Below are 142,617 nucleotides of genomic sequence, written 5' to 3' on the forward strand. Positions count from 1 at the left end.
CCATCAACCTATCCAATGGAGCTCCTCACAACCAGAAGAAATTGGTCATGCCTATGCTTTGTTCTTATACTAGATATATGCATGTAGAGTTTTTAATTAGCTCTGAGTATGGTTGATTTGCACTTGTGCACCAGCACTAAAGGAGGCCTGGGGGTGTGGCGCGATCCGTAGGGAAGTAGCTTTCTTACTGACAGAATTAATAAAGCTAGTCATGAAAAAATATTGTAATAACCTCTTTTCTGGACGCCATTTTCATAACAGCGATGGTGAGGCTGTGACTGTGAATAATCCACAAAGTAAGCACGATGATTGCTGCAGTTATCAATTCACAATAGTACGTACAGAAGGCGGAGGAAGGGCAGGCAGGGGTGGATTTATAGTATAAGGACCGGTGTGAGGCGACACCGACGATTTTTGGTAAAATCTATAACGAAACTACTTATCCATATATTATAACATTATAATCTAAATATAATTAGCATCCTATAACACCGATAGACATATTATGACACCGATGAATAGATTTTCTAGATCCACCGAGGGCAGGGCATGTAGCGGTACATGCAGGCGCACGAAGCTGTGGCCCTCAGTGAGGTAGGGACTTCATCTAGTGGCCGTCGCGTCGACGCCCAGCTTGAGCTCGGCCGGCCAGGGCGTTGAACAGACTGCTTGCAGGCGATGCGCGCCATGTGGTCGATCGCCGTACTCCGCCATGTGTGCCCTGATCGATCCGAACCCAGTACGTCGTCATCATCGCCATCGCTGACCTGTGACGATGACGAGGAACCGAACCGGGGACGAGATCGACATGGAGTCCCTCCAGGGGTGTAAGTGGGTCAGCCGCGAACCCACTTATAGGTCAAAATAAGCAGGTTTGCGGCTTATTTTAGCCTATAAGTGGGTTTCGCGGGTTAGCCACTTACACCCCTTCCCTCCAGCCCAGTTAACTTCATAAGGGTCGTCCCGTGAAATTTGGGAGCCCGTGCGATAAAATAAACCAGTAAACAACTTACACTTCATGATATATTTTAGCAATATAAACTTGAATAGAAATTTTTCTTTGTGCATAATCTTCAATTGGAAAGTATATTTCTTTTTGGAAAAAGTACGAATTACCCCCCTGAACTATCACGGTCGTCCAAATTTCCCCCCTAAACCCGAAAACCAGACATTATTCACCCTAAACTTTCAATACCGAACGAAATACCCCCCTCGACTCAATCCATAGCAGTTTTGTCCTATGTGGCGTACGCGTGGCAACCCAGTCAACATTTTCTTTTTTTAAATATGGTGGGGCCCACCTGTCATTCTCTCCCATCTCCACCTGACACGGCACACGAGGGCCGCGATGGGCGGTAGCGGTTTGTCGGGCGTGGCCACGCGGGCGGTCGGCACGCGAGGGCAGCGGTGGGCGGCAGCGCGTCGTCAGGCGTGGCCGTGCGGGCGATCAGCGCGCACGGCGGCGCGCGAGGGCGGGCGGTGGGCCGAGAAGATCGATCCCGATCCCCTCCAGCGGCCCTGTCTTTTTCGTTCTTGGTCATCAGGAGAGATCGATCTCCTTGGTTTTGTCGCTGTCAAGCAGCAGCAACGGCACCTTGCTTGCTAGGTCATCGTCGACGGAATCTGCTCCGCCCCCTGCGCATCGGCCGTCTTCGCCGCGACCGCGGTCGACCTTGGGGCCTCCAGCCCTGACCTCCTCCTTCTCCTGTTGTCGCATTCTCCTGGACCACGCCGTCAGCCGGCTCTCCCTCGCTGGCGTTCGTTGGTCCACCACCGCCGTCGACCTGCCCGAGCCATAGTGTCCTCTGCGATGAGCCGGCGCCGGCGCCGGCGCCTGGCTAGGGTGCTCGTCGCTGCCGTCAGGACTTGGCCGCTTCCTCCATCGGCTCCGCCTCCTGGATTTTCAACCAGAGCCGCCCGCTGCGCTTGCGTCGTGTACCTAGTCGCGCTCGCTGTCTGGAGCCCATCGCCGCGCATGCCTGATGATTTTGCAAATTGGCCGAGGGAGACAATGAGATTCCGAATGTCTCGCCATCTCGATCACGCCCATGTTACATCCATCGATCGCATCGTCATATGCTACATCATTAATGCTAATCACCTTTTCAATTCTATCTATGTTCGTCGTCATCATCGTCGTCAATTGTCTATCATGTAACCATGTCATAGCTATAGCTAAAGACAAAAGACACAATCGTCCCCTGACAATGCGCTGCCGCCCATCGCCACCCCCACAGGTGCTGGGGAGCGAGCAACGGCTGGGGAGCTTCTGGTCGACCCCCGCCTCACCGCCATGGCCGCCGCCGTGTGCGGAGCTCGCTCCACTCGACCTCCCCTTCCACCTCCATTTCCTCCCCTTCCCCATCCACCTCCGCTCCCCCTCCCCCATCCTCTCAACCTCCCCGCGCGCCGCCGGGTGCGTCGACGGCCGGCCTGCCCGCGTGCGCCGCTGCCCACCGCCCGTCCCGCGCGCCACCGTGCGCGCGACGGCCGGCTCGCTCCCGCGCGCCGCTGGCCACCGGCGCTGCCCACCGCCCCTCTCTGCATTGCGTCGTGCGCGCTGTCGCCCGTTGACCATGTATGAACAGACGAAGAGAGGAAGAGGGGGGTATGACATGTGGGTCCCATCATTTTTTTAGAAAAAAAAAGCTGACTGGGTTGCCACGCGTACACCACGTAGGACAAAACTGCTCTGGATTGGGTCGAGGGGGGTAATTCGTCCGGTATTGAAAGTTTACGGTGAGTAATGTCTGGTTTTCAGGTTCAGGGGGAAATTCGGCCGACCACGACAGTTAGGGGGGTAATTCGTATTTTTTCCTTTCTTTTTCCTTTAGTACTTCTTGAAATAAAATTTTCAATGATTTGCAGAAGACATTTCTTAGAAGTTGAAATGCTATATAAATCTATGCACATATAGATGCAAGATGAATAAAAATTAATTTAGTATACGTACTAGATAAACCATAAACCTAGTGATCATAGTAAAAATTTAGGTCATATACCCTGCTGCCTTGCTGGTGTGTGCAGGGCAGCTAGCTTGCCGCTTGTGGTCGCTGCCATATCGCCGAGGAGGGCGCCCAAAGGCGTTGCTCGCTGGTTGCCGCCTTGCCGCTTTACTGCGGCACGTCAGCAGACGTGCAGACGGCGAGCGACGAGGGCCAAGAGCCAAGCGACGACCGTGCGATGAGCGGCCGAGCATCGAGCAGGACAGCGAGACGGCGAGTGCGAGAGCGGCGCGGCGTATGGGTTGGGGCAGACGGACGGGTGGACGCTCGAATTGACACACGTGCCGAAAACAAATCGACGTGCTCGCTCAGCCTCCGTTTCCAACTGCACATTTCAACTAATTTATTCTATTGGGCTAATGGTCCTGTGACACGTATAGGAGATTGGGGCCCTGTGCGGTCACGCTTGTGGCACTCCCACAGGAACGGCCCTAACTTCGTTGACGCGGAGCGACTTCAGCGCCGCGGTGCCGCACCTTCTTTAGCTCGGAAGGGTCACGACCCAGCAGCTGCTTCCCCCAACGCCAGCAGCCGCCCGCGGAGCTCGCCGGGGATGCCGTGGTTCACCGCCGCTCTTTTGCAGGCCGGTGCCGCTGGTCTTGCCCGTCACGGGGGCAAGGATAGGATAGGAAACGAAGAGGAGGATAGAGGAAAAGAAGTGGTCACTGATAGCTGGGTCACATATATATTTTTTAATTCTTTTAGTTAATTGTAATGCTGCATAAACGTCATGTTCAGCAAAAATCACCTTCAGTGCCACTTGAGGCTCCCAACCTCACTCCCTAATTTATCGCGTGCACGCTTTCCAAATACTAAATGGTGTAGTTTTTTTTAAAAAAAATTCTATAGAAAAGTTGCTGTAGAAAATTATATTAATCTATTTTTCAAGTTTTCTTTTGGCTAATTCTTAATTAATCATGTTTTAAATCATAGCACTGTGTTTCCATGTGGAGAGGAAGGGTTCCTAACCCCTCCAAAAGATCACAGCCTAAAGGAGTAATTTTGCATCGGTTTTCATAGTTGAGGGGTTAAAATATCTAGTATTGCTAAGAGCGAGTATAATAAGATGATGTAAGTAGGCTATACAGGCTGCCACATCATATTTATGCTTATGTGGATAAGAGAGAAGATTAGAGAGAAAAAAAGCGGACTACGTAATAGATTATTAGTAGCCGACTGCAGTATGGGTTTCAACATACTATATGAGATAGGTAGATTTAATAGTTCCTCCGTTTCACAATGTAACTCATTCTAGCATTTCCCATATTCATATTGATATTAATGAATCTAGATAGATATATATGTCTAGATTCATTAACATTAGTATGAATGTGGAAAATACTAGAATAATTTACATTGTGAAACGAAGGGAGTATTAATTATGCATTATATATCTATAACTAACTATTATATGAGCAGGCTATTAGGTTGGTTATAGATGATGTTTTAATTTTTAACAACTAGTGGTTGGTTATATTATTAAACTTATATTTAAGGGGTTGGAATCAGATTGAACGGAAAGTCAAATGCACTTATTCCGTAGAAAAAAAGAGGGCGCAATGGGGAATTTCTTATTTTTACATCTTTTTATTAAAATATTTTTTTAAAAAATTTGTTTTGAAAATTTACAAATCTAGTGGCCTCTCGCTCTTTGGGAGGGCGTTTTTTAAAAATCGCCCTTCCTGATAAGGGACCTAAATGCAAATTTTTTATTTGTGTTCAAACCCTTTCCACCGGTGTTAATCGTTTAAAAACTAATAATGCTTATTCGACACTCCAAATAATTTTAAATGGAAAAGTGATAAACAACAAAGTTGTAGATCTCATCAAGATGTACAATTTTTATATAAAGTTTATCTCCATCCGATGTCGTTTGAAATGTATATCTAAGATTTTTAAAATAGTTTTATATTGTGTAACGAATATTTGGATATCTAAAAGATCTTAAATGAAAACATTGTTAACTACGAAGTTGTAGATCTCCTCGAGCTCTACAATTTTGATATAAAGTTTTATTTCATCTGACTTTATATAATATAATTTTAAATTATAAAATTATAGAGCTAATAAGCTGTGTTGAAAAATTTGCATTTAGGTCCCTTATCGCTGTCTGGAAGGGCGATTTTTCCCAGAAGGCCAGAGACGACTAGAATTGTAAATTTTCGAAAAAATATTTTTTAAATATTTTAATAAGAAAATGTAAAAATAATAAAATTCAATGGGGAGGTCGATTGCGACAGTCTCTAAACTCTGGCGGGCCTCTCCGAATTGGATGATAGAAAGCCCAATACCTTTAACAGCCCATCACTCCGTACACCCTAGTCGATCCGATCCTCCACCGCCCCCCTTCTCCTCCTCGTGAATCCGCCGTCTTCGCCGAGCGGCGCCGCCGTCCTGCTGCTTCCGCCGCATCCTCGCCGGTGAGTACCCAGCACGAACACCTTCTCTTGTAGATCCAAAAGCTCCCCTCTTTTCCCTTCAATCGTAGTACTAACAGCAGCGTGCGTTTGTTTGTTTCAACGAATTTTGGGGGGTGGGTTTCAGCTGCCCTACGCTGTGTCCTGCGAGGATGGATATGGTTCTCTTTAGGCATGGGACAACGGATTCCGGTGATGCTTATCTTGTTCTTGGATTGGGGTTTCCAAATCCTGCACATCTAATCGAACTCGGAGTTTTATGGCGCGTCCTCGTTTGGTTCTCTGTATAAGTCGTTCCAGGAGGAGCCTGCCCGATCCCGACCTCCAAGATTGTGCAGCTTTCGCGGTGTTCCTGCACGAGCAGTTCATCTTCCAAGAGGTTGCACCTCTGCCAGTGTTCCTGCACAAGCGATTGATCTGCTAAGAGACGCTCTGCTCCAGATGGAGATGTGCAGCAGAGAGGAGATTATGGATTTGTGCCCCCAAAACATGTGCTGTGTAATTCCCCAAGTTTTGCCTAAGCAGCTATGCCTTCCTCCCTGTTCAACAAAGGAGGAACTTCGGACGATACTGACCGAAACTACGGCTCGCGAATTTTCAGACCTGCCACATGATATCCTGATGGATATCATTGCCATGTTGGAGATCCCTGATGCCCTGCGTGCGGCTTCCGTCTGCTCCTCGTGGCGCTCCGTGCATATCAAACTGCACAACCTTGGAAAGTACAAACGACCTCATACGCCGTGTTTCCTCTACACTTCTCAATCTATTGGTGAAAACATCGCTTGCCTCTACAGCCTTGCAGAGAAGAGGACCTACAAGTTAACTCTGCCCGAGCCACCCATCAGTAGGAGGTATCTGCTTGGGTCTTCAGATGGCTGGCTGGTTACCGCTGATGAGAGGTCTGAGATGCACATTCTTAATCCGATCACCGGTGAACAGATCGCTCTTCCGTCTGTGATAACCATCAACCAGGTGACGCCCATTTTCAACCGCAAAGGCGAGCTCTGCAAATATCGTTACTCACGGCACACAGCGGAGGGTGTTACTGAGTCACCCATGACGCTTCCTCTTGACAAACTACGGTACTTCTTCCATTGCAAGGCCTTTGTATTCTACGATAAATTCGTACGAAGCTATATTGTGGTGCTCATTCATGATCCACATAAACAGATCTCATTTGCTAGATTAGAACATGACAAGTGGACATGGCTGCCACCACACTTGGGAATTCATGACTGCACCTACAAGGATGGCCTACTGTATGCAGTGACGTCATTTGGGGAAATCTTCTCGTTTGATCTCGACGCCACTGTGATCACAGCAAAGGTAATTATGGGCAGGACAAAGGAGTATGCGTGTGAGAGAATTTATATTGTTCATGCTCCATGTGGTGATCTGCTGCAAGTTTGGAAACCACAGGAGGGGAATGGTAATTGGGTTGATGAAATCACTGGCTTTCCAGCTCTTGTGAGCAACACTCAGAACACAAGAATATTTAGAGTTGACACTGTGGCTAAAAAGCTGGTGCAAATATTTAGCTTGGATGACCATGTGTTGTTTATTGGGAATAACCAGACATCTTGTCTTGGTGTTAGTGAGTACCCACAGCTGAAGGCAAATCATGTGTATTTTACAGATGATTTCGAGTGCTTGTCCTCCAAGAGCATGTGGGGTCTCCGCCTTGATATTGGAGTCCTTAACCTGGAAGATAAGAGCATCGATGAAATTGTAGCACCTCGGCTTTTCCTCAAGTGTCGAGCTCCTGTGTTTCTCGTACCGAATCCTAGCATGATGAATTCAACTCTCCACGGTTAGACAAAAGGTCCCAATATGTTTGTGTGTGTTTAGTAGAGTGCCCGTGCGTTGCAACGGGAAGTGTAAAGACAAGAAAATTAAGGAAAAGTTAAAAAAAATTACATTATGTAATTAATTAATTAAAATACAAATTTTCTTAAAAATTTGGATATTTTTTTAAGTTGGTAGGTGTATAATTAAATTATAATTACACTCTTTGGAATTTTATTGAAATTTTCAGAGCTTAATTGCTAATTTTGATAATACAAAGATAGTTTCAGCATTTATTCTTCAGCCCGCGAATTAAAATTTCTCGTTCATTCTCTTCTGGGTAACCGAAGGTGATGTGCTATTTGATGCGGACTCTGTATGATTTGTTGTGTGTTGGACCCGGGATGTTGCGGACAAAAATAGGTGAGGACGGATGAAAATTTCACCGGAAGATTAGGTATAGGTATATAGAATGTTAGATTAGATTAGATTAGAGGTAGATAACATATAAACGATGAAATCGGATAGAAATCGGACTTTTTTCTTTTTACATACAATCGGACTTTTTTCGCTCTTTTTTTTATTTTAGACGGACGATGGAAACATTTTCAAATTTTTGAAGTTTAAGTAGAGATAGAGATTAGCCATTTTTGTTTTCTTAGAGAGTATTATCACGGAAAACGTGGTAGTTTATTAATCTATAATTAATTAAGTATTAGTAAAAAATAGATTAATATGTTTTCTAAAACAACTTTCGTATAGATAATTCTTGCGAAAAATGCACCGTTTAGTAGTCTTAGAGCAAGTATAATAGTAGGCTATAAGCCGGCTAAATGCTGATGTGGAGGAGAGAAGAGAGGAGAGAGAGGAGAAGCGGGCTGTAAACTTACAGCCGGCTCGGACACAAGAACCAAGAAACTATATGAGAGACAAGTGGACCCTATATTAATTGTAAAGAGCTAACTATTATATGGGTAGGCTGAGAGAAGGCTATAAAGAATCTTATAGCCAACAAGTCGGCTGTATTATTAACCTTGCTCTTAAAAGGAAATAACAGCCTTAAGGGACCTAAACTTAACTTATTCCGTTCGGAGCATACATGCGGCCCATGAGACGACCCAATTGTATGGCGGCCTGGGAATCGCGGCCCGACGCGGGAGCAGCCACAGCCGTCCGATCTGATCAATGCTCTAGATTGTTCCAAACCTATATAAAAGTTCAGTAGCTAAACCCTAACCCTAAAATCATTTTTTCTCCCCTCTCTCTCAAAATGACGCTGTCGCCTCTCCCCCTCCGCCGTGGCGGCGCCGCTCCCCCTCCCCCTCCCACGGTGACGCCGTCGCCTCTCCCCTCCGCCACGGTGGCGCCGCTCCCCCTCCCCCACCCACGGTGGCTGGCTGCGGCCAGCGGCAGGAGGGGAGGCGGTGGGCAGGGGCGGCGCCCTCCCCTCCGCAGGATCTAGCGGGAGGGGAGGCAGCGGCGGCGCGGCGTCTCTGCCGTGGCGGCGCCGCTCCCCTTCCCCCACCGGCGGCGGCGCCGTTCCCACTCCTCCTCCCACGATGGCAGGCGGGTGCAGCGTCCTCCCCTTCGCCGGATCCAGCGGGAAGGGAGGCTCCCCCTCCCCCACCGGCGGCGGTGTCGTTACCCCTCCCCCTCCCCCTCCTCCTCCTCCTCCCACGGTGGCAGGCAGGGATGGTGCCCTCCCCTCCGCCGGATCCAGCAGGAGGAGAGGTAGCGGCGGCCCGGCATCCCTGCGGCGACGGTGGCACCCTCCCCTTCCGACGTCGGTGTTTTTGTGCTTGTGATGTTCTTGTGTTGTCGTTGTTGTTGATGAAATATGTTCTTGTGATCTTGTAGTAGTATTTTCTCTAGGATTTTATGATGATTCCGATTTGTATTTGGATTGAGATTGATATTTTGTTTTTGGTTGGATTGGATGTGGGATTTGGAGAGGAGGTGCGCGTGAGGTTACGGAGGGACGAAAAATCGGTGTGATGATTGGAAAAATACGAATGTTTATATTAGTTATAGATATATACGTATGTATAAACTTTGTATATGTGTATATAAAGTTTATACGTATGTATATGTAGTATATATGTACGCTTGTAGATATATATAATTTTTTATGTATACACTTTTAATTTATAAAAAATATATATACGTCTATAAAGTATGTGTGCGTACGTAGAAAAAACCCAAAAAAATACACGTAATATAAACTTTGTATACGTTTATACAAAGTTTGTATACATATGTATAAAAACCCCTAAAAGTATATGTATACAACTTTTGTATATACGTGTATACAAAGTTTATTTACGTGTATAAAAAGTTTGTATGTGTACGTATACACGCATACATACTTATTAAAAAACCGAAAAAAACTAAAAAGATACAAAAGAAAAAAAAAGAAACCAAAAGATATGGACGAAAAAAACAAAAAAAAGAAACTGTACGAAGAAACAGTAGAAAAAAAAACGCGTTCTGCGCCACCCTCCTCTCTGCGCGCGACACGTGTCCAGTCGCGCGGGGCACCCATGCTACTGGTCGCGAAATGGTGATCTCGGCACGCGATAGCATCGCACCCATATTGGCTTCAATGCACCCATATCGGCTTCAATGGCACGCTCTTTTTTTTTCCGGAACGATGACTAGTTCCATCCCGTGCGAACTTTTTTTTTTTCTGCGTCAACCCAATTCTTGTCTCGTGGGCTACATATATTATTGGCTGCCCTTTAGGTCCATGTATTGCTAGCCATTTTTCTTACGAGATGTATTGCGAAAACTCTTAGTATTGTACATCCAATACAAGACGAAACTACATAAGGTCCTATAAGATAGGACCACAGTTGAAACTTATCCTCATTCCTCCTCGTCCCCAACCTTATCCTCATTCCGGCGTCCCCATGCTGCACACGTGGCTGTGGCGTCATCAGGTGGCGGTGGCGGCAGCGCCGCCGTCTGCGGTGGCGCTGTCGTCGCGGGTAGCTGGATTCCGGCCGTTCATCCACGCCCCACGAGTCACTGGAGGTGTTATTTTGGGCGTCGCCGGGGTAGGAGGAGGGCCTCGGGGCACGGTGGCCCGTGTTCCGAGCGGCACTGGCAATGGAGGCACCGGGCCGCGTCAACGGCAACGGCCGCACGCCGTTGTTCTTCACCTTCTCCCCTGGCATGGTGGTGGTGTATGGACGAAAGAGAGGGAGGAAGCATGGGGTGGTGCTCGTCGCCGACGAGGACTACCATGCGTTTGCGCGGCAGCTGGTGCAGCAGTTTAGGCGGCGGGATGCGGTGAGCACTGGCAACCACATTGGCGGCAATAGGGCAGTAAGACGAAAAAGCTTGAGACGCCATCACCTGAGAGGGCTCTGAGCTCGGCAGCGAAGGTGAGGAGGCTTGTGGCAACGTCAAACTAATTAGAGAGGATTGTTGCACACCACATGTTTTTTTTTGCACATATTGTGTTTGTGATATTGCAATCCGTCTTTTCTGAATGTTTCTTAAATCAGTACCGGATGTTGCATTTGGTCTCTTCGGATGTTGCATATATTGGGTTTTTGTTGTTGCAGACAATGTTCTTGAGTGTTGCATTTGATTGAAACATCTTCGATAAAGTGGTGAAACATTCTTCAATGAAAACTGAAACATCAAGAAACAATTCATATTGAAATATTTTTTTCGAGCAATGAAACATTGCAATATTCATTTAACATACAGTGAAACATCGTTCGGAGATTTCACGTTAAAATTTTTTTTTTCGAGCGATGAAACATTGCAACATTCATTCAACATACAGTGAAACATCGTCCGGAGATTGCAAATCTCCAGACATCCGATGCATAGCTCTTTCCGAAGTATTGCTAGTCTTTCGGTCCATATGCTAGAAATATTTGGTATATGAATTTTTTATTTTTTTATACATAGTATATAAACTTTATACGTGCAAATATTTCGTAGGTAAACTTCTTACATGTAAACTTTGTACATATAAACTTTGTGTAGAAAAACTTTGTATATTTAAATTAGATGTATAGCTTTGAAATGAACTAATAATCCTGTTAGCATGAACAAAAAATATATCTATGCGTAAGAGCTTTTCTACATAGATATTTTGTAGATATGTATATAAAAACTTTTTATTATAATTTTTTTACATGTAACAAATTTTGGAAATAATTGAGAAAAAGTATACATATGGTCTTATGGTCTTATGGGCTATGAGCCTAAAAAACCAACAGAAATTGTGAAATGAGCTAAGCCATGAAGCCATGTTGACAGGACATACCTACATATAAAAATAAAAACAAGACAATTTGACAAAAATTCTCCTGAATGAAAGAAAGCACTGAACAGATCGCGCCACACGCGATTGATCGCACAATAGCTTGCCAGGAGCACAGTTGGGCTGAGTTAGCCACATTCCAACCGAAGCCCAAGCAAGCACAACTAATATGGAGTAGTATTTATATGAGCAACAACAGCAACTATGGGCATCCATCGAGCAGATGACCAGAACAGCAGTGGTGGCGGCGGCGTCCTGGTTCCGAGCTGGAACCTTGGCGATCCCTGTTCTCTACCTCTCCTCCTACCTCCAACCACCGGCGGATTGAGAGGGTGGTCCGGGTGTTCCCCGGACCACCCAAAAATTCTCGAGCCCAAGGCCCAATTAAATAGATATGGTAAAGAAAAAAAGAAAAAGGAAATTGAAGACTGTCCGGTGGCCGACCATTGTAGCGCTGGCTTCTTGCTCCTATCTGTTAGGGTCTAATGCAACTAAAATCACTCACCGAGCAAAGAGAGACAGAATCAAGAGATATGGCAACCAATTACTGAAATAATATGCACCAATCCAACAGGATTGTGCCTGCCGCCGCCTTCGCCACCAGGTTGCCAAAAGCCGAGTTCATCCTAGTTCATCACGAGTTCTTATATGTGGCTCATCGCCTCGCCTCTACACGCCACACACGCCAGCTGTCAACCAGCTGTTACAACGGACAGACTTACACGGCCCACTGTGGCCCATGATACATAGGGTTGGGTTTGACAGGCCTTGATGAGCAATGCTTCTTGAGCTTGAAGTCCTCCTCTCCTCTTTGCTCTGCTTCTTGCTCAGCTTCAGCACTCAGCTCTGTTGGCGCCTCCTCCTCAGCAGCTTCAGTCTTCTCACCAACATCTTCCTGGTTGACGTCAGATAAGGGTCTAACACTATCTCCTCTGCTCGTTCCCTTCCTAGCATCTGACCTCCGGCAATCGAGTGGCGACGTGAAGGCAAACAACAAGGGCCGCTCGGAGGGGTGTTACATCCGGCGCCGGAGTGCAAGTGCGGCGAACGGCGGCAGGCGTTGTGGCTGCATGTGGGCAGCCAGACAAGCTGCAAGGAAGAGCAGGTGTTTAGTGATTAGCCAATTAGCTATAGGTCTTGTAGATGATTTATTCTTTTTAATTTTCAGTATTGACTCCTCTCATCTCAGAGTTCTGTCACGGTATAAGCTTGTTTATATTTTTATTTATTTATTTATTTAATTGCTAATTATAAGTTGTTTCTAAGATGGCTTATCAATATATCATATTAAACTTTTAGATAATTATATTATTTATACTTGTACTATGTATATTGATATTGTTACAGTGATGTTTAAAAGATTTTTTTAAAATCGGACCACCCATACTTCAAATCCTACATACGCCACTACCTCCAACTTTCTCTCCTAGTTCTAGAAGCTTCCAGAACTTTATTTCATGGTTTCTTCCTCTCTTTTCTCTTAAATTGTTGCTTGTATGGTGCATCATTGCTATTGAATTGGAAGAAATGGGTTCCTAACAATCTGGTATCAGAGCCATCAATCCCCACTTGAGTCCATCATGAACAATCAAAAGAAATCCATGGATTGGTACCTAGATAGGTTACTAGGGAAATTTGAGATGGGGAAAAGAGAAAGGGAGTTCATGCAGTGGAGATTGGACATCATAAAGGAGATCACCACCAGCCTCAAGGCGAGCAGCTCTGTCTTTAGGGCGGCATCATCTCCTCCTTCCCAGGCGCCACCTTCTCCAACACCCACCACCTATTTGACGAAATGCCCCAATAACGCCAACCCTCGGGTGATGGTGAGCTCAAGCCACATCGACGAGGAGACTGCTCCGATGGTCTTCCTAGAGCTTGGGGATGGCGAGGACAAGGTTCATGACTCCTACATCGTCACCAAGAATTTTCCCGAGGTCACGTCTACCATGTGTTCGATGAAATGCTCCAGCTCCGACACCGAGCCCGATCTTACCATGACTGCGGTGGTAGCGTGCGCCACCACTGCCACTGCATCTATGGAGGTAGTATCTGTTGAGGACACAACGGGAGTCACCTACATCGACACCTATGACTATTCCAAGGTGACGCATGTCAAACGTTCGAAAATCGGCCTTGACGTCCATGGTGGCACAGACCAAAGATGTGGTCGCTTTCCAGACCATGATGGGTGTGTCGAGGATCGTTCTAGCATCCATCCAGCCCATGGCCGACTTCTCACCAAGATATTTATTCAACATCAGGCCAAACACATTGGTGTCCACTAAGGCCCTGTTTGGTTCCATAAGCTAATGTTTAGCCCTCACCTTTTAGCCTCAAATTAGTCCTCAAGGATCCAAACAGGTGGGCTAATTTTGAGCTAATATGAATTAGCCCCCTACAAAACAATAGCCCCTCCAAGAGGTGCTAATGAGGCTAATTTTGTGTGGGACCATCAAAAAGCAGCTCTCTCTCTCCCCTTCTCTCCCCTCTCTTTCTACTCTCTCTCACCTACATCGACATCAACAAAATTGAGTTGGCTGAAAACCTTGCCATGTTCATGCTGGGGAATTAAAACGGCTCTACTAACTAGAATCAGTTACAATTAATTAAGATTAAGGAAAGAATAACCTTACAAATGTCACAGAATAAAACAGGCTACAACATATTTAACAATGCAACAGGGCATATAAGAACATTCCTATTTCTTATTGCAATGTATCAATACTATCTTGCCTGGCAACATTAAAATTCCCAAGAAAAGGAGGTTCCCGGATGTTGTGTCTAATTGTGACAAGTTGAATTCATCTTCCGAGGATTCGGTACAAGCAACACAGGAGCGCGACACTTCAACCAAAGCCGAGGGGATACAATTTCCTCCACACTCTTATCTCTCATGTTAAGGAGTCCAATATCAAGACGGAAACCCCACAGGGTTCTGAGTACCAAGCACTCAGAATCATCTGTAAAATATATATGGTTTGCCTTCAACAGTGGGTATTCCTTTGCACAAAGACAATAAGTTTGGTTATTCCCCATAAACAATACATGGTCACCCAGGTCACTTATTTCCACTAGCTCTTTAGCCAGAGTATCAACTCTATATAATTTTGTCCTCCCAGTGTTGCTCACAAGAGCTGAACGGCCAGTAATTTCATCATACCCACGCCCATCTCCTTGTGGTGGTCTCCAAACTTGCAGCAGATCACCCCATGGAGCCTGAACAATATAAATTCTCTCACGCGAATACTCCTTTGTCCTGTCCATGATTATCTTTGCTGTGATCACAGTGGTGTTGAGATCAAACGCGAAAATTTCCCCCAATGACGTCACTGCATACAATAGGCCATCCTTGTAGGTGCAATCCTGAAATCTCAAGTGTGGTGGCAGCCATGTCCACTTGTCATGTCCTAATCTAGCAAATGAGAGCTGCTCACATGGGTTATGGATGAGCACCACAATATAGCCTTTTACAGATTTATCATAAAATACAAAGGCCTTGCAATGGAAGAAGTACCGCAGTTTGTCAAGAGGAAGCGTCATGGGTGAGTCGGTAACACCCTCCGCTGTGTGCCGTGAGTAACGATATTTGCAGAGCACGCCTTTGCGGTTGAAAATGGCGTCACCTGGTTGATGGTTATCACAGACGGAAGAGCGATCTGTTCACCGGTGATCGGATTAAGAATGTGCATCTCAGACCTCTCATCAGCGGTAACCAGCCAGCCATCTGAAGACCCAAGCAGATACCTCCTACTGATGGGTGGCTCAGGCAGAGTTAACTTGTAGGTCCTCTTCTCTGCAAGGCTGTAGAGGCAAGCGATGTTTTCACCAATAGATTGAGAGGTGTAGAGGAAACACGGCGTCTGAGGTCGTTTGTACTTTCCAAGGTTGTGCAGTTTGGTATGCACGGAGCGCCACGAGGAGCAGACGGAAGCCGCATGCAGGGCATCAGGGATCTCCAACATGGCAATGATATCCATCAGGATATCATGTGGCAGGTCTGAAAATTTGCGAGTCGAAGTTTTTGTCAGCGTCGAATGAAGTTCATCCTTTGGTGAAGGTGGAGGAAGGCATAGCTGCTGAGGCAAAACTCTGGGAACTACATAGCACATGTTTTGGTGTATAGCCTGACGGCACAGATCCATAATCTCCTCTCTGCTGCACATCTCCATCTGGAGCAGAGCGTCTCGTAGCAGATCAATCGCTTGTGCAGGTATACTGGCAGAGGTGCAATCTCTTGGAAGATGAACTGCTTGTGCAGGACCACCGCGAAAGCTGCAATCTTGGAGGTTTGATAGAGAGGACAGGCTCCCCCTGGAACGAGTTATATAGAAAACCAAACGAGGACGCGCCATCAAACTCTGAGTCCGATTAGATGCAGGAAACTCCAATCCAACAACAACATAGGTATCACGGGAATCCGTTGTCCCCTGCCTAAACAGAACCAGCGGCATCCTCGCAATATCAGGGGCGGACATAGCGTAGGGCATGGGATGGGAGGGGTTCAGCTGCTGAAACCCCCAAATTTGTTTGAAACAAACAAGCTGCTGTTAGTACTAAGATTGAAGGGAAAGAGGGGAGCTTTCGGATCTACAAGAGAAGCTACGGTTGAGGATGTGCGTGCGGGTACTCACCGGCGAGGATGCGGCGGAAGCTGCAGGAACGACGGCGGAGCCGCTCGGCGCAGACGGCGGCCAGGCGGACTCACCAGACGAGAAGGGAACCGATGGAGGATCGCATCGACTAGGTCACTAGTAGGGTCTAGAGAGCGGTGTGCTGTCAATGGTATTGAGGTTGAGGCCCGATATAGTAGGCCCAAAGGCCGGCGGCCCGACGGTGCGGTCCATGGCACAGTCGACTGGTGTCGACCCGTGCTGGCCCGGCACGATCTTTGGATTGTGGCTGAGCCTCTTGCTCGGCACGATGGGCTGGCCCCGTCTAATGATTAGGGAGGCAAATAGACGAGGGAACCAAAATAGACTTATACCAATCATATAAAGCATTGCTCAAAGAGATGAGGGAAGCAAAATAGACTTATTCCAGCCAGTGTTTGAAATTTCGGTTCGAAATTTTCGAAATTTCGGTTTTGCCGCTGGGGTCCGGTAAAAGCACATGATGGACAAAAATTTCGGACAAAATTTTTTTAAAAAAAATAGCAACAAGGCCCGCACTCCTCCCCACAACCCTAACCCTAACCCATTTTTCCCCCCACCGCGCCGCCGAGAGGCGATTTTTTCGTCCTTTGGCGCCAAATCCCCCTGCGCCGCTACCTCCAGTTCACGACGGCGCTCATCCAGCAGGCTACTCCGGCGGCTCCGGCGCCCTTCCTGGCTGAGAGCCTGCGACGCCGCTCGTCCTGCAGCCGGTGGCGGCGCCGCTCATCCTGCAGGCAGTGGCAGCAGCCGTGGCTCCATCGCCCCTCCTGGTTGCGAGCGGCTGCGATCCTGCACCCTGCGACGCCCCGACGCCCCTCCTGCCCCGAGCCCCCGACACCCCTCCAGTCCTCGTTGTGCCTCCCCTCTTCGATCCGGCGACTTGGCATCTCGGCGACAGGGTTTTCGATGGCGTCACGGCGAGGAGGCACTGAAGCAGCGGTATGTATGTACATCGGATTTGCTCGCCTCCATCCCTTATTCTCACTGATTCGTTGTCTCAGTTTTCCACTTCGCCTCTCTTGGATTTGACATTATGCCCTTGTCCTGTTCTTGCAGTGGTGTACACACTGAGCTATGTGATGAACTTGTAATGGATTTATTGATGTATGCAACTATAATAGACTAATTGCTTCCAAGATGACTTATTTCTTTTGAAATCATGAATTATATGACTGCAAAATTGTTCTCAGAGCGTCCTAGATTTTTTTCCCATAAATTTCGGAAATTTTGGGCGAAATTTTCAAATTTGAATTCAAAAAATTTTGTACGAAATATTTCTGAAATTTCGAAATTTTGGTTCTATCGCCCCCTGCGGCAGAAAACGTGATTTCGAAATTGCAAACCCTGAATCCAGCCATATAATACACGGACCAAAGAGATGAGAGAGGCAAAATAGACTTATTCCAAGGAGGAGCACGATGGACTTGTCGTGCCTTCGGCCTGGCCCAGCACGACTCGAGTCTTATTGGGTCATGCTTGAGTCGGGCCGAGCGACCCATTTGGCCACCTATAAGGACCGATAAATCATAGACCTCCGTAATAAGTCTACTTTACTTTCCTTACCTCTTTTCCGTGATTGAATTATTGTTTCCCTCAATCATAAAATCGGGTGTAACGTCTTCTTCATTTTTGAAGACCGGTGCAAATCAACTTCTTCACTGGTTTCGGAAGTGGTTTTGTCCTACGTGGTACTTATGGGACCCACATGTTAGTGAGAAAACATTAACAGCCCCACATATGTCAGAAATCCTAATCTCACTTTTTTCCTTTTCCTCACCTCTCTCTCCCCTCTCAAATCTTTCTCGTTCTCTCTCGTACGCGTTGGGCAGTGACAGCGGCCAACATCGTTAGGGCAGCGGCAGGTGTTTGACTCATGTGGGAGCCAATGGCCAGCTCGCAGATGGTAGGTAAAGGTGACAGCACACAGGACGAAGGCAGTGTCGTTGGGAGAGGAGAGGGCTCAGGTGGTGGAGTGTGGAGCGAGGGGTGCAAGCGGCGCCTGTGGAGGAGCACCGAGGAGAGGGGGAGGAAGGGGTGGGATAGGAATAGGATTGGAACCAGCGGCAAAGGAGGAGGAGCACCGAGGATTGGAACCGGTGGGTGGCTGCGGAGTAGTTGTCGGTGAGCTATTTCGTGTGCGCGTCATGGCAGACGACTCCTTCCCAACACGCGGCCGGCCGGCATTCTCCTTCCTGCGCGAGTCGCAGCCGGCCAGGTCGTCCACGCGTGCACGGATGGCCAACGAGCTTCTCCTTTCGCGTGTAGCTTACCGACAAGCTTCTCCCCTACACATCACCCATTGTGTCTCCGCCGATCTTCTGATGCCTCCCGACGATGGCATAGTGGAGACAAGCAAGATAATGCTTTGGTGGCATGTCCTTATATTTGGAAGCATACGCACTCGTCGGCTCTGCATCATGCCCTCTCCCCACCCCGCCCCACCGTGGCGGCGGCGTCCCTCCCCGCACAGAGCTCGAGTCAGAACTCCCACTGCCGCCTCGACAATGTTGGCCATTGTCTCTGTCTAGCGAGTATAGATGGCCATATGGCCCACGGCCGGACGCCCTGGCCCATGGCACGGCTCTTTGGCACGACATGGCCCGACCCGATAGTTGGGCCGTGCCTGTGGTGCTGCCTTGGAAGGGTCGGCCAGCCCGACACGACACGAAAGTTAGGGAGGAGAAATAAACTTATTTTAGCCATACGTAGACCAAAGAAGAGGGATTGTCGGGGATATGGGCCCGGGGATACCAAGCTTAGAGGGGAGAGGCCGCCCTCGGCGTCCACGTGGCATTCCCCCAAGGGTGGCCGGGCCTGTGGATGAGTGGCAGCCATCTCGTCCGAACCCGAGGGGTCGGCTTGCCCCGACCCCTCCCTATAGCCACCACGTGGCTGCCATGCGTATGGGGTTGGGTGGGCGTCCTCCAGCGCCCACTTAACTCCATTTATTGCGGGCGGAGCGAGCGCACCACGCCGCATTTAATGTGGCACGCTGCGCACCTGCACTGCCTGCGACCGGTCTGTGACCGAATGATTGACAGAAGGGACGGCGGCAAGCCACTCACGCCCTGACCGTGTGTCAAGCGGCGTGAGGCAGGTATATGCCTCGTCCCGTCGTGATGGTGAGAGGCTCTGATCCTCCCACCAAATCCGGGGCCGGCTTGACCGCTCTGGATGTGCCCGGGATTTCATTCCCAGTGCATGCATGCCTCCCAAGTCCTCCTCCATTAAATGGTGAATGACAGAGGCACCCGCCGTGTCAGTCGGCGTGATTCGGTGGACCCCGCATAGCAACCGATGTGCTAGTAGCTTCCGGGTTAAGGCACAAGACATGCATTAAATATAAAGAATATTTTTCCTCTTTCCTAGGTAGCTCTCGCATCACATGTGGAATCCCCTTAAAGTATAAAAAGAGGACCTTGCCTAGCGAGAGAGGGGACGGGTTTTTGGATCCCTGGTTCCAAGGCTAGTTGAGCCCTAGCTTGTACACTAGGGATTCAGGGACTTACAAAGCTCAGCAAAATCATCGTATACAGGAGTAGGGTGTTACGTTTCCCAGCAGCCTAGACCTGTATAATCCCCTTGTGTCATCTTCACCGGCGGGCTTGACCCCTTCTAGTGAACATTTCCCTCCGATTCCTCAAGGATTCACCCGCTGCCCCCGGCCGAACTAACAAAGGGGGGCCTCACGGTCCCCCGCTAGAGGAGTTCACCCTCTGATAGATAGAAATAAACCTATTTCAGCCATATATAAGGCACGGCCTAAAGAGGAGGGAGGCAAATAGACATATTTTAACGATATATAAGTCAGCCTAAAGAGGAGGGAGGCAAAATAGACTTATTTTAAATAAAGCACGATGGGATGTCGTGCCTACGGGCTGGCTCGGCACGCCCCGACCCTTATTGGGTTGTGACTGGGCCTTAAGTGGAGAACGTGGGCTGTCACGGCCCGACATGGCCGTTGAGCGAGCCGTGCCGACCCGACCAATCTCGAGCCGTGCCTGGGCCGTGCCGCGCCGGGCGGCCCATTTGGACATCTATGCTGGCGAGAGAGAGGATGAGAGATGAGAGAGGTGAGGAGAAGAAAAGAATGAGATTATCATGACTAAAATGTGGGGTTATTATTATTTTCTTATTTTTTCTCTTACTGGCATGTTGGATGAAATCGCTATAAAAAAGCCAAGGGGCATGATTTTCTCTGGTTTTTAAAGATGGGGATGTGAAATACCCAGTATTAAGGTTGAGGGAGGTGATTCACTCAGGAGCAAGAGTTGTGGGAGGTAATATAGACTTATTCTTTCAACCATTCCTCATGTTGTTTCGATAAAACTAGCAAGATGTCTATGCTTTGTTACAGGTAAAATGTCACTCTTTTCATCCTTATTTCCATATATGATATTCATTTGATACACTATTGTATAATAGAAGAAAATATTATGAATTAATCTATCTCTATTATTATAAAAATTAAAAATGTTTTCGCTAGATGTTTGGTACGTCATCCGTGTTTGAGTTGGTTTAATTTTAGGAATTGTCTATAGATCATTTGACAGAAACCCCCCTTAGAAATCTTGCAAATTTTAGACCACCTAATTGTTTTAAGATTCATGCAGGCAACCAAACCCTAAAAAACCTTATCCTCTCCCGATTCCCCCTCACACCGCCGCTCCTCATTAGTGTGAGCAAGTTTCGCACTGCCTCCGCCATCGCTGCCCCACCGCGCCGCCGCCCAACCTCGCCTGTTGGTCGGAAGGCATCAACGAGATGTAGTTACTGCAATTACATCATGTCATTACTACGAGATGTAGTAACGACTATAACTTTCATGTCATTACCTTCGAAGATTAGTCTTTTGAAATTTATCTCTCCACAAGTAATAATATTATCATAAGTGTTACTACTGTCACGTTACTACAATCTCATCATGACGTTACTATAAAAGTGTGGTAAAGACTGTAAGTTTTGCAGTAACAAAGCGTCTTACTGTATTTTTTGGATAGTGTTACTACATAAACACGTGGTAATGTGTATCTGCCATGCAATAACTCTTTTACTTTTGTATAGTAACATGTGTATATGGTTAGCATATGAGACTTTTAACCCATATATTTTTGTTGCAATTCCTGGTTTACTATAATTCACCACAATGTTACTGTTAAAACTGCAGTAATGTCATAAATGATCTGTAGTAATGTGACGTATTACCGCACTTCTACGATAACGTTACTACTGAAATATAGTAAAATGTTATGAGTTTCATAATAACATATTTATTTTGTTCTATGGTGGTAGTAAAAGAGATTAGAATTGGTCACAATATTCCTTTCTCACAAAGTGAGATACAAAAAAAACAATCAATAATCTTCAAACAAATAGCATTATTGGATGAATTGATTAGAAGAACTTGCTATAAACTATGAGATCGTGGTTTCAAGTCTTGAATTTACCAATTTATTTTTTATTTTTATAGAAAGAAGAAAAACAGAAAAAAAATAAAGAGGAGGGAGAGAGGAGGGAGGGAGGGCATGGGATTGAGGGGGGAGGGAGGGGGGCACGGGAGAGGAGGGAGGGGAGGGGGTACAGAATAGTTACTCCACACCACCACCGTCTGACTCTCACGGGAGGGCATTGCTTTAATTTGCTACTAGCTTGGGATCGAGGGTCGAGCCGTTGAAGGCATCAGTGGAGCTGGTGGCTTGCTGGCCTCCTAGGTCGTCGGAGGAAGCAGGTGTGCAGCTTGGAGACGCGGCCTGAAAAGAAAGCCTGATGACCACTTCATTGATTCGTTTTCAGCCGACGAGAGACAAGACGTCGTCGTGGAGTCTCCCTGCACAACGAGGGACGCGAGGGAGCTGATGCTGCGACGGGAGGTGGAGGCTGCCTACGGGAGAGGAGACTAGAGGTGAGGTAACACCCGTGTGCTTCTCTCTCCACTCAGGGTGCTGGGCGCAGATGATTTGGTTGAAGGCCGTGGCTGGAATCGAAGAGGAATAGGGAAGAACCTATCAATACCTTAGCTGGAGCTGTGGAGCATGTTTGAATGTTCACTAGCAGCAGGTGAAGCGCAGGATAGAAGACGGTTGTTACGATCTCTCTATCCTTCCAGCACTTTGGGAAATTTGGGAAAAGGGATGAAATGGAGAGAAGCAGAGGAAGAACAGAGAAAACTTGGGGGAGAGAGATAGCAGTAGTTGGGAGGGATTTGATTTCTCAGTTTTCTTATTCGATACCCTTCTCCAAGCTGTCATCTGAGCTTATATACTCGCACATTTGTTTACAAGGCTTTAGGCCCATTCCGGCCCAAACAGTCGAACATTAGGCCTGCGCACTCTCTCCGCTCGCTTGCTAGACTTCACGGGATTGCCTTCAGTTGCCGGACCAGGAGCAGTGTCCGTAACATTTCCCCCTCCTTTGGAAACGGCTTGCCCCCAAGCCGGTGCAGCGGGGAAACGAAGACGAAGAGCAGCTGCATCTTCCCAGGTAGCCTCCGCCGACGTTTGTCCCTGCCAGCGAACCTTGACTTGTTCCACCGCTCCGGCTCCCTTGCGATACACTCGGCGACTGAGCACATGGACAGGAACAGCTTCCTCATCAGCCGGCAATGTCACAGGAACTTGGATCTCATCGCTTGAACTTGGGGAAGAAGCGTGGCGCAGCTGCGAGACATGAACCACCGGATGTATGGAACAACTCGCTAGAAGTTGCAGGCGATACGCCACCTTCCCCACTTGCTCCAATACCTGAAAAGGTCCGAAATAACGGAAAGCCAGCTTATGATTGGTGTGACCAGTCAGAGAGTGCTGAGCATATGGATGTGCCTTCAGAAAAAACTAGTCCCCTGCAGCAAAAACACGCTCAGATCGTTTCTTATCAGCCTAAAACTTCATACGCTGCTAGGCACGAAGAAGATGCTGTCGAAGCAATCTGGTGATCACAGCACGCTCTTTCAACCATTCCTCCAGGTCGGGTACAGCACTGGCAGAGATGTCCAACACGCCAAAATGACGAGGAGGATGACCATAGAGTACCTCAAACGGCGATATGTCCAAAGCCGAGTGATAAGCAGTATTATACCAGAATTCAGCAAGCGCTAGCCAACGAAACCATTTCTTCGGATAGGCATGAACGAAGCAGCGCAAAAAGGTCTCCAGACACTGATTTACTCGTTCCGTCTGCCCATCCGCCTGAGGGTGATAGGCCGAGCTCATCTGCAATTGTGTATCGGCTAACAGAAACAACTCCTTCCACAAGGCACTGGTGAAAATACGATCTCAATCAGAAATAAGATGATGGGGAAGACCATGGAGCTTGTAAATGTTATTCAAGTAGGCTAATGCGACATCAAAAGCAGTGAAAGGATGCACCAAAGCCACAAAATGAGCATACTTACTGAACTTATCCACCACCACCAGTATGCAATCGAAACCAGAAGAAGGCAAATAAACTAACCATTTCAGCTTTAGGTGCTTCATATGGTTGTAGATCATGTTCCCTCTCAGCAGCAGCAAGAGCTTCCTTAGCCTTCAAGATCCTTTGCTGAACAGAGATTTCTTGTTGTTTTAGATCTTCTATGTCCTTCATTTTTTTTTTTTGACGTAAGAAGGTAGAGCTGGCTCCACCTTATAGCCATTTCATTAATAGAAATGAGGTGATACAAACATAGAAAAAGAAAATAAAATAGAAAGAAGGAGAGAGAAAGAAAAACGGAAAAAACAGACAGAAATGCGGGAATTTACAATGGTGATGGTATTTACAGATTAAGGTTGTAACTGTAGGAGCTGACACCAAGATTCAATCTTGGACTTGGCAGTTCCTGTATCTCGATGAGTCCAAAGCTCAAGGGAGCTTGTTCATTATAGCCCTCACTTGTTCATTCTGATAGAGAAGACATGGAAATGACATACAGCAGTGAAATAGTTCTAGAAATTTGATTTCGGTATAGAAGAGTTCATTCCAGTTGCAGTTCCTTGTCTGTAACATATTGCTTATTCATGTTTCCGCTATTTGGTTGCTTGTCCTTTTTATAATTGAAGTATGGGACATTCTCTTTCTTGAGCTCTCTACAAGTAGGGAAAAACAAATAAGATGGGTATTTTACTAGAACTCAAAACATCAACCTCGCCAGTTTGTTATATCCACTGGTAATACAACAATGTATCTCCTAACCTCTCCCTGTCCCCCCCCCCCCCCCCCCCCAATTCCTTTTAGTTATAGTTACTCCCTAAGTAAGTGGAGAGCATATTTTATACCCCCATATACTAACTGTTCTTGTTCTCTTGCATTTAAGGTGCACTCTGATACTGTATGAGCAGCCACAGTGGTGAGAAATAGAGTGGAGTCGATTTATTAAAAAACCACAGATATATTGAGTGCAAACAATTTGATTGCATAAGCTCCTTGAATATGAAAAAAAAATTTAACAGGAGATGAAAAACTTGCCATGAAACTTATACTAGAAAACAAGGGAAGACTGTCATTTATATAAAGTGGTCGGATTCACAAGTTGCTTCTTTATAAATGATGCTGATCATGGATACTGGCCCTATCAAGCTTAGCTTGTTTTAATTAGCATTACTCAAGTACAAAAGAAAAACATTGACTTAAAATATTAAAGGAAAGTGGTGCATCTACCAAAACATAAAAAGTAATACTGAATCAAGGTTGGATCAAATGAATGCTAGTAAAATTAACAGGACTGCCTTCTTGGCTGACTAAGATTTTATCCATTCAGATTGGAGGACTTAAAATGAATCTTCTTGCTAAAGAGGCAAGAATATCAGAACAATTACCCACGCGCATAGTACAAGAAGCCTCTAGGAATAATTGAAACCATTTAGTATGAAACATACTCGATAGGGCGCTTTGAATCTTCCCAGATTTTGGCTATTTCCATTTTCTTCTTCATTGTTTTTTCCTGCTCCTGTGCTTCTATCAATTCCTCCTCCTTCATTTCATATTTTAGCCATGGCAGCCTCTTCCTCATTAAATTGGCCTAAGACCAAATCAACAAGAAGTATCACAATTATCATTGAAATTACAGTTCTGTTCATTCCCTTCATAACCAAAAATAGGGAGTTTGTCTCTCTGCCGGACACGTTCAACATCTTTTTCTAGTTCAGCATTGAGGGCCTTTAGATTATTCAGAGTCTGCTCCTTTTGCTTTATAATAAATGAGAACTAATAAAATATGTTAATAATAAATGAGAATAGCTGCCAATGGTCCAAGCAAGCATAAAGAGAAGATCAATGATTCAGTTTACCACTTCAAGGTTCTTCAATTCCTTACTCCTGTATATAAGCTGATGATGCTGAACGGGTAAATCAGGAACACCAACAGCTTTTTGAGTCTCTTCCAATAGTTGAATTGGTCTCAGAAATCAGGAATAGGTTCACGACAAATGGATAAGTGAGTGTCTCCTCTGGATTAACATGCAAAGCAAAATGATAACGAATGTAAACAAAGGGAAAGGTAACATAAACTGAAGGTGCACCTGAGTTAAGTTGTTATCTTGAATATTGAATTTCTTGATGAGATCAACAACTTCCTTTCTTGGCACAGTGGCTTTTACAGGGAATAAATATTAGTGATGCACCTCCACAGCTTTCTTCAATTTTTTTAAAAGTAACATATATAGCTCAGAAGAATGAAGGAACACACAAGCAGTGTCAAGGGGAGTACCATCGAGTAGCCACTCGGACTTGTTCTTGGTATCGATCTTCCTTGTGATGCGGATGATGTGTTCGGGTGTATTCCCGCTGAGTGAAATCTTGACATGGCCGGACTCCTCCCCCCTCTTGACGAACGCGCCGACGCTGGCTGCCCTCCCGAGAACCTGCATTCCGTTCACGCATTTGTTCATACATTTTGCCGTCGTATTCCCAGAAGAATTGCGGCGGGAGGGGAGTGGGAGAGCAGGGTGAGGAGGTTATACGCTGGGGTCAGCGGTGAGGGCGAGGGCGATGGCACAGACGAGGGAGCCCTTGCCGGAGCCGTTGGGGCCGGCAACGAGGTTGAGGCGGGGGCCGGGGCGGCAGGCTAGGCGGTCGTACGTCATGAAGTTTAAGAGCTCGATCTCGACGATGTTGCACGGCACGTAGTCGTCGTCCCCGCGCCGCGGCTGAGTCGGCGGCGGCGGTGGCGGCGGGGAGTCGATCCTGGCGCGCGCGGCGGAGGTCGCCATGGGCGGAGGCCGCGAGTGTTGACGTGTTGTGGACTGAATTTGTTCGACTTCTACTGAAAAAAAGAGGAGAAGAAAGGAATAAGTTCATCTGAGGTCCCTGAACTTGTCAACGAATCCGATTTTCATCCTTGAAACCCCAAAACCAAATACAACGGGTCCCTCGGCGGTTTAGATGGCGGTTTTAGCTGGCGTGGCACCTACGTGGCTATTTTTGACTCGGTCTTCATCGGATGTGGCACTGACGTGGCGCTTACGTGGCAATTCGATCCAGAAAAATAATAAAACCCGTGGGGCCCACATGTTAGTTACACGAAAAAATAATTAGAAAATGGTGGGGCCCACGTGGGCCCCACATGTCATCCTCACCCTACCCTTCTTCCCCATCTCTCCCTATCTCCCTTCTCTTCATCTCTCCCCTCTCCTCTCTCTCCAGGCGCCACGGGACGGGAAGGTTCGGCGGCGGCGACGCAAGAGAAGGGGAGGGCGTAAGAGAAGGGGTGGCCGGCGCAGTCGTCGTCGTCATCGCCGCCCTTGAGGAACCCGGCGTTCGCCGGCCACCCCGCTCTCCCCCCCCTCCACCCAACACTCCTGCCGTCACAGTCATCGTTGTCGTCGTCCAGGTTGTCACCGCCCTTAAGGAACCCAGTCGACCGCCCTTCTCTTGCGCCAGCCGCCCCGCTCCCCCTCCCCCTTCACCCAGCGCTCCCGCCGCCGCAGTCGTCGTCGTCGTCGTCGTCGTCCAGGTCATCACCGCCCTTGAAGAACTCGGCCGACCACCCTTTTCTTGCGCCCTCCCTTTCTCTTGCGCTGCCGCCGCCGCTGCCGGCAGCGGCCGCCGAACCACCCTGTCCCGTGGCGCCTAGAGAGAGGGGAGATAGGGAGAGATGAGGAAGAAGGGTAGGGTGAGGATGACATGTGGGCTCACGTGGGCCCCACCGTTTTTAAATTATTTTTCTTTGTGTAACTGACATGTGGGTCCTATAGGTTTTATTATTTTTCTGGATCAAATTGCCACGTAAGCGCCACGTCAGTGCCACGTCTGATGAAGACCGAGTCAAAATAGCCACATAGGCACCACGTCAGCCAAAACCGCCATCTAAACCGCCAAGGGACCTTATATGCACCGGTTTTGATAGTTGAGGGACCCATTGTATCTGGTTTTAGGGTTCCAGGACGAAAATCGGATTCGTTGACAAGTTCAGGGACCTCAGATGAACTTATCCTGAGAAGAAATCGGGTAGGGATTTCTGCTGCTGGGCCGAATCTGCTATTAGGCTTTGTTACTAGGAATAAGTCCACTTTGTCTCCCTCAACTCATTCATCTGGTTGAATCGCATCCCTCAACAGCAAAACCGGGTATAACCCGTCCCCTAACTTCCAAAACCGTTGCAAATAGACTCCCCTGGTGGTTTCGGAGGCAGTTTTATCCTATGTGGCACTTACGTGGCGGATTGACTTGGTCTGCATCCCATGTGGTATCGACGTGGCGCTTACGTGGCACTAAAATAAAAACAAATCTAAATGGGACCCAATTGTCAGCGAGTAAAACCATCAAAAAGAATTGGGCCCACGTGTCAGTTTCCCTTTCTCCTCCTCTTTATCCTCGGCAACGAACGAGATGGAGAGAGCGGCGAGGCGACGGAAGCTCGTCGAAGTGGCGGGACAGCGGGAGCTCATCGGAGTGGCGGGACGGCAGGAACGGAGAGAGAGCAGAGGTGAGGAAGCCTTATCCTCGGTGGCGAGCAAGATGGAGGACGGCGGGGCGGTGGGTGCTCGGCGGAGTGGCAGGACCGCAGGAGCGGCCGAAGCTCGGCGAAGCGGTGGGACGGCGGGAGGGGAGAGAGAGCAGAGGTGAGGAAGCCACGTCACTGCCTCCTCTCCTCCCTCCCCGCAGCCGCCTCCCCTCCCGCACCCATCCTCCATCGCCTCATCCCCGTCCTCGCCTCCTTGGCCTCGCCGCCGCCTCCTCTCCTCTCCTCTCCTCGCAGCCTAATCCCCGTCCTCGCCTCCTCTGGCCTCGCCATTGCCTTCCCTCCTGCGCCCTCCGCCACTGCCTCATCCCCGTCCTCGCCTCCTCCGGCCTCGTCGCCGCCTCCCCTCCCGCACCCCTCCGCCACTTCCTCATCCCCGCCCTCGCCTACTCCGGTCTCGCCGCCACCTCCTCTCCTCCCTCCCCGCCGCCCCGGTCATTCATCAAGAGCGAGGCGGCGTGGAAGTCATCCTGGTCAGCCTTGTCGATGCCCTGCACGACGCAGAGGTGGTGTTGGAGTCGTCGCTGCCCAACGCAGAGGCGTTCGGCACAGCTGCGCTTGTGGAGGAAGGGTCCAGCTCGACGTCGCCGTCTTTCCTGCTAGTGCTCGAGTTCAGCATCCCGAGTAGCTCGGTGTCAGGCAAGAACGACGACGAGGAAGAGGAGAAGGCCGCCCTGTCGCCCTGCAGCAGTCGGTCGGTTGACAAGTGGGTCCCACCTAATGACTCAGCCAGACAATAGGGTCAAATCGGGGTTTACGTTACCGCCCGGCGGTAACCGCGGGGGTGCGGTAATATAAATACCGCGGTAACCTCCTTAAATTCAAATAAATTTAAAAAATAATTTGAATATTTGATAAATTTTGCACAGTTTTGTACGGTTTTTCATGGTTACCGCGGCGGTAACCGTGCTTACCGCCGGGGCGCGGTAACCCTGGCCCCGGCGGTTTGGGAAACCCTAGGTCAAATATGCCACGTGGGAGAAAATCGCCTCCCACCGCCCGAGAAGTCAATTTGCAACGGTTTATAAGTTGGAGGACGGGTTATACCCGATTTTGCGGTTGAGGGATACGATTCAACCAAGCGAATGAGTTGAGGGAGGCAAAGTAGACTTATTCCTTGTTACTACTGCCTCTGTGACTGACACGCAGAATTCTCTTTATTTATATATTTATTTTTTAAAAAAAGTATAATTTTTTTTTTCAAAATTTATAGAGTTCACCTAAGTATAGATAGATGGCCATAAAGGCCGAGGCCCAATGGCACGGCCATTTGGCCCAACCCAAACACAGCACGTCATGATTGGAGTCGGGCCCGTGACGGCCCGACCCGACAGTTGGACCGTGCCTGGACCGATGCCTTGCACGGTGGACCAGCTCGGCATGGCACAGTCAAAGAAACATAATTGAGGTATCCAAAATAGACTTAATTCAATAATTTGTTTCTCCGAAAATAGGACCACCATTCTAATTTGAACCATACATATTAGCATTATTTTTCCCATTTTTGCTATCTAACAGTTTTCCCATGCATTTCAATTCCTTCCGTTTCCTATCCCCATTCATTTTCCCAGGATTCAGATTAGAATGATGGCCCTATATATATTAGTATGGACCTATTTTCGGAGAAAATAGGACCACCACTTAATTCAAATTAGACTTAAACACTGAACACATGCAGGTTCAAATTAGAATGGTGGTCCTATTTTCGGAGAAACAAATTATTGAATCAACCAAAGGTTAAGAGGAAGTTGGTGACCTGTGCTAGATCGTTGGAGTAAATTGAAGAGGATGGTGCAGTGATGCATATGTTTCCAGCGAGCAAGCTCCAGCAACATGAGCGAAACACCATCGGCCTGATAGATTAACGATTACGCTTGATAATAATTAAGATTATGTGAATTTATAAGTAAAATGAAAAGAGGGGATAAGAAGGGAATAAAAGGCAATATATATTCAGGTGGGAAACCTCGCCATTAAGAAGTAATTGTTCTCGCCGCCATGGTTACTCGTGACTCGTGAGCGTGGTGATCGGAGTTCACATTGACCGCTCGCATGCCGCAAGGGGAGATGGAAGTGAAGAAGACTGGATGGGCTGGATCAATCGGTTAAGTTGGGTTGGGCCTGAGCTGCTGCAACCGAGCTATGTAACGGAGAGCTGAGGGAGTTTGCAAATGTTGAGATCAAATCTAACGGTTATGGAATTTGTGGTGAGGTGGCTTCATGTGAAGGATGTTTTTATACTCCCTCCGTTTCATAATATAAGACTTTCTAGTATTGTTCATATTTATATAAATGCTAATGAATCTAGACACATATATATGTCTAGATTATGTGTCTAGATTCATTAACATTTATATGAATATGGACAATGATAAAAAGTCTTCCATTATGAAACAGAGGAAGTATGAGTTAATGATTTTAGTGGATACCAACTGTATAGTAAGAAGAGATTTACGTTATATCATTTCAGCCTGTTTTAATTGGTATGAAAGCTAGTGATGCTTACTTAACATTCTAAATTACTTTAAATGAAAATGTGATAACTACAAAGTTGTAGATATACTACTTTTATATAAAAAAAATAGAGAAAATATTTCCATCAGAGATCGTTTGAGATTTAGATCTAAGATTTTATAAAAATGTTTTTAGTTTTTGTAACAAATGTTTGCACTCCTACATGGTCTTGAATGAAAAAGTTGGCAAGTACTTCATAGATCTCCTCTGGCTCTATAATTTCAATATATGGTTTGATTTCATCCGACTTCATATGGCACATTAGAAATTGTAAAAATACAAGGTTGGCAACCTATATATGAAATTTTGTATCTAATCCCTTCTTGCCCTCTCAGGGAGCGATTTCTATACTCCTTAAAATTACCCCAATGGCGAATCTGTCACCCCACCTACTCCAATTATTATTTTTTTAATATTCACCCCCTAAACTTTTTAATATTACATAACAACTAAATCTAAGTGGATAACCATGTATATAAAATTAAATTAAGATGAATATTCCCTATTCCAACAAGATGGTAATGTTCTTTTCTTTTATTTATCCGTAGCAAAGCACAGACATATAGCTAATTTCAAAAAAAAAAAAGCTCTTCCAAGAGGCGTTAGTGTATTCTGTATTTTTTTAAAAAAATACATAAGTAAATTTAAAAATTGGGCCTGGTTGGAAGGCATTTATTGGAAGAATAAGTTCACTTTTAAGTCCATTAATTTGTCCCTCAGTCTGATTTTGTCCTTGATCCGAAAAACCAGATACAACCTATCTCTCAATTTACAAAACCGTGCAAACAAGATCCCTTGACAGTATTTTCTCCAGTTTTGGTTGACGTGGCGCCTTCGACTAGGTCTTCGTCCCACGTGGCATTGACGTGGCGCTTACGTGGCAGTTTGATAAAAAAATAAATGGAACAAAATTAAAACTAAAAAATAAAACAAAATATGCGGGACCCATACGTCAGCCAAACAAAAAAATAGTGGGAACCACATGTCAGTGGGTCCCACTTCCTCCACCTCAACCTCTTCCCCTCTCTTCCTCTTCTAGGCCTCCATCCTCCATCCTCCGGTACTCCCACGGTGGTGGTGTCCCACGACGGCAACGTCGAAGCGGGTGACCACCGACCACCTGTGCCTTGCGGGCTCCAAGAACACCGACGACAACAAGAGGAAGAGGGAGAGGAGCGCAGCAAGGACAACGAGCGCAGCGGGCAGCGGGCGGCGGGCGGCGGGAGTAGAGCGGCCGCTCTCCTTTCCCTCCAGATCTCCACCCCCTCGGATCCGGCTCCACCATCACCGTCCCGCAAACACTTTTGCATGGAGGAGAACCGACCACCCCGCCGTCCCCCGCTCCTCCCAACCCATTTACCACCGCCTCCATCCTCGCCGCATGGAGGATATACGGAGGCGGTCACCTGCTTCGATGATGACGCCACACATGACGGGCCCCCACCAACTCCTCCTATTCTCCTGGGCCAGCTGCGTGAGCCGCGCCATGAGCACATGCCCGGGTCACCACCACGGAGGTCGTGGACGATGATGACCCAGCCGCCTCCCCTCTCACCCCGCACTCCTCCTGCACCCATTACATTCGCCCGGTCACCAGGTGTGTGATAGCCTTGGAGGCACGATGGCTGATGAGAAGAGGGGCGGAGGCCAGTGGGAAAAGGGCGACGACCGACGGGAAGGAGCTAGGCGACGGCTGCGATGTCACCGAGTCGATCACCACGGGCCTCCCAAGCTCCCGCCGCAGGGAGGCTAAGCACTGAACCCACGACAACCACGCGGATTTGGGTCCCCTCCTAGCGATGATGGATCCGAGAGCCAGTAACCGCTGCATCCCCTCCCGTCGTCGTTGAGTTCCCCTTTTCGAAGGCCGACATCACCATTCCCTCCCTCTGCATAGCTGCTTCCCCTGCTTCTTCCTTACGACAGAAGAGGAGCGTGACCTCGTCTCCCTTCGAGCAGCGCTAGTGAAGCCGCGTGTCGCCCTTCTCCCTCTCCCCGTGTGCTCGCCAACCGGTGAGGGAGCTCGAGGAGGGAGGGAGAGGGGAGAAGGAGGCACCGATGCCGTCATCCATGGAGAAGGAGGTGGTGATGGGAAAAGAGGGTGCGACCCACTGATTATGTGGGTCCCACTATTTCTTTTATCTTTTATCTGGCTGATATGTAGGCCCCACATGTTTTTTAAATTTTTATATTCTAGTGCCACATCACCGCCATGTAGAACAAGGACCAAGTCAAATTATCCACGTAGGCGCCACTTTAGCTAAAACTGCTATCCAAACCGTTGAGGGACCTCGTTTGCACTGGTTTTGTAAGTTGGGGGACTAGTATCTGGTTTTTGGTTGGAAGGACAAAAATTAGACTAGGCAACAAATTGAGGGCCCTTAAGTGAACTTATTCCTTTTTGGCCTATGGTTTCTAAGCCTTTTTTTAAAATAAAAGATAATCCGGCCTCTACTCAAGGCTGCCACTGGGTACTCAATACCTACTATATGCTTACCCTTACCCACATTATTTAGAAAGGGTATGGGTGCAAAATAATTACACATTTTAATTTTGGGTAGCGGAGGATAATACGCATTATTACTCACTTTACTCATACACATTTTATACGTGTAAAATTTGGATCCAAAATTTAAAAACTCGTATTCACATTATAAAAACTTATTAAATTCGATTGAATTTTGTAGAAATGATTTATTGTATAGATAAGCAACTTTGTACAAGTTTTGAGACATTTCTATATATTAGGCCCATATATAGATTACTCAGATCCATTGGATAATACCCTTACCCATTGGATATGGGTAAGCCAATTATAAAATGGGTATAAGTAAAATAGAGTATGGATATGGGTTACTCATACCCTTATAGTGGTAGGCCTAACTCTACTCTAAACTACTCATAGTTCCTAAAAGAATGATAGAGAAATTAATCTTAAACCACGCTAACTCAAAAGGAGATACAACTAAGCAATTTCCATTCATAATTAGCAAAAAAATTGCATGCCCATTATATCCAAACTCTGAAGATATGAGATTGATTTTTTTTAAGATAATGGATTAAACTGGCCTCTACACCAAAGAGGAAGTGCACAACCCCAACGAAACATACAAGAGTACATAGACTCACACCCTTACAAAAGGTTTAATACCATCTCAAGCAACTAGACCTGACCACCTAGTCTCTAGCAACTTAAATAGTTAATACAAAGTTTCAACCGAGACACACAAGAAAACAAGAAAGATTAATATAACGAGTATTAATCACCCGATCTTTTTCTTAAGTTCCATCCCTTCATTGCAAAAAAAAAAGCCAGAAACTCTCTTCTCCAACATCAAACAACCTTCTCTCACTTTTTGGCCATCTTCCTCCTTCAGTAGCAAAGACCATTGTCTTACTCAAAAGGTCCCCTTGAAAATCACCGTATTGGAGCTGCTAAAGACTACATCATTCCGGCATAACCAAACCGCCCAACACAGAGCTGCGATCCCCACAAGGATTTGAGCTCTTAGCTTGGGTTAAACCCCCTTTAGCCAATTGCCAAAAAGACTAGCAACATTCATAGGCGGATGAATTCCAAAAGATATAAGGACTGCATTTCACATGAATCTTGCCAAAATACAATCAAAGAAAAGATGTTGAGTTGATTTGTTAGAATCACAAAAACAACACTTATCACTACCCTTCCACCTCCTTTTGGCTAAATTATTCTTTGTTAAAATTACTCCGCTCTTTAAGTACCACAAGAAAATTGTAATTTTTAGTTGTATTCTGAGTTTCCAAATCATGTCATTTTTAGGAACGACTAACCTATACATGATTGTTTTGTATAGTGAGTTAACTGAGAAATGCCCATTCTTTTGTGCCTCCCACAAAAAGGTATCATTTTTCTCGGTCAATTTTATTGATACTAGATGGGTACCCCGCGCGTTGCTGCGAAAGAATTATATGATAATATAGTAGATATGAGTTCTAAAACTTTCTTTCAAACCAACTATATGATTTTTTTTCACGTGTTTATATATTTTTTTACCTTTATTAATATCCAGATGTTATAAATAATTGGGTTGTATGGTGTGTCTTATGGGGGAAAGAGATGCAATTTACATCCTTGATGAATCATCCAAAGACTAAAAACAATTAAGGTGATGTGAAGAGATGCAATTTACACCCTTGATGAATCATCCAAAGGCTACAAAGAATTAAGGTGATGTGGCTTCATGAGAGAAGAGAGAATTAGCAATAACTACATTTAGTGGGGATGAACTTTATAGATATACTAGATAGAACCCCGCGCGTTGCTGCGGGATTTTGTGTAAGAAAAAAATAAAAATGATATTATGATCAAATAAAAATATACTCCAAAGAGATGTCTGAAATTATAGTTTAAAATTTTGTAAACTCTATTGTATAGTAGTATTAAATTATTATGAAGATGTACATATTTTATTTTCTCAGAAACATGTCCCTAGATGTATGTATATATTACTGACTCCAGCGTAAGTAGATTACTTGGTTAAGTAGCAAGCATCTTTGTAAGCTCCCGTCGTACAATTTGTTTAGTCTCAATTTTTGGATAATTACACTTCTTCCAAAAGTTCATGAGGCAAACCGTATACAACAGTACAGGCCAATATGTCTTTTGAATGTCAGTTTCAAAATTTTCACCAAGGTCGCAACAAATAGAATTAATTTCGTGGCAGACCATGTGGTGAGCTCTTCTCAAACAGCCTTTATGAGAGGACGGAATATCCTAGAGGGAGTTGTCGTCCTTCATGAAACTGTACACGAATTACATCGTAAAAAACTAAATGGGGTAATTTTTAAAGTAGATTTCGAAAAAGCCTATGATAAAGTCAAATGGCCTTTCCTCTTGCAAACTCTACGTATGAAAGGTTTCTCGCCTAAGTGGATCTCTTGGGTTGAGTCTTTCATTTCTGGAGGAAGCGTAGCGGTAAAGGTTAATGACGAAGTTGGACATTTTTTTCAGACAAAGAAGGGGGAACGTCAAGGTGATCCCTTATCACCTATATTATTTAATATTATAGCTGACATGTCAACTGTACTGATTAATAGAGCCAAAGAGGATGGGCAAATTGCAGGAGTAGTACCACATCTAATTAATGATGGTCTCTCTATCTTGCAATATGCCGATGATACGGTTCTCTTTATGGATCATGACCTAGACAAAGCTCGTAACATGAAGTTGTTGCTTTTTGTCTTTGAGCAATTATCGGGTCTTAAGATAAATTTCCATAAAAGTGAATTATATTGCTTTGGTGAAGCGAAAGATTTTGAAAACGAATACATGGAACTCTTTGGTTGTTCCACTGGTCAATTTCCATTTCGGTATCTGGGTATCCCTATTCATTATAGGAGATTAAGAAATGCCGATTGGAAGGAGGTTGTAGAACGCTTTGAAAAGCGTCTAAGCAGTTGGAAAGGAAAACTCCTATCTACCGGAGGACGGCTACCATTGATTAATTCGGTGCTAAGTAGCCTCCCGTTGTATATGATGTCCTTCTTTGCCATACCAAGAGGGATAGTTACAAAGCTTAACTACTTTCGCTCCAGGTTTTACTGGCAAAGTGATGGTCAAAAAAAAAGTATCGTCTTGCTAAATGGAACATACTGTGCCGCTCCAAGGAACAAGGGGGATTAGGAATTCATGATTTGGAAATTAAGAATATGGCTCTACTTAGTAAGTGGTTATTCAAGTTGCTCTCAACGGAAGGGGTTTGGCAACAGTTGATGCGTAATAAGTATCTCGGTGATAAACCTCTTTCTCAAACTCAATGGAAGGAAGGGGACTCACACTTTTGGTCTAGCCTCATGAAGGTGAAATGGCACTTTCTCCGTTTTGGATCCTTTATAATTAAAGATGGCTCCCAAATTAGATTTTGGGAAGACAAATGGTTGGGCAATTCAACCTTGAAAGAACAGTATCCTTGCCTTTATAACATAGTTAGGCATAAGCACGCTACAGTTGCACAAGTCTTCGAAAACAATCCTCCATCTTTTTCATGGCGAAGAGACCTTATAGGATCAAAACTAGTGGCGTGGAATAATTTATTACCGCGCATCACTGGTTTTCATTTAACTCAGGATCAAGATGAACTGAACCTCAAATGGGGAGTTCTCGGTGAAGTCTCATTATCTAGCTCTAATTCACAGCAATGTTCCCAACATTAATAACCGTCTTTGGAAATTAAAGATACCCCTAAAAGTTAAGATTTTTCTTTGGTACTTGCACCGTGGAGTGGTGTTAACGGAGGACAATTTGATAAAAAGAAAATGACAAGGCAATAAGAAGTGTTGTTTTTGTTGCAATGACGAGACAATTAGACATCTTTTCTTCGAATGCCGTTTTGCCCTTTCTGTTTGGTCCATCATCCAAGCAGCATCTGGACTTCCTCCACCACATTGTGTAGCGCATATGTTTGGGAGCTGGCTTGATGGAATTCATAATAATTTGAAATCACATGTTCTGTTAGGAGCAGCTGCTACTTGTTGGTCGCTTTGGCTATGCAGGAATAATGTGGTTTTTGATAAAAAAAAAGTCATATCTTCACCTTTGCAGGTTATATATTCTCTTATCCATTGGCTTCGTACATGGGCTATCCTACAGAAGCCTGGTTCGCGGGATATGGTAGTTGTGGCATGTCAACATTTGGAGAAGGTGGTCAAGGAGTTTTTTACCCAGGGATATGGGTGGCGATCTAGTCTTAGAATTGGTGGTCCTTAAAACTCTGTGCTTTTGGAGATGGCCAAGGAGTTGTTCATGAGTGGCAATTTAGTCGTTAGATTGATGGTCCTCAATACTCCATGTCATTCTTTTTTCCTTTCGAGTGTGGTTTTGTTTGTTCGGCTGTGAGGCCGGAAGTGTTCTCAGGATAATTGTACCACCTTGATGTAATTGACTGAGTTCAATAAAAGCTTCCATTATCTTAAAAAAAAGCTCCCGTCGTACTGCTGTAGTGCTGTACTGCTTTACATGGCTAATTGCATTGCCATCTACAGACTACGGTGACTTGTATCAGCGGAGCAACAGCGCGCAAGCTGCAGCAAAGCCGAGAGGACGTAATGGCAAAAGGGCCTGAAATAAGAGAAACAAATGCCCGCAAATTATCAAACTGAGAATAAATCATATGTACAAATAACAGATCGTATATCCATCCAGTTAATTCTTTAGAAAATAAAGTTAAACCTATCAAGCAATTTGTAATGTCAGGTCTACCTCACATGTACTGCAACACTGCACTCTTTCGGCTCCAGTTGAAAATTATCCAACCAGATCTTATGCCGTTCTGATGAGCAAAAGAAATATATAATCTTTGCTGGACGAAACCACTATGATTAACGGAATCCATACAACACTAGCATATGATATTTGAACACAATAACAAACTTATGAATGTACTGTCAAGTGTGAAGGTGTGAGATCTTGATATATAAGTTTGAAGAGGCCAATATCAAATAGATATATAAATACCTGCACTGCTGCAAATGGCGATTGAATGGGGTTAGCAAAAGGAAAAGCTTAATCAAGTCAGCTACCAATAAATACTGCGATGTGGGAAATTTGCTGCTTACGGTCAGAGATGACAATGACTGCCAAGCAGCAGCGACAGCACCGAGCAAGTGATTGTTCCAAGATATATATGAGAGGAAATGCAGTGAGATTTATAGGGCGAAGCTATTCAACAGAGATCAAGGTGAGGAACTGTGTATGTTGATTTCAACCGATGGTAAGGCAAAAGACAATATCAAACTCCAAGGGCCGGTGAGTACTGATGGGACGATGGCACTTATAACAACAGAACGGATATGTACCGTGTCAACTAAAGCTCAATCGTTGTCATTTATAAGCAGGGCTCTTCAATTTCCTTAGTTGATTTGTGGATGGCATTAAGGAGGGCTGTTCAATCCTACTTCATGCATGCATGTTGCTGAAACGCCCGGCTAGCAAAATTGTGGCATCGAGTGCATGCAGTGCATGATGGAAGGAATAACTAAATGCAAGCTACAAACGTATCACACTCAAAGTAAATCTGAGCTGTCCAAGATAATCCAGTGGTGAATAGTGAAATGGCTTTGAGGTAATCTGGAATGTTGAATTTCAATCTAATGGCTAAAAAAGAATTAAGGTGATGTGGAAGCACCACAAGTGAGAAAAATACTAATAACTACACTTAGTGGGGATCAACTATATAGATTATATAGATAGGATAACCTTGAGACCACTTCCAACCAAGCTTTTAAATTATGTCCCGCTATAACCCTCCTAAAGGACACTTTTAGAGGCCTTTTACTCGTAACCCCTGCCATTGATTCATTCTTGTTTATCAAGAGGTTGTACAAGGCCAGGTAATGAGCAGCAAAGGGAGCATTCCCATTCAATTGATCCTCCTAGATTCTAACCTGAGTCTCATTGTGCACTTTTAATGATCCACAAGAAAGGAAGATGTCCTTAACAATCATGAGTCCTGACCATAATGAGAATCCCCTAGTTTTTTTTCTACAAGAGTCAAAGTTTTCTTTGATAAGTATTTCCTTCTTAGTAAGTTGTGCCAAACTCTCTCTTCATTCCAATGTTTATATAACCATTTGCTTAATAGGCATTTGTTTTGTAGTTCTAGATTATGTATCCCAAGACCCCCACATTCCTTTGACTTGCATAAAATGCTCTATTTGGTCAACCTATACTTCTTATTATATTCTTCACATTGTCAAAAGAATCATGACCTATAATAGTACAACTTCTCAAGAATACCTTTAGGTACCTCAAAAAAAGAAAGCATGAACATAGCCAGGCTACTAAGCACCGAGTTTATCAACACTAATCTACCACCTATCGACAGATGTTTTCTTTTCCAACTAATCAGTTTTTTCTGTATTCTCTCTTTGATTGCGAGCCAGTCTTTGTTTGACATTTTTTTATGATGCATTAGGATCCCTAGATATCTAAAGGGATACCTACCAGAACCGCAACCAAATAACATAACATACACTTTATCCCCTTCCTTAGCCTTGCCAAAACAGAACAATTCACTCTTGTGGAAGTTGATCTGTTGACATGATAACCTCTCGAATGTACTTAGTACAAGTTTGAGGTTTTTGGCTTCTTCTAAATCATGTTGCATAAAGATGTTTGTATCATCTGCATATTGCAAGATAGACAACCCATTATCTACTAGATGTGGTATCACCCTATGAAAGCTCTCTCGTCCATTTGCCCTTCTTAATCAAGATTGCTAACATGCCAGCCACTAAATTAAAAAGGATTGATGATAACAGATCCCCTTGTATTAAGCCTTTTTTTTGTTTGAAAGAGGTTTCCAACTTCATCATTCACTTTAATTGCTACACTACCCCCTCTAACAATATTATCTATCCACTGACACCATAGTGGCAAGAAGCCTTTCATTCTCAACGTCTGTTATAAAAACCTCTAGTCTACTTTGCCATAAGCTTTTCCAAAGTCGAGTTTAAAAATTACCCCATCATTCTTCTTCCTATGCATTTCATAAATTGTTTCATGTAAAATAATTGCACCTTCTGTTATGTTCCTTCCTGGCAAAAACGTTGTTTGTGAAGGTCTAATGACCTTTTGAGCTGTTAGCTGTTAGCTCCATGTAAATTTTGAAACTCACATTCAACAGTCATATATGACTTTATTGCTGAATTCGCTTAGCATCCTTTTGTTTGGGTAATAAACTGGTACGAAAAGTCAGACAATGCATCGGTAATTCTTCTTTGTAAAAATCCATCAGGATCCAGATCCTTATTGTGTTCCATTTGGAGAAGATATGAGATCGATAAAGAATAATAATTTTTGAGCGCTTAACATTCCTACTCCTAGCAATTTAAAAAGCCAAGGAAAAGTTATAAAAATGAAAAAAAAACTAAATCAATCTTAAAAATCTAAATTGGTAAGCTCAAATAAGCAGACTCGGGTGGCGGAAGCTTGGTGGGATCATGGTCATGGATGATGGGTATGCACACATCCATAGCTAATGGCTATTTTCTCTTTTCTAAGATTATTATGTTACAGACACGCACACATATACACTACTACTAATACACATCATTTGCCTGCGTGATTGATTCACATGACTATTTTTACGTGCCACTGCCATCAACCAGTTTTTCTGTTAAAAAATGCAGAATATTCAGAGGTTCAAGTGGTTACTGCTAAAATTTTATCCCTCTTTTAGCACATCTTGATCGTCTATTCAAAGGAACGGCTATGATCGGACAACAGCGCGGAGGACACGCGTTCTCCTCTTCACCTACTTCCTCCCCTTTAGGCCCTTTGGCCCTGCACGACTCACCTCACCCAACATCCCACGAAAACCCTCGCGGCCTCGGCCATCGCCCGCCGCGCACCTCCAAGCCCACGCACCTCGCCGCCCTCGCCTTCGCCTCCGTTCCTCGCCGCGCTCGCGGCCTCCTCCGCGCGCTGCCGCCTCCAGGCCTCGTCGCGCTGCCGCCTCCAGGCCTCGCCGCGTTCGACACCGTCTCCAGGCCTCGCCGCGCTCGACACCTCCTCCAAGCCTCGCCGCTTCGCTTCTCCTACCGCTCCCAAGCGGCCCACGCGTCGCCGCCGTCCTCCAACTACTACACGTGACATCTCCTTCCTCGTAAAATCGTCGCTTCGCTCTCGCTCCCACTGCGGCATTTTGACGAACAGCTTGCGGGTGCGGCAGAATGGACAGAGGAAAGGAGGCCAGGGCCAGCCGGTCCAAGAGGGGACAAAAGGAGGATGAAATGAGATTACGGAGGGAAGCTGCCGAAGTTCTGGATTTACAGAGGAATGGCGATCTAGACATGGCGCTTGATCGCGCTATGAGCCTCTTCAACGCCTCTCCATGTCCCATGATCTACAACCTCGTAGGGGACCTGAATATGAAGGCATTTCACTCCCGAGCGGCCAAGGGCAGCCCAGAAATGTCTCTATGGATTGCTACTGATATGTATGGTTCTGCTGCAAAAGCAGTTCCAGATTGCATTGAGACAACTACCGCCCACGGCGAGTCTCTTTCTGCATCTAAGGAGTACAGTTTGGCGGAATCCCAGTTCAACAGAGCACTATCAATTGCACGACCATTAGATCCTGCCACCCATAACATTTCATATGGAGTATCGTGTTGGCAACTTTTTTTGACAAGTCGACAAGCACAATCGCAACACCTAAACGCCTTGCGGTGATATGGAGTCGCCAACCACCTCGATCTAGCCAAAGGGCCAAATCAAGATGGGTTTTGCAAAAAGAAAAGCTAAACCGGCTAGTAGAGCCGATTTAGAGATCAAAATCAGCATCTAGGCCGATTTAGATCGATATGAGGATAACTACCCGTCTCGTGGGCAAAACGGAAGGTTTTCAGGACAAACCTACAAAGAGGTGTCGCACTCTCGCAGCGGCGGCGGACGGTTTACGGCACAAACCGATAAAGATGGACTAAAACTAGGGTAAAATAGAAAACATAGTAAAAGAACGATTCAAGTAGATTGTATTCGGGGGTTTTACAATGAACCGGCCTTGTCCCTTAAATAGGGGTTGGTCTTGCCCTCTACATGCCCTTCTCCACGTCCAACTCAGGATAGAAACCAAAGGAAACACGAAACATGCCTTCCCGAGCAAGGAAACCTAAGACCCGACAAAAATAGACTCGGACTCGGACCCTGCCGGTCTGACCGCCCACATACCTGCGGTCAGACCGGCCCTACTAGCCGGTCAGACCGCCCACACACCTGTGGTCTGACCGGCCCTGTGAAGGAAACCCGTCGCTTTCCAAACTTTGGCAATTTTTCCCTAATTCGTCCATAGGTGCCAAATTTGGGTGTAAACACATGCCCCCTGCCTTTTTGGTGAACATACGTGAACCTAAAAGCATAGAACATGTTATCTTAGGACGATAATCCAATTACCGGCCATAGGACTTCCTAAGCATCTTACCAAATGCTCGGGAAGTATTTCTTCAAGCTATCTCCCATTAATTGCTCTCTAAAAACACCGTCTTGAAGTGTCTTCATCTCCTTCAAAGTCTTCAAACGCTTGTCGATGGCGTCTTCAAAATTGCTTCCCATCAAGGTCTTGTAATCTTCAACCGACAAGTTGTCTTGCTTGAAATACCAAAGAGAGCCAAGATTTACCTCAACTCCACACATGTAATATTCTCGAGTGGCATAGCTTCGGTCCACTTAGTGAAGTAATCCATTGCAACTAGCACGAACCAATGCCCTTTTGATGACGAAGGATAAATTTGACCAATGAAATCCAAAGCCCAACCTCGGAACAGCCATAGTTCAATGATAGGATTCAACCCAGCGGTAGGCGCTAATTGAACATTGCCGATCCGTTAACAAGCTTCGCTCCCTCTATAGCATTTGAAACAATCATCAATTATTTTCGGCCAATGAAACCCCACTCTCCTAGCAACCAATTTATCTTACAGGCCGATTAATGAATTTCACAAATCCCTTCATGTACTACTCTCCTAGCAACTTTAGATTGATCATTATCTAAGTAATACTCCATCTATTTTTTGGCGATATAATATTTGAGCGCTTACCGCCGAATCTTCCGATCAACCTTAAGTGTAGAATCTTTCAAAAATCTAATCAAAGGAATTCTCCAAGCTATTTCTAACTCATGGGCACAAATGTCCAAATTCACAATTAATTCAGCCTTTTAATCAATTGTAACGTGCCCCCTAGCCTCCTGTCTGGGATCGGTCAGACCGGCCACGCAATGCCGGTCAGACCACCCTATCTGTCCGGTCAGACCGGCCATGCAGAGCCGGTTAGACCGCATGTCACCACCAGTCAGACCGGCCATGCAATGCCGGTCAGACAACCCTTGGTCTGTGATTTTGCCAATTTCATCCAAAGACTTAAAAATCAAGCACCGGCTTCGCTAATATCAAAAATACTCCTTTCTTCATATTATAACCAGATGCTTGGTGTATCAAACTATTGAACCAAAACTCTTTCTCTCTAGACATATGAAAAAAATATAATACCCAACTAACATGTCTAGATGAATACTAATTCAAGTGGCTTTTGAAACAATAATCATCATGGCATCAAAACACTTAGCCAATTGAAGTATGATCAATAATGAATCACCAAAGTTATATGCCTCACACACATGAATTCCAATAAACTACAAATGTAAGTAATCGGCTTGAGCATGTATGCAAAATATTAACAATGCCAATGTTCCTAAAGAAAACCACTCTAGAGCAAATCATCACATTGACCATTGACATTAGCCGAATTACTAGTAAGCAAAACTTTCATGGTGCAATAAATATGAAATCTATATCTTATATGGTAATCCATAAAAACACATATTATTTGGCTTTAAATAAATATCAAAGAGTCATGAGCCAAATCATACTTCAAACAAATTATATGCCAACCTACCAATTCTACTACCTAGAACTGGCATTTGCAACATGTATGTATAATATCAATTTGATAAGCAAAAACACACATGTGCTAGATAGTAAGCAATATTCTAACATGGCATAGGCATATAATATGATGATGAACACAATAAACTCATACCTTGCCTTAGCATCCGACAAACGACGGCTCAAAGATGTAATGTTGTATCCATCGCCGTTCATCTCTCTTAATTTCTTCATGAGCATATTAGTGTCTTGCCCCCCGAGCAAAATCGGCTTTCTTGATTGCACGATTTCAAAGGCAAGACGAACACCGCACCAACATCCATAGCATCATGTGAAGGAGACTTATCTCTAATGACCGATGATTCTTCTCTCATCAAATTGGATTTATCACTACTTTGGGAAATCACCGATCTCTTAGTTTTTACTTCTTCAGGTCTCCACACTTGCTTAGGTGTCGTTCGAGACTCTAAATTATTACATGTTTTGTTCTCCACATCTTCGGCCTCCTTCTCTTTTTGACCTATGGCTCGAAGACGCTGTAGCCTCCTCTTTTGAGAGCGAGATAAGCCAGAAGGTATCCACTTCGGCTGTGGTTGTTTTCCAGGAGCTAAACAATGATTCTTCATATTTTTAGTCGAAGTGGAAGCTCCTATGTTGCTCCCAATTTTTCCACTCTTCTGCAATACCCTCCGGTCAGACGAGCCTCTGGGCCCGGTCAGACCGGCCACAAGCCATCGGTCAGACTGGCCAGTAAGGTCGGTCAGACCGGCCGTAGACTGGCGGTTAGACCGGCCAGCTGTCTCGGTCAGACCCCCAATGTTGGCAGTCACGGCGTCGGCTTCGATCTCCTTTGCCTGCTTGGTTTCCACCGCATCTCCAGTAGGTACATGAACATCTTGAGACTCCTCTTTGGCAGCAACGACCTCCGGAGCTTTGGCTTCTTTCCTCACCCACACCTTCTTAAACTTTTTCACCTTTGATCCACCGAACCGATTCTTTTGTAGGAAACGGTCTTGTCTTGAATTAGATGAATGATTTGGCACTGTCCTAGGTGATTCCTCCCATCCTTGATGAAATGGTGTAGAGAATTGAGGCATCCATGGCATGTAATACATAAAAGGATAACCATATAGTGACATTGGATATGGATACCATGGCATCATAACCAGAGGTTTATATGGAGTTGGTAAGGTTGATGGCTCCGATTGCTTTGATGTTTGACCAAATCTCTTCCTACGAGATGATCTTGGTCTTTTCGAATCACTAGTTTGGTTATCAAATCGTTGACCAGCTAATCCTTTCTTGTATTTAGCCATAAGCATCTCAAAAGTGAGCTTCGCCTTTTTGGTCCTTCGGATACTAGATGACTCATCCTTTGCAACTTTATGATCTTCGGCCTTCGCATTTTTGATCCTATTTTTGGGCCGAGGATCCCCAATAATACCACTTTTTCCTTTCCTTTTGTCAACATCAATAGAACTAATAGGGAGAGGATCACTAACAATTCCGGTCTTAGGCATAGATGTAACCGAAATAGTTTCACAAGTGACCGATGAAGTATCAATCGGTCTTTGCTCCATCAAGCTTGCATCTTTGAAATAATCATGAAACTCATGCTCCATTTGTGACCATGTAGAAATTGAACTAGGAGCAAGCAAACTATACCATGTAGATGCAAAGTCTGATAAAGAAAGAGGAAACAACTTCAACTTAAGCAAATCATTGCTACTGGCCTTACCACATTGATCAATAAAGCAGCCGATATGCTCCATTGTGGTCATAGCATTCTCACCTGTGAATTTCGTGAAGTTGGGCACCTCAAATCCTTGCGGGTATGGGACCGAATCTACATGTTCAGGATACGGCTTTTGATATGTATGCATGGCTACTTTGAATTCTATTTTACTACTATCCCGCAAGACATTGTCATCATCTTTTCCAACATCCACATGACCGATTTGTGATTCGGTTTTAGGTGACAATGCTATCTCACTTTCGCTTGTGATATAATCCGAATCGTCACTTAGTTCGGCTATATTTTCAATGATGTTATTCTCTAAGCTAGCAACACAACCCGAACCATCACTTGATTCGGCTATTCCATCATTGTCTAAACTAGTAACACAATCCGAACCAACACTTGGTTCGGCTATATTGGTTATTGGGTTATCATCCAAACTAGCAAGACAATCTGAATCAACATTTGGTTTGGCTATACTCGTTATGGTATCATTGCACAAATTATTACCACAATCCGAACTATCGCTTGGTTCGGCTATACATGATATTGCACTTTCATTTAAACTAGCATCTAAACTATTGTCATCCACTCGGCTTTCCTAAGCCAGAACTTCATGCAACACATGATCAATATCAAGAAATATCTGGCCATTCAATTTCTCTTTAATAGAATCAAGCAATCGATCATATGCAATGTTGGCCAAATCTTTGTCAGTTATTTTCAAACTAAAACATCGGCTTTTAATATCTCTAAACCTTTCAATATAATCAATGACAGATTCATTGTATTTTTGCCTAACCGATGTTAAATCAGATAACTTAATCTCAGTTTCATTAGTGTGAAAATAATCATGAAATTTTTGTTCTAATTGAGCCCAGGAAGAAATAGAATTTGCTGGTAAAGAAGTAAACCATGTAAAAGCAGTACCGGACAAAGATAAAGAAAACAAGCGCAATTTAAAAGTATCACTATTAGCCTCACCACATTGCGCTAAAAATTGACCTACATGCTCCCATGTGGTTTTACCATCCTCACCACTAAACTTGGCAAATTCGGGAACTCTATAATTCCGAGGAAACGGCACATTATCATAATAATCAGGATACGGCTTTTGGTAAACCTTAGCACGATTCCTAGTTTCAATCCCGAATCTATTCCTAATAATCTCACTAATTATATCCTCCATATTATTAGGCCCATGTTGATTTGGCGGTGGATTAGGTGGCCTAATAGGTTGTGTTTGTGGCGCAATATGATTATATTGGCCTTGTCTAGTATCGGGAGGATACCCCCTAGCAACGTCATTATAAGTATTAGGAACATGTGGGGGAACTTGAGGACTACTTGTAGCTGTAGATACAGGAAGATCAAATGTTCTAAGATGATACAAACAACTAGCATTAGTCTTTGGATCTATCCCCTGTATCGGAATAATTGCACCGGTCTGACCAGCCCAGGGCCCGGTCTGACCGGCATCATAATGTGCGGTCAGACCGGCTTGAGACCCGGTCTGACCGCTGAGGTAATACCTGGTCTGACCGGCCGTCTGGCCGGTCGGACCGACGGCTGTGTCACGGTCTGACCGGCCATCAGGCCTGGTCGGACCGGCCGTGAACGCCATCCCGTCGGTTCTATTACCCGTTTGATTTATAGGAGGTTGATTAGCAGTGGTATAGGCTTTATCTTTTAATGTGTAATCGTCCATAAGAGAACCGAGCCTATTCCTTAAAAACCCATCAAATTTATCCTTAAACATTACATCTAATCGATCTTTAAAAGTAATCATAGATGAATCTATTGTAGATGCAATTTGTTGTTGGATAGATTGTGATACCTCGTCATTGCTTACCACATCGGGAGCGAGCTTGGGACGTGGCCCGGGCTTGATGGTCACGCCTTGACAAGTCCTAGTAGTTGCTCTCATCAACGCCTCCCGTGTGAGCTCGTTGATGTACTCCTCCATGGACTTGCGGTCTTCTCCTTCGAAATCATTCAATGTAACCGGCATGATCTCGTTCCCGCTCATCATGGTTGATGAAGAAATTCCTTGATTAATTTTAGCCATATAGCTCGTAGCCGAAATATTTGACCGAATAAATTAATATGCGGTCTTAGAATTTTCCTTGTATGCTACTGTACTTTAGCAAAAAATTGGAGAATTTGAAGCTTCTCGGGACTAACCGATACAGTGAATCGGTTTTGATTTTTTTAAAAAAAAAATAGTAATAGATCGGCTTTGACTGTAAGCCTGATCTTCTGTCTCCTTTTGGAACACGTATACAGTAGACCGAATTGATTTGAGTTTCTGAATCCTGACCGTGTACAACAAAGAAGCTGCCGGCCGCTTGTTGCTGTCCCGATGCACAACTGCTGCAACCTTTCGTCGCTTAGATCAGCCACTACTCCGGTCAGACCGGCTCGGGCAAGTCGGTTAGACCAGCGCAATGAACAATCTGGCCGGCGGTGTATGGATTGATTTCGGCCGTTCGGCCGAAACTCTCTATTTCACGAAAACTACTAGATTAAACGAAATTCGGCTGTGATATGGCCGATTAGATCGTTCCCCAGTGGAGCTGCCAAAAATCGTGTTGGCATCTTTTTTTGACAAGTCGACAAGCACGATCGCAATACCTAAACGCCTTGCGGTGATATGGAGTCGCCAACTACCTCGATCTAGTCAAAGGGCCAAATCAAGATGGGTTTTGCAAAAAGAAAAGCTAAACCGGCTAGCGGAGCCGATTTAGAGATCAAAATCGGCGTTTAGGCCGATTTAGATCGATATGAGGATAACTACCCGTCTCGTGGGCAAAACGGAAGGTTTTCAAGACAAACCTATAAAGAGGTGTCGCACTCTCGCAGCGGTGGCGAACGGTTTACGGCGCAAACCGACAAAGATGGACTAAAACTAGGGTAAAATAGAAAACATAGTAAAAGAACGATTCAAGTAGATTGTATTCGGGGGTTTTACAATGAACCGGCCTTGTCCCTTAAATAGGGGTTGGTCTTGCCCTCTACAGGCCCTTCTCCACGTCCAACTCAGGATAGAAACCAAAGGAAACACGAAACATGTCTTCCCGAGCAAGGAAACCCGAGAACCGACAAAAACAGACTCGGACTCGGACCCTGCCGGTCTGACCGTCCACATACTTACGGTCAGACCGGCCCTACTAGCCGGTCAGACCGCCTACACATCTGTGGTCTGACCGGCCCTGTGAAGGAAACCCGTCGCTTTCTAAACTTTGGCAATTTTCCCCTAATTCGTCCATAGGTGCCAAATTTGGGTGTAAACATATCCCTACCTGAAAAAGCCTCTAAGAGCCAAAGAATCACTGCAGCAAGAGAAAGGCTCCAACGAGCAATCGATATAAACAACAATGCTTGTTGTGAAGTCGATGTGGAGCGTGTTCTCAGCATTGCAAAGAGCTCAGGAATCGCGTATGCGGTGCATAGGGCCGCAGCTGTTGCAACCACATTCCCTAAGTCAGCTCGTGCGCAATTTCTGCCAGCCTATGTGGCACTGGACCTTGCCAAGAGTATTGAACCAGATGCTGATAAGGAGGAGGTCCTACGATGTGCCCTGAAAATCATGGACAGTGCTGCAAAAATATCAGATCACTCTCTTGTGATCGCACTGTTTCGTGCAGGACTGATGGCTGTCCTCCATGATTATGCTGCAGCTGAGGATGAGTGTTGTCGAGCCCTTGCCATTGAGAAGGCTGACGATCCAAGCAGTCACGACATCCCTGTAGGGTCTACCAAAGGGGATGAATATGATGATCGGATTTGCTTTGTAAAGAAACAGATCCATGGGCTTCTACAAACTCTTGTACTATTCGCAAGACGTGATTGGAGCCTTATAACAAGTGAAAAGCAACGAATGATCCTATCTGTGAGGCTTGATGTTCTTTGCGAATACTACAGCAAAATCAACCGTTCACTATCCAAGTCTCTAACAGATGCTCATCATTTCGTGAGTAGTAACAAATCATGGATTCTGAGGAAATGCCCCCATTCAGGCTGCTCTAACATTACATTCGACAGCACTGTCATGTTATGGACTCACTTGTGTAATTCCCATTTTGGTTCAATAGGGGAGAAACTACTTGAAGTTTCAGATCCAAACCTGTGTGAGGATGTGATGAGGGAGCATTGTTGTTCCTTAGACGTCATAGATGTGTGCAAGGACTCAAGTCAGCATGACTTATTTTGTTTCATGAATGTGGAAGGTGCAAAGGAAGTAGCTGATGCTGCTGAACTGCAAAGGGAGAAACGAAAAGAAGGAAATGACATCATCAAGGCAGTCAAGAAGAAGTTGCGGAATTTACCTTCGGATAGATCAAGTAATGAGGTCTGGTACTTTTACACGATATGGTTTGAGTTCAACATTTCATCCTGATATCCATTATAGTGCTTACAGTTATTCTTATCCTGGTTTTATTTTGCAGTTCCATGTTGCTTGTAAAATTATTCAGGAAATGTGTCATAAGCTCCTCAAAAGTTCATGCACTGATTACCGAGAATTCGTGTTGCCCCTTCTTCGATTCCACCGATGGGTTTGTTTACATCTGAAGTTTCTTTTGTTTTCCAGCTAATCAACTGTTTGCTCATGTCGTGTGCTCACATATAACCATCTTTCCAGAGGGAGCTCAAGAAATGCATAAGTCAGGGTGAAATTACTTCCCGTCCAAACATTACCAACAAAGATATTGATGATATATTTATGAATGGTTGTTGTTCGCCTGAGTGGAACGCTAGTTTGGAACTTGATTCAAAGACTGATAAGCAAAACAAGCATACAACAAACTTAAAGGTCATTTTGTTTATCTTTGTCTTTTATTGAGAGTTTTTTTGTTGGTTTTTTGCACGATAATTTGTAAGATGTAGTTGCATTTTGTTAATTGTTTTACATGAAGTTAAAACAATAATATATTGAAATTCCTTACAGCTTTCGTATTCTGACAACTTAATTGCTGGAGAAGATAAAAGAAGGTAAAAAGAACCATCTCTCCTTTTTTTTGTTGTCTGACTGGTTTAGTCTGTTTACATTATTATATTGAATGTATACTGGTCCTGCAATTTGTTTTCATGTTTCTTATCTGATGTTTCAACAATATGGTTGCATGTTTTGCTGTTAAATTATGATCCATTTATGCAGGCTCTTTCACTTTCGGTTTGTTTATAATGTAACCTGACAAAGGGAATGGCTAACTTTTTTTTTTCCTATAAGGGAATTATAAACAAATTGTGTAGTGTAGAAAAGTATAGTGTACTTTCATGATGTCATAAAGACAATATCTTTCTGAGTTGATAAGTGTAAGATCAATGAATAGCAGTTAGCTTTATATCTAATATTGCAAGTTTGGTTAAGGAAAATACCTCAGTTAATTCCAGAAAGGTTTGTCTGCAGTTTGCTATGCCCTTTATTCATTGCTTTATTACTGCAAGTTTGGTTTCTAAGGGCCCTATGCAACAAGATCTTTATTACTGCAGTCTAGTTCATTGCTTTTGTAAGGCCTGAGCAGTCCTGCACTACTTTTTGTTGTTTTCGGTAGAGTTGCTGTTTAGCTTTGTCTGCAGCCTTCTCTCAGCCATCTTGTAAGATTCTATGTCTTTTTTCGTTGATTGGTTTGGCAGAGCTACAGGGCGCAACTGTTAGTAGTGTCATGGCGATTGGCTACTAGCTTTCCGTCAAACTAAAATTGTGTGCTGAAGTTATAGTTATAAATGTATGCATCTTGATTTAATGTATCACAGCATTAGGCTAATTTCTTCACAAACAACCCTACCTTTTTATAGTTTACCCATCCTTCAACCTACTTTGTTGTTGAAGTAATCAAATATACTCTCCCAAAGTTTTAGCAATAATTCTTGAGTTTTTCATTACCATTTGCACTTGTTCCAATTATCTGAATGGTTTTGATTTATGTACAATGTATTGCACGGCTCCACTACTTACTTTCAGTGCTGAAACTTTGCATCAGAACGCAGAAATCACTCAGGTTATTGAAACAAGTGCGAAAAATAATGAAAACAATGAGAAACAGAGTAACATATTTCAGGTTCTTGGGCCTTGGGGGCGGTCACCCTACTATTTCTATGTGGTCTAATTAGAAGACAGTATTTACTAGCTGGACATTATGGATGCCAGGAAGTCCCTTAGTATTTGATGGTTGACTTGAGTTCTCTGTTGCTTATGGTGAAAACGCATTGCAACTGATGAACGGGAAAAATAGTGATTCTGAGCAATTGAATTTCAATAATGGACTGTGCATAATGCAATTACTCTTGTTAAATTAGCCTCTTTTTTTGTTAGTTATGCAATGAACTCACATGTTTATTAATTGGTGCAGTGAGGTCCTCGTTGAAAATGCTAACCCCTCAGATTTGGAATTGATTGATGTGGAGGACAATGGGGTGAAGCCTTCAGCGACACTAGAAACAAAAGGTGACCTCTTGATTTCAACGTCTTTTTCCCATCTTAAGTTACGATAATTACAGTATAATTCTGGAATAGCAGTCCAGATTAATAAATAGAACTCCCACTTTATATACTGTAACAGTGAAATTAAGAAAGAAACGCACACTTATATCTTGAGTTCTGTTCTGATATTGCATGGTTATTTGGTATTAGAACTATGCAATCTATATTCCTTTATACAGACAGTGTTATGAATATTTATTAAACTCATGAAACTGACTCTTCCATGAGCTTTGTTTTGTTGTCATGCAAAACAAATTATATCTCACTTATTGCCTAATTTTCTTTGTTACAATTTTTTTCAGAGATCTTGATAATTTTAATCAGTTGTCACTTCTCAAACCAAATATACTTGGGGCCTAATTGCTGACTGCCTGGCAAGATTTAACCCACATAAGTTTTACTCAAATACAGAAGCTATTTGAGTTTAATTCAATATAATCAGAATGGAAGTAGATATACATGTGCTTAGATGGAATTGGTAATTGAACTTTTAGTTTATAGCCTGCAGTGAAGCATCATCACCTCCATACTCTAGAAGTTCACATTAGATATTCAAAGGTGTGATCCATGTTCTGTAACATAATGTTGTTCAATGTTTCTTAGTGTATAGGGAAGCTATTGTCCTATGTTGTAACTATTCCTGACAACCAATAAAACTCTTTTGTTTATTTGTTACTCTGATGAATTCATTTTTAATGTGATTTTTTTAGATATCTTCTCTTGAGAATTACTAAGTCTAGTCTTGTGCTAGAACAATATGCTTCCATTTCCAAATATGTTCTGTTAGTTGGTAAATGTATTGTATTTTGCTTACTAACAATATCATAATACAGTAAAAATTGGACAATTCAATGATGAAATTGCAGGCACCTCCAATTATCAGAACTCAGTACAGGACGTTCCTAAGATTTTGGTTCCAAAGATCTCTGATCCCTCTTTATACAAGGTAAAACACTATTTCTGTTTGCTATGCATATGCCTCTCATTTGCGCTAACTGTGCATATCTCCTCCTGATCTGCTGATTTCTACTATCCATACAGCCCCCTCCTGATCCGCGGATCGTAAATCAGCAAGCCACTCGGTATGGCTATAGCGCTTTACACAGGCCAGCTATTGGACAAAGTGTTGTGACTCCAGTAAATAGACTTGTGGAGGTAATTTTATTATTGCGTATTGCTGTTCTTTTGTTAAAATGTTTAATTTTCTCCTGCTTAGCTAATTTGTTTTGAATTGGTAGATCGTTGATGCAGCAAATAAGTTTGACCCATACGAGGTGGAGCATTCGCACCAATCATACAGAAGAGAACAGGCTAAGATCCCAAAGGATCAGGAACTATGTGTCATCTGCTTCTTTGAGAGATATTCTACTATCGCAATGGCTTCAGGAAAGGTAAGTTATGTTATTTTCTGAATTATAAATATGCACATCTTATTTCAAGAAAAAAATCCTAACCTTCTTCTTATAACTCAGATAATACATCATTGCCAAACAATACATCAGAATGCGGGAACCAAATGCAACTCGTGCAATGCGAGATTTCTAAAAGACAGTGATCTAGAGTTCCACAGGAGATATTATCATCAGCAGCAGTAGGATGCTATTGTGATCTTGACTTCCACAGGAATGATGGTGAATAGGTCTAGATGACTGATCTACTTTACAGCTTGCTCTCATTTCTTGTCTTTAGTGTCAAATATGATGGTGAATATGTCTAGATGACTGATCTTTTACTGAATTGAGTACAATTCATACAATGCTTACTTAACCGCTTCTTCTTCTCTAGTCTCTGCAGTATTTTTCTCCTCTGTTGGCAAATGAACTTGATCGATCAATGGTGTCTCCATAGTAGTACAGGGCGGATCCAGGAACTTTTTTTTTTGGGGGGGGGGGCGCTCAATTACACAGTTTCTTCAACCTCCAGCCATTAGGGACCTTTAGTTTATCATTCATGGTGAAAAAATCGAAGGGGATGCTTCGGAGGGTATCCATAGGTCTTATGGGTGTAGGGGGACTCAAGTCCCCCTGCACCCACATTGGATCCGCCCCAGGTAGTACTGTAGTAGTGTGCATAGGGCATTATGTGTTAGGTATCCCCATGTTCTCCTAGTGATGTTTAGTTGGTTAGTAATGAGGTGGTAGTTAACTATTTATTGGTGTTGTTTGATGCATAAATAAAAGAAACTGTACTAAACAGCGCATCATGTCCTCCAAACCCTACCGGGAGAATAGCTATTTTAGTCCCTAAAGTTTCTCTGTATATGCTTAGGCTATACGCCTATACATGTAGCAATTGTCAATTGATTTGATTGTATTCGTAATCATACAATTATCTTAGCTAATTAATCAAACCACAAAACTGTCGAACTGAAGCCGTGCACTTACTGTCAATCCTCATTGTGTATGCAAGTTTTGTGATCCACTCTGATCAGCCGTTGGCGCGCGATCCGACGGCTGCAGAGTAGTCAAACATCAGTGCAGGACTCCCGCCAAATTTGAAAAATTTCCCCTTTAGTTTCAGTTCAAGGCTCAGATTGTTTACCCACGTAGTACTGAACTAACTGCGTGTTCTTCTTCCACTAATTAACCTCAAAACCACCAGAAACCTCGCGAATTGATTGCTCCAGCTTATGATTGCCACCTTCCAATTGAATGCCGGAGCGGTGATCTACTTTTCTTTCGGAGCAAAAAAAAAAAAAAAAAGTTGCGGTTGTTGCGTTCCAATTCATTCGCTTGATCCGTACTCGGCGTTACTCCGCCGTGTCGGTCGATCGGTTGATCGAATTGCTTCCTTTTTAAGCGTACTGAAGTTTCTTGGATCGGATCGATACGTCGGCGATGGCGGCGGCAACGGCGTGGCGTTGCGTCGCGGCGGTGGTGGTCGGAGTGGTGATCATGGCGGCGGTGGCGGTGGTGGATGGGCTCGGGGTGAACTGGGGCACAATGGCGACGCACCGGCTGCCGCCCAAGGTGATGGCGCGGCTGCTCAAGGACAACGGGTTCAAGAAGGTGAAGATCTTCGACGCCGACGCGACGACCATGTCGGGGCTCGCCGGCACCGGCATCGAGGCGATGATCGCCGTCCCCAACGACATGCTCGCCGCCGTCGGCGACTACGGCCGCGCCAGGGAGTGGGTGAAGGAGAACGTCACGAGGTACAGCTTCGACGGCGGCGTCGACATCAGGTACGTCGCCGTCGGCAACGAGCCGTTCCTCAAGGCGTACAACGGCGAGTTCGACCGCGCCACCGTGCCGGCGCTGAGGAACATCCAGCGCGCGCTCGACGAGGCCGGGTACGGGAAGCGGATCAAGGCGACGGTGCCGGTGAACGCCGACGTGTACGACTCGCCAGCGAGCAACCCGGTGCCGTCGGCGGGGAGGTTCCGCGACGACGTCGCCGGCACCATGGCCGACATGGTCAGGTTCCTCAACCGCAGCGGCGCGCCGCTCACCGTCAACATCTACCCCTTCCTCAGCCTCTACGGCAACGACGACTTCCCGCTCGACTACGCCTTCTTCGACGGCGGGCCGCCGCCGCGGCCGGTGGTGGACAACGGCATCAACTACACCAACGTGTTCGACGCCAACTTCGACACGCTGGTGTCGGCGCTGAAGAGGATCGGGTTCGGGAGCCTCCCGATCGTGATCGGCGAGGTCGGGTGGCCGACGGACGGCGACAAGCACGCCACCGTGCCGTACGCGCAGCGGTTCTACTCCGGCCTGCTCAAGCGGCTGGCGGCGCGGCGCGGCACGCCGCTCCGGCCGCGCGCGCGCATCGAGGTGTACCTGTTCGGGCTGATGGACGAGGACACCAAGAGCGTGGCGCCGGGCAACTTCGAGCGCCACTGGGGCATCTTCACGTTCGACGGCCGGCCCAAGTTCCCGCTCGACCTCCGCGGCGCCGGGCGGCCAGCGATGCCGGTGCCGGCGAAGGGCGTCAAGTACCTGCCACGGCGGTGGTGCGTGCTGAACCCGAACGTGACGGACGACGACGCCGGCCGGCTCGCCGACAACGTCGGGTACGCGTGCTCGCACTCCGACTGCACGGCGCTCGGCTACGGGTGCAGCTGCGGCGCGCTCGACGCGCGTGGGAACGCGTCGTACGCGTTCAACGTGTACTACCAGGCGCAGGGGCAGGCCGACGCGGCGTGCGACTTCCAGGGGCTCGCCGTCGTCACCGAAGACGACAGGGACGTGGCGCAGGGCGCCTGCAACTTCAGCGTGCAGGTCGCCGCCGCGGCATTGGCGGGCGCCGCCGTTGCCGCCGCCGCGGCGGTGGCGTGCGCGGCGGCCGTGGTGGCCGCGCTCCTTGTGTTGGTCTGAAACTTAATTAGATACGGTGAAAGGTGAAATGTATGCAGAGGCTGTAGATAGGTGAAGCCTATGAAAATTTGTACCACTATACTTTGGTTATTTCTGCTCGTTTATATGAGTAGTGTATTGTTTCTGCTTATAAAGCTAGGGGGCCTCATCGTTTTCCTTAAAAATAATTCAGCCGTTATTAAAATTTAAATTTTAAAACTTAATTTTACAGTTGATAACACATCTATAATTTGGTTTTTAAGTCGTTAATAACACATTTATAAAAGTTTTACTTAAAAGTTATTTTTTCTCTAATAAACTATTATGTTGCCTTATAATCAATCAGCTATTCACTAACCAAGAAGGCTGTAGAAAATTTAGGCATAGTTCTCGATTAAGTATAGGCCACAGTTTTTTCTTTAAATAAAAGTAAATTTCACAAAATTAAATATACCTTCACCAAATTGTTACAAGACTATATATTTAACATAATGTATCACAAAATCATATATTTAACACTAGATTTATCACAGAACTATAGATTTAAGGCGGATAGTACAAAACTATAAATTTAGTAATAAAGTTATCACGAAACGACAAGTTTAATATCAATTCAATCACCAAAATTGAATATTTTTAGAGAAAATTCTTTATATGCCACTCAAAGTTTACGGACTTCCTTATATGCCATTGGAAAGTTGCTATTTCCTTATATGCCATCCAACGAAAATTTCCATCCTTTATATGCCACTATCGAGGTCAAACCGCTTTGACCTTGTCAGTTTTTTAACAAAATGACAAAACTACCCTCGTGTGTTCTTCTGACTGCTTTTATTCACTCATTATCAACGTACACACTTGAGCATAACGATTTTATCTTGCAGTTGATTTGTCAAATTTTGCTAGTCCATCCAAGGATGTCATTATTACCGTCATTAAAATTGTTATAAATATTTAAAAAAAATTAAATGATAAGATAGATTAATATTTGATATATCAGTCAAAAATTCAAATTCAAATTTGATCTTCACAAGTTGTAATGAAAATAATAAATTTAATCGAAACTAGTATACATGTGCTATAACCAAATTTGATTTTTTTAAAAAAATTGTAAAAGTGAAATTTAAACTTTCATATTTGTGTAGTGATATATTACATATTATTCTTTGTTATTAAAAAAATTTATAATTATGGGGATGACATGCAAAAAAAAACAAGTGAACAACCCCTCGAGGGATTAAAAGGTAAAAGGGTAATATTGTACTTTTGCATCCCTATTACACAAGATGATGACATGGATGGCATATAGGGAAAGAAAAAGTTCAAGTAGTGGCATATAAAGGAATAGCAACTTTTCGATGGCATATAAGGAAACTTGTGAACTTTCAATGGTAAATAAGAAATTTTCTCATATTTTTAACTCAAACATAATATTAGTGCTAAGGATTTAAGCACTAAAATCTATAGTTCAGTGATAATTTTATTACTAAATCAGTAGTTATGTGATACTTTGCCTTCAACTTGTAGTTTATGATTTTATTGTTCAATTTGTAGTCTTTTGATATATCTCTACTACTTAAAAAATAAGAGGTGCTTCCATCGTCCGTAAAAAAAAGCGGACAAAAAAACCAAATCTGTCCGTAAAAAAACCAGGCGGAAAAAAAGGAAAAAAACCAAACCTGTCCGATAAAAAGGGCGAAAAAACGAAAAACCGGGCGAAAAAACCAATTCTATCCGATCCAGAAAAAACCGGGTGAAAAAAAAACTAAACCTGTCCGATCCAAAAAAAAGGCGAAAAAAGGAAAAAAAACGAATCCGACTCCGGGTAAAAATAAGGACGAAAAAATATAAAAAAAAAAGAATCTGTCCGATTCTCCATCTCTAAAAAAAATCCAACTCGAAATCCGATTCCCCCTTAAAAACGAAAAATAAAAGGCACCACTCCTCTAGGCTTGTCCAAGATCGGGCACCACTCCATACGGTTTTAATCTATACCGTGATATCCCATACATCTTGGTGAAAAAAAATTGATGTGCCGGATTGGAGATCTGTTTGCAAAAATGGAATCTACATGTCGAGAGCATTCTATTTTTATATGATTTTAATTTTTGGTATGTACTTTTGCATTTGAATCCCTGTAATTTTTATATTTACATTTAAGTCCCTATAATCTTGCAATAAGGTACTTGAGGTCGTTTTTTAAAAAAATAATAAAAGGGAGATAACAAAGGAAGAATGGTGCATAAAAAGAAACAGAAAAGCCACAAAAAAATAAAGGAAAAAAGAAAAACAACAACAACAACAAAAGTCTGTTTCCCCTAAGTGGCCAAAAAAACCATAGATCCGAACCAAAAAAAAATCCTATTCCTATAAAAGGCAAACAAAAAGTGGTGAAAAAAAGCTAGATCCAATTCCTTTAAAAACGGAAAAAAAAAGTCTGATTCCTATAAAGGCGAAAAAAAAATCTGAAAAAAACATCTAAAAAAATTCGTCCGATTCCCTAAGATAGTGGCAAAAAAATGGTTCGTAAAAAATAAAAAGCTAGTTCGTATGAATTAAAAAGTGCACGCGAGAAAAAAATAAAATGGGTGAAACAAAGTCTGATTTCTAATCAGTATATATCTCTTCTCTATCTCTAATCTACTCTAACACGTGAGAAAATAAAAACAGTTCAAAAAAAACGCGTGAGAAAAAAGTCAGAAAAAAGCGCAAAAAAAACACTCTAAAAAGGTTTTCCATTTTCCATAAAAAAAATAAAAAAACATGCGAGAAAAGTTATTTCCATCGTCGGTAATTTTTTTTTAAAAAAACATGCGAGGAAAAAATTGCCAGAAAAACATGCCATTTCTAAAAAATGGTTTGAGAAAACCTCGCAAGAAAAAAAACACTGTCTATTAAAAAACAAATCGCTCTGAAAAACTATCAGAAAAACGCTAAATTGATGGGCGCTTGAGTCGGATAGAATCCATCAATTTTTTGCCATCTACTACACGGCTTTTATTTCGCCATATATTCTCCTGTATTGGAAAAAAAGCAAAAAAGAACATTCGAAAATAAAAGCAAAAAAAGCGTGAGAAAATAATTGTCAGAAAAAATAGGCAAAAAACACACGAGAAAAAAAAGCAAAAAAGAGGGAGAAAAATATGGTTTTCGTCGTTAGTAAAAAAAGCAAAAAAAAAACATGCTAAGAAAAAATATTAGAAAGAAATGTGCCATTTTAAAAAATGGTTTGAGAAAATCGCGAACACCGTTTATAAAAAAAAACAAGCCGCTCATTAAAATACAAACATTGTCATTGAAATCATTATGCATGAAAAACGTATATTATCATTAGAATTTTTTCACCTGTTGCAACGCACGGGCATTTTTGCTAGTCACTTTAAATATATTAAAGTTTTGTGAAATTTACTTTTTAAAAAAGCATTAGGTCACTTTATTGTCAGTCAACTAAATTTTAGGCCCCAAATTTAGCCCATTAAGATTTTGGGCCTAGAGTAGTAAGCAGCTTTGGACCTCATGGGCCAGGCCCAAAATGGAGGCCCACAAGGTCGGCGCGCTTCGCCGCCATCGCCGAGATCATCGCGACGCCGCCGCCGCCGCATACTCCTCCAACGCCGCCGTCACCGCTCGCGTCCGCCGCCGGCGATGGTTGGACTGGGCGCCATGCTCGAGGCGAGGGGCACAAGCACCCCCCCCTCCGGTCTCGATCGAGAAGAGGAGGCCGCCCTCAAACATCGACGCCGCCGCGAGCTCCACCTCCCTCGTCCCCAGCGCCGGCGAGCAGCGGTGAGGCCCCCTCCCCTTCCTTCCCCGCTTCATGTCCAGGTTTTTCTCGTTACCCGCGGCTCAGGAGGTGAGTGTTGTGGCGTGGTGGTAGAAACGGGTTAGGGTTGTGGCCGTGTTACTGCTACTGCATCCAACTTGGATTAGTGTCATAGCTGCAGAAGAGCTCGGATTTTGATTGTTAAGACATTAGTTATTAGCGATGAGTTGAAGATAATATTGTGGGAGCTCATTGGGTTAGTATAATGGCGCTGAGGAAAATTCTATGGCCTTTTGGGTAGTAAAAAAATGGTTTGCTTTTGTCTTGCGGTTTGAGGTTGAGTTCAGTTAAATTTCCCGCTATTGATTGCCAAATGTTGCTCCGCGTAAACATGCTCTTCTGCTACATTTTGTCTGTGGATGTATAACATTTGACGGGTTCAAATAAGCACCAGAAGCTAGTTTCTTAACTACTCCCTTCGTCCCTAAATGTTTGACGCCGTTGACTTTTTTAAATACGTTTGACCGTTCGTCTTATTCAAAGATTTTTGTGAAATATGTAAAACTATATGTATACATAAAAGTATATTTAACAATAAATTAAATGATAGGAAAAGAATTAATAATTACTTAAATTTTTTGAATAAGATGAATGGTCAAACATGTTTTAAAAAGTCAACAACGTCAAACATTTAGGGATGGAGGGAGTATGTTGTTGTTGTTCTGTTGTGGTAGGATTGAATAAGATGGTCATTGACCATCTCGACAAGCTCTTTGTCACAAACGCTGCTGGAACAATTGTGAACGAGCTTGAGGTCCATCACCCTGCTGCTAAGATCCTGGTACTTGCTCAGCAATAGGAGATTGGTGATGGAGCTAACCTCGCCATATCTTTTGCTGATGGGGCTGCTTGAGAAGGCTAAGGAGCTTGTCAGGATGGGGTTGCATCCAAGTGTGATCGTCGCGCTGTGTACACCAAGGCCATCAATAAGGTTACTTACCCTCTTGATTGAGCTGGCCTTGTATTGTTAACCCTGTTGCCTGATGGCAGGCTATTTATTCATGCTTATTGAGATCTTGGAAGATCTGGTGGAGAAAGGTTCAGAGAACATGGATGTGAGGAACAAGGAGGAGGTTGTGTTGCGGATAAGATCTACAGTCGCGATCAAGAAATTCAGGCCAGGAGGATATATTGTGCCGTCTTCTAGCTGATGTAAGATAATCCTTACCATCTTGCATTCTTACGTGAGAGGGACCTTTTTGCACTCATGGATGAAAACTAGTAGCTGGGTTTTTGTACTACGGTTTTTCAGGCCTGTAAGCAAGTCTGCCCAAAAATCCTGCTAACTTCAAGTCTTCAACGTTGACAATGTTAGAGTTGAGAAGCTACTTCGAGGTGGTTAGGTTTGCATAACTCTTCTGTAGTTCACGGGCTGGTTCTGAAAAATGGCGCTGTTGGGAGCATCGTCAAAAAGGGTGGAGAAGGCAAAGGTGAGAACAAAATGTTACACTTAATTTGTGGTGTGTCTTTGCCAGTCTGTTGATACATTATCTATTCTTGATTTGATGATACTGTTTAGTCAGGGCTGTTCCCACACTGTATAGTAGCATACATTAGGTGGTGATAATTCTATTTTCCTTTGTCGTCCCTTTCATGGATGAAGTATATCATCATCTGGGATCAAATATTTTTGTTCTTATCTTTGTAGCTTTCCACTATGAATCGGGAGTTTCTAGTAACTCAATGATTCATCTTCTTGAAATTTTTATTTGAGATATGATACTCATTTTTCTTTGTTATTGCACTCTGATGGTGTAAATGGTTTTCTTAAGGCTTGCCTTGATTTGGTGGTTAGATTTAGTGGAATATATCTTGTCAATAAGCTTTGAAGGCTTAGAAGGTAGCACTGTAGCAGGGTTCTAAAATTGGTAGCCGGTATTCAATTGGTCTCCACCTAGTTATGATCTTATGGCCTAATTGGCACTGTATGATAACACTCTTCTTCTCTTGTTATATGGCATAGTAGTTGTAAACCTGCTTTAGAATACTCATGGTATTTCTTACAATTCCTTCCTTTTTCTGTTGATGTGCTCAATAATCTAACATATGGACTGCCCTTGTCATGGACTATTGAGTACATGATCAAGTAGAGGCTGTACACCTACATTGCAATAAACAGCAACCTTGTGGACCTGTTCCTTGTAATGGACTATTGAGTACATGATCAAGTAGAGGCTGTACACCTACATTGCAATAAACAGCAACCTTGTGGACCTGTTCTTTTTTAGAGTGATTAAAATATGTAATTCACGTACTTTGGTTACACTATTTTGTGCTTCTGTGAATTTGCTGGATGGTTGCAATACTCCACTTCTACTTTTTGTGAACAAGTCAGTGCTTTTCATCTTTCTTATCTATACTTCAAAATTGGAAATATTGTAAATACTCTACTCAACTGAAACCCTGGAAGTTCTAAGATTAAAAGGCATCTCAAAGTTGGGTACTTCATGCTTGATTTGGTTCTGTTTTAGAGGAGTACTTACTTTTCCTTTTATTTTCAGGCTAATATTATTATTAGGAAAATGAGTTCAAAATTTAAACTGAGAATGTTTTGTCGTACTACGGGGGCTATTGCACTTGTAAGTTCTGATCTCAAGCTTTTGCTCAATTTCACAGTACTATGTGTATATGCTGATGCCAGTGCTCTTCCAAAAAACAGTTGAAACTGAGCCAGCCAAATGCGGATGAATTAGGATATGCAGACTCTGTTTCGCTGGAAGATATTGGAGGTGTTCGAGTACATTTCATGCCTCTGCTCTTTTTCCAATAGACATGACCTCATTCTTCTTACCATGTTTAGTTCTTTGTGGGTAACTGTTCTCAAGAATGAAGAAGGTCGAAACTCGGTGGCTATTGCTGTCTTAAGAGGCAGCACTGATAGTATACTGGATGATCTCGGAAGAGCTGTTGATGACGGTGTCAACACTTACAAGGTATGTGTGTAAATCAGCTTCCTGTCATTGTTTTGGAACACACCTGCTGTTTTAATGTTTAATTTGCTGAGATATTATCGGACTATTGGTGTTTATACAGTCAATGTGCAGGGATAGTCGGATTATTCCTGGTGCCGCAGCAACAGAAATAGAATTGGCAAAGAGATTGAAGGAATTCTCTCTGAAGGAAACAGGGTAGTTTATTTGTTACACCAAATAATTTTCATGCAGGAACATGATGATAAAGGCCCCATTCGAAGTAGATAATAGCTTATAGATTAAAGATTATTCTGATTTTTTATAGCTTTTCGAGGGCACAAATAAATAAAAAAATATTAAAAAGTTGAAAATGAATTTTTAAATGTATTCTAAGCAATTTTTTCCATGTAAACTTTTTTCCAAAAAATATAACGTTTAGGAGTAGCTAGTAGCTGAAAAGAACAGGGCCAAAAAAGATGTTCCATCTCCAGTCCATTGTCAATAAATATAATAAGCTCTGTTGCTAACATTCTCCTGTTCTATTGGAATGAAACTATATAAAGTCCAGGTATAGCTTAATTGTATATTAAGGTGTCCATACTGTCTTACCCATCCAGATTATTTTTTTAATGTATTCACTTGTTGTTTTTTAAAGTTTTATGCGTTATTATGCCTGACACATTTGATTCATGAGCTTCTGTTTATGTACCTTGGTTTATGATTGTTATGCAATGTCCTTAGTACATACATTTTTCGGTTTTTGCTTCCTATATTGATGGTTAACAGTTATGCAGGTTGGACCACTATGCCATTGCAAAATTTGCTTGAAGTTTTGAAATGGTTCCAAGAACCCAGGCTGAAAATGCTGGGCTTAGTGCTCTGGAGTTAATATCTTCTGTTTATACCGAGCATGCTGGTTGAAACACGAAAGCTGGTATTGATTTGGAAGGTGTTTGCAAGGATGTCTCGATCATGAAAATATGGGACCTCTATGTTACAACTTACAAAGTAAGTCTATGTGTCCATACCTTCTAGTACGGCAGAATAGGTGTACTTACTATGTGGGAAGCACATGCAATGTTTTTCCCTTTGTTACTTTTCATGATATCCATGCGTCTAATTCAATTTTTATATTTCCTTGTCTACTGCCAGGACTTAAGCTTGTTTTAGCCCACCTCTTATCATGTGCCTTCTTTTCACTCATCAGTTTTTGTTCTCTAAAATACTCTGCACATGCTGCATGTACCGTTCTGCGGGTTGGCCAGGTAAGACCGTAAGAGTGCTATCTTATGTTGTTGGCTGTGTTAAAAACGAAGTAGAAATCATTCTCATATACTCTCTCCATTTTTTTTAATACATGACGATGTTGACTTTTGGCTTGACGTTTGAGAATTTGTCTCATTAAACAAAATTATATAAGTTTTAATTATTTTGTTGTGACATGCTTTCTCATAAAGAAACTTTAAGCGTTACTTCTATTTTTGCATATATGTACTCTTTAAAAGACCCTAATGGTGGTGGTAAGTGGTGAATTTGCCACCACCCACCACCACTGTCATGTGGATCCCCTGAACATGAGGTAAGTGGACTTTTGTCCATTCCCTAACCTCAAGCCATCAAACAGGGAAATTTCCTTTGAAGTGAGGTAAAAATGATGACAAATAATATGATCTAAATATTTTACAATGAGAATAATTTTATTTTAATTTTCGAGGCTTTAAAGTGTATGATAGGGTTCTCTTATTTAATTCCCATCGCAACGCACGGGCATTCAGCTAGTTTACACTATTTTTTTAATAAGATGATGGTTAAATGTAATATAAAAAGTACATGCTAATGTTTTCTCTCATGAATTACGCAGATCATTCATGGCAAAGCCAGCAGGAGGGCCACGGAGAGATGATCAGCCAGGGAGATGAACCAATATAAGTGTGCTGCTGTGCTATATATTTTCCATGTTTACTGGTGGTCTGAGGTTTCAACAACGAAGGCCTCTCTTTTATTTTAGGTTTGGTCCAGTAGAAAGATTTTGGTGCCTGGACAGCACATTTTGGTTGGGGGGGGGGGGGGGGGGGGGGGGGGTTGCATGGTTGAGCTGATGTCTTTGCATTGTTCTTGGTGTATCATCAATTCATCATGCCAATGTATCAAAATGGTTATACTACTTCCGTTCTATATTATAGCACCTTTGCTATTAAAATTTGAATAGCAAAGGCAGCTATAATATGGGACAAAGTTAGTAGCTCTTAGAAGGATTTGTTCTTCCATATTTCGATAGAATTGGGCTTATCATCAAAATTGATTTTTTTTCCCTAGCTGCTATCTTTTCTTTTTGTTGTTGTTGTTCCGAGCTTCGTTCTGCGGCATGATGCTCACATGGAATGGTTTTTTTTCTCTATATCACCCTATACTGTTGTGCTAAATGGCTAAATAGAGGAATGATTTGTGAAATTATTCAAGGATTAAAAATAAATTAAATATTGTAAAGTTGAAAATGGATTTAAAACAATTTTCTAAGAAATTTGTATAAATAGAAAGTTTTTGCATAAAAATGCTTGATACTCTGGAAACGTATGTTTCATGTATTCCTTGAAAAGAATAGGGCATCAAGTAATTTCCTTGAAAAATGTATCATCAAGTAGTTTTTTGAAAGCCATAAACCATTCTTATACTGTTAAGCCAAAATCTAGATTAGAGTAGTTTTGTCCTTACGTGAAGTAAAGGTAGGACCCCCACCATTAAACTTAAGGCTTAAAAACCATCGGCTTATAAAACTTATATGCCAAAATGTCAGGTTAAAATTATAAGCTAACAAACCTAAACCCAAACAAAGAATTTGTCCTTTTGTGGTGTGTGCTTAACATGTGCTATGGGCCATAGAAATAAAAAAGGAACATATTGGACACATGCTTTTTGTGGTGTGTGCATGGCATGTGCAGTGGTCCATGGGATATATAGATTAATCCCACATCTTCATGCCACTTTCCTACCCATTACTACAATTGTGTATGCCTCCCATTAGTTCTAATCTTTCTTGATGTTACCTTCTCCAATACAAAAGCATTTTTTTCTCAATGATACACTTAAGAAGGAAGTAACAAGGGAATATCATATTAAGGCCCGTTCTTTTATGATGAAGATACAAATTCTACCTCAGTTTCATTATAAACTATGCATTTTGTGCAAAATTTATATATATAAAAGTTGCTTTAAATATCAAATAAATCTATTTTTCAAATTTAAAATAATTAAAACTCCATTAATCATGCGCTAAATACTTTCTCGTTTTGGGTGTCTGCACTTAATCTTCATCCGCCACTATGTTTTGATTTTTGAACTATATAGCTTTTGAAGTACAATAGAAAAATCCAATGTGTAACAACAGTTTTGATTGGTTCTAATGGATAGTGATTTTTTTATGCATGATATGATAATAGGAATAGTTATGAGAAGGTATGCCTTATAAAAAAAAATATGAAAATGATACGCCAGTATACAACTTCATTATTCATCCTCATATTTTTTTTAAGTAAATAAGGCCATGATCAATGTGGTGCTAGAAAAGAAAGGGGTAAGGGCGCATTCTAACTAGATGATTGATAGATTTCGAACAAAGGAAAAAAAAGTCTCGTAGATTAATTAAATATTACAAGTTAGCAAATAACTTTTTAAAAAGTTGTCCACGCAATACTAGAATGAAAAGGTTTTTAGAAATTGTACTTGTGAAAGTGCAGGAAAAATATCGATACCTCCATTAGCCATTTGAACACTCTCTACGACCCACATTTTAGATACGGAAATCGAGGCTAAGCAACACATAGCAACTAGCAAGTAGCTAATGAAATTTGGTTAAAATTGGATAATCATGAGGATTCGATTCTAACTTCTTTAAAATCTTCCTATTGCACGAAGTGTGCCTAGCTTAGTTGGTTATGTTTTTTTGATGAAATCTGTCTATAAGTTGACTTGGCACATTTACAGTTATTTATTATTTTAATACTCCCTCCGTTTCAGAATATAGAGAGTTTTAGAGTTGGACACGGTTATTAAGAAAGTAAGTAGAATTAAATAGGAAGTGTTAACGACAAAATTTGGTAAGCCCAGAGCAATCATCGGCTTAGAGTCAGTATTGACTTCAAAATCCTAGAATCGACCGATGGAAACTATCAATCGCCAACAGTTGTATTCTTGATGGATTCGGGTAAAGATCAATTAAATAATTAAATGAAGCTTATCTAGAAGAGTCCGAGTTCAAGGAGGATGCGACATGGCAGTTTATCTATTAATTAGGTAGGGTTTAGTTTCCTTTTATCTTTAGGAAAGTGTCTTTAGTATCCGATAAGGAGTTTATGTTTTCCTTTTATCTTTAGTAAAGTTTCTTTCTTATCTTACAAGGACTATACTACTCATGGGTATAAATATGTATACCCGGGGTCATTGTAATTTATCTCTCGATCAATACTACTCCGGCGCATCGCCACCCTCCTTTATGAGGTTTTACTTATCAACCGGCGGAATTTGGCACCTGACATGGGGCTGCATCGGTTCAGTTCGATCTTCGACAAAGGGGTAAGTCCTACGTTCCGTCGGCCCTGGTGAATCTATCGGCTACATTGGTGTTGTTCAAGGCTGCATCGCTTCGATCTCTTGGATCGCTCTGGTTTGGTTGATATATTTGCCTACCTGATATCTTAATTATATCTCTTGCATTGTGTTTAGAGGCGCATCGGTTTAGTTGGGATTGTCTTGGTTAGATCCGATCTTCTGTCTTAGCCGATATATCTCTATAATTACAATGTTGTTATAAACATATTTGTTATATTCATCACATTAGATAGATCTATCGGCTCATCGGTTAGGTCCGACCTACTAGATTGTTGTTGATAATAGAAATCTTGTTAAGCCGATAGGTTGATGCTAATGTTTTATCGGGGTGCTAGCCGATAAGTTAATGCTAGTGTTTTATCGGGGTGCTAGCCGATAAGTTATCTGGACATTGCATCGGCTTACAAAGATTACATACAAATTGGATTTAGCTGATTGCAACAAAGGTTTCACTGTTTATCTAAATTGATTGGATTTTATGACATCGGACTTTTAGCCGATGTATGCTTTAACCATCGAATCAATACTTATCATATCATATTATTATTAGTCGATTGGTTTCTATTGGATTATATTATTGTTGGGGCATTTGCAAATTTGCCAACGTTTTTTTCAATTTTGCAAGGATGCCACTCGAATGCCAGTTCTAGTGGCATTTTTGCAATTTTCTAGTGGCAGTTTTGCAATAACGATTCAAAGCAGTGGTAAAATTGCAATTTCCCCATTTTATTATCATCAACCGATTGTCTTTATATCATTATCTGCATTGGACATATAGCCGATTGCTCAAAACCCTATCGACATCGGCTGGAATCGGTATCAGCTAATATCGGCTATCGACTAGAATTATTCCATCGGCTTGTCAGCCGATCGGCTATCTTATTTGATGTTTACATATCTTGTCAGTTACAGGATCAAACTGACTGGCACGTCCGCATCTCATCAACATCTTGGACCTACACTGGAGCTAAGCAGATCTCCCAGGCCGTATGTTTTTTTGCATCAACAGGAAGGGATTGTGATTGCTTGAGAAGTGGGGGTAGGTGGGAAAAGTGAATGGTGGAGAAGTTGTTATATTTTGTGACAAATCCTTAGTGCTAAAGTTATTATATTTTGGGACGGAGAGAGTAATAGGTAATCCATTGGTAACATGATGGCTGTAATAACTTTGTCAATCTTAAGATATGTCAGTTCAGTCTTTGGAGAATGTGCTCATATAGGTAATGTATGCATGTATGACGTTTTTAGGCAGGGCGGCTAGGGCTTGGGCCCTAGGCTTGCCTTTAAAAACTTGCTTAAATTTTGTTGATTCACCATGTAAATTTTTCAGAAAACTAATACTCCGTTAGTCGAGCCCTACTTTAGCCCTAGTCTTATATAATTTCTGGCTCCACCACTGTTTTTAGGGATGCACACACGTGTCTATCAGGGTCTGCGACTGTATCGTGTTTCGAAAAAAGAACTTATTTCCATCGATTTATTGCTATATAAGAGTTAGAAGTGTCATAGAATGATTTTAAGCTATTTGACTAGTCACACGTTACGCTATAAACTCTATGTACCGATCACTTTACTTCAAGGCACATTATTCACCACACCTAACATCTCTGGGAGCATTAATCACGTCACCTAACATCTCTGGGAATAAATCTACGTTAATACAATTTCGAGTAGTTTTGAGGGTCATTTTTGAAAAAACCACACCAATGTGAAATACCCAAATTGCCCATTTTGCCCTAGATATTTCAATCCCCTTCCCCTCTCGCTATTCCCCATTTTCCCTTTCATCTGGCGGCGGCGAGAGGCGGGAACTCCGGGACGAGGGCGCCACCACCAAAATTTCGTTCGAAAACCTCCTCCCCTCCCCCTCCGCCCGCGCCGCCGTCCTCCGGCGAGCGAGCATCCGCCTCCTTCCCGCCGCCGGAGCGAACCCCCTCCTCCGAGGATCCTTCTCCCCCCCTCACACACACCCCCGTCGTCGTCTTCTCGTTTCGCTTGCGCTGGTAAGGGAACTCTCTAGCTTTTGCTTTTGGGGGTGGGGGTGGGTTTTGGTGTGCGCCGCGACCGAAAACCAAATCGTTCTGTGTTCTTGCCGATATGTGAAATGTTTGTCGCGGATTTCGTTTGATATGTGCAGTTAGTGAGATTGTGCGTGGTGCCTCCTTTTCTCGATGTTTTATCCAGTCTGAAATCGAGTTCACTGGTGCAGACCCCCGCCGCTGTCTCGGCCTCTCGATCTGGTCTCCTCCAAATCCTCTGATTGCTTAATCCTCTTCAGTCTCGCGGCAGCAGGCGATTGAACATTGAAGGTCAATGACTAACTCAGTAGCTTTTGCTTCGTTGCTCATAGTCATAGTTACTGATTCGTTTGCTCATAGTCATAGTAGGCTGCCGATTTGTGGGTTGTAAATGACTGATTTGGATGTGAATTAATCGTTGTTGTTATCTAATGCTTTCAAGCCTAGTCACACCAACACAGTACTGTCGCTAAAAGGAAAAACCCGGCCTGTTTGGTAGTGTTTTCGGAACGCTTTGATGATTTAGGCCATGTGGAGTTACTACCGTTTTATACTGGCGCGTGTTTGGAGAACTTCATGAGACAGATTGCAGCTATCGACTATGTAATACTGCCTTCATTGTGGGGTGTAACTGGACGTGTCAGAAAACATTTTTTTATTGAGAATGGTGTGTATTGTTAATAGGTTTATATGCAGACTATAAGCTCCAATTTGCTCACCTGATGGTTGGTCAGTTTCTGCATTGGTTTTCAATGCTATGTACATTCAACATATACTTTCCTGTTTACACGAAGAGAATTATTTGGTGTATGAATCGTGCGGCCTCCAGATAGAATCATGAACATTCTTGAATGTCTGATCCTGCCATATGATTTATATCTTTTACCTCTACTATTAATAGAGTGGAGCCAGCAATAGAGTCTGCTTATTAATGTTGTATAAGTCATTTCCTTCATTGTTTAATCTGGCTATCCTTATGTACTTATTTTTTTATTGTTCCTTCAGTTTTAATTGTACATTGTAATATTATTCATAGAATCAACATATCTGTATTACATTGTACCACTGATGGTATGGTAGGGGGATATTTCCAGTTTATGAATTATTTTCTACTCTAAATTTGCAGGGACTAGTGTGTCATGGGTGTAGCTGTACATCTACTTTCAAATAGTATTTGATGTAGAGCATGTGTCAGTGGATACTCATTTCCAGGAAAGATCATTTCATGTGAGGTATTCTGTGGTGTATTGTGCAAGACTATGATGGAGTGCAACCGCGAAGAGGCCTTTAGGGCCAGGGAAATTGCTTTAAGAAAGATGGAAAACAAAGACTTCAATGGTGCCCAAAAGATTGTTCTTAAAGCTCAAAAGCTTTTCCCAGAGCTTGAGAACATATCCCAGCTGTTAAATATCTGTCATGTACATTGTGCAGCAGAAGCAACGGTAAATGGACAGACGGACTGGTATGGAATCCTTCAAGTGGAGGCGACAGCAGATGAGGCTACCATAAGAAAGCAATACCGCAAGCTTGCCTTTTCACTTCATCCTGACAAAAATAGTTTCGCTGGCGCTGAAGCTGCTTTCAAGTTGGTTGCTGAAGCCCATTCACTATTGTGTGATCCAACAAAACGTCCTATTTATGACATCAAAAGGAATAATATTCCCAGAAAGGCTCCAAAGCAAGCTACACGGCCCACAAAGAAAACTCAGGCAAACAAATACAGTGTACCTGTATACTTACATGCATTTTGGACAATGTGCCCACATTGTCAGATGCGATATCAGTACTACAACAATGCCATAAATACTACTGTCTGTTGTATGAACTGCAGAAGGAATTTTTTTGCATACAACCTGCAAGAACAGCCTGTGCCTACACCAAATGTACCTTATAGTTCTCAATTTCCAGCAAACATGTTTCCAAATCAACGGCGTGATCCCATCAGTCGACAGGGCCACCCTGTGAAGCTTTCTTGCACAGGTGGAAACACAGATGTGAGGCCGGGGACATATAGCTGGCCAGGCAGTGATGAGAGAACTATTCAGTCAGAGATGACAAGGGGGAAAGATCAATTTCCAGCAAGGAATCAAGATAAATATTCTGTACCAACAGCAAATGGGAATTCAGGTGGATGTTCAATACCAGTTCCTGATTGTCCAGACACTATTGACAGGCAAAAGTTGGGTAGAGAAGATGCATCTGTTGCACCTGCTATGAATGTGCCTGGTCATTCGAAGCTTCATTCGACAGGTGGAGGCACAAATGCCAAACCACGGGTAAATGTGGCACAATGGAAGGAAACCACAAAAGAGGATAGCAGTGCAAGTGTTGAAAAGAAAGCAAACCAGTCAATGATGAATCAAAGAAAATCTTCTGCCCAAACTGCAAATGAGAATGCCAGTGGAAGATTCAAGCCAGACCATGCTGATCCAAATGTTTTTGACAGAAAGAACTTTGGTACAGAAGATTCATTTCCAGTGCCCAATTCTGCAGTACCCTCCAGTCTCCGGAGATCAGCTAGGAGAAAGCAAGATGCTGGTGACAACGGCAGCACGAACTCCAAGGTCAGAAAGAAGCAAAAGAAGAATAATGTGCTATCTGATGTTGACTTGAATTGCCAGCAAATATTCAACAATAATGGCACTAGTGGTGACAAACAATCTGCTCCACCTCATGTGTCGAGCACAGTAGACATTCAAGATAAAACAAAAGTTACAGATGCAGATAGTAAGACCAAGGCAGAACCTACTGATACTGCTGGTTGGAATGTGCCTTCCTGCTTTGAAAAACTATCATTCCCTGATCCAGATTTCTATGATTTTGAGAAGCTCAGGGATATCAATATGTTCGCAGTTGGTCAGATATGGGCCCTTTATGATGACCTTGATGGCATGCCAAGATTTTATGCTCGAATTAAACATTTTGATGCATCCAACTTCAAAGCTCATCTCACTTGGTTGGAGTACAATGCAGCAAGTGAAGAAGAGAAGAAATGGACTGATGAAGAACTACCTGTTGCTTGTGGTAAGTTTTGCTTAGGGTCAACAGAGGTATCACATGACAGACTCATGTTCTCTCACATTGTTTCATGGACAAAAGGCAAAAAGAGGAATGCCTATGAGGTATATCCTAATAAGGGTGAGGTATGGGCGCTTTATAAGGATTGGAGCATGCAGTGGAATTCAGATGCAGACAGCCATCGGTCTTATGAGTATGAAGTTGTTGAAATCTTGTCAGATTTCTCAGTTAATGATGGTATCACTGTTGTCCCATTAGTCAGGATTAAAGGCTTTGTGAGTTTATTTGCGGCGGCTAAAGACAAATCCACAAATGTGATAGTGTCGAGTGAGTTGCTTCGATTTTCTCACAGTATCCCCTCTTATAGGACAAATGGAAATGAGAAAGTAGGTTCCCCAGCAGGGTTTATAGAACTTGACACTGCTTGTCTCCCCAATGACATGGATATAATATTTCCTTCTGTCCCCCTGGAATCTTACATCTCCCTTGGCAAGAAAGAGGACAGTACGATCATTGATTTGACCAATGATAGTACAAGTAGTAGAATGGATCCTGGAAATGAGAAAAAGGAGAATCTGCCTGAAGCACATATTTGCCGCCCAGTGTCTACAGAAAATCATGAAAGTCTTTCTTATGAGAAAAACACATCCTTGCCCAAAAATGGCCATGATGCCAACGGTTTTGGCAATTCTTCTGAGCCAAGCTGTCCCTCCCCAAGTATTTATTCATATCCTGATTCAGAATTCCATAACTTCGAGGAAGGCCGCACATGTGAGAAGTTTGAACCTGGACAAATTTGGGCTTTATACAGTGATGCTGATAAATTTCCCAAGTTCTATGGTTGGATAAGCAAAGTCGAGCTACAACCATTCAGAGTACATTTGATCTGGCTTGAAGCTTGTCCTGAACAGGAGCAGGAGAAACAGTGGTTGGATCAGGACATACCAGTCTGCTGTGGCAAATTTAAAATTCGGACCTGGAAAGCCCAATATGAGACAACTGATACTTTCTCTCATTTAGTGCACACGGGACAGAGGGACTCAACATGGCAGATTGACATTCTTCCACAAGTAGGCGAAATTTGGTGTATCTACATGAACTGGACATCTGACTGGACTCCTTCCAGCATAGATATGTGCGAGTTCGCCATCGGCGAGATCATTGAGTGCACGGAAGCACTTATAAAAGTTTCTCTGCTGACCCAAGTTAATGGCTACAGAGCGGTGTTTAAGCCTGACAGGCAAAGTGGAGTTCTGGAGATACCTAAAAGAGATCGTTTGAAGTTTTCTCATCAAATACCATCCTTCCGTCTGACAGAAGAAAGAGGTGGCAAGCTCCGTGGCTTCTATGAGCTTGATCCAGCCTCTGTTCCTGACGTTTTCCTCTACAGGGACACCCCATGACTTGCCAACGTCAAAGCAGACTCTTGAAGTAGTAGAACTGAAATCTAGTCTTAATTATAATATATCCTGATATATGCTGCTATCCATTTTCTGTGTACATGTATGCCTGATCTGTTGTTTATTCAGAATCCTGCTACTAACTTTTGAAATTCTATGGCCTATGCTACTTGGCAATTGTCATGTTTTGCGGTTTTGCCCAAGGATAAGACCTGTTCAAAACCATCATAATATATGGGTTGCAACTTGCAAGCAATCAGTATTGCTCTTTCTGAAGTTATATGTGTTTATTGTTTTTCCTAGAGTCATGTGGGTCTTACATAACTTTGGCTCCTGACTACCGTTGAAACTGTGCAGCATTGTCTGCATGACCATTGTATGTACCATCAATGTTTCTACTTTCTGTGACTAATCTGTTCTAAAATTTGGCTGCAATGTATGAATTCTGCTGCTGCACATACATCGCACTGCATATTTACGAGTGATGTTTTCACATGAACTTGGGTACACCTGTGAATATTTTCGGTGCCAACGTTCTAAATGTTCAGCTGATAAAACTAGAAAAGAAGCATTATCTCTTCGCTGGAAGAAGTATGTTAGCCTATGCTGGTGTCTGCTGAGCATTTGCAACTAAGAGTTTTATTGAAATTCCATAGGTATTCTGTTATCCGATGCACTTTCGTCGTACTCAGTTTCGCGTGAGATCAGTGCACGAACTTTTTCTTCATTTCAAATTTTAAGTGGTGTTCTCTGAGATTGGAGAAATGAAAGGTATAATGCATGGGTTGGCCAAATCCTGATTCGCCCTTTGTATAAATGGTTTTTTTTTCTACAAGCTACAGTACCCCTAGTAACTATAGCTAAATCATTGTACGTGACGGAATCTCTATGACTATATGATGATAAGTCTATCTCCTCATTTAATAAATTTCGGTCAGCCTCCAGTGAAAATTCCATATTCCTGTAAATTTGAATTTCAGAACACAGCATGACTATAGCACCTTTGTGACCAAGTGCCCAAAGAGGAATCACGTGCCGTAGATTACGACACGTGTTTGCTATTGGGAGGAATGGAGGATAAAGCAAACTGGCTTGGAACAAGAATATTTTAAACTTTTAATTTTATTTATTAAAATATTTTAAAAATTAATTTATGGTTAAAGTTTTACAAATCTACTACTCCAACGTTCTCTGGGAGGGCGGCAAGGGCCTGCCTATAAATAGCCTGTCTCAACTTTTTTTTTTTGCAAGCGGCTTCCTTGTAGCTCTTTGGAAAGCTGACAAGGGGTTGTCTGCAAAATGACTTGCCACCCTTCATGTGACTACTAGAATACGTCAACGGACGTGTGCCACATTATAAAAAAGAAGTCCTTTGGAAGGACTTTTAAAAAATACCCTCTCAAAGGTATTAGGGGTGTAGATTTGTAAAACTTTATATATATTTTTGTAAATATTTTAATAAATAAAATTTAAAATTTAAAATATTCCTGGTCTTGCATTATGAGAAAAAAAAGTACTCCCTCTCCCGTCGTTTTTATTTGACACTCCAGTTCAAAGCATTTCTTTTATGGATTTGCTAGAAAGCTGATGACAATATCTTCCTCTCATGCGCAAGGGCTCGTAGGGCTTAGACGTGGTTTCTAGTCGATTTAATACTTAGTCACAATGTAATTACAGTAGAGGTACAATATAATTATACTACAATTATATACATCTTAAAGTTTTTCGTAAACGACTTTTGAAAGATTTAATGTAGTCCTTAACAAATTACTCCCTCTGTCAAAAAATACAAGACAATAAATATTTGTGCAAATAGACAAACATAGTAATCACTTTTTAATGACAATTCTAGTGACGCTCATTTCATTTTACTTAAATAAATCATATAGCTGAATAATTATCATTGGTCATTTATTAAAGAAAACTCAACTTCATCATATATTACAAAAAATTAGTACAAGACTTTTGAATACAAATCTAACAATTTATATTGCAAAATTATATTTTTAACATAGTAAATGTTAGTTAAATTCCTATTATATGAAACAATATATTTTTTCCCATCAAAATACCCTGTTGGACTTTGGAGGGGATTACGAGTTTACCACAACAGTGTTCTTTGAACACTTTCTCAACTTCTACCCATCGTTTTTCGCGCGCACGATTCCAACACTGTTAAACTGTATGTATTTTTTGAAAGTATCACAAAAAATTATTTTAGAAAAACTTATTAATTTATTGTTATTTTTTAATTAATACATTATTAATCATGCTAATGCGACGCTACATTTTACCATGGAACACAGCCTCCTACCTGAAGTTCTGCCCACTAGCCACACTATCCACGCCCTCACTCCTCACAGTGCCACGGGGACCCGCCCCAATCCACCTCGCCGCCGGTGGGTCCCAGGGCTCCGGCCGCCGCCGCCGCCGCCGACGACCTTGTTAGCCCCCTAGCTCAGGTGACTGTTGTTACTATGCTCTAGATCCCTTTCTCTCTTTCTCTCTCCCGTTATTCCTTTTTATTGGGAATATTGGGGTCAATTCCGTGCAGCTCATGCTGTTCCTGTTTGATTTCCTGGGGTTTTGGGGTAACAGTTGGAGGTTGCGCGGTAATTAGAAATTTTGTGCAACATTTCTTTTAAATAGGATTTGGTAGAAAATCTAGAAAACGATGGCGTGCAAGGTCGCAAGGAGGAACAGATAGGGAGAAGACCCCTCTTTTTTTACCCCCCAAGATTCGTAATGTAGGGAGTTGTTAAGATTATGAGTGCTTAATTGATGGTATCTGTGTGAAAGTACTAGTTTTATTGTAACATTACAAACCACATAGTACATGTGACAGTTTAGGCAATTCTCTGAAATATGAGGTGAATGTTTTGCACAAACTGAGTTCTTGTGCAGGCAATTCCTGTAGACCTCGTATTGCCTTATTTTTTTACGATTTTGTTGGTCCTGCATAGATGCCTCTGCTGGTTAATTGAATTCATTGAACTTTTCAGTCATCGTGAATCTGCTAGTGCGCATTTTGTTTTTTCAGCCTGTGAATTGTTACTTCACAAGCTTTCAATTAAGGGCCCTTTAGGGCATGTTCAACATTTGAGACCACTGCCACATTTTATAGGTACGTGTCAACTAAGCTAGCTCAAAAGACAGCATGGACAGATGACCATAGTATATAACATGGAGTTCAATCTTAGATTATTTTATCCTCTCTACTTTTTCTTAACCTGCACGCTCATGTTGTTGTTTTGTGAAGATACAACTCTATTTTCTCCCCTCCATGTTAGCAACTATTGAACGAGACACTTGCTAAGACAGCACATTGATGACCGCTGTGCATGCCCTTATAGTCTCAATTTACTTATGATGTGCTAATGCCTAATGGAATCATATTTTTATTCTGTCTTTGTATAGTCACCTTGTGAATACCTTCTAGCCAGGTTTCAGTGAATAGTAGCTATTAATTCTTCTGTTTTAATGAAATGAAAAGAATCTTGTGGTACACTTCCCTGTTTTCCATATATTGTAGAATATTGATGAGTAACCAATGCAATAATGGATAGTGTTTACTTGACCTTGATTTTAGCCAATGCATGAAATCTATCTTCTATCTATCTATTATATACTAAAAGTCCATTAAACTTTCTACAAACCCTCCTAAGACGCCACGTGGCATTCCTACAAACGCTCCTAAACCACCACGTGGCAATCTAATAAATTAGTGGACCCACTGTTTCTAATATTAGATTTATTTTTAGAGGAAAAAAAGGACCCCACAATCTCCTCTCTCCCTCTCTGTTTCCCACCAGTCCAGGCCAGACGTACGTGTACGTACGCTTCCTCCATCTTACCTTTCTATTGTAGCTAACAAATTTGTTAGGGTAACTAAAAAGTAGTTTAGTACAGAACAAATATTATGAAGAAAAAAATAAAAGTCGAATTATTGATTTTCGGACCTATTATTTTAACCATTAGAAAGATAAGCATAGTTGAAACCAGTGAACCTATTAAGTCTATTTCTAAGAAATTAAGTATACTATTTTCAACTAAAACCGTTGTCCTCTGTATGACAAATCAAATAAGAACAAAATATTAAAAAGATGACAATATCTATTATGTTATCTTAAATTCACTTTTCATAACAAAGATCTATGAAATTACCACATATCACATTTTCAAGTTAGAAATTTTTTTCAGAAATTTAAAGGAAAAAATAAATTGATAGATCTACTATTTTTAAGCATTAGATCTTCTCCGGAAATCTGAATCCATCACATCATGTTTTAAATATTAGAAAAGAATTGAAATCTGAGAAAAAAACCATTGGTTTTCACTTAGATTTTTAGAAAGATTTGAAAAACAGAGTTCCCCGACCTAATATATTTTCTCCACCTGTACATCCCATCAGTCCATCATGGGCACACAGTATTACGAACCCCTTCCAATCTCTCGCTCGAGCTCTACATTATTTCTTCTTTCCCAGTCTCTCCCTCCTCATCTTTAGCTGTCAAACTAAAACCGAAACAACAAATAATTATAGATATTGAAAGATCGTAATTTTATACTACACGTATGATTTCTGATCCAAAATCATAATCCAAATGTTACTCTATTTATATTTAAACCAGCAATTTAAAATACACATGTCTATATTTTTCTATATAAAAGAATAATATGACATTTAGGCACACTCGACCCATGCATTTGGTATGTCATCCAAATAACAATGGAATACTATAAAAAATTGTCAACACATATTTTGTCATTATACATCAATCTACAAACATGGATATCTATATTAAATCAATATTATCCAAAGAAACATTGTAATTTCATGTTTCAATCAATGTTTTTATTGATGGACAACAACGTTGCCATTTTACATACTATCGGACTTGCCATAAAAACTAAGAAATAATTCAACAACACATGTTGCGCCATTATATATTGTTTTGCAAACATGTATAACTAAACTAGACATTAAAAAATAGTAAAAATATGAATAGTCTAAGACACTACATTAAAAAATAATTTGGATGGTCAAACAAACCGCTGTTCTTTTACATTTTATCTGAATTGCCTAAAAAAATATGAAAAAGAATTGTCTCAAATATGAAGATGAAGAGTTGCTATTTTATAAAAATAATATGATGCCTTGGTTAGAGAAAACGGTCTGATTACTTTGTTTTTTTTAAAAAGGGGCAAATGCTCTTTTATCCGTGCGTGTTTAGAAACCTAACTATGACCCCAATTTTTTCAAGCTCATTTTACTGTGCTTTTCAAAATTAGAGTTACCATCTGACTCTGATTTCAAGTGAGAAAACTTATAAAAATATGGTTAGATTGGTATTTTGGGCTTATAAAAGTAGGGTAAAATAAGCAATTGTCCTTTTCTTTAAAAAAATAGCATGTTCAAATAATCCAAACAAGCCAAATGATCTTCTATATTCTACATAGTATCTAATCGACTTTAGATGATGATTCCTTTCAGTATAAAGCCAGCATATGTTACCTTTACAAACACTGCATAACACTATATAAATTAGAGAATATCCTAAGATTTCCAAGAAAAAAAAAACATCTTGCCATCCTTATCATATAAACCGATGGACCCATTATTTCTCACCATTAGATGTACTTTATATATACTAAAACAAATGCCCGTGCGTTGCAACGGGTGAACATTATTTTAATTCTGTGAGAATTCGCTTGGATATATATTCTGTTTTTAGAAAATTATGAGCTGCAATTAGGAATCTGATCGTCTCAAGTTAGTATGCGAGTTTTTCTAAGAAATTTCTTATACGACTCCTTCTAAATTTTCAAAAGCGAACGAACTTAAAAATTAAAAATTAACTCAAATACGAATATGTAAGGAACTAACTTAAAAACTGACTCATACACAGATGACGTACCAAAGTATCGGCAGATCCAATTTTTTAAAAAAAATAATAAATACTTAATTAATCACACTCTAATGGACCACTCTATTTTTCATGAACGGGAGATTTGTTTCGAACAAAACCAAATGAACACAGCCTTAATCCAAATTACATACGGACACACTAAGTTGTTTATCTTCCTGTCAAACCACACTGGACACAGGCACACGGCTGGGTCTGGGAACAAGAACACGACATTGGGCACGTCATGCGCGGGCACGTGCTGGGGAGATCCGAGTGACGCGCAGGCGGACTTGACATACGACTTTCGAGATGCACCAACGAAAAAGTTTGAGAGCAGATTTCGTTTTTAATGTTTTCGGAAAGGAAGACACACGACACGGGCAATTGAAATCGGAGTAGGAGCAACGTACGAAATTTTGTTCGGCAAAACCATCTTAAATTTTTATAATAGTAGATTTATATATATAAGAAAACAAATTCCCTCCTCTCCACCTTCCGCTATTTATTTTATTCTAGCATGTATTGATGATATATCACATTCCAAAAATAATATTGTCCAATTATATTTAGCCATCCTAGCGTATTCATGTAGACTACAAAGAGCCTCATGTCCCACCCAATCCATCCATTAATAAAAAATTGACAACATTATATCAGTAATCCAATTTTTTTTAAAAAAGGAAAACACCACTTTTATGTTACACTTGATTTGGTATATATGTTCCTCGCAAAAAAATGGCATATATGTTTTCCAACGAAAAAAAGTCTAAAAAAGACGATGAAGAAGATTATAAATAATTGCTGAGAATTATTCACGCAAGCAATACTGATCAAAAACATATGGAGAAATCATATTTTTGATGTGCAACAAATGTTTTCATTTTATAAGTGTATCAAACAAATCTACGATGTATGCCCGCGCATTCGCGCGGGCTAAGTTGGTATCTAAATATTGTTTCTCATACAGGTTTATACTAGTGAAGTTAATGGATATACGGAAGGAAGTGCAGTGCCCTATATGCTTAGGTAAGAATATGCTTTCCCTAACTTGCTTCCAGATGTAGAGATAAAAACCCTCTTTACTTTGCACAATTCCCTCTTTACAGTTTCACTTCATATTGTCATTGGCATGTTGGATATTGTTCTGTAGATGTAAGATTTTTTAATCACTATTTTTTATAAAAGTGAAGCAGCAAAGTTAGTAGTCCACATATTTCTGTTATCCAAGTATGTATATAGTTCGCATAAAAAAATATTGTGTATAATTGCTGTCCACTGATAAATAACAAGATGACTAGAGAACATACCTGTTTTACTTTGGTAAAAGCTACATCACTATGCTCATGTTCTACATATTTTAGAGAAGCACAACTAGACAGAGTTTATTACGCTAGGTTGAGTAAGCTTCTCATCTGTGAAATTTTAACTAGCATCTCTGCACAAACTGTGCATAGCTGATCATCTGAGTGCATTACGGCCCTATTGCAGGTATTATCCAGAAGGCAAGGATAATTATGGAGTGTTTGCACCGGTTCTGTAGGGACTGCATAGAAAAATCCATGCGGCTTGGGTATGGTCCCTAACATTATTCATCTAAAATTCTGTCAATGTCATTTTGAAAGAATAGACCTGACTGGGGTTTTGAAATAGAATGTGGTACTTACTTTTTATGATAATCTGAGTGGCACATTGTTTTTACAGAAATGATGAATGCCCAGCATGCCGCACCCCTGCAAGTAGTCATTCCTTGAAGGTTGATCCTAATTTTGATGCTTTAATTTTGACGCTGTATCCAGATCTTCACAAGGACGAGGAAGAGGTGATGCATAAGTTTTCTGGTTGTTGCACTTAGCTATTTCATTTAGTTTTCACTACAATTTGCTTGACCACACAGGAACTTGCTTTCACTGAAGAGAAGACTTGTCACAAAAAGGTGGGTTTAACTGACTGTGTCATAGTATATTTAATGCAGGGAAATTATTTTCCCTGCCCATTTGGAATTTGTCTTCTGTTTATTGTTACTGAAATTAGCTTTTTTTTATCAATGGAAGATCCAAGCATCCACCGATGAGGCACCTCATAGACGAAAAGAAGCACTTGGGAAGAAGCGCTCCGCTGCAAAAGCAATAGGTTCTTCAAGTTATATGGTTGGATAAGAAAAGTCAAGCTACAGCCATTCACAGTGCATTTGACCTGGCTTGAGCCTTGTCCTCAACAGGAGCAGGAGAAGCGGTGGTTAGAGCAGGATATACCTATCAGCTGTGGTAAATTTAAAATTCGGAACTGGAAAACCAAGTATCACGGAAATGATGTTTTCTCTCATTTAGTAAATACAGGACATATTGACTCAAATTGGCGGATTGAAATCCTTCCACAAGTAGGTGAAATTTGGTCCATCTATATGAACTGGACATCTGACTGGACTCCTTCCAGCATAGCTACTTGCGAGTTCACCATCGGTGAGATCGTTGAGCGCACAGAAGCAAGTATAAAAGTTTCCCTTCTGACCCAAGTTAATGGCTACAGAGCGGTGTTCAAGCCTGACCAACGTAGGGGAGTTCTGAAGATACCTATAAGAGATCGTTTGAGGTTTTCTCATCGAATACTCTCCTTCCGTTTGACAGAGGAAAGAGGTGGTGAGCTTCGTGGCTTCTTAGAGCTTGATCCTGGTTCTGTTCCTGACATTTTCCTCAACAGGGAAGAAAATAACAATGATGGTTGCAAAGGGTTGTCTCAGTTGGTGATCATTCACAAGGTCCAAAGACAAAAAAAGCTCGCAAGTTTCATGTGCCACAATCATCCCCCGCTGGACATGAAGTCACCAGCAAAGTGGACAGCCATGAGGAAAGAATGGTAAATCGTCTAGCTATTCGGCTAAAGGTGAATCGGTCTGAAGCACGTGTTTGTCGCCCGCTGTCTGCAGAACATCGTGAAGATCTTTCTTTGCAAAAAAAGGTATCCTTTCAGAAGAATGGTGATAGTTCCAACAGGTTTGGTGATTCCTCTCAGCCAATCTGTCTCTCCCACAGTATAAATGCGGCCTCCTCGGGTGTCTCCAGACCAACCAACAGAAAGAAAGATGTTGATGGCAACAGTAGACTGAACTCCAATGGTAAAAGGAAACAAAAGAAGAATGATCTTCCATTTTCTGTTCACTTGAATTTTAAGAAAACGTTCGGTGATACTGCCCATAGAGCTGACAGACAATCTAATCCATCTCCTGTGACAAGCAAAGTAGACATTCAAGGTAAAGGAAAAACTTCAGACACAGATGATAAGCACAATGCCAATGCTGAAGCTACTAATACTGTTCGTCAGAATGAGCATTCCTGTTCTTTAGAACTTCCATCCCCATATCCAGATTTCTATGATTTTGAGAAGCTCAGGGATATTAATATGTTCGCAGTTGGTCAGATATGGGCCCTTTATGATGAACTTGATGGCATGCCAAGATTTTATGCTCGAATTAAACATTTCGATGCATCCAACTTCAAAGCTCATCTCACATGGTTGGAGTACAATGCAGCAAGTGAAGAAGAGAAAAAATGGACTGATGAAGAACTACCTGTTGCTTGTGGTAAGTTTTGCTTAGGGTCAACAGAGGTATCACATGACAGACTCATGTTCTCTCACATTGTTTCATGGACAAAAGGCAAAAAGAGGATTGCCTATGAAGTATATCCTAATAAGGGTGAGGTATGGGCTCTTTATAAGGATTGGAGCATGCAGTGGAATTCAGGTGCAGACAGCCATCGGTCTTATGAGTATGAAGTTGTTGAAATCTTTGTCAGATTTCTCAGTTAATGATGGTATCACTGTTGTCCCATTAGTCAGGATTAAAGGCTTTGTGAGTTTATTTGCAGCGGCTAAAGACAAATCTACAGTTGTGATAGCATCGAGTGAGTTGCTTCGATTTTCTCATAATATCCCCTGTTACAGGACAACTGGAAATGAAAAAGTAGGTGCCCCGGCAGGGTTTATGGAACTTGACACTTCTTGTCTCCCCATTGACATGGATATGATATTTCCTTCTGTCACCCTGGACTCTTACATCTCCCTTGGCAAGAAAAAGGGCAGTACACTCATTGATTTGACGACTGACAGTAGAAGTAGTAGAAAGGATCCTGGAAATGAACAAACGGAGAATCTTTCTGAAGCACAAAAGGAGAGTCTTTCTTCTGAAAAAAACTCATCCTTGCCCAAAAATGGCCACGTTGCCAATGGTTTTGGCAATAATTCTGGGCCAGGCTGCCCTTCCCCAACCCCAACTATTTTTTCATATCCTGATCCAGAATTCCATAACTTCGAAGATGACCGCACATGTGAGAAGTTTGAACCTGGGCAGATTTGGGCTTTATACAGTGATGTTGATAAATTCCCCAAGTTCTATGGTTGGATAAGCAAAGTCGAGCGACAACCATTCATAGTGCATTTGATCTGGCTTGAGGCTTCTCCTGAATATGAGCAGGAGAAACGGTGGTTGGAGCAGGACTTACCAGTCTCTTGTGGTAAATTTAAAATTCGGGACTGGAAAACCAAGTATGAGAGAAATTATTCTTTCTCATTTAGTACATACAGGACAGAATGGCTCAAACCGGCGGATTGAAATTCTTCCGCAAGTAGGTGAAATTTGGTGCATCTACAAGAACTGGACATCTGAGTGGACTCCTCCCAGAGTAGATACTTGCGAGTTTGTCATTGGTGAGATTGTTGGGCGCACGGAAGCAAGTATAATAATCTATCTTCTGACCCAACTTAATGGCTTCAGAGCGGTGTTCATGCCCGACAAGCAAAGTGCAGTTATGGAGATACCTACAAGAGATCGTTTGAGGTTTTCTCACCGAATCCCCTCCTTCCTTTTGACAGAAGAAAGAGGTGGCAGGCTCCGTGGCTTCTATGAGCTCGATCCAGCTTCTGTTCCTGATGTTTTCCTGTATAGGAACACTGTTATGGGCTGGATAACGTACCAGCGTTACCGGCGTGGCATGAGAGGTGTGCCAGGCACAAAGGCAGCAGTGGCGGCTGACGCTCTGGTATCCATGAGTGCTAGGGCCTCAGCCACCCATCCACCACTCCTTCGCAACCTCACCAAGCACTTTAATTCCACCCATAACAGACACTCCATGACTTACGAATGCCATAGCAGACTCTTGAGACAGTAGAACTGAAATTCGGTCTTAATTATGATATATCTTGATGTATGGTTCTACTCATTTTCTGTGTACATATATGCCTTACCTGTAATCTATTCAGAAACCTGTTACTAACATTCTAATTATGTGGCCTCTCTTACTTGTCAAATGCCATGTTTTGCCAAGGATAAGCCCTGTTCAAAACCATCATAACATGCATTCTATTACAGTTGCCTCTGCTGGCTGCCACCCTGTGGAAGGGGCTGCACTGCAATCAGTACAACTTTTCTACAAGTGTTTTATGTGTTCAGTGATTTTCCTAATTTCAAATGCTATTGTGAAATCCTGTCAAAATGACATAAGTTGTGTTTGGCTCCTGAGCCCTGACTCCTGTTGGAACTGTTGTCAGCATATAGTGTTGTCTGGCAGCATGCTCCTGTATGTATGAACCTGTACTTTCTGTATTAACCTTAATACCATCAATGTTTTACCCAGGGATAAGTTATGTTCAAAACCCATCCTGACATTCCATTGCAGAGGCCTCTGCTACTGATTACTGAACGATGCCCATGGAAGGGTTGCAAACTTACAGTCAGTATCTTTTTTCTTTCTTTCAGTACATTGTAATCAATAAATTAGTGTACCCAATTTTGCCAGAAAAAGATAAGGCCAGGAACTGTAGTACTCTACACAGTTTTTAGTGTGTTCAGTGATTTAATTGGAAACGTAAGAACATCGAAGATGCACGCTACTCATTTTTGGCTTTCTGTAGTTCTGTCATTCTGTTACTCGTCCAGAAAATACACCTTTTTCTTTTTCTGTGTCGACTCCAATACCATTGACTTGGAACACATCCTACTTGCTAGGTTTGGCAGAGAATGATAAATGGAATGACTCATAAATTACTAATAACCCAGAACATATCAAGATAATTAGTGATTTTTTTATTAAGATTGTTTCCAAGCTACACTACTACATGTATGCGATATTGGTATCCATGTAGTATTGTAAGATTGTTTCCTAGTCAATCTTTGAAATAGGAGGTGGTGTTTGTGCACAAGAAATTTTGCCTTGTTTTTTGGGTGCATGTGTCACACAGTTGACATTTCTCTATTAGTGATTTTTTTTGTATGTATGCAGGAACTGATGCACTAAATTTTATTTTTTTTATGTAAGGGCCAGATAAATTGCAGTGAAGAAGTTGGAAAACAAGGACAATTTTTGTGCCAAAGGCCTTTTCCAGATCTTGACAACATTTATCAGCTGCTAACTGTCTGCGAAGTTCATTCTTCAGCAGAGGCGAAAACCTACTGAGACTTTGGACTGGTATGGTGTTCTTCAAGTGGAGGCAACAGCAGATGACACCACATTAAAATATCAACATGACAAACTTTGCCCTGTGGCTTTTATCCTGATAAAAACACTCTTTTCTGGTGCTGAATCTGCTCTCAACTTGGTTTCAGAAGCTCATCTAATACTGTGTGATCATATGAAGAGATCTTTGTAGTATGACAGCAAAAGGGAGTATGCTTCCATGAAAGCAGCACACAAATCTAAACATCTCTCAAACAAAAGGGAGTAAGAACTTCTTTGCATTCAAGCTGCATGAGCAGGCTGTGCCGTCGAGATTCCTTTTAGCTTCAGCAAGCGATTACCGAACTTCGTCAGAAGCGTTTTGGCGCTGATATCACAGCAGACCCAGTACATTAAGCTTTCTTCAACCGAGGGAACACATGGATACAGAAACAAGTTCAAATGTTGAGCAGATCATGGTGCCTTCACCAGCTGCAGCTTGAGCTCCTAGTGCTGGTTCTAATTATGTGCAAATATTGATAATTCAGCTGTAAGTCTATCTACTGAACATCATGTCCCCATCAAATTGGACATCCATGGGGAAAGAAATGCAGAACATGAAGGAGAATAGGATATCAACAGAATTACCAAAAAGAAGCTGGTGATACTGCTTCTTCGGCAACTTTGGTGGACTGCTCTTAGAGCTATTGGGCATTCCCAGTGTTTACCGCTCAATGAGCCCTCTTTTCATTCTTGGTTGTGTGACAGCCATAAGAAGATGGTCAAGGAACATCGCCGGGGATTCGACACCATCGCAACACTGGTAGCGTGGACGATTTGGAAGGAAAGAAACAATCGGGTCTTCAACCAGAAGAGCAGAACATGGGCGGAGATTGCAAGGGTTATGACGGGTGAAGCGGAGCTTTGGCGGCTGGCTAGAGCCGCAATCCCTGTTGTGGTAGTCATTGTGAATGGAGAAGGGTCGCCAAATTTAGTTGGAGATTAGGCTTTTGTTCTTCGTTTCCCCTCCTATATCTTGTCCCTTTCGTTTTTTATTTCTGACCCACTTTGTACATACTTATATTCCTTCTTAATACAATGATGCGCTCCTCGCGTATTCCCAAAAAAGTCAGGACTGAACAATCCTGTGATTGCCTACCACGATCCAGACCTCTGTGATTTTGGCAAGTTTAGAGATGTCAACTGGATTGAAGTTGATCAGATCTGGGCACTGTATGATGACCACGATTTCATGCCAAGAGTCTATGCTCGAATAGATCACATTGATACATCCAGCCTCAAAGTTCAGTTCACTTGGCTGGCTGGAGCACAAAGCTATGAATGCGCAAGAGGCGAAATGGACTGATCAAGAATTGCCTGTTGCTCGCCGAAGCTTTTGCTTCGGAGAAACATGCATTGTAGAAGGGTTACTGGAACTAGATACTGCAGCTCTTCCAAGTGAGTTGGATTCAACATTTCCTTCTATTGCTCTCATCCATTACATTTCTCTCGACACGAGACAGAACACTGAATTCACTAGTTGCGTGTATCCTGTTTCTGAATTCCACAAGTCCGGTCATGTGATAAGTTTGAACATGAACAAATTTGGGCATTGCACAGTGACCATGATAAGTTCCCCAATCTCTATCTCTGGATAGCCGAAATCAAAGCTGGAGCCACTCAGATTGCATTTGATATAGCTAGAGGTTTGCCCTGAACCCGAACAGGAGAAGCAATGGTTGGAGCAGGATACACCATGATCAGTTGTGGCATCTTTAAAATTGGAAACTGCAAATCCATGTGCGATTCAAATCGGCAAATTATTTTTTTTCCCAAAGGTAGGTGAGATTTGAGCCATCTACAAGAACTGGTTCACCTGATTGGGCTCCTCCCACAATCAGTAGCTGTGTCTTGAGTATGCCATTGGCAAGATCATCAGGTGCTCTGAAGGCAGCACACTGTTTTCTCCTCTGAGTAAAGTAGATGACTAGATGGACATAGCTTGTGTTCAAGCCTCACATTGGGAAGGAGATACTGGAGATACCTGAGAAAGAGAACCTCAGGTTTTCGCAGCAGATACCTTCGTTCTCTCTGGCAAAAGAAAAGGGTTCTTTTTTTCGCCGGGAAGGCCGAAGGAGGCCATCCGAATATATTAAAGAAGAGTAAAAATTATAAGAAAAAACATCACAATGCACCAAGGTGCATGACAACACACCACGCGCTACCACCCAAGCACAAACCGCTGAGGGTGAAGCCTAGCACCAAACGACCCCCGCTAAGCGTGGCCGAACGCCGCTAGGCCTATGGCAACACCACAGAGACAAGACTCCGAAAACGATGCCACCACGGTGGTCACGACATCCAGGATGCCGCCATCGCCTATCTAAAAAAGATGTGGTTTTCACCCAGAGAAGCTCATCAAGAAAGGAAGAGGGTACCCCTCGACAATGCCCCAAGAAGGTTACGACGCCCGAAGACGTAGCCGCTGCCAGCCCGGTGCACCACCGGACTAGGCTTTCGCCTGGGACCCTACAACCTTGACTACAGATCACTGTCCACCAACTCAGAACCACCACATAGACAAATGGCAGCACGTAGCTTCCGCCATACTGCACCAACGCTCCTCTGTCGGCTGACTTCATCGAACCACACTGCACTGACGCCCCTTCGTCAGCCGACATCAACCACCGCCCCTGAGAGCTGGCCCAGGACCCCTCCGTTCCACCACCCTCCGGCCTCCTCGCCAACTTTGGACGAAAGGAGAACCCGGGACTGGATGGCATTGCTTTGGCAGCCTGGGCTTCCCCCGCTGACGAGTTGCCGCCTCAATCCAACCCAGAAACTCCCCATAGAGAAGGGGAGGAGCTCCAGGAAGGGCGAGGGTGCCGACCGGCAATGGAGAAGACGACCAACCGCCACCAGCACCCTTTACACTGCCATCTGGGCTTGCGCCGACGCCAGTGAAGCTACTGCTGCTTCGGCTCCGGCACAACCCACCGGCGCCCCGTCACCCGGTCGCCGCACCCCATCTAGCCGCGCCGCACAGCCCACTCGGCCGAGGAAGGCACTGCGGCGGCACCCTGGCTGCCCGGCTACCGAGGCCTGCCCGCGCCATGGGGGCTCGCGGCCGCACCGCCGAGCCGCGCCATGGGCTGCCGTTCGGACGGCCGCACTACCGAGCTGCGCGAGCCCGGGCAGCCCGAACCGGCCGCACGCTGAGCTGCCGCCTCCCAGCCGCCGCGCCCGGGCAGCCGCACCGGGCCGCCCGTGCTGCCGCCGCCGCTCCCAGCCGCCACCGCCTCCAGGCTGCCACCGTCCCAGCCGTCGAGCCGCCGCCACCGCGCCCACGCTGCCGCACCGGGCCGGCCACGCCGCCGCTGAGCCGCCGCCGCCGCCCCCCAGCCACCTCACGCCGCCGTCGCACCAGATCCAGGCACGGGGTGGCCGGATCCGGCCTTGGAGGCGCCGGATCTGCTGCCTCCCCGCATCGCGCCGCCGTCGCCACCTCCGACCGTGGTGGAGGGACTTCGCCGGCGTCGTCCCGTCCACGTCGCGCCAGGGAGGAGTCGCCAGGAAGGAAGGGCCTTGCCGCCGCCTTCCCTGCTCGCTGCCGGCTTTGCCGCCGGTGAGCTCCGGCGGCGGTGAGGCGGTGGGGAGGGAGTGGAGGCGTGGGCGGCTAGGGTTTTTCACCCCCCGAGCCGCCCGCGCGAGAGCGACGCGAGGGACCGAAGGTTCTTCCCCCCCCCCCCCCCCCCCCCCCACCCTTCCCCCCAAAAAAAAAGAAAAGGGTTTGAAGTTCAGTGACTTGTATGAGCTCGAGTCTGCTTCTGTTCCTGACGTTTTTCTGCAGAAGGAATGGAGGATTACCACCCAAATTTCAGCTGTTCAAACACCTGATTTATCTGAATTTACCCAAATATAGATTCGTCTGGTCATGCTAACTTTTTGTGCAATTCATCATTCATGTTTACACAGAGAAAACTATAGTGCTACTACCTGATGAGGTCTCAGTGTTAGTGCCATATGGTGGTGAACTGGTGATTCAATATTCAGTAAGGAGTTTCCTCATGCAGACAGTGAGACAGACAATGACCACAGGTCTATACAAATGAAATATGGAATATTAAATTTTATATATAGGAGTTTCTGCTACACATAAACAAAGAGCATTCTCTTTATTTCTTGAGCACGTGTAGTGTGCGGTCCGGAAATACTATCATGTATTCCCCCCGTCCCAAAATATAACAATTTCTAGTCTCTAGAATTTGTCCCAAAATATAATAACTTCTACACCAACCTTCTCTTCTCAACTAATCAGAACCCTTCACCATTTAATTTTTCTACATACCTCTACATTTCATCCAATCACAACCTTTCCCTATTTAATTCTACATACTTTCTTAAGAACCGTGTCCAAACTCTAGAAATGCTTATATGTTGGGGCGGAGGGAATAAATGTTTGCGTGCGGCTTAGACGACGCTCCAAACACCTGTTTTTTCCTTTATTGTTTTGGCACCGCACAGTTTCTATTTTTAAGTAAATTTATTACAGAAGTTTATATGTTCGATTTGCATTCATTTTTTAATTAAAAGTTTGTGCATATCAAAATTTTCTGAAATAGCTTTTTATGTTGGACTAGACACATCTGCGCTGGGCCGAAAGTGTTCGCGCGTGAACATTCGTCCATTAGACCCACTCGTCCATATACGTGGCCTATTTAATCGGCAAGAAAGAGATAAGTATTAGCATTTAGCATGGACAATTCCCTTTCTCTAGATGGCTTATATTCGTCCAATATTGCTACTACCTTAATAGCGAAATTGTCCTCCTATCCTCCAACCGCGCGCACCGCCTCCCATAACTACCGGATCAATGTTTTATGTCAAATCACCCTATAACCTATCCCTACTTATATGGGCATAGCCTGTTACAATGTAGGCAACCACTGAATCAATGTTTTTATCTCAAATCACCCCATAGCACATTCCTAGTTCTGTTATCCCGACCCGTTACAATGTACATGTGGTACTGACCCGTGCGCACTGCCTCCCATAACCATCGGATCAATGTTCTATACCAAATCACCCTATAACCTATCCCTACATATATGGGCATAGCCTGTTACAACGTAGACAACCATCGGATCAATGTTTGTGTCTCAAATCACCCTATAGCACATTCCTACTTCTGTTATCCTAACCTGTTACAACGTACATGTGGTACTGATCCATTATAACATATACATGTTAAGTATAAGGAAGAATATGAGTAAACACTTCTCCCTCCATTTCAAAATATAATCATTTTTAGAATAGTGCCAAGTCAAACATTTTTAGCTTTGATTATTAATAGCAAAAAAACATCAATCATGTAAGTTTGATGTTATTAGATTTATCATTCAACAAACTATCATAATATACAACTCTTTTTATTTAAAATATCTTACTTTTATAGATATTGTTGTTTAACATACCATCTCAAAAACTTTGTCAAAATTAAAAATACTTATATTTTGGGACGGAGGGAGTTCTTCATTTTTTTTCTCTCAATTATATTTGTTTTTTTTCTCTCAGTCACATTCTTTTCTTTTCTTAATTATACATCACGAATTCACAATACAAATTATTGCAGAAGAAACCCAACTATTAAATCCACAAGTAATCATAGAAAACGTCAGGCAGGCAGTCAGTACACTCACAAGTACGGCCAATGAAAAAAATATATACTCCTATTAGAAAAAGACACCTGTCCTTGATCTCAAGGACTTCACTTCCCAGCATGACACGTGTCCAACTCGACCAGTCTCCTACTCACTCACCTCACCTCTGCCTCTGCTCTTCCTCCAAGAACCTAACCACGCCCACCGCCCACCACGGTGGCTCGCCGGCGCCGGCCGCCGCGGATCACGTTCCAGCCCCAGCTCAGCTCGGAGGTACCATCCGTTCACGCATTTGCGGTCCATTGCCCCCTTGTTCTTTCGGTCTTCCCCTTCTTGGGTAGGTTGGCTGAAGCCGGGTTATGCGTGCGTGTTAGGGTTTTTTTTTGGATCGGAGGTTTGGTTTTGCGTTTCGGGGGTTAGTGTGTTCTTTGCGAGGATAATGGCCAGAGATTTGATCGTGCAGAGCTCTTGATTTGGGTGCCCTAGGAGGCTAGGGTAGTAGACATCGAGTAGGATCGAAATATTTCCCCTCTTTCTTTTTCTGCAATTTTTTTAAAAGATTTTTATGCATGTATGCCACTTCAAAATGTGGTGGTTTGGAAAGATGCCATCCAGTTTTTTTTTAAAAAAAAAAAACATTTCAAAATGGATGCCTTTTGTTTTGAAGGAACTGTATGTCAATTTTCCAAATTACAATTTTCTCAAGTGAATAAGACTACAAGAGTATACCCAAATGTGATTTCTTTTTTTCCCAGAGTATTCATAATTTTGCCATATATATTTCTTCTGTTAATAAAAATGTCCTTTTGTATGCATGCAGGGCCTGATGCACTGAAAGTTCTTCTCACATTTTATTGTTCTTGATAACATGATAGGTAGAGCATGTTAATGCCATTCTGGAACAAGTATATGTGAAGGGTTTCTTGGTCAAATTTCTGGAATACTTTGATGGAATGCAACAGAGAGGAGGCCTTCAGGGCCAGAGAAATTGCTGTAAAGAAGCTGGAAAATAGAGACTTTGTCGGCGCCCGCAAGATCGCGATTAAAGCTCAAAGGCTTTTTCCTGAGCTTGAGAACATCTCCCAGCTGTTAATTATCTGTGAAGTTCTTTCTTCAGCTGAGGCAAAGATCTCTGGAGAGTTGGATTGGTATGGTGTTCTTCAGGTGGATAAAATGGCAGACGAAACAGTAATAAGAAGGCAATACAACATACTTTCGTATCGGCTTCATCCTGATAATAATACTCTGTTTGGTGCCGAAGCCGCATTCAGGTTTGTTTCAGAAGCTCATGCAATATTGAGTGATCATGTGAAGAGGTCTCTGTATGACACCAAAAGACAGTGTGCTTCAAGAGAAGTGGCCAAGGAGGCTACACAGCCACCAAACAAGACTGATTCAAACATAAGCAATGTGGCTGGATCCATGACACCATCTGCTTCTGTGCTTGTATTCTGGACAATATGTCCGCATTGTCAGAAGCGATCTCTGTACTACCAACGGAACTTTTTGGCCCGCTGCAGTGATTGTGGTAAGAGGTTCTTCACAATCAAACTGCATGAGCAGTCTGTTCCCTCGAGAATCCTATCAACTGCTGCAAAAAAGTCTCAGCTTTCAACGTCAGAAATGTTATCATTTCAACGAAGTAGTGTCCCCAATCAGCATCAACAAGGTAAATGCTTGGTTACAAGAAGCGAGGCCATTCAATTTTCAGCAATGAAGCAAACTAAATCTCACATCTGCGCTTTTGACAATGATAAGCCTGGAACTTTGGTACCAAAGAGTTCTGATCTTAAGTCCATCTCTGTTAAGAATTTGACTAGAGAAAGTGCACCTGCAGAGGAAAATGCTGCAGAATCATCCAGTCTTCAGATATTGGGTAAGAGAAAGCTTTATGTTACCTCTGACAGCAGCCATGGTATGAACTCCAATATTAAGAGGCAAAGGAAGTATACTTGTCCATCCGATTCTGATTCGAGTAATGAGCAGATATGTAATGATGATGTTGCTGTTCCTGATAATCAATCTACTGGACAGAATGTTCCCATCGAAGTGGACAGTGAAGAGGAAAGAAATGCAAGACATGGAGGCAACCAACAAACTTGTAAGAAAAATGTTACTGATACTGCTTCTCAGAAGTCTGTCAATTCGGTGATTGCCTACCCTTATCCAGACTTTGATTTTTGCAAGTCCAGAGATGCTGAAGAAACTGATGAATCCATAAAACAATATGGCTGGGCTGGTGACATGGCAGGTAAAGGCCTGGTGACAAGAAGTGACAGAGTTCAATTTTCAGAAATTAGCCAAGCTAAATCTCATGTGCCTCCTGCTGACAACGATATACCCGGAACTTTGGTACCAAGGAGTCCTGATCCAAACTCCACCGCTGTGCAGAATTTGACTGAAGAAAGTGTATCAGCAGAGACAAATGCTCCAGGATCATCCAGTCTTCAGATATTGGGTCGGAGAAAGCTCTGTGATAGCTCTGACAGCAACCGTGCTATGAACTCTAATATTGAGAGGAAAATGAAGTATAATTCTCCATCTGATGCTGATTGGAGTACTGAGCAAACATGTAATGATGATGTTGCTGTTACTGAGAATCAATTTGCCAAACAACATGTCCCCACCAAAGTGGACAGTGAAGAGGAAGGAAATGAAAAACATGGAGACAATCAACAAAGTCATAGGAAAGATGATACTGATACTTCTTCTCAGAATTCTGCCAATCCTGTGATTGCCTACTCTTCTCCAGACTTCTTTGATTTTGACAAGTCCAGAGATGTCTCCCAAATTGCGGTTGATCAGATCTGGGCAGTATATTATGGTCATGATTGCATGCCTAGAGCTTATGCCCGAATAAATCATGTCGATCCTTCCAACCTCAAAGTGCAGTTCACTTGGCTGGTGCACAACACAGTAAATGAACAAAATTCCAAATCGACCAATGAAAAACTGCCATTTGCTTGTGGGAACTTCTGCTTAGGAGAAACAGATGTATTGCACAATCCATCGAGGTACTTATTCCACAGTGTTTCGTCGACAGGCAAAAATGGGAACTCCTGTGATATAAATCCTAACAAGGGTGAGGTGTGGGCTCTTTATAAAGGATGGAGCATGCAGTTGAGCTCTGATGCAGATAGATATCAATCATATGGGTATGATATTGTGCAAGTCCTTTCCAGTGGCTCAATGGATGATGGTGTCACGGTTTCACCGCTGGTCAGGATTGCAGGGTTTGTCAGTCTATTTGCGAAAGCGAAGAATGAGTCATGTTTTTCGATATCATCATGTGAGGTACTTCGTTTTTCTCACAGTATCCCCTTCTATAGAACGAACGGAAATGAAAGGGTAGGTGTTGCAGAAGGGTTCCTGGAACTAGACACTGCAGCTCTTCCAAGTGACTTGGATTCGGCATTTACTTCCATTACTCTTGAATCCTACATGGCTCTTGACAACAAAACAAATATCGAATTAATCAGTTATGTATGCCCTGATTCAGAATTCTACAACTTCGAACAAGACCGCTCGCATGATAAGTTTGAAGCTGGCCAGATTTGGGCTCTTTACAGTGATACTGATAAATTTCCCAACTTCTATGGTTGGGTAAGCAAAGTTGAGATGGAACCGTTCAGCGTGGATTTGGCCTGGCTTGAGGCTTGCCCTCAACGAGCGCAGGAGAAGCTGTGGTTGGAGCATGATGTACCTGTGAGCTGTGGTACATTTGAAATCCAAAACATGGAAACAAAGTTTAATGGAAATTGTGCATTCTCTCATTTAATAGAAACCAAACAAATTGGAGCAAAGTGCAAGGTTCAAATTCATCCAAAGATAGGTGAGGTCTGGGCCATCTACAAGAACTGGTCAAATAAGTGGGTTCCTTCCCGCAGCACTCGTGGTACTAAGTATGCTATTGGCAAGATCGTCGACTCCACTGAAGCTTTCACATTATTTGGTTATCTGACTAAAGTTGATGGTTACATCTCTGTGTTCAAGCCTGATGTACGAAGGGGAATTCTGAAGATTCCTGTGAAAGAGAACCTGAGGTTTTCTCATCGAATACCATCGTTTTGTCTGACAAAAGAGAAAGGTGGAAAGCTCCATGACTGCTATGAGCTCGACCCAGCTGCTGTTCCTGATGTTTTTCTACACAAGAATTGAAGGAAAAGAACTCCCACAAAAAAGGAGTAATCTTAGAAATTAAGAGTGAAGATATCTCATGATAGAGTCATCTAGCATTATGATATGTATCTGAGTTTCTGTACAGGGCGCGCTCAATTATGTTAGAAAAGTATTCATGTTTCATAATCATGACTAATTTCTGTTGAATTTCACGCTTTCTGGTGAAACTGATCTACAATGCTGATCTGTTGCTTTGCTGTCTGAAGAAACTAAGAAGAATATGTATTCTTCTCAAGTTTGAATTATGTATTTATGATACATAACATTAATGTACTTATGTGTCTGACCATCAGTCAATGTGCATGTTCCTATATTTCAGCCAAGTATTGATGTTACTTTCTAGTACTTCATTTCGCTCTGAATAGTAACTAGCTCTCATGTTGTGGTGAAATCAAACTAGAATACTGAAACTTCACCAGCTTGCTGCCTGCTTGGTTACTGATCAGGTTCCTCAATGAATGTTCAGGCAAATCTGAAAATGCGATGAAAGTAGACTACCAATTTTTTTTTTGGATAAAATGTACTTTACTTCGGTTTTTAATAGATGATTCCATTGATTTTTTGATATATGTTTGACCATTTGTCCAAATTAAAGAAAATGTGCAAATATGAAAAATATAAGTCATACTTAAAGTGTGTTTACTCATAAACCGAAACACAACTAAATAAGTGATATTTATGTAATATTTTTAGTAAGATGAATGTTCAAAAGTCAGAGGGGGTACTTACAATCGTTTTGCAGAGTAAACTAGCTACCATAGCTGCTGGTATTTGCACACCATTGATATATTATACGCTGCATATAGGATTGAATGTAAATGTGCATATCTGTGATTCTTGGTTCATTTTTACCTGTTGTGTGCGAGATCATTTGTAGGGGTGAGTGAAATATCATTATCCATCTTCCACATGATTTACTTTGCTTTGGTTCGGAGTTCAGACTGGCATTGAACTTCCCCAGTTACCTTCATTTTGCATAATCGATCAGAAGTTCAGACTACGTGTGAGTATGTGATTGCCTTTCTTTCAGTTTTAGACTACGTATGACACAGGTTTGCAGCCAGCTAGCTTCCAACTATCAAGTCTGAAAAGTGAAAAGAACATCACCGGTGGATCATTTCATACAAGTGTTCAGGCTTCAGAGGTTCAGAAATCAGAACTCTGTCAAGAAGAAGCTCAGAAACTTGTTCGATTTTTTTCGATGGGGAAGTTCAGAACTTCAGATACATATCATAAGACTAGTCTACCATACGATCTTAACTTTGAGTCTTGAGGAGGTATATTCAGTTATTTGCTCTTGAATTCTTCAGGCATCGGCAACCGACGGAAAACGAGGAAAACACCAGCCCTCCTCTTCACCTCGTTTTGCCCCCGTCACCAACACTGGCCCACCACCTGCTGCTGACCTCGCCGCTTCGGCATCGCCGCCGCCCACCGCCTCCCTAGGCCATCCCTCTAAAACCCTAACCCTAACCCTAACTTGGCGCTTGTCGTGCGTATACACGAATTAGCATTCATGCTTTTTTTTTTTCAGCCTGCTTTTGCATGGTTGTGTACCTGTCCTTGTGGTGAAGTGGACCTTTTCTCGATATGGGCTTTGTTTATGTCTTTTGAACCTTGGCTTTTAAAATTTGGGTTAATTGGATCCAGTGGCGGAACCACCCATTGGGTATGAAAATTGCTATACGTACCACATTTTGAGTACGATCTTTCTACGATCAGACGGACGGCTAACGCGGACTTGCCTCGTTCTGATGCATGTCGTCGTCATCGCCAGCGCTACGTAGTGCAAGGTTTCATCGTACAACCATCTCGTAAACAGAAGTTCGTATGTATAGCAGCGCTCAATGGGCATGGTGGGTCGACCGGCCCAGCTACAGCCCGCATCGCCCCACCCTCCCATACCCTACTTGGGCCGCCTGTTGATCGGCCCATGTGCCTAGCTGATCACGCTTCATGGCGATCCATGCCACTAATATGCTGATTCAAAAAAAAAAGTCACTACTATTCATGATATTGGCTGCGTACAACTGGGATTTCGGAAAAATTAGAACCATACCACTCCATCACGTTTTCCGTCAAAATTCTCCGTTAACCCCAACAGTATATGGGACCTAGGTACGGTCATCATCCTCCACCACTGGGAGGGCTTGGAGCCGCCGCCATCGTCGATCCCATCCATGGCGTGAGGACTTGGGAGCCACTGCCGCGGCCGTCGTCAACCTCCATGGCGAGAGGACTCGGAAGCCACCGCCATCACGCCGCCATCGACCTCCTTCGTGGCGGGCTGTCTTTCGACCTCCTTCACGACAAGAGGGCTCGGGAACCACCATCGTCGCCACCGTTGTCTTCGACCCCATCGACCTCCGCCGCCGTCTTTGACCCCATCCGCAGTATCGGTGACATCATCGGCGAGGGAAGCGAAAGCGCCTGAGCTGTCCCACCGCAGAGGAGGTCGACGATGGTGAGGGAGACTATCATGACGGGCTGTCATCTACCTCCTTCACGGCGGGAGGGCTTGGGAGCCACCGCCATCGCCACCTTTGTCTTCGACCATATCGGCCACCGCCGCCGTCTTTGACCCCATCTGTGGCATCGGTAACATCATCGCGAGGGAGGCGGAGACGCCCGAGCCCTCCCGCCGTAGAGGAGGTCGACGGTGCGATGTGTGCCTGTATGGTGGTTGGGGCAGTGGCGGCATGCGGTCAGCGCAAAGGGGTGGCTTGGTGGCGAGGTCCGATGAAAAGGGGTGCTGCCACCGCCGTTGCTGGTGGTGGTGGTGGTTGGCGCATAAGTGCCGGAGACGGAGAAAATGTGACGGAGTGGCATGGTTTCAATTTTATGAAATTTCAGTGTCACGTAGCCGATATCACGAATAATAGTGGTATTTTTTTAATCAACATATTTATAGTGGCACTGATCCAATTAACCCTTTAAATTTATTTGAATATATAAAGTCTATATGTCGATAGTTTCTATGCATAAAATTGGGATTTCATATTCGTAAAACGTTTGTACATCTAAGACGTACTATCGAATCCGTATGCACAAAATTTCTACACGAATAGTTTATACATAGAATGTTTCTACATAAAAAAATGAACTCCCTCATTCCTTAAATGTTTGATACCGTTGACTTTTTTAAATATGTTTGACCGTCCGTCTTATTAAAAAAATAATTTTTGTAAAATGTGTAAAACTATATGTATACATAAAAGTATATTTAACAATAAATCAAATGATAGGAAAAGAATTAATAATTACTTAAAATTTTTAAATAAGAGAAACGGTCAAATATTTTTTAAAAAAAATATCAACGGCGTCTAACATTTTGGGATGGAGCGAGTATATCAAATTTCTACGTATATAAGTTTGGAGTTTGATAGGCTGGGCCAAAATACAAATATAAATTGCCCTGTGTAACTCGTCGAGGTTGTCCCGGCCGCCGCCGCCGCCGCATCTCGTCTCCTCTGGTGTCCCGGCGGCAGCCACCTTCTCTCCCCGCCGGCGTGGCGGCCGCGCCGCCTTCCGTCGGTGTGGACGACGGCCGGCGGCGGAGGGAAGAAGAAGAACCTGGCGGCTGGCGGTACGAGTCCGAGAAATCGGAGGCCTTCTCGCAGCCGGAGGTTTCCAATTTTCCATATGGTCAGTAACAAATCAATCCCACTCTGCTTGTTAATCAGGGCATGTGAAATTGACAATGGCGGCTGAGATCTGATGTGATGTGATGCCATATTTTGGCAAAGAGTTGGAAATTCTTTTTTGCCCGAATCCGTCGCTCAATCGAAGAAAGGGAGTAGTTGGGGATTAACTCTTCAGTCTCCTATTCGGATAGAGATTGATTGCTTTACGAGTTATATATGTGCACCTGGAAGAATTATTTGTCGCAAGAATCACTGCTTGTCAACTGGGGATTTAGAGGGGGGAAAACAAGGAGGAACTCTGAATTGGGGGTGTTGCTGCTGCCTTCAGCAGTTCAGATTCATGATACTGACAGTGTGAGAAGTTTGGGCAAGTAAATTTTGGGGTTTCTGCCAACAAGCGATTCGGATTCAATTCTGAATCCTAGAACTGCTGAAGGAACAGCAGGACAAGTTAATTGTAGCTGTGCAAGTAGTTTGCTTGATAAATCTCTCCATCCATCCAGATCCAGCACTGATGGAGCTTCCACAGGATGTTTTGATGAGCATATTTGCCACCTTGGAGGTCCCTGACCTCGTCCGGGCTGGTTCCGTCTGCTCCTCTTGGCGATCCGCGTACACAAGCATATGCAGCCTTGGACATTGCAAGCCACAGCAGACACCATGCTTGCTGTACACATTTGATTCTGACGGCACCAAGTCGACGGGCCTCTACAGCCTCGTGGAGAAGAAGGCTTACGTTTTGCCGCTCCAGGATCTACCTAATAGGCATATCATAGGGTCCTGCTATGGCTGGATTGTCACCGCCGATGAGAGATCAGAGTTGCACCTTGTCAATCCCATCACTGGCGAGCAGATAGCCCTGCCATCGGTCACCACCATTAAGCAGGTGAAGCCCATCTATGACGACGATGTTGCTGCTGCCAAAAGGTACAAATACTTGTGGCACACGGGAGAGGTCACGGTTTCCGACTCGTCCTCGATCCTCTATTACAAGGCATTTGTGTCTTGTGATCCATCCATGGGAGGAGGATATACTGTGGTGCTCATCCACAATCCGTATTGCCAGCTCTCGTTCGCAAGGGCTGGTGATGATAAGTGGACATGGCTGCCCCCGTATTCCGACTATGAGGACTGTTTTTTTAAAGATGGGTTGCTCTATGCTGCGACTTTGTTAGGAGAAATACACATGTTTGATCTTACCGACCCAAATGTTGCGCCAAAGATAGTTATGGGTAAGGTGAAGGACTTTCTGTATGAGAATATTTATATCGTTGAAGCTTCGTGCGGTAACCTACTGCAAATTTGGCGGTCCAATGATCTACCGAAGGGGGATGCACCGGAGGGGGATGAAGATGATGATGATCACTCGTTTGATCCAGAATCTGAGTTCGACTCTCAGTCCTATGTGCATGATACTAACACGATCAAGGTACATAAAGTGAGTTTGACAGAAGGAAAGATTGTGGAAATAAGTAGCTTGGACGAGAACTTGTTGTTTCTTGGGCACGGCCAAACGCTTTGCCTCCACGCTGAAGAGTACCTGCAGCTGAAGGCAAATCATGTTTACTTCACTGATAATAACGAACTGTATCTTTTTGAATACAAGGACAACCATCGTGATATTGGAGTGTTGGACTTGGAAAATTTCCGCCGTGAAGAAATTGTGTCCCCGCAGATTTGGTCCAACTGGCCACCCCCTATTTGGCTGATTCCGAATCCCAGGAGGATGAAATTGGCATCGCATTAGTAGATACACAAGACGTTTCCCTCTGGGTATTTTATACTTCTTTTTCCATTGCACCAAATCCATTTAGTTTTGTTGCAAGGTAATTTTGTATGTGTGAAGTCGTGGATGGCAAATGTCAAAAGGAGAGTAACACTTAATAGTTGGATTCTTCCAGTGGTAGTGACACAAGTGATTGTTCAATTGTCCATAGTAGTAATGCAATACTTCACCATTTGCTGGTGATCGTGTGCTTCTTTAATGATTATGGTCTGTGATACAATTTGGAGCATGCCGCTTGATCTTTTTGAGATCAATGTTTGTCTAATCACCGCCATTAATTCAAGACCTCTTTGAGATTTATGAATATAAACTCTCCAATTCCCTTCTTTTGTGGTATGGGGCTGTGCTTTAGTTTAGTCTCGTGTTCACAAATTATTTGCTAATGGCATATTGGTTTCTGCATAAATGATCCATCTCAATAGTTTTCTTCGAGTCTATCTGTTAGTTGACAATTATCAGGTAGAGGATGCTTCCACTCTAGATGAATTGGTGATCATCTATATTGTCCTGACGTGTTGTGTAGAAAGTGTACTTGAGATATATTCTCTCTAAACAATATACCTAATACTTATTCTACTTTGAGTAATAATTTGTTAATGAAAGAATAGTGACACTACTTTGAGTAATAATTTGTTAATGAAAGAATAGTGACAAGGAAAGTTGCTCGAGACATTTTAACATGTACTTCAGTTCTCATTGAAGCATCCTCTCCCTTTTCTTTTCTGTATTACTCAGACAAAAATGAATCAATAGTATTATATACATAAGAACCCAAGCAGAGGTTAACCATATTACATCCATCTGTCCAACAGGAGAATCAATGTCAATAGTAGTATCCAACAGGAGCCTCAGTTCCAACAGGAGAATCAATGTCAATAGTAGTATCCAACAGGAGCCTCAGTGGCAGTAGTATTATCCATCCGACAGCAGTTAACCGAGAATTACACTCTATCTAGCATATCCTAGTTCTCATTGAAACGTCTCTGAGTCTCCAACACTTTCATATCAGGAATTCTGAGTCCCCACCACTTTCATATAGGAATGGGACCCACCACTCTTCAAAATGAAAAATAAAGTAATTGAGACTTAGAAATTAATGCAATAGAACTTTTATACTAACAAATAATAATATGAAGAAGTGCATACCCTTGCTTTTTTCATGACAATACAGGTGATGAAGACCTATCTCTGATAGTGTGGAAGCTCTAACTAAGCAACCACGTGACGGACACAAGAATCCATCTATCTTGTGCTTGGATAATACGTGGCCCTTGATCTAATAATAATAATAAGATCATATAGTTAATGTATAATTAAGAAATCAACTAAAGGACATAAAAAATAGCCTATCAACTTAATAGAGCATAAAAATAGTCTCCACATTTGATCATATGGTCTAAAAATTCTCACATTAATTGAAAGAAAATAAGAAAGATAGAAAAATCGAAGGAGACTAGAATTAAATAGAAATGAAAACAGTGGAAACGAATAAGGTCTTTGAAATACGGGTAAATTGAGAGATATAAACCAAACGTAATCAATCAGTACTTACCATGTCAATAAATATATACTTTCTATATAGTTGGTACTTACTAACATTTATTAGAAGCTAAAGCTTAACATGTAAGGATGCCACATCATCACCCACTAGCAATTACTATTCTAGTCTATTTAAAACCCTATGCAAACATGGCATGTCATCTATAATATTATATTATAGAGATCGACAAGTATGTGTCAAATCATCTTCCTCACATTATTTTCTTAAAATTTCAACTTTCATCATTTCGACAATATTTAATATATACTCTCATGAATCCCACAACAAAGCGCGGGGTATCACCTAGTACATGCTTATAGCAAAACACAAAATAACTGCAAATCATAAATCTTCTCGCTGCAGTAGGCTTCACCAACAAATAAGAAGCCAAAAAACATATCGCCGCGATCATTAACAAGCACGCTGGGATTTTCCTTTTCTAAATAATTTTCGATCAATGATCCAATTACATCATTATATTCCTTGCAGTTAAATTTTTATAACAAGATCTAACACAATTATCTTTTCTCTACTATTATAAAAATTAAAGATGTTTTTACCGGTATTTTTTGTACATCATCCGTGTTTGAGTCGGTTCTTAAGTTCATTTGCTTTTGGAAATACAGACCCGTGTTTAAGTCGGTTTTTAAGTTCGCTCTTATTTAGAAATATATAAGGAGTCGCATAAGAAATCTCTTTAAAAAAACACATGCTAACTTGAGACGATTGGACTTCTAATTGCAACTTATGATTTTGTAAAAAAAAATCCAAGCGAACAACAATAATAATATTAAAATAGCACTTCACCCGTTGCAATGTATGGATATTTTTTTCTAGTAATTAAGAAAGTCAAACATTGTTTCATCACTTATAGAAAATTATTTTAATTCACTCCATAAAATATTTTAGAGATATGCAACATTTAAAATATAATCATCATGTCCAAACAAGTGGGAAAAAAGTTGTAATAAAGAAGACACCATGTTCACTATGAAGCTCTAGAAATTCCAATGTTAATCAAGAAAAAGAGAAAAAATAACAATTGGATCATAGTAGATCTAGATTATAACAATTTAGATTTAATATAATAGTTATATATAACTAATAGAAATATTTTTTTACGGAAGCTTAAAATAACGTATAGGGATCGGAGTAAAAAAGGTTTGAGAAACTAACCCGTTGCTTTGGAAGCGGAGTAACCTTATTGTGTTTGAAGTGACAAATGTAGCAAATATCTTTGTCCTTGTCCGATAAGCGAGCTTGAGCTCGAAGAGCGCAGTAGCGAGCATAACAAAGTGTCACATCATCTTTTTCATCATTGTCAAATTCTTTAAACAAAAGATCCATATCAAAACTTCCTCCTTCGAATGGATCAGACTGCTGCACATTGTTAAAAAAAAGCATCAAATACTTATGGCACACAAAAACTTTGTGAACCACACATCATTAATTGATCCAAGGTTTAATCTCTCTGTTACAACAAGATGGCAAGATGTCACTTATTAGAACTAGAACTACCTGCTGGCTTTCCAGAGGGAATCGGGAATACTGATCAGAAAGAAGTCTTTCATCAGGCAGTCTGGACCTTGCTTGGGCATTCTGTTTTCATGTAAATGCATTAGTGGTTGTATCAATATTAAGTCGAAATCAAAACAAAGTACAGTGTTAAATGACCGCCACCTTCTTACTGTTCCTTCTTTTCACTGCTGTAGAAGTACAACCTGAAAAAGTCATTGTTCAAGCCACTATTAAGAAAGACCATTTAATTTATTAACAGGAGCCCCCTACCTATAATACCCGCTATCATGCCATATTGGATAGCAGAACATTACTGTGGCTTAGTGCACAATGTGGCGAACACCGAGCACTGAATACAAATTTAAATGCATCCAGAAATTTTGGCTAAATGAACTACTGACCAGACAGACGCAAATTTGAGTATGAAGATAAACAAAGGTGATGCCTTGGACATTTGACGTTTAATTGCAGTTTTGCACGGTAGGAGGTACCAAATGTTAACACTGCCGACCCAATCAATGACTTAAATTAGATTGAATAGTTTCACTGTTTCAAAAAAGGCAAAATGAACGATCGTTTTACCTGCTAATATAAGATGAACAGGAGAACAAGGGAGTAAGGGACCAATGCAATGCTGGAGCAAATAGTGTATCAGCTCAGCACAACAGAGTATCATGTAAAGATTGTAGCAAGTCCTACTTCCGTACGTCTAGCTCTTGTGACCAAAAATATATTTCATCTGCTAGCTAGTTATAAAACCATGGCAACAATTTAGGATACATACTGTATATAGCAGAATTGATATTGCAAATCAGAGCAAAACCTTGCTAAATTACCTGTGTGTCAGCGTACATATTTCTTTTATTTCAGAAGAACCAACCAACTGAAAGAAATATAGAGTTAACTCCAACTCTATCTTCTCACAATGTCATGGCGGAGAAGCTCCCAGATGAAGTAAGGAGCCGGAAACAGAGACAAAGGAAAGCCACGACCACGACCAGTGCCCCAGCCAGCCGAGAATCGGTGATGGGACGGCGACAGAGACAGAGACAGTGTACTCTGGTGTTCAAACATATATGGATAATGTGCTCAAGATTTATTATAATTCTGATGAATGAATTGATGTATATAGCATGAGTTTGTCCGACTACAGCATTTATCAGATTTTCGTGATAATAAATTTAGTTTCTTCTGTTCTTGGATGCTTCGTCATATATTCCATATGAATTACCGCAATTTCTTGTTTCAGCTGCAAATATTATTCCCTCGGTAGCTGGATCGCTAGAACGTGGAACAGTATAGAGTTATCATGGTTGCAATGCAGACATTTCTCAAGACAAATACTGTTATACTTCTGAAGACGAATATATATACATAGAATGTTCATGCATTCATTTAAAATACAGTTGCTCAACTTTTAAAATTTCAACATGACACGTCCAGAACTGGCATGTCATGCGGACAGTGAGCATCTCCTATCTGTTTCGAGTTCCAACACTTCTTTGCAACCAAATCAGTTATCAGTTCTTGGGATTATGTATTGAAATCGGCTATTCCATAGAAAAAATCCTGACAATTCAACTCTTCGACCTAGTCAGGTAAACCTCTTAAATCATGCTCCTGCTCCCGCCATCCAGTTGCTGTCTATATAAATTACAAGAACTGAATCACTGATTTCCAACACACACAGCTCTAGCAGGGTTGATCCTATTCTGACAAATCGAGCTCTTTTCTGCTCTTTATTACAGCATTTTGCTTCGATTCCAGGTCGAGTGCATCCAGGTCCCATGCGGTCGCCAAGTAGCCATATAGGACCCATGTCCGTTCCCCCTTCGCGCCCACTTTCACAAGCAGCGGGTTGCTGCCCCCATCAGCACCAGGGGGAACACTACGGACGCGATACCATTCAGCGCGTCCATGGCCTTGTTTCTCCAAGGACTGAGCAAGCCTCTCGGCCTCGTTGAGACCAGCGAGGCTACTAGCAAATTTCACCAGCATGGATCTCTGTCCATCCTTTCCAGAGAGTGGCTTCACGCTTGCACCAGCAAAGCCCATTTCTGCATAACAGACAACAGTGGGAATTCATGTCAATATTTAATTCATGTGTTAATGGAACATTGTACTTCAAAAGAACGTTTGTATGACATTACACACGCAAACCAGATGCAGATCTGTAAATTCGAAAGAGTGACAGATTTAAAGTAGAGCATATTCTTGAGGGATGATGTGCCTAAGTAAACACTTGAGCAAACTCCGAAGCTAATATGGTCACATGAGAAAAGACATGGTATAAGATCCAAATGCTTTATGGAGTGTCAGAAGCACAAGCATATTAAGGATCAAATCATAGTTCGTCCACAATCTATGACCTAATAAAACTGGCTGATTAGCATAAGCCATATGGCTTTGTAGTCTTGTATGAAATGTGGAAGTAAGAGTATGCATATACAAATACAATTCACAAATAAAGTGTGAACAAAAGCAGGGCCTACTGAGGTCTGAACCCGTTTGAGCTTCTGCCTTTTGTGTACACAGTATCAAAACCATATGCTAAAATGCGCAGAGCACCTAGTGGGCTCTTGGTCTAAACCTGCTTAGAAATCCTAAGGTCAACTCAATTGCAACCTGAGATGACTTCAGCAAGGGAACAATATCAGGCAGATCAAACTCCTTAATAGCAAAGGAATCTGACTCATTTAGTAAATCATTGACAGTATATTTTTATCTTTTGGAAAATTATATAATTTAGGGGATAAACAGAGCCGCATATAAACAATTGGGTCAATAGCAATCAATAATTAACAGAACATGAGCCCATTGCTGAGGTAAAACAATGTTTGAAGCCTCAACATAGAGCCAAAGGTAAGCTGAACTAACTGAGATCTAAATAGCGCCCAACCTTAGCAGCAGTATCAATATCAAGTATAACTTGTAAAGACCTAAATATTAGTAGCAGCTGAATTTTAACTGGGGAAAGGCCACAAAAAAAGGTTCTTCCAAAGTAGTATAAAGGATTATTGATTGGCTAAAAGACTAGAAATTATAAAATACAATTTGAACTTCAGTAACTGGACAGTTGATACGCTGTAAGCCTAATTGGCCACCTCTGCATATAAGGCACATGCTTCCTACCCACCCAAAATTCCTCAAGATTTGAGCAAGGAAAATAAAATAGAAGATGGTCAGTTGATTTGATTTTGAAAGTTTGCAAACTCAAGCATATTCAGGATGGCAATAAAGCATGTATAAGCATGGACGAATGCACATTTGGAAACTGGAAAGTCATTCTGATTGGTAGCCATATTAGTCTCTCTTCTAAAGAAGGTGTACGAAAATGGACTAGAACATTTTCACTGGACATCCGACCAACCAGAACAGAAATTGATTGCGCCCAATGCAGGCACAAAAACAAGGTCAAAGAAAAGCATCCGCACTCATGCATAACACAAAAATGCCAACTGCCAAGACTATTGCTCATATTTAAGGAAATTAATTTCATTGATTTAATCCAAGCCAGTTATTTTCAGCCCACGAATCCCTCCAAGCAAACACAATGACAGCAAACATCACCTCTGCTCATTAACAAATTAACCGATCTTAACTAAGGAAGTCACAGGGACAGAGCAAACATTTGAGGAATACCTCTGAGCTTGCCCTCCATCTCTTTATTACTCATGCCATCCTTTTGTCCATCATTCTTTGACTTGTATGTGTTCTCAATTATGACTGTTGGTGGCCATAAAATAAGATCTCCTTGATTGGCTTCAGCATCAACAGTAGATAATGTTTGGTAAGCCTTTTTGTGCACAGGATCTACGGAGTAATTCCAACCCATAAGAACACACAAAGCTTTGTGCAACCCAAGATGATCAGCACGAAGCTCTGCACTCTTCGCATAGTATGAATGATTGAGGAGTGAATGCAAATCTATGGAATCCCTGTAATAAAATCATGTGCACAGCCTCTTAAGAAAAGGAAATTATGCATAAAATTGTCTTAAAAAAAATCATGCATATAGCTGCCTTAAAAGACAATGCACGATTAGCAAAGTTTGTACGGGAAAGAAATTCTAAGAACAACAATCAAGAAACATAATAACAAAAAAAACAAGGGAGTATCTATGCATCTTTCGAAAGATTTTTTATGATCATATCACACAGATTTTTAATCTTTGGATTAAAATCCAATAGATATAGTAAAAGGCAAAAATCAACTAAGAAACACCATAATGGACACCAGTTACCATATCTTCAAGAAAAAGACCAAATCCAATATAAATTTCAAAACTTACATGCGAAGATTCAAAAATTACACTGTAACTTACAAAAGTTACAGTGTAAGTTTCATAAATTACACTGCAACTTACAAGAAAATACACTGTAAATTTGAGTGAGAAAATCGAGTGAGAGATAAGAAAAAAAATCTTTCGAGTGAGATATAGCAAAACCGAAAAATCAATATGTATTTATAAATTTTAGTGACAGTTCAACAAATTGCAACACAGATTCTGCTACTGAAATTCAACATCAAAATTCCAGACAATGGACTTGAAATAAAAAAACAAAGGCATAGGTTCTGCTATTGAAATTCAACATCAAAATTCCAGACAATGGACTTGAGGATTAAAAACCAAAGGCATAGGTCCATGAGTCAACCAGGGACCCACAATAGATTATAGATAGTATAAAAAGAAAAACACAGTATACAGTAGTTTGTTTCCAACACAGGATAAGAAATAAACCATCCAAAAAAGATCACGCAAGAATAAAACAAAGGATAAGTTCTCTCTTATCAAAAATGAAGACTGAAACTCACAAAGTAAATTCAAGAAAGCCAAATGGCTGTTCACATAAATTTGAACGGTGGGAAGAAGCATGAGCACATAAACTACCTGGTGAAAACGTTACACCATAGTAATTTTAACATATTAAACATGGAAATATAGGTTCTAGAGGTCTCAAAAAACATAGTTAGCTTATGTTTATTGCAGGAAAATTAGGCACATGCTGACTTGCCGTGCCATCCTAAAGTTGCGGGGATAGAAATATGCCATTATAAAGTTTTGGGATTTTGGCTTTATGCCATTCCAAAGGTGCTGCTGTCAGATATATGCAACTCTGAGCTCTATTAGACCAATTTGGCCCCATATCCCTCTATCTCTCCTCTTCCCTCTTCCCTCACCTAGTCACCTCGGCTCTCATGGCGCAGCCCAAGCCTACAAGTTACTACATGCACCCACAGTAATGATTCCAGCCCACCTCCCCACCCGCGCTGATGCCAACAGCCTCCTTCCCCACCAGCTCTTCTGTGGGATGGTGACAGTCAGTGCCGCATGCGTGGCATCCAGAATTACTAACACGGGTGCAGAAGCTGTCAGCACCTGGTCCCAGAAAAAAGCCTCTGCAAAACAGGCAAAAGCCTCCGCAGGTTGGAAAGTGTGATGGGCAAGGCATTGCAAAACAGGGTGGGTGTCTGGGTGAGGAGGAAGGAATTGAGCAACGTCGCAAGACATGGAAGGAGAAGTGCCGTGGCCAGAGATGGATGGGAGCACCTTCACTGGAAATGGAGGGGAGCGGCATTGATGGAGATGCAAGGGGGAGCTGCCTTTGCCAGAGGTAAAGGAGGGAGCGGTGGGGATGGAATAAAATAAAGACAGGTATTCTGGTACAGATTGATGTATAATGGCATATTTCAAAAACCTGCAAGTTTATAACAGCACAAACATTTTGTAAACATGCAACTCTAGGGTACCCTTATACCTAAGTTTTTCCTTTATATCACTGATCAATACAACATAATAATTAAATGGTGAAATGCTTCTCTACAGATAATTAAACCTAACTAGTAAGTCCACTGCACTTAACAAAGCAAGCTCAAAAGGAAAATCAGCCATGGACACAACGTATACTGTAGGCAGAAGCATGCCCAAAGCAGGGGTTTCAACATTCCTGAGGATGCTGGCTGTCTCCTATGAAATCACTGTATTCCAAATGGGCCTAAGGAATACAATAACTATTTTTGGAACTATGTCAGTTAGCTAACACTGATGCAATCTCAGCTTGCTGTGATCTGCCTACCACCTTCTCATGAAGCCAAACGCTAAAATGAACATCCTTGTCCTCTACTCCTGCTTAAAAGGAATGCGCCACATCTAGAATTTACAGGTTTTCATCAACCTGAAAGCTTTGGTAATTGCCAATATCCTAGTAGTAAATAAATACTACAAATGAAAGTTGTGTTCGATGTTATTGCTTGAGGTAGTGTTGCTCCGTGATACTTTAATTCCAAATGCCATTCAGTCATCTACATCCAAGCATAGCATAAATCAAACAGGAAAGACTTTCATAAGCGTGTGAAGAGCATACCTTCCACACACGGTGCATTTCAGCTGCGAAATCTTCCCGTTGGCCCTGTAATTCTTCTTCTGCTCCGCATTCTCGTTCATTAATTTAACCATCTTAAGGAAGGAGCTCTTCAGCTGCTTCGCATCCACGTCTGGCGTCTCCACCTTCACCTGCTTCGCGACGCGCTTCTCCTCCGGCTTCTGCTGCTGCTGGCGACCCGAGGACTCCCCGGGGACACTACCATTGGCCTGACCCTCCCACTTCCGCTTGGGCGCCGGCATTGGCAGCAAGGCCGCGGGCGGCCGCATCGGGGCCCATCTCTCGGCGGTAGGTGGCGGGAGACCGACCGGAGGGCCAAGCTGGCGCGCGGGGAACGGCGGCAGCGGCAGCGGCAGAGGCTGCCGGAGCTGCGGCGGCGGCTCGAGCGGGAGCGCGAAGTAGGTGCGCACGGTGCCGTCGGAGAGCACCACGTTCCGCCGGTCGAGGCTCTCGAGGCCGTACTGCGGCGGGGGCGGGATGGACGCCATGGCCGCCTCCACCGCCGCCACCGTCAGCAGCGGCCGAGACGGTGGCAGCGGCGGAGGCTGCTGCTGCTGCGGCTGCGGCGGCGGGAGGTGGTGGTGCGGCGAGGGGATGCGCGGGTGCGGGGAGGGGAGGAGCGGGGCGGAGTTGGGGTTAGCGCTGTTCGTGGGGTTAGCGGCGGCGGCGGGGGTGGGGGTGGGGGTGGGGCCGGAGCGCTTGGAGTTGGGATCGGCGGCGGAGGAGGAGGAGGAGGAGGCCTTGGAGGAAGCCTCCGGCGGCGGCGGCGGAGGCTTGGGCCGCGGCTTGGGCTTGGAGGTGGCGGCGGATTTCATGGCGGAAGATTGCTAGGGTTTCTGGGGCGTCGGATTGGATTTGGGGGTGGAGAAAGACGGGGGAAAGGAGGAAGGAGAAGACGACTTGCGGGAGAGAGGATCGGAGTCGGACTCGGAAGGTGCGTTGCGTGTGACCTGCATGTGGGACCCCATTGTCAGTCACTGTGGAGCGGAATCCGAGCTGGAGTAGGGATGACATGTCGCATGCACGTTGCAAGGAGTATAAATGTGCACGGTCCGGTCCATGTCAAGCTGAGGGCCCTATATAAGCCTGCCACGTCAGTTTTAGCAGTGAGTCAGAGGCGAGAGTATAGCATCATACGACTATTCGAGCGTTAGTTGCACCCGCGCCCCAACACAAGTTTGTGCAATTCAACCAATTCACTACCATGCACCTCACTTGTGTTAGGATCTAGGAGAGAGCGCATAGAACAAGGAGGAAAATAATAGTTTAAATAACAATGCATTTATTAAACAGTGATCTTTGTTGATGTGGTAATTTTTGGAGCAAGTATTAGGTTGTACTAATAAACTTGTTCTTAGTGCGACTGTGTGTTAAAGTATCTTAAACGTATCGACTCGTAGATTCTATGACACATGTCGATCACCTGCACGCCTCAATTGAGATGCTCGGGCCTTCATGGGACATGTCCCCATGTCGTGTTCCCATCACCCTTGCGCATTCAAGCCATTCAAAAAGGATCACGGGCATTGTAGAGTGTATGGCATATAGATGATTTTGGGTTGATTTTGCTACATAAAGAGGATAGAGGCTTGCACTGCTATCGCCCTAAAAATCGCTATGGTCTCCATAGGATATAACATGTAAAGTATCATCTGACAAGTGATGTAATCCAATTGTTTTGATTTTGGGTCTAACTATTGATAATGTAGACAAGGTTGCGGTCAAATAAATTTCGGTTATATGATTATTCACCACTTTATTTTCTGTATCTCACCCAAATCCAACCTAATATCACTAAAAATCCTAGCAATTCTTGAGTGGCTTACACTCGATTATAGGCATGCATAGGGGCCACTCATTGGCGTTGTCAATCACGTATTCACTAAACTTGATTTGATATATATAGTTATAAGGTCATATATTACACCCAAGTTATTCATTATTTGTGTGGGCATGTATGGTCCATGACTCCATATATATGTTTGGAAGTGGTTTGGACCTCCCATAGCTATAGCTAGGAGCACAAACTCACTAAACCACACATATACGTATAACCATTTTGATATAGGCTAAACTTAGCCCTAAAATAGTCAAGGGAAAGAGTGTAAACAAGACCATCTCTATAAATTTGAGACCCCGATGCGAAATGTAGAACCCTAGAAGTAAAGAAACATATATAACCAAATTATCTTTCTATTCTAAAATACATGATGAGACTTGAGAATTGTAATATGTTTTTAATAACTAAACAAACTAATGCACCATTGATTTAAAATTTTAAAAAAATATCGACATATAACTCTCTAACAATGCAATAACGTACTAATTAATATGGCGCATGTCAAGCTAAAAGTTGAACATTTATATGTGAGCTTCTCTAGTCACGAGCCAACCTACAAGTTTTAGTCCTCCTATAATACTTATATTGTTAGACCTTTAACGAGTAATTGGTTATTTATATTCTGATTTTCTAGTGTAACTTGATGGTTAGTGTGACTCTTTCGAGTCAAATTCATTTATGTTTGCTGTCGAGGAAACTCCTTTCCTTTTTCTTTTAGATCAGAGAAGTTAGCAACACAGCATTTTTCTGAATTTAAACTATATGGATCTATTAGTACAAGTACACTAGCAGATTATAGATTAGCTACCAACACATGTGTAGAAGAGAGAATAAAAAGGTCTACGAATTAACACAGACTCTAAAATATCGCATGTGTATAAGAGATATGCTAAGTATTAATGTTGCAATATATATTTATATAACCTATCATATGAGTAGGCTATTAGAGTAGGTATAGATTATGTGTTAATTTTTAGGGATAGCAGTTGGCATACGATTAAATCGTAGGTTTGTCTGTGTAAAGGGTCTCTGCCAAAAAGGCAAAAAGAAAAGGAGTCTACTCCTTCGTCAAGCCCATGCCGTTGGATGGAACCATGCCAAGCAGAAGCAACGATCCAACGGCCAAGCCATTCGAGAACCCCCAGTGGCCCACCTGTCAGCCTCACACTCCACCCAACCAAAACCCCAACCCATCCCCCTCCTAAAACCCTAATAAACCCCCCCTCCTCCTCCTCCCCCCCCTCCCGCCGCCTCCCCGCGCCGAAACCCTCAAATCCTCCTCCTCCTCTTCTTCCCCCAAGAATCCTCCACACCATGCGGCCACCGAGGGGCGGCGGCGGCGGGCGCTTCGGAGGCGGAGGCGGCGGGCGCTTCGGAGGCGGCGGCGGCAGGGGCGGCCGCTTCGGTGGCGGCGGCAGGGGGGGCCGCGGCGGCGGCGGCGGGTTCCGCGACGAGGGCCCCCCGGCCGAGGTTGTCGGTGAGCGCGTCTCCTCCTCCTCCTCCCCTCCCTGGATTCTCTCTCTGTTTGTGGGTTTTTCCGGCGAGATTCGGTTGGTTTCTGATGCGTGCGTGCGTGGGCAGAGGTGTCGACGTTCATGCACGCGTGCGAGGGGGACGCGGTGACGAAGCTGACGAACGAGAAGGTGCCCTACTTCAACGCGCCCATCTACCTCCAGAACAAGACCCAGATCGGCAAGGTCGACGAGATCTTCGGCCCCATCAACGAATCCGTGAGCTCCTCTCCTCCCAACCTTTTTCCTGCTTCGGGTTTTGCGACGAAACAGCGGACCATGGCTCGTTGAGTTCAGATAGATGTGGGTTAGTAAACTTGTGTAGTGTAGTTACCTGATTTAGGGACTCCACAGGTTGACGCTTTTGTTTTTGGAGATAGCAAATTGGGTTTATTGCAGTTGCGACTATAGTAGTGAATTTAGAAATGTTCATCATAGCTAGTGTTTAGTTGCGGCGCTAGCCATGGTTTCTTTATCTCTGGGTTGTAAGCTCATTGTATTGTACTACTGAGCTTACAAATCAGCTTGTGAATGAATAGATGCAACCCGGGAGGTGCCTGGTCAACCTTGTGGATATTTTAGTTCTGGGGTTGTTACTTGTAAGGTCAACGGTTTTGTACTGAAATCGCCTTATTTTGAGTCTGAATTTGAATCGCGTGTCTTAAAAGTTTGTGTTGTGCTTGCAGCTTTTCTCCATTAAGATGCTGGAGGGGATCATTGCAACTTCATACAGTGAAGGCGATAAGTTCTACATCGACCCCATGAAACTTCTGCCTCTCTCACGCTTCTTGCCACAGCCAAAGTATGTTGCTAGCTTTATAGCTTGCTGTTTCCGGTGTTCTATTTGCTTGTACAGTTGAACTTTGAAATATAAATGCCTGTAAATTTGCGTTCACATGAAACCTGAATTGGTACCACCATGTCATGCCAACTGCTATCTTTCTCCCAACAAGTTTTTCTAAAACTCAATTGAACATTGATAATTCTCAAGAAAGCTAATAAGTGTTAGAAATACTAGCAGCTTTAAGAAATATATTCAAATTCTAATGTATGCCTATTAAGCCCAAAGGTTCCACTATTGTTGTCTGCACTGTTTGGAATTAATTGACAAATCTACTGGAGTACTGACTACAGAAATAGTGCAGCTTCTCTGTCCTATATGTGTAGGTCCTTATAGGAATTGTATATATTAATGAAATTTAATGTTTGGCCAGCATATATACTTGAGACTATAAGAAATGTTATAAGTAAGGCATGAGGAATGCATATAAAAAACTAAACAAATAATGAAATATTTATCTATCTGATTAACATCAAAGAGTTGCTTAAATATGTTCGCCTTCTCTGCAGGGGCCAAAGTCAAGGAGGGGGCAGAGGTGGTGGCCGTGGCGGTGGTGGAAGAGGTGGTGGCCGTGGCCGTGGTGGTGGTGGCTTCCGTGGAAGAGGTGCACCAAGGGGACGTGGTGGACCTAGGGGTGGAGGTCGTGGTTTCAGAGGGCGAGGCAGATTCTAGTTTCTTAGCTTAAGACATGGTGTTTGTTAAAACATCATACCCTACATGCCCTCTGCTCAATTGAAAACATTCATGTTCTTGTAGCCTGATATTAAGTTAGCAGAGGGCTTCCAGCTCTTCATGTGTGGAAGTTGGATCTCTATGGAACAAAGTTTTCATTTCTCTTCAGTACAAGTTATGCATTTACAGTTAATCTTCAAATTTACCGAATGCTTGATTCTGACTCTCTATTGCTTGCTACTTCTACTGGATGTTATACTACGAATCTTTACCCACAAATTACTAAAGTGAGACAATGTTGGAATGGTCTTACTGGAATGAAGTACTTCGTTTCATATTACATATTTTAAGTTTAACCAAGTTTATAAGAAAATTATCATCTACGACACCACATCAAATTGGTTTCAGTAAGTCTCATTGAATATCTTTTTTAATTGTACATTTATTTTGTATTGGACATGTTATTTGGACAAACCTAAAGTAAATAGTAATATAGTGAAACAGAGGGAGTACATTACACACAAAATGGTTCCTACAGATAAATAATTCCTAAGCTGAATCAACACGATCCAGGGTACCGACCAATGTATTTTCCTTTTGAAGGTCTACTCTACCAACCAATATATTTCCCAGCAATACGTTTTCCAGGCCTTGATAATGAAATCGATACGAAGTCGATTTCAGATGGATTCTCTCCTGGCATTGGCTCCCACACGATAATCAGAGAGCTTGTTCAGTAAAAACCCTAAAATTTTACTAAGGACACAACCGGAATATAAACCCTTGCAGATGATACAGCTCATCTGATCAGACTAGTGATTACAAGATGTTACTGATAAACTACAGTTTTTGCAGATACAGGACGTACTACATGATTAACGACCGATCCAACAACACAACTGACAGTTATTTTGGCTATATTAATTCTACAAACGTAAATATACTGAAATGGTCCAACCAAAAGCTTTCCTTCGCCAAGACTACCTTGAGACAAAAAGATCCTTTTCTCTAAGAACTGTTTTCTTTATCACACCATTGTACACTAAAAGTCCTGTTCTGATACATGCTGCCTGAACTTGCACCTCCCTTCCTGCAATCACCCAGATGACAGGCTAAAAAATGCCAAGTCGGTATTGCTTGTTCTTCAAATATGTCTTCGATAAAACCCTTTTCGCATACACATCGTTCTGCAGCGCAGGAGCATGCGGCCTAATAGCTTCGACAAAGGAGCTATGTAGTTCACCCTGCACAATTATTTAAACAACATTTATACAAGAATTGAGGAGAGAATTCATTTTGCACAATTATTTAAACAACATTTATACAAGAATTGAGGAGAGAATTCATTTGGGTGAGGATGCATCGCTACATTTACCTTGCACTCTTTAAGTGCTGTTTGAATCACAAAATTCCCAAATGGATCTGCCATGATATGCGGTAACTTGGGATCAGCCATAAGTTCGTGGATAATCATTTCCCGGTCGAGCTCCGATGCTTGCTTCAGACAATTTTCGACGACATGGCTACCACACTTCTGCATTGATAGATATCCAAAGTGACCCTTTAGTTCTTTTACTATTTTGCTTGTGGCCCATTCAATTCCTAGGTTGACAACAAACTGAATGACATAGTTTCTGCAAAAAAGAAAAATCATATGTTATTAAAAAACATTACTGTAATATTACTTAGAACACTTAAAATACCTATCAAGTGGAATGCAAAGATAATGCCATACCCATACTGATCCTCTGAAAGGCTAAGGGCACTGGATGTGATCTTGCACAACAAGTTGTACTTCTGCTCATCATTTGAATGTTCAATACACTTTTGAATGATACAACAGCCATGTTGATCTTTTGCTAATCTAAGAAAACGCAATGCGGCAACATCAAGAAGGAACTGTAACAAGTAATACAGGCATCCACAGGTCAGTGCAAAAACAATGGAGGCCAAGAAGATTAATATGCATATCAAACAATCAAATTCATAATGTAAGATTATTTTCATTGTTATCCTGTAGTGCCATTGTTGCTGCACTGTGAATGAAAACATGCGCATATGACGGTTTTCCAGTGAAGAACTAGTTGGAGTTATGTACAGACTATAGATAAATTGAAAATTTTACAATATGTCTATATTATAATTTTTTAGGTGGAAACAGTCGTGGGTTGTTATGATCTGTAACCCTACAGGATATTAAGATGCATCAAGAAGTATGACAATACAGAAAGACTATGTAAATCACATGACTGGCAGATGCTTTACCGCTTTATACTCAGGTAACAATTTCTTCAAGCACCGTTGTGCAACATGACTTCCATTAGTATCTGTCATCAAACGCATTGCTCCAGGACTCAATGCAGATACAACCTTCGAAATTTGTTCCGGAGTATTTATTGTATCTATGACCTTTTGAACTGTGCGAGTCCTGAATATTTTTTTCTAATAGATAAGAACAAAAGGCAAGAATATTAAAGATTAAAAATTATGAAGAGATCATTGTTCATACCCATGCATGTTGCAAGCAACTGTAATAAGCTCTCCAGGCACTCTGGTAATTTCACAAATTATACGCGTCCTCTGATCATCACTGCACTCTTCAAGCAACTTCTGAACCAAATAATTGCCGAATGGATCAATCATAAGTTCTCCAAAATGATCAATAATTTCAGCTAAGACTTTTTCGAAGTCCTCTTTGGTGCCTTCAGTGAATACTTTTTGCAGAAAGCGGCAGCCGTTTTGATCCTTCGCTAACATATAAATCCTTCCAGCAACTTCATCAACTGAACCATAATTCAGCTGTGTTGATTTCATCGCCAAATCATACTCAGATTTTAAGGACATAAACTGGGAATTCAACCCGTTGAGGTGCAAGGTTTCATCACTTTTAACATCCAGATGGTTATGGCCATAACCATTGGTTCTTCGACCCACACCACTATAGCCATTTACTGTAGGAGGGAACTTGATAGCTCTTACTCTATTTACCCCAGCAGAATTCATCAGCATCTTCATTGTGCTGAGATCATCTTGGATTTGAGGTTGCAAGAAACCTTTGGATGAAGAGTTTAGTTCATACGGATGGGCAAACTTTTCAGCTTCCAGCAGACGGTGAAAATCACCAGAGTCAAATGAACTGTCAGTATACATACCAGGAAAACCATCCATATACAAACTGTTCATCTGGTTATTTCCGTTATGAAAAACAGCACCATCCAGCAACAGTTGATGTCCATATGTTGATCTGCCCCTTGCAGAAGTGCAAGCTGCAGCCTGTTGATTGCTCCTAACATTTGACCCAGCAGCATGTTGCATTTGTGGATAAACATAGTGTGGTTGCATAGAAGAGTGGTTCTGTACATCCATATCATGCTGCAACAAGAAGTTTGAAGGAATCTGCTGATAAGGTGCATACATTTGAGATTGCTCATCCATATAAAATGGTTGCTGGTAGAGTGAAGCTGATGGCTTGTATAGAGTACTGGCAACTCCACCCATATTATTCATCCCATAGTTCTGTGGCCAATTCCCAAAGTACTGTGAGAGCATGTGTGCTTGTTCTTGTTGGTCAACAGTGAACTCATCAGTCTTTAGCTTGCCATGTCCAGCACCAAACTGTGGACGCATGGATTCATCCTGAACAAGCAGTGGATCAAAGCTCTGAACTGAAGTAGCCCTCATAGGGCCTGATACATATAGTCCATTAGTTGGCACAACATTGCAGGGATTGGAAGGATAATCAACCGGGTTATTTTTGAAACTCAGAGCCATGTCAAAAGCTGATGCAAGAGACTGCTCATCAGGTAGAATATCACTTTGGCAGGAGCCGGCAGCACGATGATATCTTCCAACAGTCGGTGCGAATTGAGAAGGCGATGCCCTTCCCGTGCTCAAAGAAGCAGTCCTTGCCACAGAAGTACCACACATGTTCTGAAGCTCAATGTCAGGAGCACCACTCGATGAAGCACCGGAATTCTTGTCAACAAAACCCCCAAACTTGGAACAATCCTGACCACCCTGTGAATCCTCCATTGCCGCAAACAAGACGGTGAGGCCTCAATCACACAATGCAGGTAAAGTCACTGGACCTGCAACACCAGGAATTCCATGTTAAATCAGAACTCATCAATCCTATATGAAACAGGCATAAAGTATCATCTTTTCAGATACTTCGAGTAGAAAATGTGCAGGCAGAAAAGCAGAGACAAGACAAACACCACTGGGAAACAGAACAGAGGGCTTTAGCTACACATGACAGCAAGTCTTCACCAAACAAGATGATGATTTGGACGAACAATCGGGATCAAGACAAGCATCCACACAATTGTATTCTACAGTTAAAAACTACGAGCCAACATTCTGCAGATCACCAGATGGTGACAGGTTTAAACAAATCAAACAAAAGAGAAGGCCAAAATTCTGATCCCCTCATCCACACAAACACATCTCAAGACAATGCAGACTAATACCAAAATCATAACAAGAACAAGTAAATGTGAGGGGGATCAAAAGTGCAAGTAAACTACTACTACTACTTATCACACAGTCCAACAGTCAGATTACACCACCAAGATCAAGAGGAAAATCCATGCGGAATGCAGGGGAATCATGCACCGATAATCCACCCATCGCCGCATCGCATCAACCTCCCAAATGATCGAAGGCCGCAAAACCCCCAGAAAAACCCCTCCGATCAGACACGATCCCCCCCACCCCCAAGAACACGAAACGAACAAAACCCACCTCCCAAAAACCCAATCCTTCGGCGAAACAAACCCAACAAACCCGATCGAAACAGCCCTCCAATCGATCCAACCCGATCGAAGATCCCCAAAAGAGGGATGACCAAACTTCATCATCAGTGTAAAAGAAAGAACAGCAGTAAAAAAAAAAAAGATTCAGAGAGACAACCTTCAGGAGTGGATGATGGCGATGCAGAATTCGCAGGAGGGAGGAATCCTGCGAAGAAGAAGGAAACAACTAATCGCGAAGAATCGGGGGTGGTGGAGGTTGGAGATGGATTTATCTCCCAAGATTTTCACGGGTGGTGGCTTGGATGAGAAGAAGAGTAAAAAAAAAAGAAGAAGAGGGGCGTTTCTCTCTTCTTCAGGTGGGCACTCTCTCTCTCTCTCTCCTTTGGACTCCTCTTTGCTCGCCTTCAACTCTCTCTCTCTTTTGCTACTTTCTCTCTCTAGCTTCTTCTCTTTCTCTCTCTAGCAAGATGGACTCTTCTTCTTCATTCTCTCTCCTTCTCACCTTCCTCTCTTTATATTCGGAGGTGTGATGAAGTAGTGATGGTGTGTGGTGTGGATGGGAGAGAAAGAGGGGAAAACGGATGTGTAGAGAGAGAGAGAGAGTGGGGCCCACCACCACGCTCATTCATGCATGCATGCATGGATAATTTCTTTGTAAATCGGGATTTCGTTGTAATTTCACACCTCCCTCCTTGCAAATCGGGATTTCTTTGTAATTAAGTTAACCACCTAAAAAAAGAGGGTGTTATTTCTTCATAATTGGGGGGGCTTTGGATTGTGTGTGGGTGTAGATTACATGTTGCTTGTACTCACACATGTATAGAAAGATGTGTTACAGGTAGAGAAAGTGTGTGTCATGATATATATGATTAAGGTGTGTAATGTGAAATCGACTTGGTAAGCATCTTTTGATTGTTCATGACGATGTCTTATTATTATACTATTTTATAATCTATATATATGTTTGATAGAAAGATATTTTCAAATATTACTCTTCTTGTTATTGTGGTTCATACGATCAGAGTTACGCACTGAATGCTGAACAGAATTACGATGAACACGGAAAGAAATAATTAGAACCTCAACTTTTATAAAGAATAGACTGAGATGATCTTTCCTATGGTACAATTTGCTTAAATGCGTAAAAAGTTGTCGCATTTGGGTACACCTCAACTTGCAAAATGAAATGCTATCATTGGGTTAACCCTATGAAGGGATTTTTGTTTTTTTAGAAAAAATGACTACTAGAAGAACTTTTGGGGTGCATTCCTAGGTGCCTCAAGCAATTATATTGTTTATGCCCTCAAATTGACCTCACCATGCTTTTCATTGACCCTTGATTCTATGCGGCATGCGCTTTTGGACTACCCCACCCAAAGTACAACGAGGTTTGAAGCCTCGCACGGCATGATTAAACAAAATCACATCATGTGCTGATGGAGATTATTCGAATGATACATAGTATTAGCAATAGATAACAACATTATCTAATCTAACTAATTGTAGTAGATTACTACTCCTTCCGTCCCATAATATAAGAGATTTTGAGTTTTTGTTTACACTGTTTGACAAGTCGTTTTATTAAAAAAATTTAGAATTATTATTTGTTTTTTGTGACTTACTTTATTATCCAAAGTATTTTAAGTATAACTTTTCACTTTTTATATTTGCATAAATTTTTTAAATAAGACGAGTGATTAAACAGTACAAACAAAAACTCAAAATCACTTGTATTACGGGACGGGAGGAGTATTAGCTGAACTTGAGAGCATGGGTGCTGACAGAAAGTTCGGAAGATGCTGTTGGAGGTGACGTGTCGATGGCCGGATGAGCGCCACGTGTCCACATGCCTTGATCTGGGCCCTCCAAGTAGTAGTACAGTACAATTCAGTAAAAGGAACCTTTTGTTTTGATGATGATGAGCAAAAGGAACAGACAACCGATAGAACGGTTTGACCTTTTTTTCCTCAGAAACAAATAAGCAAACATTTTTTTCTTGTCCAACTTGTTTTTCATGTCGTTTAATTTGGGTTCTGACCATGTGTGAGCTCCGATGAAGGAAAACTATGCAATACTATGAGCCTGTTTGGTATGGGTATGGAATAAAATTGTGAGAAACTAAACATAACTTTATCTCTCCAGTTAAATCACTTTAGCCTACTCTAATTTTTTAAGTAGAGCTAAAATTATTTAGTTAGACTTTAGCTTCAGGAGAGATGGAGTTTGAAGTTGAAACTTTGCCAAACATGCCCTAAATACTCTATTGAGAGGGATAATACTCCTATAATACTATGTCTACATATGTAAATCACAAAAATAAAAGTGTGCATGTAGAACAAAAGCTTGGAATAAAAACACTCTTTCTAAACCAACCAATCGATCTCACAAAATTCATTTCCCCTCAAAATTAATCATATCTTACTATAAAGTTATCCCCCACTAACAATCATCACATTTAAACATCATGTAAACATGCTATATCTTTATAGTTTTTATAATTTAAGAGCTTTTCAAATACAAACATGTTAAATTATCATCCACCATAATTCACATAATGTTTTAATGTGTATCTTTATTATGGTTTATGATATCCTATATACTTATATAGTTCATCCTCACTTAGTGCTTAAATAATTAATCTATGGTCCAAATTATCTTTCTCCTTTTTTCCTCTAATTAAGTCATATTACATCAATTGTTTTTGGCCTTTAGATGATTAATCTACGGTCCAAACTATCTCCCTACTTTTCTTCTTCCATAAAGTCATACCACCTTATTTTTTACGTTTAAATCACCATTCTACATACTATTTAAATTTAAATTATCATAAACCATATTAATTTACTTAATCTGGTGTTATCTAACTATCTTACACGTTATTTTTTTTATTGTTATCATACTGAATTCCCGCAGCAATGCGTGGGGTTTAACCTAGTCCTGGAGGAATTTCAGCTCCCATATGCGTCCTGCACAAGATAATTTAACATATTCACATTAGTTTTTAGAGTTTGATTCATGACAACGTGTGTGGATAGATTCAACCATTTTCAGTACCTTCCCACCACCGATCAGTCACGAGTACTAAAAGCCTGTGGAGCCAAAACTTGAAAAGTTCAGAATAGATCAAAGCTTGATGATGGTCTTTTTCTTTTCTGATTAACATACATATTTTATCTCGGTTTTCATTAACATATTTTCAAACTGTTAAAAAAACATTTTATTAAAAACTTGTTATATAGGATTTTCTTTAAAATATCAGATAAATCTAATATTATATACTTATATAGTTCATCCCCACTAAGTGTATTGCTATTTCTCTCTTCTCACATTAAGGCACATCACCCCGATTATTTCTAACCTTTGGATGATAGATTTATTGTTCAAATTATCTCTTCTTTCCTCTCTCATAACACCATACAATCTTAATTATTTATAGGCTCAAAATTCATAAGTATCAATTTGTTTTAATTTAATAAACATATTGCATCATATGTGTACATATTATGTAACTTAACTTTCCATAGCAACGCGACGGGATATTCATCTAGTATTTTATATAGTTACATATTCTCAGAAATAAGAATGGATTCTTGGGAGGAGCTAAAGATTCTGAGAGAAATTAATTTCAACCACTAAAAACTCCGCTTAACAAGACCTTAGTTAAACACCGTCGGACATCTTAATATAATAATCACTAATTAGAGTTGTTTTTTTCCTCCAGCTGATGACCGGTTTGGCACAAGGAACATCAGTCCCCTGTTTAGATGGGACTAAAACTTTTAACTCCCTATCACATCAGATGTTTGGACACTAATTATAAATATTAAATATAGACTATTAATAAAACCCATCCATAATCTTGGACTAATTCACGAGACGAATCTATTGAGCCTAATTAATCCATGATTAGCCTATGTGATGCTACAGTAAACATTCTCTAATTATAGATTAATTAGGCTTAAAAAATTTGTCTCGCAAATTAGCTTTCATTTATATAATTAGTTTTGTAAGTAGTCTATACTTAATACTCTAAATTAGTGTCTAAATACAGAGACTAAAGTTAAGTCCCTAGATCCAAACACCACTACTTCAGTCCGGTAAATTATCTCTTCTGATACAGAATGTGGTCACAACTTACAGGTTAGACCTTGACCATATACTATGCTGCCTTTAGCATGAACAGGACTAAGGAAGTGGCCATGAAGCTTCTATTCTCCTTCTACTACTGCTACTCGCATCGGTTACTTGCGGTGGTGGAGAAAAGAGATGTGGTGGTGTACTCTCATGGAATCCGAGTCCATTACTGCAAAAGCGAAGGGTCAACAAAGGGACAGACCACAATATCATCGCACACCATGATAGGTTGGGCCTGATTTGGCCTCCCTGACCAATTGCCTTGTGTGTCATGGTATTATCCCTCCGGTGTGGTGTGAGTGTGAAATCTGGTTGTGGGTCTCTTTCACCAGTACACACACATTTCTTGGAGATAATAGAACTATGTCACCTAAGAGTCATGTGGATTTTAGTATTACAAGTGATAATAGAACTGTCACCTGATGAAGAGTCACGTTGATTTTAGTATTATGTATTAGGACCCTATTTAGATTCCAACTTTTTTTCTTTAAACTTCTAACTTTTCCGTTACATCGAACTTTCCTACACGCACAAACTTTCAACTTTTCCGTCACAATGTTCCAATTTTAGCGTTGAACTAAACATGGCCTAGGTTGTGTTCTTTTCTCCCCTTTTCTAACTTCCACATCCTCGTTTTTCACATACACGTAACTCAAATTAGTAAACAGAGTTCTTTTTTTAATAAAAAAACTCTATAGAAAAGTTGCATTAAAATCATATTAATTTATTTTAAAAACTTTTAGCTAAAACTTAATTAATTATATGCTAATCTGCTACTCCGTTATAGTACATGCTCCAAATATAACGAGTTTGCATAACTTTTGTATCAACCTGTAATTTTGTTTTAATCTTGTTTAACTCTTCAACTCCAAACAGAACGGTCAATACATGAGCAAGACAGTGCCACTGCTATCTCTATTTGACCTAGATTTTTTTTTTGCATTTTAGGTTTCTAAAAAAACATTTTTTAAATAGTTCTTTAGAAAAACTTATTTTATGAATGGACTATTTTTCTCGGTGCTAGGGTCACATAGACACTGGCGCTAACACTCTCGTCCCCTGTGATAATTAAGTCACTCATGGGAAGGGGTTGTTGGCAAGAACCTATTTGTAACATATTTTTTTAAAAAAGGGTTAAAATGTAAATATTTTTTCTTACAAGTAAGCTCTTAGCGTAAACCTCTTTGATGCCAACGACCTATTTATAAGAAAAATATTCATATTTTGGTTCTTTTTAAACAAATTTATTTTACAATAGGTCATTGTCGCGAAGGCGAGCCAAAGGATTCAGAGTTGAATGACGTACTAATCTCATGGCTAAAATAGACTCGGACGCTATCTGCGGCTAAACGGCGCACGCGTCTCGAACAAAATCGCCGCACGTGCGCAACTACTGACACAATCGGGCGAAACAGACTTTGGCTGATGTAACGATGACGCCCACCAGCCCACGTACTAAGGTTAGGGTGAAATCATATTTGATTTTTATCTTCAACTTTTTTATAATAATATATAGATATAGAGATATAAGGAATTCCAACATTTACATCCTAACAAGGGTACTACAAGGAAATTTTCACGTTCTAAATAAGCCTACTCAATATATTTTCGACGAAACCGTAGTCCGTAGAGCCCCAATGTACGAGGCACACACTCTACAAATGACATGAACCTCCTAGTATGAAATTTTTGAGTTCCAGACATCCATGTGACCACGCCCCTACTGTCTGGCTACTGCCGCGTTTCCCTCCTGATGCTTGGCTGCTGGGCCTGTGCCGTTTTTATCCTTTGCCGGTTTGGTGATACCGGCAGGTACTCCTTTTTCCTGAAATATAAAAAAATTTGATTGGATAAAACATATCCTAATATTATGAATATGGATATATTTTCTATTTAGATGTGTAGTACTATAATACGTTACATCTAATAAAAATTTCTTATATTTTGAACAGTAAGAATTTCCATGCTTGGTCAAGTTGCTTCGTGTTGAATGGATCTATGTGCAGCTGTAGTAGTCTCGAATGGTGGCTTTGGCTTCCCAAAGCTGCCGGTGATGATGATGCTTTCTTTTGTTTCTTTCACCTGTTCGTGAGCTGATGAGAGCAAGTTTAATAGTATAGCCTACTGCTAACTTCAAATCATCTATAGTCAATATTAGCTAATTCATACATAGTTGCTTACTAAACTATTAATACCTGATCCCATATGTCATACACACATTACATCTTAGAGTCCGTGCTGCAGCTGGCTACAGATCTGTAGCCCGTTGCTCTTCTCTCTCTTCCTTTATCTCTTTAAAATATATTTATAGCTGGCTTATAGACTGCTATTGTACCCGCTCAGAGACCGTGGTGATTGGAAATTTGTTGGGAAGTAGCGGTTGGGAACGTATCCCCGCACAATTAATTAATTAAGTGTTATCTTAAAAACCAGAATGGCTCGTTAACGTATAATTAATCAAGTGCTAGCTTAAAATACTTAAAAATGGATCAAATATGTTTTTTTATTAACAGCTTACAAATAGAATTTCAAAAAAAGAGTTTCATGAGCTATCATATTATAGATCATAATATAAATACTAGTGGTAGACTATATCATAATATAGATCATTGATTATGTCTGACGCGTATAGATGAAAATAATAATTATATAATAATAAGAATAATAATTCTGATCGTAATAAAAGGAAGGGCTCAAATATCATCTACTAATATTATATTACCAAAAAAATTGTGAAATATTTCTTGAAAATGTTCGAAAACCATAAGGAAAGTAACAAATCTTTCTTGACAGGAAAAAGTTCGGTTTGATTCCGTCAAATATAAGTCAATTTGATTTGTATCCCTCAACAGAAAATTTGTGTTTATCGTCTCCCTCACATATTAAAACCACTCAAAATAACTCCCTTGACGGTTTCTGAGAGTGGTCAGCTGATGTGGCGTCTACATGGTTTCAACTAATGTGACGTCTACGTGACACTAAAAGAAAAGCAGAAAAATAAAAAAACCAACGAGACCCACCTGTCAGTTGGTTTTATATTAAAAAAATAAATAGGCTAGCATGGGACCCACATGTCAATGTCCTCTCTCTTCTTCATCCCTTCTCCTCTGTCTCCTCTACTCCCTCCCTCTCTTCGATGCTAAGAAGGGCGCTGAATGAAGGGGCCAACGACTGTGGCATGGAGAGAAAGCCGCAAAGACCAACGATGCGGTGATACTGGCTTGGTGAAGATGGCAGCATGCATATGCTCCACCCTCGTCTTCAGCACGATGTCCTCCTTCGCACGCGGGACTAGGGGCCACCTAGCCAAGGGATCACGTGAATCTGACCCCGGACGTGAGCTGGTTCTACCGCCGCCACCTTGCTCCTCTTCGTGAGCTCCGGCGAAGAGAAGCTCGAGCTCAAGTTACACAACCGTCGATCCCCCCTCCTCGGCAAATGTCCTAGCCTCACGTGAGGCAGCGAAGATGCCGCATCTGGTTGTAGAGGCCAACAAGAAGAGTCCATTTGGCCCATCGACGAGAGAGGAGCCTCTTCCATGCCAACTGATATTCACCACTCCGTGCTTCCTCTACGAGGAGTCTCTCGATGTTGCCAGATGTTGTTGTGCCTGCGGCATGACAGCGAGGGCGGTGGCATGTGGAGGAGCCTTTAATAGTAGTGGAGGATGAGCTTGAGCATCGATGGACCCCGTGCTCCTCGTCGAGCTCCTCTCTGGCTTGGCGCCGCTGTGTGCTTGACAGGATCAGCAGCGATGTCACTAACAGTGGGTTCCCACTGCATTATTTATTTATTTTTAGACGACGAATGCAATGCCACATCATAGCCATATCATATGAAGACCGGGTCAATCTTCAAGTAGATGCCATATAGGACAAAACCGCTCAAGGAGGTAATTTAAGCTGGTTTTAATAATTTTAGGGGGGGGGGGGGGGGGAGGGGCTATGCGAATCAAATTAAGGTGACAGTTGAGGGAGTCAAAATTGACTTTTTCCCCTTTTCCTTTAGGACATGTGCTCCTACTCTAGGTCTTCGAACTAGTCATTAATGGTCAACAACATAGGTACCTTTTTTGATATGTATGGAGAAGCTCAAATCGCACATATGGTTAAACTACAAAACTTCTTTTTCATTAAGGGCCTGTTTAGTTCGTGAAAGAAAATTTTTGGGTATCACATCGGATGCTTGACCAGATGTCGGTAGGGATTTTCGGACACGAATGAAAAAAACTAATTTTATAACTTGCCTGGAAACCGCGAGACGAATATTAATTAGGCTCAAAAGATTCGTCTCGCGATTTCCACCCTAACTGTGCATTTAGTTTTTCTTAATCTATATTTAATACTTCATACATATATCAAAAGATTCGATGTGATGTTTTTAATTAGGAAAATTTTTTGGGGGGCCTAAATCTTATGTTCCAAACAAGAAGGAAGTTAGCTAGCCATCACAAAAAACAGAGGGCAATTACATGCTACAGGCCCAAGTCCACACCTCATTGGACTTGAATTTGTGCTTGGGCTAAAAGACCTGCCCTGAAGCCCGGCCCATCAACGCTCGACCCAAAAACCCAGCTCGGCCCGCCACACCAGTAAACCCACAAAGCCCAATTGCAGGGGCACCCTCGTAATTTCCACGCACCCAAATTTCAAACTCCGCGGCCGCTCCGCCACTTCCGTCCCGAGACGCGCCTCCCCATTCTAACCTCACCCACCTCACACACACCTACCCCCTCGCTGACAGGCGGCCCCCAGGGTACGCGTCTCCCGCTGCGTCTGGAAGGGTGCGGGTGAGAAAAGTTTTTGCCCGTTTTTTCCGCTTCGGGGAACCCAAGCAGACCAGCCGTAAAACCCTTCCCCATTTTAGCCTCCTCGCCCCGGATCTGATTCAGATTCTCTCATGTGTGAAATGAGATGAGAATGAGCTGCTGCTGATTCAAACTTCGCGTTCAAATCCTTATATGAGAGAGAGAAGAGAGTGAGAGGAGGAGAGGGAGGGAGAGAGAGAGAGGGGCTTGATTCGGTGGAGATTGTGATTTTGCGAGGGCTTTCGCTGTTCTTGATTCCAGGTTAGTAGTTTGCTTGTGTTCAATGCGGCAGAGCCATGCTGATTTCTTTCGGGTTGTTCTTAGCATGTCAGATCTTGCGGATGAACAGAGGTAGGAAGTGATTCCGTGTTGGGTTGATTTTGTCCTCTGTTCTTGGTTCCCGTTCTGTTCTTGCCGCTTCAGACCTTCATCAGTGATTGAAATTTAGTTCGTCCCATCCGAAAAATTTTTGATAGTTGCGCTCGCATGGTTTGGAGGAGTGAAATCTCCATTTCATATAGCTCAAATCTGATGCGACCTCCAAAGATTAATCTTGTTTTACTAGTGATTCTTGATGCTTAAAGGTTCGCCCTTCTTTTCCCCTTCTAAAAGATGATTTCTTTTTTTTTTTCTCTTTTGGCTTGCAGGAGCAGGGTGTTTGATCTAGAGGAGACAAGGACGCTGCCGTTCTTGGTTCGCGGCAGCGAGCGATGGGGCGCAGCCTGAGCCCGCTGCTCCGTCAGGAGCTGGACAACCTCGACAAGGACGCCGACAGCCGCCGCAACGCCATGAAGGCGCTCAAGTCGTACGCCAAGCACCTGGACTCCAAGTCCATCCCGCATTTCCTCGCCGAGGTCTCCGACAACAAGGCGGCGCCGGGGCTGCCCTCCGGCGAGTTCACCATCTCGCTCTACGAGGTCCTCGCCAGGGTCCACGGCCGGAACATCGTGCCGCAGGTCGGCAACATCATGTCCACCATCATGTGCACGCTCTCCTCCAGCGGCGGCTCGTTCCCGCTGCACCAGGCGTGCTCCAAGGTGGTGCCGGCCATCGCCCGCTACGGCATCGACCCCTCGACGCCCGACGAGGAGAAGGCCGGCATCATCGCGTCCCTCTGCAAGCCGCTCTGCGGCGCGCTGATGGGGAACCAGGACGGCGCAGCGTCTGGCGCGGCGCTGTGCCTGAAGGCACTCGTTGAATCGAGCAATTGGAGGTTCGCGGCCAGCGAGACGGTTAACGAGGTTTGCCTGAAGGTTGCCGGAGCTATGCATGACAAGTCGACACAGTCCAATGCTCACATGGCCCTGGCAATGGCGCTGGTGAAGCACAATGGCCTGATTGCGGAGGCTTATGCGAGGTCTCTTGTGAGGTCTGCTCTGCAGATTCTTGATGGTGACACTGCAGAGAGCAGCTCCCAGAAGCGGCTTTCGGCGATCCAGATGATCAATTTCTTCATGAAGTTTGTTGATCCTAGGAGCATATCCTCTGAGCTTAGCAAGGTGGTTGATATCATGGAGCAATGCCAGAATGACCGAATGCCGTTTGTCAGAGGCGCTGCGTTTGAGGCATCGCAGACGGCGAAGAGCATTGCTGCACAGAAGGGATCGAGGCATGAGGTGAGCACGAGCCCGATGGTCGGCTCCAACTTCCAGAGGAGAAGAGAGAAGAGCCCATGCAGGAGCCTGTGGAATGCCAAAGGCATGGCAGCCTCTCCAGTTCAGTTCCAATCACCCGAATCACATGTTGTAGATTCATCCATCATGTGTGAAAGCACAATCACCGAATCGCCGGTCTCGATTGGGCAGTCCTCTTGCAATTTCGATCAGAACCGGCGCACCAACAGGAGATTGTGGAGCAATGATGGTGTTGATGTTTCTCTGAAGGATGGCCTCTTCTTCAGACTTTGCTCGGATGGGAAGTACCTTGAGGATGATTTGGATGAAGTCTGTGACAGTGAAGTAACTGATACCAATTTTGAGTGCACAAACTCATTCAGTGGATTTGTGTCAGCTAGCCCCAATGGTGCTACATCAAGAGACAAGACACCAAGCCCTCAGGTATACATCAGTGCATTTGACTGTTTAAGTTTCTCAAAGAATGCTACATTGTGTGCCTCAGTTTATAACCTTCTGGTTTTATTGTTTTACTAACCTTGCTATGCGATTTGTCATTTTAGGCTTCTGAAAGGCCAATAAGCATTGATGACGTGAAGATATACACAACGCCAAGGAAGCTTCTCAGATCACTCCAGAGCTCATATGACTTTGACTCTGCTCGCAATGAGGAACGATCCATTGCCAAGCTGAACAGCTCATCATCACCAAGTGAGGAAAGTAATGAACTAGAGGAATCATCTGAAGAGATGCAGTCTCAGCTTTCTGACAGCAAGATTGAGGAGGCAAAATATGATAACGAGACCATAGACGCACAGAGTGCTGATGATACGACTCAAATTCTCTCCAACGAAGATAAATCAGTACTCTGCACTCCAGAAGTTGAGGACGCATCCTGCAAGGCATCCTCTGAAGGTGAGTGCAAAGAGCAAGATATCTGTGTCACAAGAAGCATGGGAAAGTCCAGGAAGTACAAGGCAGTATTCAGTTTTCTTTTGAGCATAGTCATGATCGTTCTAGCAATAATCGCCGTGTTAATTCGGATAGAAAGTTATGATGATTATGTCGGCCTTGTGCCTACTTGATGTCTGGATGGCTACAATCAGTGTCTCAATGTTTAGTTTGTTGTATTGGTTCTACCACAGTTCAGTGGTAGCTTGGCTTCATTATTTTGCAGTCATTATCTTGTATGACAGCAAAAAAAACTTGGTTATGTTTACCATTTTTATCTTGTGCTGTGCTTATATATAGTAATCAACTGTTGCATCGCTGTGCTGATATGTGTAACCATTTGTTGTGTATTCACTTGACTGCTATTTTGTTTCTGCAATGCCCTGTATGCAACTCTAGTTTTTTTTTTTCGTACATTCTAAGTAATCAATTGGAAATGGTTTTTGCTGCCTATGTTGTGTTTCCTGAATCGTGACATATCAAGATATTGTGCAATCTTTCAATGGACATAACCTAGCCGATATAAAACATTGATGCTGAAAACCATTCGAAGGACAGCCTTACAAGGTTATTGATACTGAATGTTATTCATGTAGAACCACCATCAGTCTTCAGACTTCAGAGAGTATGTTCAGCAGGATTACTTCGAAATTTTCCAAAACAAAAGTAGGACCACTCTGATTAAAAATGAAGTTTAAACCAAATCCTTAAAGAGAAAAAAATTGATCAGCAGAATAATTGAGCCAGAATCGTCTCAAATTAAACAGTAACGATAGATATAACTAGACAAGCAGCTATCTCTTCACTAAACAATGTCACTTACGATCACACCGTGGGATCAAGGACATGCCCCGCAAAGACGATCACCCCGGACCGCTCCTCCATGATGAAGAAGGTGAACGGGTGGTCGGCGACGAACTCGACCATGTCCGCCACGCAGGCGCACGGTGACTGCGGCCGCCTCGGTCCCCTACGGTTGATTTGGAAATATGACTACCAAAATTAGATGGAGAGATTATATACTACTAGCTGGTTGCACTTGCTTGTTTATTGAAATGACGATAAGTACTAGCTGCTTCTGATAATTATGGTATCATTACTCTTTTATGTGAGACAATTTTGTCACAGTTATTCACTTATTCTGCTTTATCAAATTTTCTTTAAGGATTTGGTTGCCGAAATTATGTTTTGGAAAAATTCGGAGCAATCCTATGATCAAGCGAATAGATCTTACATGTTTGTGCAGTTCGGCAGTCCGCACCTGATCCATGCCAGCCTTTGGCATGTTCCACAGAAACGTAGGATCATGTCCCGTCGTGTTCTTTCAAAACAACCTATTGCAGACCATGTCCTGAAAAATGAGGTTAAGATTGTACTAGCTAGTTTCGCAGAAGGAACACTTGATCACTACTCACAAGTGTGTTACCAGGTACTCAATCCCTCCAAACTTTCAAAAACAAATGATACTGAAAACCAAGAGGACAAAATAACATATCAACTCAATCCCTCCAAACTTTCAAAAACAAATATTACCGAAAACCAAGAGGACATAATAACATATCAACTCAATCCCTCCAAACTTTCAAAAACAAATGATACCGAAAACCAAGAGGACATAATAACATATCATAAAGTAATTCAGATAGTAACTCGAACAGCACCAAATGCGAGACTAATGCTGATCACTTGGTAGGATCGAGAACGAGTCCGTCGAAGACGATCACCCCGGACCGCTCCTCCATGATGAAGAATGTGAACGGGTGATCAGCGACGAACTCGACCATGTCCGGCGGTGGCCCGCCACCGCCGCGCAGGCGCAAGGTGGCCGCACCCGCCTCGGTCCCCTTCTCATTCACCTTGACGATCGCCCTCTGGGCAACCTTGGTCAGGAACGTCGGCCAGCCGCCGCTGTCGCCGTCGTCCTCGTACGTACATCCCACGCAGGTCGGCCGCCTCCGGCGAGAACGACAGCGAGAGCCCCAGCTTGATGAGGTCGCTCTTGACCGAGCTCAGGCAGCTTGAGCTCGACCGGCCTGGTCTCCGTCTTCACCAATATACCGAACAGGTAGCTCGGCCTCGGCGCCGCGGCGATCACGTCCACCATGGTGGCGAAGCCGTCGCGCTCGTCGGGGAGAAATTAAGACGAACATGGAAACAGTAGACTAAACATTATACAGATGTGTCATGCGGCGGCAGAGGAGGCGAGGGCACCCCGGCGCTCCGGTGACGGCCAGGCCGTTCCTCATGCGGACCCGCATTTGTCAGCTCCCTCTCTTGTTTTCGTCGTCTTCTTCCTCCATCGCCGCCATCTCTCTCTCTCTTCTCTCGAATCCTCTCGCTCTCGTCTTGTCACTTCCCCGGCAAGAAGGTAAGGCACCAGGCCGTATTCACGGGACGGGACCCGCTCCCTGACGGCCCGGCTCAAATCATGCTCCGCTGCTTGCCGCTCGCTCTCTGGTCAGAAGCTAGCCGAGCACGAGATATACCCCCTCGTTTCCTAAACGTTTAACACCGTTGACTTTTTAAAATATGTTTAACAGTTCGTCTTATTAAAAAAACTTTTGTGAAATATGTAAAACTATATGTATACATTAAAGTGTTAAAAATATTTAATAATGAATCAAATGATAGGAAAAGAATTAATAATTACTTAAATTTTTTAAATAAAACGAACGGTCAAATATGTTTAAAAAAATTCAACGGCGTCAAATATTTTGGGATGGAGGGAGTATCTCGCCAACAAGGACGCATGCACTGTTGTCTCGTCCCATCACCCACCGCCATTTACACCTATATATGCCGTTGGATCCACCGACCTCCGCCGCCCAAGAAATCGCCGTCGTCCCTCTCGTTCTCGTCATCGCCTTGCACTCCACCGTGAACACCGTGGTGGCGCCGGTCTTGACGCCGTTGGAGCATACGCCGCACCGGCTCTACATCCAAGCAATGAGGAAGAGAGGACAGAGAGTGAAGAGAGATGGAGAGCTGACATATGGGTCCAGGGGTATTTCTAACATTTTACATGATTTCTCTCCGCTCTCCAACCGGAAATTATTATTTTAATGGGTGGACTTTAATGGTATAGTGTCCACCAATAAATATCCAACTTTTGTTAATGTCTTCCCTAAAAGTGACTTCGCACAATGTCTAAAACCACGAAGACGCGATGTTCTGTAGCAAAATTTGCCTATCTAGGCCCCTAGCTTGTGGCCTCAAGCTTTAGCTTAAGGCTTGCGGCACATGCCAGTAGTGTTGCCAGATGCTTGGGGTGGTGTTCTCAACGGTATTAGAACATGCTTTCTCCGTCCCATAATATAAGAGATTTTGGGTGGATGTGATACATTCTAATACAATGAATCTGGTACTTATTCCTAGGTACTATCCCCTGTGAACTGTGACGGAGGACATGAAACACGGCAAACATGCTTTCTCCGTCCCATAATATAAAAGTGTTTGCCTTCTCTATCCTATAATATAAAAGATTTTGGATGGATGTGATACATTCTAGTATAATGAATCTGGTACTTATTCCCATGTACATGTACTACCCTTGTGAACTGTGACGGAGGGTATAAAACACGGCAAGAGCGCATTGCAGTGGACGCTGATCTTCTGTCCAGATTCATTGTAGAAGCATTGCAGTGGACACTGATCTTTTGTCCAGATTCATCGTAGAAGTTGAAAAGATATATAAATACCACAATAATTAGATAAAAATAAAATATTTTAATTTAAATAATAAGCTTTCTATCTATATTAATCTTGAGAATATTTGATTGCAATAGTATAATTCTATCTAATATAGATAGTGCCAATCGTCTTTGGTTGGAGTTTGCGCGAATTGGATCGGATATACTCCAGCCACAAGCAAAATCGAGTGGGCAGCTACGTTCTTATATATTGTGTCGAACACATTAAGCATCACATATATCATGCAAAATTCAATTAAGGACGGTAAAAAGATCGTCCACAATCATCACCGAGCACGTTAATCACAGTGAGCACGTCATTTTTTTTGACAGCTGAACGACGCAAAGCTGTGGATAGCAGGGACCTTGTCAGATACCAGAGACTTAGCTTTACAAAAGATGCACAATGTTTAAGCCAACCGAGATCACAACCTCAACACTGAAAAGAATCTGCATTAAGTTACATGCATACCATATATACACTTATCCCAACTGATGATGTCAAACTAAAAATTATTTAGCCTTCAAGAGGTTCATCCATCTAAATTATTGTAGTGATAGACCTCGCTTGTTCGGCTTCATCTGCATTAGCTCTCTTAACCAACAAGGCCAATTCATCCTTTTTAACAGCCCTGACATTATAGGCAGCCACGAGGTTTTCATAGAGTCTAAGGCAATCTCGTGCATATACAAGATCTTTGTATTTATCTGCATCATGCATCCAGCAACTTTGATTGCACGTCGTCTGAAAACATCTGCAAGAGACACAACGCACAGCCAACATTGGTGGAGGCATATGTACATGAATACACAGAGAGCAGCCGATATTACATTTACATGCTCAGTATATATATACTCCCTCCGTCCCATAATATAAGGGATTTTGAGTTTTTGCTTGTACTGTTTGACCACTCGTCTTATTAAAAAAATTGTGCAAATATAAAAAACGCAAAGTTATGCTTAAAATAATTCGGATAATAAAGTAAGTCACCAAAAAATAAATAATAATTCCAAATTTTTTTGAATAAGACGAGCGGTCAAACAACGCAAGTAAATACTCAAAATCTCTTATATTATATTATGGGACGGAGGGAGTATGACTTTACCTCATCAGAACCGCCAATTTTACGGCTGCATATGATTTTAAAAGCTGTCGCGAGTTTTAAAGTGTCCCAATTCTCATAGTCGATGCCAGACTCACGCTTGAGGTAGTGACCAACATCAAGCAATGCCCTACAACATTTCTTCTCAATAATATCACAATGAAACAAGGTAGCTGCAGCCCTAACAATATCCTCGTTGACCTGTTGGATAGAAATAGGTTGCTTCATTACTAAAAAAAAAGAAGAAGCAAAGGCATTTTTGTCTGCAAAACATTGCATCCAAAGCTTGTGAAAAATGAAGGGTTCCAAGTGTGCTCACAAGCTAGCCATTGTTAAATATGTAACACTAAATGACAGGGAGCTACTCCCTCATTCCCTAAATGTTTGACACCGTTAATTTTTTTAAACATGTTTGACCGTTCGTCTTATTCAAATTTTTTTGTGAAATGTGTAAAACTATATGTATACATAAAAATATATTTAACAATAAATCAAATGATATGAAAAGAATTAATAATTATTTAATTTTTTTAATAAGACGAACGGTCAAACATTTTTTAAAAAGTCAACGGCATCAAACATTTTAAGATGGAGGAAGTATAAAGCAGAGAATGGCAACCAGTAAACGACTCACCATCTCTGGTTTGACATCAAAGCCATAGCGACTTAGAAACATCAGCAGTCCTTGACTCATAGGGAGGCTGTCCTCTTTAGGCAGCTTGGATTCTTCAGCGGGCACAAAATTGCTCATGAAACGCTGCATGCCCCACATTACCTCCATCACAACTTCATCATGCAGGCAGGGTATTCCCTGAAAAAAAGTAGTACTCAGCAAAAATAATGGCGCTCAAAGTTGTTGTTCTTCACAAGGAGCTTATACTCACCAAGAATGTTTCGATGGTTGATTTGTATTCCGGCTTTCCAACAACCAATTTCTGCCCAGGGCGACGCCACTGCATGATCATGTCAGTAAGCTGCTTGTTAACACCGTTACCAACGTTAATGGCACTGGAATTGTCATCGAATTTCTGAAATTCCTTCAGCCAGATAATCTGATAAAGGAATAAACAAATATGAGCATGTTGAGAGGCAAAAAGAAATAATTAACCAATTACTATCATGCAGTGTCTCAATCAGTCTCAGTTCAGTGGGTAGATTGAATGCAAAGATACCCTCATTCAAGTCCTTGTTTATCACATCTTTGCGGCGTAATTCAGAAAAGTTTCATATGCTAAGGTGGCGCGGTGCATTTGAAAAATTGAACATATTAATACAGTGCTTTCTTGATCGTTTGATGCTACTAGCAATTAGCAGGTAAGCAAAACTGATTTTTGGGCATATCAGCATCTTGCACATGTTACATGATTTACAAGCAGATTTGCGGTGCCAGGGGGCTGTGTTTTGACACTTCTTCTATTAGTAAACAACAATGCGTTTACATTCCTCCCTCGACACAAACAGAAAAAAAAAAAGAAAAAGAATGTATGAATCATAAATGATGCAATATTGCTACTAATTGATTTGGCAACAAGCAAATAAATATAATAATGAGAAGGTAAGGAAAGAAGGGACACTCACAGTACTTGCCGGCCTGAAAGAAGCAAACTTCACCCAAATACTCTGGATATACAAGTATAATACATAGGACTCAGGTATCATAACGACAAGAGTGAGCATATTGTTGAACCAAAAAGAAAGGAAGATCACAACAGTACTCCTACTTCTAATGCATCTGGTATGTGGATTTCAGCCCCACAAAGAGAGAAAATTGCGAAGCCAGAGGGCGTCTCAAAAAGCAGCAAGTGCAAACCATGGTTCCTCACAAAGTCCTCAGCACCTGTGAACGTTCACAGAAGTCGAGCAAATTAAGGGCCTATTTTAGGGAGCTTTAGATTCTGAGAAGCAACTGCTTCTAAGAATCTGTAAAAGCTCTGAAACCCAGCTTCTCCAGCTTCTAACTTCTTAGTTCATTTTTCAGAATATGTAACTATAGATTCTCAGAAGCCGTGGACTGTTTGGGGCAGCTTCTAGCAGAAGCAGCTTTTGGAAAAAGCTGCAGCTGGGACAAGCTTCCCAAACAGTGCCTAAGTAAACAAGCTGGATTACCAAGGAAAAAAAAGCACGTAAACCAATCATTCATCCAGATAACAAATTAAAAAAGCGAAACCACGGCTTGATCTAAGGCTCAAAACCGTAATCATATTCCAATTCACGGTGTAGTTTAGGGTTTCCAATTCCATTGTCAATATCCTACCTAAAGGCATGTGAAATTGAGAGATGACGGACGGCTCACCTGGAGCCCCGCTGGCGGCTATCTCCTTCAAAGAACAGTAGTAGTCGATTGTCGCCGGAGAAGGATCGGGAGGAGGAGCAACCCCGCGACCGCGACGGCGACGCCTCTTGGGCATTGCTACTTCTGCCGTGTCGATCTCCCCTCTTTTCTGATAGCGGCCCAACAAAGCCCAGAAGGTGGAAGGGCAATTTCATCATCCGGAAAGTCCACTTTATTGTTGTCTCTCGGACTGAGTTTGGTTCGTACTCTATTTCTCAACTAGTGTATATTAAATCCTCCATCGTTTTAACCTTTAAGAGAGACTAGAAAAATACCCATACTTTGCACTGGGTAAAAGGTTGATGAAAGAGAAAGAGGGCGCTGTCAATAAAAGCAGAGCGAGGGAGCAGTGTGAAAAGTGAAACGGTCAGTAAAAATTGAGCAAGGCAGAATTGAACGACGTACCAAGAAATAACAAAAACAAAATACACGAACAACCAAGATAGAAAGCGCATATGTGACGATTGAAAAAATATATGTTTTTTTAAGTAGATAATCCCTTCTAATATATGACGTTATTGACTTTTTATATATAATAGAAAAGTGCTCGTGCGTTGCAACGGATAAATGCTATTTTAATTTTATTATTGTTATACGGTTTAGTTAGGGTAAAATTTGCTGTGGGAATTCACTTGGATATTTATTTTCAAAAAATCATAAGCAGCAATTAGGAGTTCGTATTTCATCTCAAGTTAGCATGCGAGTTTTATCAAAAGATCTCTTATACGACTCTTTTTATACTTCCAAAAGAAATAAGCTTAAAATCCAACTCAAACACGAATCTATATTTTCAAAAGCGAACGAACTTAAAAACCGACTTAAATACGGATGACGTACCAAAATACCGACAAAAACATCTTTAATTTTTATAATAGTAGAGATTCAACCCTTTGTCTTATTTAAAAAACATGTAATTGTCATTTATTTTGTTATAAATTTATTTATAGCAGTGTCATATATTAAAACCAGAAAGGGTATATTAAAACCAAAGAAAGTAAGGAAAGAAAAAGCGAGAAAGTTAATTCAAGATATAGAGCTAGCATGGTCGGTATAATGGTCGAGTAAGGCGATGGCGTAAAAAAAAGAGGGGGTGGTCGCTCAATGCTGGAGGGATATCGCGACATTTTCAAAGGTTAGGTAGAGAGACAAGAGTGGAGTAGAGGGCCGAGTAGAACACAATCAGAATTAAACGTGGAAAAAACGATGAATCAAATCCTACGTGTCTTAAATCGGAATATATTTTTAAATCAAAACTTGACATGAACTGTGGGTGGCGTGGCCGAGTGGGACACGGTCTTGTCGACACAATCAAACCTAATCAACCCAAACTTTGACGATAGAAGGCCTGAAACTGTAAGCATGAGTTTCGAGACGGTGATGAATGCTGCCTAATGGCATGAGGAATTGAGACTAGAGCACTTGTTGCTTAGAGAGATACCACTCTACAACTTTCCAGGCTGTTTAGTTTCCAAAACAAAAAATTTCACGCTGTCACATCGAATGTTTGAACACATGCATAGAGTATTAAATGTAAGAAAAAACCAATTACACAGATTACGTGTAAATTGCGAGATGAATATTTTAAGCTTAATTATGCTATGATTTGATAATGTGGTGCTACAGTAAATATTTACTAATGATGGATTAATTAGGCTTAATAAATGTGTCTTGCGGTTTCCTAGCGGAATCTATAATTTTTTTTTGTTATTAGACTATGTTTAATACTTCAAATGTGTGTCCATATATCCGATGTAAAAACCAAACCCAAAAACTTCCCCCAACTAAACAAGGCCTTAGAGAGATACTCCCTTCGTCCCAAAATAGGTAGAGTTTTACACTGTTCATGTCCATCGTTTGACCGTTCGTCTTATTTGAAAATTTTGTATGATTAGTATTTTTATTGTTATTAGATGATAAGACATGAATAGTACATTATGTGTGACTATTTTTTTAAAAAAAATTTCTCAATTTTTTCAAATAAGACGGACGGTGAAACGTTGGACATGGATATCCATGACTGCACTTATTTTGGGATAGAGGTAGTACTACTCTACATTGCAGAGTTGCTTTGGATGGGACATGATGATTTAACATTTTAGCCCTTTGTATTTTTTAAATCAGTCTATAAACTTTGCTAAAATATACTCTTCCTAAATAAAAATGCAAAATAGCTCTAGCATAAGAAAAATTTACATTCACAGCCTTGGCCCACCTGTAAGCTACACATGACATTATATCCATTCCCAGCCTCCACCTACCCTCCCTTCCAAATGCATCCCGACTTCCCAAAATATCCATGTTCCCAGGCGCGAGGGGAGGCGGAGGTGGAGGGTCGGGGACGGCTGCGGCACGAGGGGGAGGCGGTAGCGCCATGAGAGGGAGAGGGAGAGCGTGGGTGGGACGAGAGGGAGGAGGGGATGCGGGTGGCAGTGGTGGACGCGGCGGCGCGAGCGAAAGGCAGAGGCGGAGGCGGCGGCACGTGGCGGTGACGGCGGGAGAGGGGGGGAGGTGAGGGAGTGACGAGAGGGAGAAGGGGCGGCGACAGCTAGTGCTTGGGGCAGTTAGGTTAGTGGGCATCATTTTACGAAAAAAATTTCTAATCTTTCCACTTTTTACATCGCAGTCTCCGCGATTTTTGTTCTCTAGAGACTGTTCGTAAGGGCCTATATATAATTACAAAAAACTGAAGGGATTTTTCGTAAAATTTCCACCCGAGTATTGTTTTACTGTAGTAAAAAGCTAACGTGGCTCCTCCCAGCGCGCGGCGCCGATGTGTGCCACCACGAAACTCGCCGTCTTGAGCCGTCCCTCAATCTGTAGCACTAGGATGTGGTGGAGGGAGGCGCTTGGGAGGTGAGAAGAGTGGCGGCGGCGGGAGGCAGGAGGGGTGAGAGGAGGTGGCGGAGGGAGGCGCTGGGGGGTGGCGAGAAGAGGCGGCAGCGGCAGGATGTGGGAGGCGGGAGACGCGAGAGGAGGTGGCTCTGAGTGGCGATGGGGCGGAGGATGCGGCGAG

At 42.5% G+C, this 142,617-nt stretch overlaps 12 protein-coding genes, 1 long non-coding RNA gene and 3 pseudogenes across 17 annotated transcripts; 11 read left to right on the forward strand and 5 right to left on the reverse strand.

Moving 5' to 3' along the window:
* The first annotated feature begins 5,319 nt into the window (after window positions 1-5,319).
* On the forward strand, window positions 5,320-7,393 carry LOC127753843 (uncharacterized). Of its 2 annotated transcripts, XM_052279292.1 has the most exons (3): window positions 5,320-5,425; window positions 5,550-6,144; window positions 6,220-7,393. In XM_052279292.1, the coding sequence occupies exons 2-3, from the start codon at window positions 5,864-5,866 to the stop codon at window positions 7,238-7,240; spliced, it is 1,302 nt and encodes a 433-aa protein (XP_052135252.1). In that variant the 5' UTR covers window positions 5,320-5,425; window positions 5,550-5,863; the 3' UTR covers window positions 7,241-7,393. The 2 variants fall into 2 exon arrangements, with proteins under 2 accessions (XP_052135252.1, XP_052135251.1); XM_052279291.1 differs by having other exon boundaries at window positions 5,550-7,389.
* Window positions 7,394-14,972: 7,579 nt separating this feature from the next.
* LOC127755561 (uncharacterized) lies at window positions 14,973-16,247 on the reverse strand. Its single transcript, XM_052281237.1, has 2 exons — window positions 16,127-16,247; window positions 14,973-16,003 (listed from the first exon to the last, which is right to left on the reverse strand). The coding sequence occupies exon 2, from the start codon at window positions 15,980-15,982 to the stop codon at window positions 15,032-15,034; it is 951 nt and encodes a 316-aa protein (XP_052137197.1). The 5' UTR covers window positions 15,983-16,003; window positions 16,127-16,247; the 3' UTR covers window positions 14,973-15,031.
* Window positions 16,248-24,717: 8,470 nt separating this feature from the next.
* On the reverse strand, window positions 24,718-26,328 carry LOC127755536 (structural maintenance of chromosomes protein 5-like; annotated as a pseudogene).
* A 23,475-nt stretch (window positions 26,329-49,803) lies between these two features.
* LOC127754129 (uncharacterized) lies at window positions 49,804-53,831 on the forward strand. The gene is made up of 9 exons (XM_052279596.1): window positions 49,804-50,103; window positions 50,201-50,308; window positions 50,395-50,565; window positions 50,701-50,744; window positions 52,106-52,200; window positions 53,070-53,182; window positions 53,278-53,391; window positions 53,475-53,627; window positions 53,709-53,831. The coding sequence occupies exons 1-9, from the start codon at window positions 49,804-49,806 to the stop codon at window positions 53,829-53,831; spliced, it is 1,221 nt and encodes a 406-aa protein (XP_052135556.1).
* Window positions 53,832-54,936: 1,105 nt separating this feature from the next.
* On the forward strand, window positions 54,937-56,720 carry LOC127754981 (glucan endo-1,3-beta-glucosidase 8-like). Its single transcript, XM_052280598.1, has one exon. It carries the CDS (start codon window positions 55,074-55,076, stop codon window positions 56,556-56,558), a length of 1,485 nt encoding a protein of 494 aa, XP_052136558.1. The 5' UTR covers window positions 54,937-55,073; the 3' UTR covers window positions 56,559-56,720.
* Window positions 56,721-61,008: 4,288 nt separating this feature from the next.
* Window positions 61,009-63,492, forward strand: LOC127755794 (T-complex protein 1 subunit theta-like; annotated as a pseudogene).
* Window positions 63,493-63,977: 485 nt separating this feature from the next.
* LOC127755276 (uncharacterized) lies at window positions 63,978-65,291 on the forward strand. The gene is made up of 3 exons (XR_008012989.1): window positions 63,978-64,280; window positions 64,425-64,537; window positions 65,134-65,291. It is a non-coding gene; the product is annotated as an uncharacterized LOC127755276 (long non-coding RNA).
* A 4,361-nt stretch (window positions 65,292-69,652) lies between these two features.
* Window positions 69,653-74,583, forward strand: LOC127754783 (uncharacterized). Of its 3 annotated transcripts, none has more exons than XM_052280363.1 (3): window positions 69,653-69,880; window positions 70,015-70,186; window positions 71,022-74,583. In XM_052280363.1, the coding sequence occupies exon 3, from the start codon at window positions 71,155-71,157 to the stop codon at window positions 74,314-74,316; it is 3,162 nt and encodes a 1,053-aa protein (XP_052136323.1). In that variant the 5' UTR covers window positions 69,653-69,880; window positions 70,015-70,186; window positions 71,022-71,154; the 3' UTR covers window positions 74,317-74,583. The 3 variants fall into 3 exon arrangements, with proteins under 3 accessions (XP_052136323.1, XP_052136322.1, XP_052136324.1); XM_052280362.1 differs by having other exon boundaries at window positions 70,087-70,186; XM_052280364.1 differs by lacking the exon at window positions 70,015-70,186.
* A 6,929-nt stretch (window positions 74,584-81,512) lies between these two features.
* On the forward strand, window positions 81,513-87,653 carry LOC127755925 (uncharacterized; annotated as a pseudogene).
* Window positions 87,654-92,455: 4,802 nt separating this feature from the next.
* Window positions 92,456-96,633, forward strand: LOC127753762 (uncharacterized). Of its 2 annotated transcripts, none has more exons than XM_052279186.1 (2): window positions 92,456-92,580; window positions 93,128-96,633. In XM_052279186.1, the coding sequence occupies exon 2, from the start codon at window positions 93,256-93,258 to the stop codon at window positions 96,463-96,465; it is 3,210 nt and encodes a 1,069-aa protein (XP_052135146.1). In that variant the 5' UTR covers window positions 92,456-92,580; window positions 93,128-93,255; the 3' UTR covers window positions 96,466-96,633. The 2 variants fall into 2 exon arrangements, with proteins under 2 accessions (XP_052135146.1, XP_052135147.1); XM_052279187.1 differs by having other exon boundaries at window positions 93,183-96,633.
* Window positions 96,634-99,899: 3,266 nt separating this feature from the next.
* On the forward strand, window positions 99,900-102,414 carry LOC127753694 (probable F-box protein At4g22165). The gene has a single exon (XM_052279105.1). It carries the CDS (start codon window positions 100,645-100,647, stop codon window positions 101,875-101,877), a length of 1,233 nt encoding a protein of 410 aa, XP_052135065.1. The 5' UTR covers window positions 99,900-100,644; the 3' UTR covers window positions 101,878-102,414.
* A 3,867-nt stretch (window positions 102,415-106,281) lies between these two features.
* On the reverse strand, window positions 106,282-112,237 carry LOC127755361 (formin-like protein 3). Its single transcript, XM_052281016.1, has 3 exons — window positions 111,340-112,237; window positions 108,617-108,912; window positions 106,282-107,031 (listed from the first exon to the last, which is right to left on the reverse strand). The coding sequence occupies exons 1-3, from the start codon at window positions 112,170-112,172 to the stop codon at window positions 106,682-106,684; spliced, it is 1,479 nt and encodes a 492-aa protein (XP_052136976.1). The 5' UTR covers window positions 112,173-112,237; the 3' UTR covers window positions 106,282-106,681.
* Window positions 112,238-114,433: 2,196 nt separating this feature from the next.
* LOC127755393 (putative H/ACA ribonucleoprotein complex subunit 1-like protein 1) lies at window positions 114,434-116,451 on the forward strand. The gene is made up of 4 exons (XM_052281059.1): window positions 114,434-114,674; window positions 114,779-114,927; window positions 115,395-115,510; window positions 116,059-116,451. The coding sequence occupies exons 1-4, from the start codon at window positions 114,512-114,514 to the stop codon at window positions 116,219-116,221; spliced, it is 591 nt and encodes a 196-aa protein (XP_052137019.1). The 5' UTR covers window positions 114,434-114,511; the 3' UTR covers window positions 116,222-116,451.
* A 359-nt stretch (window positions 116,452-116,810) lies between these two features.
* On the reverse strand, window positions 116,811-121,416 carry LOC127755392 (putative pumilio homolog 8, chloroplastic). Its single transcript, XM_052281058.1, has 6 exons — window positions 121,133-121,416; window positions 118,731-120,309; window positions 118,487-118,649; window positions 117,957-118,120; window positions 117,597-117,855; window positions 116,811-117,465 (listed from the first exon to the last, which is right to left on the reverse strand). The coding sequence occupies exons 2-6, from the start codon at window positions 120,251-120,253 to the stop codon at window positions 117,334-117,336; spliced, it is 2,241 nt and encodes a 746-aa protein (XP_052137018.1). The 5' UTR covers window positions 120,254-120,309; window positions 121,133-121,416; the 3' UTR covers window positions 116,811-117,333.
* Window positions 121,417-130,002: 8,586 nt separating this feature from the next.
* Window positions 130,003-132,799, forward strand: LOC127753848 (protein SINE1-like). The gene is made up of 3 exons (XM_052279296.1): window positions 130,003-130,177; window positions 130,564-131,973; window positions 132,093-132,799. The coding sequence occupies exons 2-3, from the start codon at window positions 130,627-130,629 to the stop codon at window positions 132,612-132,614; spliced, it is 1,869 nt and encodes a 622-aa protein (XP_052135256.1). The 5' UTR covers window positions 130,003-130,177; window positions 130,564-130,626; the 3' UTR covers window positions 132,615-132,799.
* Window positions 132,800-136,534: 3,735 nt separating this feature from the next.
* On the reverse strand, window positions 136,535-139,103 carry LOC127755586 (uncharacterized). The gene is given in 6 exon segments (XM_052281264.1): window positions 136,535-136,884; window positions 136,886-136,924; window positions 137,276-137,473; window positions 137,907-138,083; window positions 138,157-138,324; window positions 138,851-139,103. Coding segments are annotated over 6 exon segments (855 nt in total). The 5' UTR covers window positions 138,950-139,103; the 3' UTR covers window positions 136,535-136,710.
* Between the last annotated feature and the right edge of the window lie 3,514 nt (window positions 139,104-142,617).

The sequence above is a fragment of the Oryza glaberrima genome, chromosome 11 (genome assembly GCF_000147395.1).
Source record: "Oryza glaberrima chromosome 11, OglaRS2, whole genome shotgun sequence".
NCBI lineage: Eukaryota > Viridiplantae > Streptophyta > Magnoliopsida > Poales > Poaceae > Oryza > Oryza glaberrima.

Coding starts and splice junctions, on each gene's coding strand:
- LOC127753843 (XM_052279291.1), top strand. CDS start 5,864: ATGGAGATGTGCAGCAGAGAGGAGATTATGGATTTGTGCCCCCAAAAC.
- LOC127755561 (XM_052281237.1), bottom strand. CDS start 15,982: ATGCCCTACGCTATGTCCGCCCCTGATATTGCGAGGATGCCGCTGGTT.
- LOC127754129 (XM_052279596.1), top strand. CDS start 49,804: ATGTTATGGACTCACTTGTGTAATTCCCATTTTGGTTCAATAGGGGAG. Junction 50,566..50,700: donor AGCATACAACAAACTTAAAG/GTCATTTTGTTT, acceptor AATTCCTTACAG/CTTTCGTATTCTGACAACTT. Junction 53,392..53,474: donor CAGTAAATAGACTTGTGGAG/GTAATTTTATTA, acceptor TTGAATTGGTAG/ATCGTTGATGCAGCAAATAA.
- LOC127754981 (XM_052280598.1), top strand. CDS start 55,074: ATGGCGGCGGCAACGGCGTGGCGTTGCGTCGCGGCGGTGGTGGTCGGA.
- LOC127754783 (XM_052280363.1), top strand. CDS start 71,155: ATGATGGAGTGCAACCGCGAAGAGGCCTTTAGGGCCAGGGAAATTGCT.
- LOC127753762 (XM_052279186.1), top strand. CDS start 93,256: ATGGAATGCAACAGAGAGGAGGCCTTCAGGGCCAGAGAAATTGCTGTA.
- LOC127753694 (XM_052279105.1), top strand. CDS start 100,645: ATGGAGCTTCCACAGGATGTTTTGATGAGCATATTTGCCACCTTGGAG.
- LOC127755361 (XM_052281016.1), bottom strand. CDS start 112,172: ATGAAATCCGCCGCCACCTCCAAGCCCAAGCCGCGGCCCAAGCCTCCG. Junction 108,913..111,339: donor AAATGCACCGTGTGTGGAAG/GTATGCTCTTCA, acceptor ATTTTATTACAG/GGATTCCATAGATTTGCATT. Junction 107,032..108,616: donor GATGGAGGGCAAGCTCAGAG/GTATTCCTCAAA, acceptor TCTGTTATGCAG/AAATGGGCTTTGCTGGTGCA.
- LOC127755393 (XM_052281059.1), top strand. CDS start 114,512: ATGCGGCCACCGAGGGGCGGCGGCGGCGGGCGCTTCGGAGGCGGAGGC. Junction 114,675..114,778: donor CCCCCCGGCCGAGGTTGTCG/GTGAGCGCGTCT, acceptor GTGCGTGGGCAG/AGGTGTCGACGTTCATGCAC. Junction 115,511..116,058: donor CGCTTCTTGCCACAGCCAAA/GTATGTTGCTAG, acceptor CCTTCTCTGCAG/GGGCCAAAGTCAAGGAGGGG.
- LOC127755392 (XM_052281058.1), bottom strand. CDS start 120,253: ATGGAGGATTCACAGGGTGGTCAGGATTGTTCCAAGTTTGGGGGTTTT. Junction 118,121..118,486: donor TGTTACCTGAGTATAAAGCG/GTAAAGCATCTG, acceptor TACTTGTTACAG/TTCCTTCTTGATGTTGCCGC. Junction 117,466..117,596: donor CAGCACTTAAAGAGTGCAAG/GTAAATGTAGCG, acceptor ATAATTGTGCAG/GGTGAACTACATAGCTCCTT.
- LOC127753848 (XM_052279296.1), top strand. CDS start 130,627: ATGGGGCGCAGCCTGAGCCCGCTGCTCCGTCAGGAGCTGGACAACCTC. Junction 131,974..132,092: donor ACAAGACACCAAGCCCTCAG/GTATACATCAGT, acceptor TTGTCATTTTAG/GCTTCTGAAAGGCCAATAAG.